The sequence below is a fragment of the Osmerus eperlanus genome, chromosome 2 (assembly GCF_963692335.1).
Source record: "Osmerus eperlanus chromosome 2, fOsmEpe2.1, whole genome shotgun sequence".
Classification (NCBI taxonomy): domain Eukaryota; kingdom Metazoa; phylum Chordata; class Actinopteri; order Osmeriformes; family Osmeridae; genus Osmerus; species Osmerus eperlanus.
The window spans coordinates 18836264-18962447 of record NC_085019.1 but is presented as its reverse complement, the minus strand read 5'-3'; the positions used below and the strand labels follow the sequence as shown (position 1 = coordinate 18962447).

Sequence of the window (126184 nt, the reverse complement as noted above, 5' to 3'; positions counted from 1 at the left end):
TTCCGGTTATATAGATTTTCCGCCATTTCCGGTTTTATCGAAAACCTTTGAAAGCCTACTCCTCCTACAATTCTTCTTTAATCTTCCCCAGAATTGGCACACATCATCGTCAGAGCAACCCTCACAGAAGTTATCCAAAGATTTTTGATTTTCAAAACCGTTTGCCCGGTACGGCCAATCAAAATGTGCCGTTAAGCCAGCAAACAGGAAGTTGGGTCGTATCTCAGCAAATCTTTGATGGATTCGCACCAAACTTGTTGCGTGTACTCGTAACCCTCTTCTGAGGATGTACAACATGTTTTATGGGTCATTCGATTGCTTGGCCACCTCATTGCTGCTTGCAGCTATATTTATTATTACACTTCTTCTGCCATTGGAGTCTATGGCAGCCCCTAGAACCGTATGGTAAAAAGTTGTGAAATTTGGCACACTCATTAAGCACAGTCCCCTCTTTATATTCACCAAGTTTCATGTCTCCCATTGGAGCACTCTAGCGCCACCAACGGGTCAAAGTTGGACTTGTGTTTACACACGTAACTTTTGAACCGTATGACCGATTTTCAAAAATGAGGTACCATTGGATTCCCTGGGTCAAGACGAGTTCAACACACCCTATGACGTCAATTTCCGGTTATATAGATTTTCCGCCATTTCCGGTTTTATCGAAAACCTTTGAAAGCCTACTCCTCCTACAATTCTTCTTTAATCTTCCCCAGAATTGGCACACATCATCGTCAGAGCAACCCTCACAGAAGTTATCCAAAGATTTTTGATTTTCAAAACCGTTTGCCCGGTACGGCCAATCAAAATGTGCCGTTAAGCCAGCAAACAGGAAGTTGGGTCGTATCTCAGCAAATCTTTGATGGATTCGCACCAAACTTGTTGCGTGTACTCGTAACCCTCTTCTGAGGATGTACAACATGTTTTATGCGTCATTCGATTGCTTGGCCACCTCATTGCTGCTTGCAGCTATATTTATTATTACACTTCTTCTGCCATTGGAGTCTATGGCAGCCCCTAGAACCGTATTGTAAAAAGTTGTGAATTTTGGCACACTCATTAAGCACAGTCCCCTCTTTATATTCACCAAGTTTCATGTCTCCCATTGGAGCACTCTAGCGCCACCAACGGGTCAAAGTTGGACTTGTGTTTACACACGTAACTTTTGAACCGTATGACCGATTTTCAAAAATGAGGTACCATTGGATTCCCTGGGTCAAGACGAGTTCAACACACCCTATGACGTCAATTTCCGGTTATATAGATTTTCCGCCATTTCCGGTTTTATCGAAAACCTTTGAAAGCCTACTCCTCCTACAATTTTTCTTTAATCTTCCCCAGAATTGGCACACATCATCGTCAGAGCAACCCTCACAGAAGTTATCCAAAGATTTTTGATTTTCAAAACCGTTTGTCCGGTACAGCCAATCAAAATCGGCAGCAAAGACACCAAACAGGAAGTTGGGTCATATCTCAGCCAATCCTTGAGAAATCAACACCAAACTTGGTATGATGACTCGGAACCCTCATCTGAGGATGTCCAAACAATTTGGTGTCATGTGATCACTGGGCGTGGCCGCAGGATGCAAAAATGTGTTTTGGCCAATAACTGTTGATTCGTTTGCCTTTATTAAGTGATTCCTTTGTCTCATGATATCTTGGGACATCCCGTGTGTGACACATGATAACTTGTGATAACAGCCGAATTGATGCGGCCGCCATTTTGAATTACTGAAAAAACGTTTTTTCTGTACTCCTCCTACAAATGTTTTCCAATCTTCACCAAATTTGGCAGAGATCATCTTCAGACCAAGCCTCACAAAAGCCATCATATGTTTTTTGGATTTTCAAAACCGTTTGCCCGGTACGGCCAATCAAAATGTGCCGTTAAGCCAGCAAACAGGAAGTTGGGTCGTATCTCAGCAAATCTTTGATGGATTCGCACCAAACTTGTTGCGTGTACTCGTAACCCTCTTCTGAGGATGTACAACATGTTTTATGGGTCATTGGATTGCTTGGCCACCTCATTGCTGCTTGCAGCTATATTTATTATTATTATTATACATCTTCCATGGGAGTCTATGGCAGCCCCTAGAACTACATGCTCAGAAGTTGTGAAATTTGGCACACTCTTTGGGACCTGTCCCCTCATCACTTTCACCAAGTTTCATGTCTCCCATTTCAACCCTCTAGCGCCACCAATGGGTCAAAGTTGAAGGTGTGTTTACACACGTTACCTTTGAACCATATGCCGCATTTTCCAAAATAAGGTATCATTGGATTCCCTGGATCAAGACAAGTTCAACGCACTCTATGACGTCATACCCAGTCATATAGATTCTCCGCCATTTTGAATGTTAACGAAAAGCGTTTTTTCGCTACTCCTCCTACAATTCTTGACGAATCTTCTTCAAAATTGCCACAGATGATCTTCAGACCAAGCCTCACAAAAGTTATCCCCTGGAGCTTTGATTTTCGCAACCGTTTGTTAGTTACAGCCAATCAAATTCAGCAACTGATCCGGAAAAAGGGAAGTGAGGTCATATCTTAGTGAATCTTTGATGCATTGACTCCAAACTTGGTGTATGGATTCATGACCCTGTTATTAAGAGGTCCGAAAAAGGTAGGGTCATTTAAGCTCTAGGGGGCGCTACAATAGGCAAAACTGTGTTTTGACCAATAACTGTTGATTTGTTTGTCATATTTAAGTGATTCCTATGTCTCGTGATATCTTAGGCGATCCCGTGTCTGACGCATGTTAACGCATGATACCAGACCAATTGATGAGGCCGCCATTTTGAATGAATGAATGAAACTTTTTTCCCTACTCCTACACAATGTATCCAATATTCACCAGATTTGGCACAGATTATCTTCAGACCACAATCACCTTGACATGTCAAAATAGGACTGAATTACAGCTGTTGGGGCAACAATTTGGGCCAAATCTGACCACGCGTGCCACAGGAGAAACAGCTTACTTTTGTATACAGTAACTGTACACAGCAATTCCCAACGCTGAAAATGGCTCACTGGGATAAGACGGGCTCCTTTGAAGTGCAAGGTCGTAGGTTCGAATCCAGACAGCATGTCATGATACTGGTTTATCTGTTTAGTGAAGCCAGGTATGCCACAGTAGCTGTCTAACAGTACAATGGTAATGATAATGTTTCATTCTCAGGGGATCTATACTCAAGAAGAGTCAGATTTATTGTGCTTTGTAGATATGTGTCCTCTAACCTCTAGGGGGGCGATCCCGTGTCTGACACATGTTAACTTGTGATACCAGCCGAATTGATGCCGCCATTTTGAATGAATTGATAAAACGTTTTTGTCCTACTCCTCCTACAAAATGTATCAAATATTCACCAAATTTGGGACAGATTATCTTCAGACCACAATCACCTTGACATGTCAAAATAGGACTGAATTACAGCTGTTTAAACTTGGGCCAAATCGGACAACCGCTTGCCACAGGAAAAACTGCTTATATTTTTACCCAGTAACTGAATTGTGATTTGCAGCACTGAGAATCGCTCACTAGGATAAGTTGGTGTCCTGGCAACGGCAACGTCAGAGGTTTGAATCCAGCCAAAGCCGACGAGCTTGTCATGTCTCTGATTCTCTGTTTAGCGAGATTGTAAGCCACTGCAAAGGAAGCCAGGTACACCGCAGTCGCTAGTTACCTGTAGTCAAGCTACAAGCTATAGTCAATGCAATCCTTCACACAAACTATCAAAATTATTTTAGATTTTCGAAACCGTTTGTCCGGTACAGCCAATCGAAATCGGCAGCAGAGCCGCCAAACAGAAAGTTGTGTCGTATCTCAGCAAATCTTTGATGGATTCACACCAAACTTGCTGCATGTACTCGGAACACTCTTCTGAGGATGTCGAAAGTTTCTTCTGGGTCATCTGACCTGCTTGGCCACCCCATTGCTGCTTGCAGCTATATTTATTATTGGGTGTGCTCAAGCCTTCGGCGAGAGAACAACCTTTGTTCTCTCACATATATATTATTATTATTATTCTTTTTGCCCCCCTAAAACTCAGTCAATATTTGGCCTACATAGACAAAGTAGGTGTCAAAAGTTTCGTCTTGGTAGCGATTCAGTTGCTTCTATTGGAATTTACGTTCCGTTGCATGGTTTAGGCTGAAGTTAAGTTTTTGTGGCGAAAAGTGAAGCTAACGGTGGCTAATTTGCTAGCCACAGTCACTGACGTTACTAACGTCACTACGTCACTAACGTCACGAAAACACGCGTGACTACCTTTGGCAGAACATTCGTTTCGCATCTGTTAACTTGGGGGATAGCTAGGCTAACTATAGCTTTACTGCAAGGCAGCTGCAGAAACGCCACAAGCAAAGAGGCCAGGGTGATAACTATTTACTCATTTTACTTTGTGATATGACACACAATTGTGACGTGTAATGTACAATATAAGCTGATTTTATTAAGGAAATACATCTACTTTCGGAAACAGTAGTCTACTATTTCACTGAAGTATTAGCATCATGACGTTAGCCTGTGTTGCCCGGGCAACACATACTACAGTGGTCTATGATGTATCTGTTTTCAATCGTTAAAATAAACATTCCTCACATATACATTTTCGTTGTAGGATTTATTATGACATTAGATTACAAGTAAACGATTTGTGGGTGAAATTATCATTACCTGTGGTTTCAATCCAGTGTATCACTGCAACGCTGTAGCCTACGCGAGACACTACAAAAACATCTACACAGCTGTAGGAAGTCAAACGGCGACAGAACATGTTCGGCACTCCCCTTACTTAAATCAAAAGTCTATCTAACTACTAACCTGAACTTCATTGCCACAGCCTAAACTTTGTCAATCTGTTCATGAAAATAATTAATTTCAGCCTAAACCGTACAACGGAACGTTAAATCCAATTCAACCAACGCAATCGCTACCGAGACGAACACAGCAGTAACGCTAGTCTAGTACTGTACGGTAGTAGTACAATTTACCGGGGCAGCTTCTCCACACAGGGCTATATCGCATTTTGCGTTGTTACTGACAATGATCGCTACCAGTGAGCTTTTTATGAATGAGCGATTTTCCACTAAATACATGTCAAGCTTATTTACGTTTTGGGGTGCATATTTTCAGTTAGCAGATGGTACTGTTTGAATCGCGATTCCATCTTCTACTGCCGGTAACGTCGTAGAATAATCTTCAAAGGGGGTCCTTTATTAATGAATGAATGCAATGAGTAGGCTAAATGCATGAAAATATCACGAGAAGGGAAAAACTTAAAAGGACGTTTAAGTCATAGAGATTAGGTCAATTTGTACACCGGTCTGCCAAATTTATTCGTTTTGATTCAACGATGAGGCTGCCTCTTGCAGGGGAAATGAGAAGACATCCATTTCATTCTACACTTCACTCGTATTTTCAGTTGTAAATGAGCAGCAAAAAATGCTTTTAAATCTATGTAATCTTTATAAATAATAAGTATGCATTTTTATATAAAATACAGAAATATCAGTTGTAAAAATGTCATTAAAAAACGGACCCCTGTGCAACCGACGCAAGCAAGCACACCCTACAATTTCCCCAGAAATTGTACCCTCTCTAGTTACACTTCTTCTGCCATTGGAGTCTATGGCAGCCCCTAGAACCATATGGTAAAAAGTTGTGAATTTTGGCACACTCATTAAGCACAGTCCCCTCTTTATATTCACCAAGTTTCATGTCTCTCATTGGAGCACTCTAGCACCACCAACTGGTCAAAGTTGGACTTGTGTTTACACACGTAACTTTTGAACCGTATGACCGATTTTCAAAAATGAGGTACCGTTGGATTCCCTGGATCGAGAAGAGTTCAACACACCCTATGACGTCAATTTCCGGTTATATAGATTTTCCGCCATTTCCGGTTTTAGCAAAAACCTTTGAAAGCCTACTCCTCCTACAATTTTTCTTCAATCTTCCCCAGAATTGGAACACATCATCGTCAGAGCAACCCTCACAGAAGTTATCCAAAGATTTTTAATTTTCAAAACCGTTTGTCCGGTACAGCCAATCAAAATCTGCAACAAAGCAACCAAACAGGAAGTTGGGTCATATCTCAGCAAATCTTTGAGAAATCAACACCAAACTTGGTATGTTGACTCGGAACCGTCGTATGAGGATGTCCAATTAATTTGGTGTCATGTGATCACTGGGCATGGCCGCAGGAAGCAAAAATGTGTTTTGGCCAATAACTGTTGCTTTGTTTGCTTTTATTAAGTGATTCCTTTGTCTCATGATATGATGGGACATCCCGTGTGTGATACATCATAACTTGTGATAATAGCCGAATTGATGCGGCCGCCATTTTGAATTCATTGAAAAACGTTTTTTCTTTACTCCTCCTACACATGTTCTCTAATCTTCACCAAATTTGGCAGAGTATCTTGAGACCAAGCCTCACAAAGCCCATCACACGATTTTTTTGATTTTCAGAACCGTTTGCCCGGTACAGGCAATCAAGATGTGCCGTTAAGCCAGCAAACAGGAAGTTGGGTCGTATCTCAGCAAATCTTTGATGGATTCGCACCAAACTTGGTATAGGGACTCGGAACCCTGTTCTAATGATGTGTAAAATGTTTTATGGGTCATATGACTGCTTGGCCACCTCATTGCTGCTTGCAGCTATATTGTTGTAGTTGATTTGGTGTTAAGTTTGTGCATATTTGCAATGTGCAGACAGTTCTGCACATTGCGACTTGTCGTTCTGATAGCGAGCCAGCATTTCAGCCATAAAGAAACCCCTTTGAAGGCAGCTGATTCAATGTTATGCCAGCAGTCAACATAACCTGGCCAAATCGGTTGTAAGAACGAATTCGCTTCTAAATGAAACAAAATATCCATATTTTCCACGAACTACGGTGCGTTACACGCTTAGTTTCATTTCACTGCATGTTAATCGCAAAGAAACAAAAATCCACGCATCTCCAAACTCCGACCCTGTCACCCTCCCCCGGCCTGCTCACTAATTATGTAAATCTGCAGACAATAAAGTTCACGGATATAGCTTTTTTCTTAGAAGCATACTTCTCAGGGTGATGCAGCCGACAGGGGAGCGCAGCAGAGTTGATGTTAGTGAGGATGCAGTTGATGATGATGATGGCGTCTTTGGCAAGGCCACAAACAGTTAGGGCGGGTTCACATCTAAAGGTCCGTTTCCTAAGTCGAATCAGTGCGAGGATGATACATTGTGAAACCGGACCAATTTGAACATAGAAACAAAGGCCAAACTCTAACAATGAGGCATGTGATGGTTCAATTATTGAATTTGCTGGTAAATTACAACGGTGTATTAGGGCCATTGTAGGTTTAAAAAAATATATAACGGAGCCGGGGGAGAGGGGGCAACGGACATTTACTCGTTTGTTTCATTGGCCTTATTATGCATACTGGCAATAGAAAAAGAGGAGAGGTGGAGAGATGTGCAATGATTGGAGGTGTTTTATTACCCCCGAACACCAGAGGGCAGCAACGACTAGCTTTTTATTTTTATTTTTTTACCTGTGATCTGTAGGCAGACCCCCACAGAGCTTGTCTAAATTATCTGCCCCCACCCCCAGCCCACCCCTCGTAAGCATTTATTTGCTCACGTCAAGGAAAGTTGCCTGGAAATGTGCTCGCGGATACGAACAGGGCACAAGCACAAAAGTGAACACAGTTACGTTGCCCTTACGTTGCCGCAACGTCATTCGATGACCAAACATGCAACTTTGGCGACGTTGCTGCAACGTGGGAAGTGAAAGACGCCATGAGGTAACGGCAACGTCACAAAATCACGTTGCCAGTCCGTAACCGCGACGTTGTGGCAACGTTATTTTCCGACGTTGCCAGTCTGTAACCGCGACCTCCTAGCAACGTCATTGTCCGACGTTGCCAGTCCGTAACCGCAACCTCCTAGCAACGTAATTTTGTGATGTTGCCAGTCCGTAACTGCAACGTTAACTAAGTAACCTATATTTCACAATTCTACTGCTTATATTGGGGCGGTTCATATGCAGACCTCATTTTCCCAAAATGCTACTTGTTCTTGTATAATAGGCTACATGGTAGCCAACTTTAGGAGGACTATGTTTGTGTGATGTGTAGCCTAACTCCAGCTAATCATAAACAAGGCAGCATTTCCATGTAACATTGTCATTTTATTTCAAACAAAGTGCCAAACAGTGAATCTTCTGCTGGCACTTCTGCTAGTTTATGTACCCTTAGTATAGATAGTCCACATATTTAAATTTTAGGTCCCTATATGTTTATTGTATGCACCTTCCTGCCAAAGCAAATTCCTTGTCTGTGCAAACTTTCATGGCAAATAAATCCCATTCTGATTCTGATTTTGATACCAACACACGGCTTCTCTTGCAGCGCACCCGAAGGCAGCACAAGGGTTAAACAAAAACATATCGCCTTATGATCTGTAAGAGGAGTTGGGCATATATCCACCTCTATAGCATCTTTGTTAACCCTCGTGCTGCCTTCGGGTCACATGACCCAAAGGTTCATAACGAACCATCGTTGTGTTTACCCAATTTTACCCAATACAAAAACAAATTAAAATAATTTTCTTTTAACCTTTGCAATGTGGGGGGTCTGAGACAGCCCAACGGTTAAAAGAAAATGCTTCACTTTGTCTTTGTATGCGGTAAATCTGTCGCAATACGACGGTGGGTCACAATGACTGATGGGTCAGAATGACCCGAAAATAACACAAGGGTTAAGACTCCCAGAGATTAACCAAAAATCAATTCTAGACTGACTCGAACCTGTACTATTACTCCACGTGAATGATTTATCATCAGGATATTTTTTTCTCCATATGTCTATGAGATCAAATCTATCCATAAAAGCTATGAGACTAGTATTGTTTCTATTTGGCTTACCAGGAGGCCATTTATCCATATGACAGTCTAAAATGTTGTTTAAGTCCCCTCCCAATAACAGAATGGCGCTAGGAAATTTAACCAACCAGTCTTCCAGAATATTCTCTAAGATACCAGTCAGGTCATCATTCTCCTTTTTTGTGTTATATCCATAGATATTGCAAATAATAAAAATCAACTCGTTGTGTTTAATCAATTGACATATAAAGTGTCCAGCTGGATCACATTTTGTAAGTAAAACCTCTCCACAAAACCTATTCTTTAATGTAGCCACTCCCGCAGAATGTTCTGTACCATCAGAAAGCCATATGGAATTACCCCATTGAGATTTCCCAAAATTGACGTCATTTGAAATAGAATGTGATTCTTGAAAGTAACAAAAATCTGTCTTGAACTGTTTAGCATATAAAAATAAAGCTTTACGCTTAACATTGTTACGCAAACCCCTAGCGTTAATTGAAACAAAAGATAACGATAGCATATTGCTATAACTAGTAGTGAATAACTATGGATACTTTGAAACAGTGAAATAGAACCATGAATCTGAGAACTGCTCGTTTAGTGATTGTAATTGAGAATTTCTGAAAATAAAACATTAAAAGTTGCTTGTATTATTTCACAATTAGAAGTAAATGAGGCTCAATATAGTCTAGAGTAAAAGAAACCTGAGTAACTTGAAAGTATATCACTTCTGCATACGCCTATACCTCAGACATTAATAGCCTATCATTTCACCCAGCACCAATATAGAAAGTAAATTGCACCAATATAGAAAGTAGACAAACAGCTGTATGCACCACCAGATAGATTAAACATTTCAATGAACCTGAGATATTGTAAGATACCCTACTCTACCTTATTATCTTAGTTTATGTCTATAACATAATTTCTGAACCATTTACGAAACCTCTACCTCCCACAAAGTAGGCTGCTTTTCCATCTTCACGAGCCTTCTTTATCGTGGGCCACAGCTTTTGTCTATTCTCTCTGTCCTCCTTAGTCAAGTCCTCTGTGAAGCGCAGTCCCTTGCTCTGAAGGAAGTTGTTATTCTTTGCAGCCTTCCAAATTGCATCCCTGTGTCTCCGGGAGATAAATCTGATAATGATACCCCGGGGCTTCGGGTCATCTTGTCGCTGTTTCCCTACACGATGTGCAACGTCAATGGCATCAGGAAGCTTCACCCTCTCCTCTGGTAGCACCTTTTGGCAGATATTGATCACCTCTGCCCGCACATTTTCCTTTTCCACTTCGGATACACCATAGAGCCTTAAATTCCACCGACGTCCATAACGCTCCAATTCCGACACTCGGTTCACACATTTCGTCGTAGTTTCCTCACTTCTCTCCACATGTTTTTCGATGGTGATACACTTCTCATTCAAGTCCTTTATTTCGACACAGATGGATTCCACCATTTTTTCAATTTTATCACTCCTAGAGTTGATGAGGTTAATCAGGGTGCGAACGGCGTCATCTGAGTTAAGCTCACTGCCCAATCCAACATGAGAGATGGTCGTTTTTTTAGCAATGGGTGGCTTACCGGCAATGGAGGAAAATCTTCTTCGCTAACCCCTTGCACGTTAAGGCCGCAATATGCTTCTGCGTCTCCGTTTACAGATGGGCGGGCGCACGGATACGCACGGATACGGACGGATAGACTGCGTTTATGGTTCTCCGTAGGCTGTGGGTGCTGAAAACAATTCACCGCCAGAAGAGTAGGTGGCGCAATGTTTTTTTGTAAATCGTCGTGGAGTGTTTATTTACCTAGGTTATCGAGAAGTCGGAGCAAATTTACAAATTAGCCGTTTCATCAATAAAATACGCACATTTTCAGCAACTACACTGCCCATTTCTCGTCACATTTTAATTCAGATGCTGATTTACATGTACTGTTTAGCTGAAATATGAATTGTGAAAACTTACAGCAATGGCGGTCAAAGGATTCTGTTCGTCCTGTTTATCCCGGCAACCCCGCCCCCGCCCCTGACGCAAGCGATTCTTAATACTGACCAATCACAGCCAAGGGGGTCTCCGTAGCTCTCCGTCGCTCACAACGGATAGTTAGAAAATTCAGGAGGTGCACGTCGAGCTCTCCGGGGCTCTCCGAGGGCTGACGGAGAGCTCGTAGAGGGCGTTCCTCGGAGAAGAGGGCGTTCCCATGTGTCAGTTTTTTCGAAAAACGCAGAAGCATATATAAGCCTTTACACTCCATCCCAACGACATAGTCATGATCGCTAGCAGGTGTGCAACTTTTCGCTTCAATGCTAGGTGCACTCGGTCTTTTCTGTACCGGCTTAGGCATCTTCGCAAATGCAAATCCACCTATACAATAAACTTTGTAAGTCAAAATGGTAAAAAATGAATACTTCTACAATTTTTAAAAGCTAAACTTTAGTTCCATACTATAAAAAATTATGCATACAATAAGAGATAAGCAAGAGCTCGGAAAAAGTTCACTCGTCACGCCGCCATCTTGGCTCCCTCCCCTAGCTCCGAGACCTCGTGCACGCTTGCAACTAGCTGTACACGTCATACTTTGCGACAGCCAGTGGCGAGCATAGATTTATATGGTTGCGAGCGTGTGAGCTAAGGCATTGCAGTGGCAGAATGGGGTACAAGTCCGATAAGAATCAGAGACATGATGCAAACTTTACGTAAATGTATGCTGTCATTGTATAGTATTCCTTTCACTTGGTTGTTAGAAATAGTCTATAGGGCTAAATATAGGGCTATTCTAGATGGAACTCATCACATATGTTGCTTTTTTTCTTGTGATTTGAGTATGATTTCCAACGCATTGTATCGGATTAAATAAACTTTTAACATGAACACCTAGCTCCGTCGTTGTTCTCGCCAGGCAAAGAAAGCTCAATAGTTATTTTGGTAACAGAAATCTTCTATAATGCAGACGCAGTCCATGTCGAACGCACCTAATAACTCTATGGCATAGATATATCTATGGGGGTCTGATCTAGGGCCTACTTCGAGGTGTCTCAGTTAAATATGTCCCCAGCCGGTTTATGGAACCAGCGACGGTACGTAGGTCGCAATTGGCTAGCGTAATGCAACAACGAAAATGGCTGCAAAGAGCGAGTGAGTTTGCTGATCTTAGTGTGTGTTTATTGACATTACATATATTAAGGAAAACGCGCAAGTGATTCACCCAATAAGTATATGATTAGATACATGTTTTCTGACGTTAAAACGTCTGCGACAATTTAAGATTGTTTGCTAGCTAGCTCTAAGTAGATGGTCACATTTGCTAACGCTAACGAGTAACCATAAATATCCTACAGCTAGCTAGACTATATCTTGTAACAATCTGACCACGTATTGCTGGTCAGTGATTTAAGATGTCGCTAGCTAGGTACTGTTTGTGTTTGTACGTGTATGTAGCCTACGTGATCAAGTTTGACATGTATAGCAGGTTAGCTAGTCTAAGCAAAATAACAAAATTGTTCGCTACAAATTCTTAAAAAATAATGCAAGCTTGGTTAGTACTATACTGTAGTGATTGTCCTAGTAAACGATTAATCTATGCTGACCCCACGGTCATGCATGCATGTAAGTTACTGTAGTCACACCCACTTTGTACTTCGCTTCTGTCTGTCAATTCTAGTATGTCAACTCTCAAGGTACCCATCAATTAATGTGTACTGTGAAAGCATTTATATTCAGTCTGTCAGTAAATCTAGCACTACGGATAACAAACGGTGACATCTTTACAGCGTGTTGTCTGAAATTGAGGTGCTTCAGTCAATTTACCTGGAAGAACTGCAGGTTATCAAGAGAGATGACGGGTGAGTAAATATCCTGTACTAACAGGATATTAGTACAGGATGTGCAGACATTCAACATAAAATACATTGAAAAATACCGCTGCAGCACAAACCAAAGTTGTAACGGCACAAACGATTGAGACTATTTTGGGTTCATTCGGGGGGGCAGCACAAACGGAGCACAAACGATTGAGACTTTTTTGACGATGTTTTGAGATGGGTGGGGCCAACTTCACGCAGGTATGAATTGCTACCGAAATAAACACAATTCATTCATAATACTGTGAATATAGTGCTACAGTTGTGGAGACATGTTGTTGCATTGCTTTCTGTTTTGTGAAAAATCGTTAAAAATAATATTTTTACAAGCTAAAACCGCCATTGCCTATTGACATACTTGTAAAGAGCATTCATTAAACCAAGGTAATATACAATACCATTGCTAGCCATCTTAATGCGCACTGCTCTTTCACTAATCAATTTAGAGCAGGGACTCAGATGGCTGAGCGGTTAGGGAATCGGGCTACTAATCAGAAAGTTGCCGGTTCGATTCCTGGCTGTGCAAAAATTATGTTGTGTCCTTGGGCAAGGCACTTCACCCTACTTGCCTCGGGGGGAATGTCCCTGTACTTACTGTAAGTCGCTCTGGATAAGAGCGTCTGCTAAATCAGTGTTTCCCAACCTTTTTTCAGTCATGGCACCCTTAGAAAAGTTTCCAAATTTTGTGGCACCCCCCCCCCCCAAAAAAAAAAAACATGAAAAGGATTTCACTCTACATATCCGAATTCTCCTGATTGAGGAACGTTTTTAACTCTTCCCTCAGTTCTTAGTCGTGCCAAAACCTTGCTGCGTGATAGCCATCGAACGGCCGTATGTGATAACAAGCTCTGATGTTCCGCTCCCATTTCCTCGCATAAAATCGAAAATAGACGGCTCTTCTATTTGCTACCAGTGCCTCCCTATGTAAAAAGCAGTGAGTGGCATTCACATGTGGGTTTTGCGCTCTGACTCTGCTAATGAAGCCCTTCGTACTCCCCGTCATGGCAGCGGCCCCATCAGTACATAAACTGTGACAGTCCTTCCAATTCAACCCCCACTGTTCAACATACTCTGTTGTCACACAATATATTTCTTCTCCCGTTGTTTTGTCAGGCATTGATTTACAAAATAAAAAGGTTTCTCGAATGCTGTCGCCATCTACGAATCGAACATTTGCCAGTAGCTGAGCGTGCGTGCCCACTAATGTCAGTCGACTCATCCAGCTACAAGGAAAATTCGTTGAAGGCAGGGACGGACTGGGAGTAAAGGGTTAAAAGTCTCTGGACTTTTATCCAGACCACCAGCCCACCAGAACCGGCCCCCGTATACGCCACCACAGCTGCCCTGCCAATGCATCCACATTCTGTGTTTGATGTAATGCAAGTTAGGGAGTTTCACAGTTCTTGCGAGCGTGCACGGTGCGTGAGCGAATTTTTTTGGCCTTTATTTGAGCGCAAAATAGTTTGAGCTTTATGTAAAATAAACATAGCCGTTTTTCAATTGGTAAAACGTTGTCTTGTGAAGATGATGTCTTTTTGTCTCTTATTTTTCAGCCCCTTACGTTTATTAGCCTGGTTTTCGATCGTTATATAGTCTCTATTAGCTAGCTTTCGATCTGTGTCACTGTCGAGTGTAAACGAGACAAAGGGGGCGGAGTAATGGCTGCACAGACGTTCATTTGGAATAGACCAACCGGCCTTGGGGAAATGGGGGACGGCCAACTGTGTCGCTCAATCTTCTGCCGACATTTTATTAGTAGTTAAAAAAATTATAAGGCAAGCAGCCCTCCGGCCCAGACGTGTCTCACACCACCGGGAATTCTCCCTGTGCTCTCGATGGCCAGTCCGCTACTGGTTGAAGGACTTTTACACGGCACCCCTGCTCTCATCAGACGGCATCCCAGGGTGCCGCGGCACCCCGGTTGGGAAACACTTGGCTAAATGACTACATGTACATGTAGAGCAAGCAGTGGTTGTGGGCCATGTACGTGAACTGGGATATTTGCATATTCATAGAATCCAGAATATTTCAATGAGAAAGAAAGCGTAGATGTGCTTCTAGACACTTTTCAGAGTGTATAAATACTTTTTATGTGGGAACCATTTTAAAGAAAATATTAAGCATAATTGTTGGGGGACTTTAATAATGCTTCACATTAATTTGTGAATTGATTATCTTTCCTTAAGTTTGATTACCAGCGTGGGCATTTGGTAACTTTGACAAGTCAGTCACACAACTTGCATTATTTTAGAACAAAAGATACAGTGCATAATTGTTCAATGTTCACATTTCTTATGATATAACTGATAGTGGACTGAGTTTGAGTGTGTGACATTATGTGCATACTGACATTGTCCCTTTAACCTATCTGCAGGGGATGGGAGGTGAGCTTGGTGTTATACCCTTCCACGGCTGAAGACTCCCTCTCTCAGTTTGTCCGACTCACCCTAACTTTGAGTTTAGACTCTCAGGTATTCCCATATGACTCCATCACAAAAAACATAATGAGTTCCATTTTCTTACATGAAGCTGATATTGGCCCTTCCTAGGTTGTGGTCTTTACAGATATGAGAACTGTACAATATTGTCATACAGTACTTTGTTTTGTGTTAACTCATGCTTATTTTGGATAAGACAGTGTGCACTGTGCCACATTCTGGAACAGTATTCACAGCATAAGTCTTAGTCCCAGTTTCCCAGTCTTGGATTAAGCCTAGTCCTAAAGTAAGAGAAAAATTCAGTGAAGATCTCCATTGAAAATGTTTTTAGTTCTAGGATTAGGCTTAATCCATGTCTGGGAAACTGGGATTTAGTGTTATGCCAGCCCCATCAGGTTATAACAAGAACACATTTCATATCACTACCCTGGTGGTTGATAATGTTGCTTGCTCATACCACACTGTAATACCACAGCCCCTTGCCAAGTGTGAACCATCCAAATGTTCTAGGCTGATGTATTTCTTGTCCTGTCAGTACCCATCTTCTCCTCCGTGCATATCCATACATTACCCCAGGGGGCTTTCCGATGACAAGCTGAGAAGGTAACTAGGTCGAATCTTTTGGAATATTTTGCTTTTGGTTAAGTGAATTTTAATAATATAAAATTCAGTTTTAGTCTAGTATGCACAATTTACAATTTGACATCTGTCAATAAAATTGTTTACTGTATTGTAGATTGAAATTGTAATGCTGAGCAACGACTCTATTTGCTCTTAGCTTTCCTATCTGTATGTCCTGTAATTTCATTCATTTCCTGCCCTCCCTCCCTTTCTCTCTCAGTGTGCAAAATTGTCTGCAAACAGAGGCAGAGTCTTGTCTGGGTTCACCTGTGTTGTACCAGCTTATTGAGGTGAGTTATTTTACACAGCCTCTTAAAGCTGGTGATGTTGTGGCTTTATGCCACCTTGCTGTTCTTTGTAAAAAGTACATACATGGAATGGGGGGTCATTGTTGTACCAGCAATAAGGTGGCAGCAGAGGTAGTCACAGAGCTGAATCGACATCTGTGTAAAAGGGACAGCCGGCATTGCAGGACTACGGAACGCTGGCGTGCAATAGAAGCACACACGAGGCAGCATTATGATGGCTTTGTTTGGTTCAGTCTAAACAAGCAAAGCTGGCATAATGACTGGTCTTCTTTCCTGCAATATTGTGGGATTTGTATAAAAGGGGCTATAATTTGTGTCATTATCCTGCATACTACCTTTGTGAAGACTAGTATGCTTAGTTTCAGATCAAGTACCAGGGCTGCCAACTTTGCCAAAACATTGGAGTGAGATTTGGTATTTGGTGGGGCCAACCACAATTTTCCTGCAAAGCACCCCTCCCCCCAGGGGATTTTTCAGGGCGCGTCTATGTTGCTTCACTCCGTGAACCTGCGCCTCGTCCGTTACTGTTTATAACGTTAGCAGGGCTACTTGGTTGGCGTTGCCTTTTCAGCATGAGATATACAAGGTGTGGCGTGAGAGTGTGTGAAATGGTTGAAATGCATGTCTCACGGCTAATGCGTGAGAGTTGGCAGCCCTGAAGTACTTTGACGATTTGCTCCCTTAATTTTCTGTATCTCAGAAAGCCAAAGAGATTCTGACTGAGAGCAATATTCCCCATGGGAATTGCGTCATTTGTCTTTATGGATTTAAGGTAAGTTGATGTATCCATCTTAATTGTAGTCATCAAGCCAGTTAGTTTGACATCTTCACTTTTAACACTGGATTTTAACTGTATGAGCAAGTAAAATAAATGCATGTCAAATATGTTCCCTCCCTAATGGGCTGATCTTCATCTTTCTGGGAATTCCTACAAGCAGCTTTTACCAAAAGTTGACGAACAAAAATATATACCCGTGGTTGGTGTGTATGCTTGCTGGTTTGTTTGACCAGGAAGGGGAAGCGTTCACTAAGACAAGCTGTTACCACTATTTTCACTCCTATTGCTTGGGCCGCTACATCACCTACTCTGAGAACGAGCTCCGAGAGCGGGAGAAGGAGCTGGAGGAAGATAAATCCAGGGAGAAGTTGGACGAGGTGAGTCAACAAGATATCCTGTCTTAGGCCCGGTTCCACTCCTCCAAAACAACCAATCACAAAATTAGTGCGATGTTCAATTTAGTTCCAGTCTTTCTTGCTGTCGAAACAACCTTTGTTGTTGAAATGTTGTTAGCCATGTTTGTTGTTAACCTTTGTTGTTTGTTGTCAAACGTGCTGAAATAACAAAGCAAAATTACTAACAGTAGGCAACTGTAATTTTCATAGTGATTAAACATATTACGAAACACAAAGTACAAAGTTCACAGATTTCCATTGGCTGCGGGAATGTATTCTAAACACGGGGTAGTGGGGGGGGGGGGTGCATAATAGACACATTAACGACATTGATGAAATATAGGCCTACCGCGTGGCTGTACAATGCGGAGTACTTGTACGCTTTCCATGGTGCTTATTTCCAACCTTGATACAAAAGACAAATATTCAAATAAAGAAAGTTGTTTTACGCTAGAAACAAGGGCAGCTATGCAGAATTATTATTCAAAAGGACAAATGAAAAGCATTCAGCTCAAAGAAATACAAAGAATCAAGTCTTCATAAACTGTATGTGTTGCCCCTGTCATTTGCGTTTCTACTGCTTGTAAGAGCTCATTATACATTCTGGCAAGAATGTTGACACCGTTTTGCCGCACAATGCTTCACGAGAGGATTGTTTTTTTATTTAATTTTTTACTTTTAGCTCATGAAAAATCAATTATCTCTAATTTTCTAATGTAAGCTGAAAGCCAATGTTGTAAATATTATATAAATAGTTTGATGCACAGTCTCAGACCTGCACCTGTTGTGATTAAATAGAAGTGGGAGCAGTTCGAGCAAAAGCATCTTCCACCCTCCACTTTGTGAACTACAGTAGTAGGCCAAGCATGGATTACATTTGAAAGATCCGGCCTAGTGGAAGTTGTCTTATAGCAGTTACGTGAAATTGAGCGTTCTCCCTTCCTGTTTTTTTTGCCTCTTGTAGGAGCTAACAGTTGTTTGCCCAGTGTGTAGAGAGCCTTTCACTTATGATGTTGACCAACTTCTGATGTCCCCTGCCCCATGCTTTCCAAAGGTGAACCATGAATTACACTTGTACTGTTGTCTGTCTTTGCAGATTCATTGTCCTTTTTTGCAAATGTATGTTGGCAGAAAGTCTTAAAATCTGTATCTTGAACTCAAACACACTGCCTAAGCAACAATAATCACAGCATTCAGCTATTTTGATGAGCTAGTTGTTCAAATTCAAGCTTGTTGACTGGATGTCTTGAAATCAGATGGAGGGAGCAATGCTTGGAGCGGAGTTTCGGAAGAAGTGGCGGGAATATCAGACGCTTTTGGAGCGACAGAAGGCCAAGGGTGGCATTATTGACCCGGAGGCCGAGTCTAACCGCTTCCTCATACATATTAATGAGGTAGGGACACAGATGCTTATGACGTCTCTTTTGTAAGTAAACTTGAAGTTTCTTGTGAGTAAAACTGAAGTCTTATCTTATCACCTGAGGACAAAACTGTTGTCCATCTTCAATAGAACGGTGTGACTAAGTTCAGGTTCTGGGTTTATAAATATTAGACAACCAGCTAATTGGAAAGAGAGTAACTCGCACATTGACGAGAATAATAACCAGTTCAGATACGCAATGGTAGTTATAGTCACTCACTGAGGCATGAAGGTCAGTGTGCACAATTTTGTGAAAACAAAACAAAGATAACATGCAGCCAACACTCAGACACATGACTGTAATCAGTACACAATACAAGTTACAGCAGGAACAGAGTTATATGTAAGGGATAATGCCCGACGAGGTGTCCAATATCACCTGATAATGGCCTCTGCGGAAGCAACCGTCCGAAGGGCTTTATCCCGCTTATACCATGGTCACTTGCCAATCATTTTTAAATTAACATTAATTTATGTTTTCAGACGTTTTGCAAAAGAAATTTAACGTTAGCCAACTCTGATATTTTATAGTCCGCTCAGCTCATAGAACCAACACCGGCTTTCCCTTGGCTGAGCTATTAGCCCGAAAGCTAACGTTATGCTAGCAAGATTCAGAGGCAATAACATTGTGTACGGTTGACAAACAGTAAATATAATTTTACAGTATGTTTGACAATAAGATTTGCTAGCTAACCAGCCATGTCACTGTCCCAAAATCAATAACAAGATTTTCACGAACAAAGTATCGGCCATACTAGTACTAGGCTACACTACGGCCGCAGCCTGTGGAGCGAGTTGAATAGCAAATGGATGTGAGATGACCGCATCAAAGTTTGACATTTTCTCCAAACAGTAATTATTCAACATTCAACATTTATTTGTATAGCTCTTTTTACACCCAAGCATGTCACAGAGGGCTTCACATACGCCCATAGACTGCCCCTCAACCAACCTAAACCCTCAGGGAAGACAAGGAAAAACTCCCAGAAAAACTCACTACAGGAGAAAAAATGGAAGAAACCTTGGGAGGAGCAATTCAGTGAGGGATCCCCTCCTCCAGAGACGGTTGGTGAAAGAGAGGAGCAGAGCACAGGCTTAACATAGTCATACAGCAGGGAAGTGTCAATGGGTTTTGAAACACCAAAATCCATTGTTCGACTTGGTAGATGTATGAAGGGACCGGGAAACTCGCTGTTGCCCGTCATGGAGACTGGTTTCCGGTTGGCGACCAGGTCCAGCGTTGGCAGACCGACGACCAGGCAGGTGCTGACAGCTCAAACCCCCCACACCACAAGGGATGTGTGGGGGGGGGGGGGGACAGAGAGGGGAGAGCAGGGATTAGAGAATGCCAGGAGCAGCTAACAGTTACAGTCATATTTAGAATGAGATCCCCACCGGTCAAGTGTGGACTAGTGCAGCAATTTAGCAGAGCAAAAAAGGGTATTTGATGCAGCCCTAGACACTAAGACAGCGCCAGCCCCCCTCGGTTGGAACATGAACTCTGTTCCAGGGGAGAGAACTCTAAAATAAGTTATATTTATATAATAAGGGTGAGAATGTTCCGTCCCCCGTTGTCACCAACTAATAACGGAAACTATAACAATATACAGTAACAGGTTTACTTTATTTGTCAAATCTAGATGTTACATGTAAAAGTTACATGTGATACACACAAACAAACACACCCCCCAAGTTTACATAGAAAGTACATAGACACACTTACATTTAACAGTCATAGAATTGACTAACAAGAATGTTTTTAACCAAATTTTGAATGTCGAAACAGTATCAGCCTCCTTAATTGAGACAGGTAATTTGTTCCAGAGAAAAGGTGCTCTATATGAGAATGCCCTGCCTCCAGCAGTTTTTTTTTCTTAATTTTGGGAACCACCAGATAGCCGGCATCTTGAGATCTAAGTGTCCTTGCGGGGTGATAGGGTGCAAGGAGGCCAGAGAGGTAAGGTGGTGCCAATCCATGCAGAGATTTGTAGGTTAGTAATAGACAGGGCTCCAGACTAACTTGTTGCCTTGGTTGCACTGGTGCGCCTAACTTTTTTATTTAGGTGCACCAGCACAAAATTTGGGTGCACCCAAATTTTTCCTTGCGTCGCCACAATTTCAAGGTCACCTTTTTATCAGGCTCCATATACATTCATATATATTATCTAAATGATCTTAAACAAGAATAAGGTGTAGGTAAATATATTTTTTATTTGAAACACAATCATATATATAAAAATCTTTTAAGTGCTTCACTGAGCTACCAAACTAAAACATTTTAAGCAAAATAAAACATTTCAAAATAGAAAGTGCTACTGTTTAAAAGTGCTTCCCTGAACTGAGACCTAACATTTCATGGCTCAAAGTCTTATAGCGGGTCCCACCTTGCTGTCGCATGCCCTTCAGATGGCCAACACCTGTAATTTGGCCTTCTTGCCCTATGGCCTTGGCTAAATCATCTTGCCACACTCTCCCTAGCATCAAAATCCTAGCTCCATGGGTTAGCTCCATGGCCCAGCTTCGTAACTCGGGTCCGCAATTCATTTTTACAAGGGGCCACATGAGAAACCTGAAATGAGTTGGAGGGCCTCATCAATTTGCTCACTATTCATTTTCTCCCATTGTAAAAAGCAGTAAAGTATATATTTTGATTAGCTGCTACTGGTTATCAGAAGAATAAGGATATTCTGTAAATATTTATATAAATATTTTAGATTTTGGTGTAGGTCAAATAGGAAAGATTATAGAAGTAATAAACAGTATAAACAACAACATCAGTGTTTAATTTTATTTGTAACCAGTTAATCTTCACAAACACTGAAAAGTTGTTTTGCAGTATGTTAAAGATGTGGAATTGATCAACTTTATACAAAAAGCAATACGTTTTTTCAGTTCATTTTGTTCTGTGAGAGAAATCCAGTGGGCTTGAACAAGTGCATCGAAATCTGTCTGAATGTCTGAGGTGGATATGCGAAGGACAGCTGACAGGTAATGATCAGGGTCTGCAGTTCAACTAGCAAACCATCAGCCCGCGCCCACTGAATCAGTCAAGTTCTTATTATGTCCGCGTTAGTTTTTTTTCTTCACAGCTTTCACTTTGACCTCAGTAAACAGATACTTAGAAGTCCATGTCTTGTTAAAAGTTAATCAGTGGCAAAGTTTTTCATTTTCGAGGGCTAACCAACAGCTAACTCTTCTGTCGGTGAGGTTGCGCAAGCGCACATATGTAAATCGCCTGATCACTGTAGTCTTTCAGGACTACATATTTACTACCGCTCAACACATTTATTTATTTTTTTATTTACCTCACGCGGGCCGGATTGAGACAGCCTGTGGCCGGTTATGGCCCGCGGGCCATACAATGCCCAGGTCTGCTAAACTGACTCTCTGGTGCTCAGGTCGTAATTTCAATCACACAGCACGGAGCTACAGGAATATCTGGACCACAGCCAATCAGAGGCAAAGACCCGCCCCATCTCTGTCTCTGATTGGTTTAGACCACGATATGATCCAACCATGAGTGTCAGTTCCGTTTTAGGATAACAAACGCTTCGTTTGTGGAGAGACAGCGGATGCGAGGAGGTTAGGTGCACCGGTGCGACCTATGAAAAAATTTAGTCGCACCCGTACACATTTTGGTCGCACTCTAGAGCCCTGATAGAACTTTGAAATCATCTCTGGCTTGGATAGGGAGCCAGTGTAAAGAGACGAGAGTAGATGTTATGTGATCGAACTTTCTGGTTCTAGTCAATAGTCTAGCAGCAGCGTTTTGCACCCGCTGTAAATTTTTTAACCCTTGTGCTGCCTTCGGGTCACATGACCCAAAGGTTCATAACGAACCATTGTTATGTTTACCCAATTTTACCCAATACAAAAACAAATAAAAATGATTTTCTTTTAACCTTTGCAATGTGGGGGGTCTGAGACAGCCCAACGGTTAAAAGAAAATGCTTCACTTTGTTTTTGTATGCGGTAAAGTTGTCGCAATACGATGGTGGGTCACAATGACTGATGGGTCCGAATGACCCGAAGATAACACAAGGGTTAAGTAGGTAATTGGGAGGCCAGAGAACAACACATTGCAGTAGTCCAGTCAGGATGTAACAAATGCATGTATTAGTTTTTCAGCATTATCCTTTGAGAGGAATTTTCGTATTTTGGCTATGTTACGTGGATGGAAAATGCAGTTCTGGTAATTTGCTTAATATGGTACTCAAACGAAAGGTCTGGGTCCATTGTGACTCCTAGATTTTTTACCAGCTGGCTTTGAGAGACTTTGCCACCATCTAAGTCTAAGGTCAGATTGGATAAATTATTTCTGTATTTTTTAGGACCGAAAATTTGAATCTCTGTTTTAATTAATTATAATTTGACAGTATGTTTAACGACTAGACAGCTATCGAGCCGTGTCATTGTCCCCAAATAAAATCAAGATTTTTAAGAAGAAAATAATCGGCCATGTGTAGAGTTGCAGCTACTGTCGTGTTGGCCGCAGCCTGTCTGCAGTAGATTGACTAGCGAGGTGAATAGTGAATGGGATGTGAGATGAGCGGTTACGTGACACTGACACACTACATTCAGAAAAGTAACATTTTTCAAATAGGTTAAAATAAATATTGAAGTCACTCATTGTTGTAAATACAAGTTAGCTTGTTAAAGTCTTTCAAAATTGTAAATGGAGGCTTTGACTCCGTCCCTGTTGTTATGGTTACTTATTTCAGACACTTTGTACAGGCTCATATACTATGTAGGCAGCGGAATAATTTAGAACGGTGAAAATACAGTTTTGCTGCAATTACGTAGTAGGTGTCCATTATCACCCAATAATGGACATCCCTGCAGCCAATCAGAATCGAGTATTCACCCAGACCATGGTATAAGAATTAATAATAGCAATACCTGATCTACAGATTGTGATTAACATAGGAAATCCTTCTCCCACATCCCTTTTTTGTCTTTTACAGCCTGATAGAAGTGATAGCACTGAAGTTGATGTCACCCTGAGCCAATCTCTGCCCTCCCATCTTGCTGCTTTTCCAAATCAAATAAGTGCCACTCAAGATCAGCAGCACTCTGGCCAATCACATCGCAGGAGCGGTCCAGGTCACAGGCGACAGGGTCAATCTAAAGGGTTCAGGAGAGTAGGAGGGGGGAGGCCTCATCATTGGATACCTACTCCTCCCACGGAGCACCTGGAAAAACTCACTCTGTCATCAGTGAAACATGACCACTTCCACAATTCTCCTGCCTATTGTTCTGATGCACCAACAAAAGTAAAGCTTCAGGGTAGCCCAAGCCATCAGAAACCAGGAAACTCACAGCTAACCCAACCAGTGAAGGCAGAAGGGGAGGGCTACGTAGTCCTAAGCCAACAAGGAGTTCTGGAATCTGGTTCTGGACATTCCAGCACCAAATTAAGCCTAGATGATTCGAAAACCGATGGCCAAAGAGGTGCTCAAAACTCTGAGAGGGGACGTGGGAAGAGATGGGGGCTTCGTTCGGGTCAACAGCCTGGCCAATGGCAGGAGAGGCGTTGCAGAGGAACTGACCAATGGGATGCCCCGGAGGGCCTGTACCACCACCCCTGGGCTGGGCGAGGGGAGAGGAGTAGGGGCAGAGTCAACAGTCCTCGTAGTAGAGAAGGTAGGGCTCGCCAAGGAAACGAGAGAGTCTTTTATCAGAAAGTGATGGAGGGCGAAGTGGGGAGTAAAGGGGTGCTATGACAAAGAGCTGTAACCCTAACCCTAAGGACCTACGAACATATGTATACTAACCTCAATAATCAGCTTGTGTATAAAGTTATACTTCAACAATGAAGTTCACTGTCAAGTCCTTCATTCCATTGCATCACTGTTTTATTGCTTATTCATAACTTTCATGTACACCTTAAGGATAGACAATGACTTTGTGCCAGATATTGCAAATATTATGATGTGGTATTTGAAACATCAGTATATCATTTAAGTAAACCTTTGGTTAATCAACAAACATTTGTGCCTTTTCTTTTAAGCTCTCAGGTAAATATTGTGACAAGGTAGTGAAGTATACATCGACAGGGTTGGTTTAATTGAAGTTAATTTCCTTTTTGTTTCTTTTTTTCTATGCTCTTTTCTGCCTTTCCCTTTTCTGTGAGCCTAATATCTTCCATCCTTCTATGAAGAGTTGTCGTATCAGAGTTCAAGCATCTTTTTTTGTACCTCAACCCAGGCATAACAAAAGCGTGAGAACGGATGCTGTCACTTCTTACTCCTGGTGAGCCATAGACTGCGGTTGTTGCGATCCTGAAGAAGGTGGTAAATGTCTACATACCTCAGAGTTTTAGGAAAGAGCTGCACCTAGGAGGGAGGAAAAATTATTGAAAGATAAAGAAGATCTGTTACATCGTCTCAAGTGAGAGACTGAAGGGGAAAAGTTTAGAACAACCAAATGCAAGCCCATACTAAACAGATTGCGTATGGAGCAAAATCAGGGCCAAATGTTTTGTTAATTAAAAAAATAAATCTATAGTTGAAAAACTAAAGCTTGACATTGAAAATGTAAGTTTTAGTCAAAAAAAAAAAACATTTATTCAAACAAAAAATAACTACACTTTTTTCCCAGTTTGAATACAATTTCGATTAAATTCTGGAATTATCTTGAATGAATTATTAATTTTCATTTTTCACTTTTATATTTTCACATAGTTTCAGATTTCATGTTTTCAGATTAAAAACTTTTTTTGCGTAGGGGGCGTGGCTTCAACTCAGAGGCGGGAATTATGAGTGACAGCCTACGCGTGGGACACACTGGCTGCGATCTGCTGCGAAGCGCCTGGAAGCGCCGCCTTTTTTCTTTCGGCGCCCATGTTATCAAATGGGACCAACCACACTGGCTGCGAAGCGCCGTGATTGCCTGCGATCTGCAGCGATCGTTTCGGCAGCTGGTCAAATTTTTTCACAAGATGCTTGCGAAATCGGCTGCAGGATGATAAAATACACCATATTAATTGATATATTTGAATAAAAAAACATGTTAAGATTTTACTACATTAATTGTAGACTACGGTGAACATTTGTAAAGTTGACTTTACAATTATTTTATAAAAGTTTATGTAAAGTCTTTATAATTATTTTTTTAATATTACTTTGGAGTCCTACGTACTTTACCAATATTCACCCTATATAAAACCTAACTAATGTTGGTAACGAACGGTCGTTCCATGTGGTTATACCCTGATAAAAACGAATGAAAATAAACGGGTTGATCTGTTGAGCCAGCATGCCCGTAGTTGTTTTGTTTGTTTGAGAGAAATGAGTTGTCATGCGTTGCACACAACGCATACAGCTTACCGAGAGAGAACCCCCAAGTCGATTTCTAAAATCAGCGAGAAATTCAAGGAGATGGGCGACATCTAATTAATTGTCGAAGTTGAAAAGCACAGGGAGTTGTATGACCCCCAGCAACAATTTTACAAGGACAATGTAGGCTAGATAAGGATCAATGCTGGGATATAGCCAATGCCATGTTTATGTACCATGTCAGCGTAAAGGAAAGCTCAGAGTAGCTGAAAGGCTTGGTGACCGACGCGGAGAAATGGGTGTCTGGTGTGAACAGCTTTTGCTCAGTCGTAGCCGATCGTGGCGCTGCGCGGTGCTTCCAGGCGCTTCGCAGCCAGTGTGTCCCAGGCTGTTTACTACATTAATTGTAGACTACGTGAACATTTGTAAAGTTGACTTTACAATTATTTTATAAAAGTTTATGTAAAGTATTTATAATTATTTTTTTAATATTACTTTGGAGGCCTACGTACTTTACCAATATTCACCCTATATAAAACCTAACTAATGTTGGTAACGAACGGTCGTTCCATGTGGTTACCCTGATAAAAACGAATGAAAATAAACGGGTTGATCTGTTGAGCCAGCATGCCCGTAGTTGTTTTGTTTGTTTGAGAGAAATGAGTTGTCATGCGTTGCACACAACGCATACAGCTTACCGAGAGAGAACCCCCAAGTCGATTTCTAAAATCAGCGAGAAATTCAAGGAGATGGGCGACATCTAATTAATTGTCGAAGTTGAAAGGCACAGGGAGTTGTATGACCCCCAGCAACAATTTTACAAGGACAATGTAGGCTAGATAAGGATCAATGCTGGGATAGGCCTATAGCCAATGCCATGTTTATGTACCATGTCAGCGTAAAGGAAAGCTCAGAGTAGCTGAAAGGCTTGGTGACCGACGCGGAGAAATGGGTGTCTGGTGTGAACAGCTTTTGCTCAGTCGTAGCCGATCGTGGCGCTGCGCGGTGCTTCCAGGCGCTTCGCAGCCAGTGTGTCCCAGGCGTAAAGGAAAGCTCAGAGTAGCAGAAAGGCTTGGTGACTGGCGCGGAGAAATGTGCATCTGGTGTGTGTAACAGCCTTAAGCCATTCGTAGCTGAGGCTGTCACTCATAATTCCCACCTCTGAGTTGAAGCCACGCCCCCTACGCAAAATCGGGGCAAAAAGTCTGAAACTGAAAAACAGATCTGAAACTGAAAAAACAAAAACTGAAACTGAAAAAAACAAAACTGAAACTCAAAAAAAAGATTTGAAGACGAAAACATGAAATGTGAAACTGTGAAAATATAAAAGAAAATTCATAATTTATAAAAAATAATTCCTGAATTTAATCGAAATGGTATTCAACCTGAAAAAAATTGGTACACTTATTTTTTGTTTGAATAAATGGTTTTATTTTTCAAGTTTTATACCAAAACTTACATTTTCAATGTCAAGCTTTAGTTTTTCAACTATAGATTTTTTTTTTTTAATTAACAAAACATTTGGCCCTGATTTAGCTCCATAATTGCGGCCTATCCTGATTGGCTGTTCAAATACTGTCCATACCACAGTTTCCTCACAGCTGGGCGTGGTCATAGAACCCTGGTAGATAGAACATTGTAAGATCCACATGTCCTAGCAGACCACTGAGGGGCAATGCGTGCATTATATTAAGAGTTGAACCTGCTGGAAACAGTAAGAAAAAGTACAGTAAGTACACATAGTGGGTACATTGGCAGGTGTCTATAGTCCTGAAAATTTAACAAAATAGACCTTATCTTAAAGATCCTGTAAAGTCAATTCCATGTTTTGCTTCTAAGTACATTATATACGTGTGAAATGAGTTCCTGAAAGCATATGCAAAGCGCTAAAACTTTGTCACACTGAAATGTGGAGTTAAACCGAAGAACAGTTTCTCTTCCGTTTTCAGATCAGGTTTTAATGAGCGGAGCCAAAAAATGCCCTATCTACGTCATTTCGCCCTATCTACATCAGATCACTGAAAGGCTCCTCCTGCTGTACTGTTATTGTAGCCTACATCAGCTAGCTAGCTAGCTTCCGGATGTCTCCCACCACCCGCAACTGCATCTTCCCTGGATGCAATAACTCCAGCTGCGCTGCAACGCCATTTAAGTTCCCTATTGATAATGAAAGGAAAAATAAGTGGATAGATTTTGTGAAGAGCCACGCTCATGGAAAGCTTCGGATAAACTCCAACAGCCGCCTCTGCACTGACCATTTCACGGCGGACAGTTTTAACATGGACCAGAGACAGACGGGGTTCACCAACACACGGCTTCTCTTGCAGCGCTGAGCCGTACCGAGCATCGCCCCTCCGGCCGTTCATCCTCCGGTCGCACCTGGACCATACAACGCCGCCAGCAGTTCATCACTCAGTTCTGTGTGCTTGTTATAATTATACTAGATATCTTTTCCAGAGGTATCTCTGCTATGAGTTAGTGCAAACCGCTAAATTGATATTAGGCTACTCGGTTTAGAATGATGGTATTTTGGTGAAATGGTAGCTAATGTGTTAGAAGTAGCCTAGTTGGAGAGCTCACTGTCTGCTGTCTCTGGTGTCCATTTTTACTGTTACAGCTCAGAGGAACATTTCAGTTATATGCATCTGTATGTTTCACTCGTTGAACAAAAAAATTCTAATTCTATACGGTTTTGTTCGGCTTGACATAAGCGTCCATTATCTGGGTCGGAGGTAGGCACTCGGCAGCGAGGGGCGGAGCTTCAGCTCCTTCAGGCGACACGCCCCCCCCAGTCTCAAGCAGAGAAGACTGCTGATTTTTTCACGATTTCAAACCCTAATTTAACATACTTGCCGGTGTTATTTTTTCATTCGAATTTGGATGGGTAGTTAATAACACATTATTCTGTGGTGTGGCGAACTTAAAACTCGTTTCCAGGTCCACTTTACAGGATCTTTAACCTGAACTAAGATCATTCACTTAAAAATTGGGACAAATTAGTTGGCATTATGTGCTTTGTACAGCTACAGTTCAATCTTAATTACACACACACTACTTCTATAGGTTGGGTTACATATTGCAGAAGGCAATAGAATCTGCTACACTATGTATGCCGTATCCTGTAAATACACATTACATGTAACATGAGTCTACTTGGATTGGTGATTTAACCTTGTCACACAGTACTTCTGTTTGACATTTGTTTGCATGCTTTTTGAATTTTAGATAGTAGCCAGGGGACCTCTTTCTTACCCTGAGGAGGAATAGAGGACTCTTTTTGTATTTGACCTCCATAGGGTATCTGAAAGAGTTAATGATGTGCTCAGAACCAGGGTGCCACATTGAGTCTCTGGCCCAGTGTAAATGTATCCCAACAGCCATGTAGGACTGAGAAAGCCCTCCGCCCTTCATCCCCCCTGTGTCCGCATTCAACACACAGGTCACTGCTTCAAAGAGGATGGAGCTGACTGTTATTGGTGACACTGTAGGTGATACAAAAATATTTGAAAGATTTGCACAATGTTTCACTAACTTAAAACGTGTAGTTTACTTGCAAATGGAAAAATTGCAACACAAGGATGGAGATACTGAAAGGGGGGGGGGGGGGGGTAACCTGTGTGTTGTTTGTTGACAAGGTACTTGATACTGTATGGGTGAGAGATGTTATTGAAGGTTAGGTGGTTGAGGGCTGAACCAAAAACGTCAACTGAGTTGTATCAATATTGTTGGACGACAGGCTAATGCCCCCACACTGAGTAGAGAAGGGCATGCCAATAAGAAGGAGATTCAACTAAGGAAAGAGAAAAGGTATTGAAGATAAACAACCAAATATTAGCTGAATATTGATAGTAGCTTTCAAAGACAATGGGAAGTTACTTACCACAACGATTGTAGCACCAGGATTGGTCTTAAGTGACACATGAACACACACCCTGACTGGTCGGACACATTCCCTGCAGACAGTCCTTAAAATATGCGTGCATTCTATAATATGAGCTTCCTTGTGTTCTGCGTTCATGTGATAGTTTTGGATCCTTCAAGAAGGGTCTCAAGGCTTATCTGTTCAGTGGCGGTTCTACATTGAATTACACCCAGGGCGAGACGCCCTTCGCCCCCCCCCCCCCCCCCCCCCCATTGAAATCAAAAGGCTGTTATGGTAAGACCGATTATGTTCTACACAGCTAAAACAGCCTGGGGTCAAATTGACACCAAACATAAAGGAGGGTTACATAAACATTCCCTTACACGCTAAATGTCTGTTATTACATGCTATATTAGGGAGGAACACTCAGTTATGACGTTAAACTATACTTTGTCGCGAATATAGTTGTAGCAAATAGCAAATGTTCGTCTTTGCTACCTACAGATTTGAAAATTCCGTTGGCTAATTACAGGGCCTAACCTAAATAATGAAAATAAATAATAACTGAACTTGTAACAGTTTTGTTGCAAAGCACACTATTATGGTGAAATGTTATCTCGTGTTTGTTGAGTTAAAACCGAAATATTGTTGTTGCATAGCAAGCATCATAGCAAAAAGGCTAACAAACGTAAGAGTTAGCCTATACCCATTTTTTTCAATTCGCCATTTCACACAATTAAAAAAAACTAAAATGTGCAGGAACTTTAGGCCTATATTTATAATATTATGAATTGTCCGTTCCATTTGGGAGACCCAGACAGATGAGCTGTCTGTCCCTCTCCCCTTTTTTCACACAGCTTCTGTGCACGGCACCTTCTCAGCAAGCAGGGGTGCCTGCAGCTGCCTGAAGGGGGCGCCAATTTGCAAATTCCCCACACAGTGAAATGATAGAAAAGAGAAAACCGCTTCGCGGCGCAGATTTTTATTTATTTATTTTATGCTCGTGCGCCCCCCACGTGACATGAAAAAATGCCGCCCCGGGTGGCTGCCCGGTCCGCCCGTGCCTAAAACCGCCCCTGAGTCTTTGGATCCTTTTTCACGTGACCTGCATAGGCTCAGTACTGGTAGCTAGATAAAACAGAAATGATTCGTTCATTTTGACTAGGTCTTCGGATACGGATCTTTGGATAATTTTTCACGTGACCTGCATAGGCTCAGAAGAGGAAACAGAAAGGATTTGTTTACCTCGTTCACTTTAGCATGACTAGGTTTAGTAAGACGTGAATGATATTTGTTCACAAGTAATAATTACAGGTTTCGTTATTTTAACTTTTTTGTACTTTACTTACAGTTCAGTGCAGCGTTATTGTTTGCTGTGATAATTGGTAAATGTTAGTGTGATAATAAATGACCATTTCAAATCATACAAACTGTCATAATACATTATTTTAATGCCGGAATTTCTTTTAAAATAGTATCTGCTGGTTTACATGCATTAACTTACATGAGAATATGGTATAGCCTACGTGTTTGCCAGGGAATTGGCTATACAATGTTGAGTGACTCCATCACTCGTAACATTAGATTAGAGCCATCGGCAGTCGTATACTGTGTACCTGTGGCCAGAACTACCGACATGGAAGCTAATCTTAGGGTGCAGGCTAGCACTAGGGCTAAGGCAAAGACCAAATGGGGAGAGGGGCTGATTACTCCTAACAATTGAAGGCCAGCCTAACATCATTGGTGCCGACATACATGACAATATTCTTGTACCTATCATCAATGCGTGCACCATGGGCCTTATAGCAAAATTTGTCTGGCCCATCTCTGGGCCACATCCTTGCTCCAGTTCTGGCCGGGTCCCCGGCCCAAAACTGGTCCACATACTGAAAACAGACACATACGATGTGTTCTGGCCCAGATGCGGACCCCACCCTGTAAAATTGTAATATTGTGTTATGTGGCCCAGGTCTGGCCCAGACACTGTAAGACACATATGGCTGAGTGTCGGCTTGGTCCCCGGCCCAGTTCTGGCCCAAACACTGTAAAACTGTTCTGGCTGACTGTCGGCTTGGTCCCCGGGCCAGTTCTGGCCCAAACACTGTAAAACTGTTCTGGCTGACTGTTGGCTTGGTCCCCGGGCCAGTTCTGGCCCAAACACTGTAAAACTGTTCTGGCTGACTGTTGGCTTGGTCCCCGGGCCAGATGTGGCCCAAAAATGGCTACATGTATTCATTTTAGAAGGAAAACATAAATTCAAAAATTTTAAAATATATAATCTTTTATAAAAAATATAGTTCACTATCAGGAAAATGTATAAAAAAAACAAAATAAAAAATAAATATATCTTACACCCACCCACCCATGTTACAACCATTTTAAACCACTATGGACAAATCACAATTAAAAATAATTTATTCAACATATGTACAGCAAAACAGAGATTGAGAAAAAAAACAGATTAAGAAACTATTTAAAATAGAACATGAACCAGCAAAACCAACCAACAAACTGATTAAAAAACAATTGAAAATAGAACCAAAAATAACAACAACAAACTTTATATATATATAAATACATTTAAAGACCCTCCTTTAGCATCAAGCGTCTTTTTCTTCCTCCCTCCATATCCGACGCCAGCTGAAGCCACCTCTTCATGGTGGCCTCAATGTCCGCCTCAGCAGCATTGGCTGTGAGGGGATTTCTTCTAACTGCAGCTTTGAAATAAAGCAATACATTTTGTAAGATCACTGTGAAATCTCAAGCATTGGTTATGCTTCTACTATGGTCATTTTTGCACAGGTTTGATCAGTTTGATCACTTAAATCTAAATCAATGCGCAGCCAACGTGCACATGCACACATGTAAATAGACACTCACGCATACAGACATTCCTTGCCTCCAAGTTATGCATTATGCACACCTAGCCGTGGATTAGTCCTTAGATATCATCTGGAAGAGACAGGTAATTATGTTGGTAAACAGATGTACTTACCAATCACAACCGCCCTGAGCTGCAGACTGGCAAAGGGATGTTTTCCCATTTACTCCCCGCCAGTTGATCTTCATGGCAAGAGAGTTGGAGATTACCCTTTTCAAGGTTCTCCATGTGCAGTCGCGCACATCCGCCCCCCCAATCAGTCCCAACCAGTTGACCTGAAACGGATAAAAAAAACGATATTATAATTATGTAGTCATATTCAAAGAAATTATGAATAAACATCAACTGTCTGCATTTAAACTGTTTTCCATGTTTTCCTCCTCTACCAAAAATTAGAATTGTTCCCTCATATCAAAGTGATGTTTCAGTAGCTGTGTAATAGTGCAATTGTTACGGGATTAAATAAATCTTTGGTTGTACTCAGGACTCAGGAGTTTTTCTTCCAGACTGAGGAGTTGAGGCAGTAGACCTTCCTCAATGTTGCCTGGCTGGACCTGCACCTCTCGGTGCTGGAGAAGCCGAAGAATTTGGCTTTGTTGGTCCAGCACCATCTCTAACTTGGTCAGGACCTCCCTCAGTATGGCTATAACATAGAAGTTAACAATAATGTTTTTAGATAAATACACTACAAACCTATACAACTCCATCCTCAAGGCCCATTCACACCAAGGACAATAACAATAACTAAGATACAGTTTTAGAAATCGTTCTATATATAAAACAATAGTCCACACCACAACGATAACTAACGGAACAATATAGTTTGGATCACTTTCAAAACTATTTCTTTCCAGGTGATGAACAAAAAACACAAATGCCAGTAATATGGCTGAGTAGAAATCACTATTGACCCTACCTGGTTCTGCTGATTGCTGGGGTGGGCCTGGCACCACTACAAGAAAACAATATATTAAGGAGGTGAGGAAACATTATCTACAAAATGAATACCTACAAAGGATCAGAAAACAAAAAAATACACTCACATGTTGAATTGATAGGCTCCCAATTTGACAGGAGCTCTGAAAAAGAGCAGTTCTGGGATGCTGCTGCCAAATTGGGGATGGTGGGGACTGCAGGGTAGGCAATCGGGGGGGCAGGTTGACATGTGATTCTAGGGGCCGGCTCGTCTTCTGAATACTCTTCAGGGGTGCCAATCCGGACACTTCCTATTAATTTTTTTTTTATCAAAGTAAAAAAAAAACTGTAAATATGACCTCAAAGCATCAAGGAATAGTAATGCTACCCATACGTTTTGCGCCTTTGTGGCCTTCGTGGCCCACTCCCACAATCAGCGTCTGATTGGAGGTCAGACCATGTCTCTGCCTCTTTGGCCTTCCTCCTGCCCTCTTCATAGCTGTCTGTAAAACACAGTTACATTTAACCTTATTAGACTCAGGCTAAGAATTAAACAAACACCATAAGAAATACAGGGTTGAGCCAAACAACAGGTCTGTTATACTGGCAAGTGGAAAAATATAATCTAGGGACCACAGCATGCTGCAATTGAAGTCATGTATTCTGGAGGGTTGTGTAACAATGTACCTAATAACTGAAACCTAGCTTTAAAATGTCAAATGTACCTGTTATATACATCGTGCGGACCTCCCACCGGTCCCAGTCAAGGCTAGGAGCCATTAGGGTCTTGACGGACTGGTGGAGGGCCATGCCCCTCAAGTTTGGCCAACCACACTGGCCATTCTCCTCCCAAATTGCTGGGACATCTGACCAACGTGAAAACTGAAACTATTTACAACCTCAAGTAAACAAAATAGCTGTGCTTGAGTATACAGATCTCAGCATACATGCAGCCCCCTTAACAAAGTAACACTTGTGTAATGACCGGCTTGTTTGATGTTTGTGGGCTGTTTACGTCATCACGTAGGTGCGTGCAGCTGTAAAATGCTAAATGACTTGAATGGAAAGAAGTTCAATGCAGACGTTATGAAAAGAAGCAGCATTTCGTTTCTAAATAATCGTGTTTGGTGAACAGAATAATACTACATTTGGTTTCCCTTTGGAAAGCGGAGCGAGGTAATATGTATATGCGTTGAACTTGTCAAACTTGTCTTATTCTCATTCCTTTGTAATATTTTACCTCCGCACGTGCCATGTATGTAATTGCTAGCAGCACACGTTCGAGACATAATTCCTTTGTGCTATAACCTGTGTGTATTTACATTGTTGTATTTGTGCATTCTTTTGTATAGTTTTACGGTGTCTACGTGTACGATGTATCTTGATGCAAAGAAATCAACGTCGAACGGCGATAGCTAAGACATCAGTGAGAACCCTCTGCCCCCTCGTGCTTCCACCAAGGGGTTGCTAACAACCAATGTTAACCACAAACCGAGGCTATCCAAAATCCAAGCACCAGAAGTCCACACGATATTAACTTTAGCATCAACCAGTCAACGGCAAAACAACCTCCCCAATTCCAGGGAGTCTCCAATCAAATTCTTGGCTAGCCTCTATATTTTACAACCAGGCTCAAGAAATCAAGCTTGTAAAGGTAATTATGCAGCAGAGGTAAAAAGATAGTGGAGATGCTACTGGCTTTTATATCCCGCTCAGTAGAATGGTGAAGAGATTGCAGACTACAACATTCCTATCTATGCGTTTTTTGGTGCTACATAAACAACTGACTCTACTGGACAGAGAACCAAATGGGGAAAGGACTGTCTTTATCCTGCTGAAAGGGCTAAATTAAATCACTGACACAAGTGCAGTAGTGGCACTGCAACAAATTTGTCTTTTTTTGGTAACCTCACATATTTCTCAACATGGTCAAATAACTCAGTGATTTTCAGGGTTGATGAAATGTTGCCAACCAGGAAGATACCCAACTTACAAGAATTCAGAGGATACTCAAAAAATGGTTCGATTACTTCATATTCCCTGAAAACAATATGTATCTTATCCTGACACTGAAGGATGTTGTCAACCAAAACAATGCAACCACCAATCTTAACGCATCTGTCTCCTTCACTTGATACATTAATTTTGGTACCACCTATGAAAAGCTCCTGGAACTGAAGTACTGGCAGGCCCACTATAGAGGGTGGAACTGGGCCACGGTCATGCTCCTTCTGCAACTTTCTCTTTCCATGTGAAGCTTCATCATTCACTGTAAAAGGGGCCATTTCTGAGATCCGCCGAATAACCTGGGCTAGTGGATGATGCGGGGTTCTTACCATCTTTTTGATTTGACCTAAATAATCCTCAAACGGAAATCCCGATATAAGGTCCAGATTGCCGTGTATCCTAACATCCTCGGAAAGATGGGTTAGCTCATGAACATTGTAAGTAACAAATTCAGGACCATACAATTCACCAAAATGTGTCACAAATGAAACAAGTAATGTGTGTGCAAAGTCATGAAGATTTGCTGACAATGAAGGACTAGCAAGGATGAAAATGGCAACCGATAACAACATGAAATTGTTGTAGACTGAAGCTGACAACACATTTCGGAGAACCACTGGACCTGTGTACAACAAGAACTGTCGCAACTCTGTGGCTTTCCACCTGAGCCTCTCTGAAAGCTGTCTGGGTTTACGAGCAAAATCCATGGGAATGAAGCTTCTTAAGCCTACAAGTTCGTTTGAGATAAGCTGCATCTGATGAGAAGACAAGCGGCAGAGTAAGGGCCCTGATGCAATCCACAAATCCAACAGTCTACGTACTACCTCAAGACAGACGAGATGCATGTAATCATGAAGAAAAGAAGACACCATGCCTATGCCTGCATCAACTAATGGTGACTTCCTCATATGATGCTCATCATCAGACATCATTTCAAACGACAGATCAGTTCGGACTGGGCTATTGACTTCTGGAAATGTCATCCTATGTTTAAGATAAAACGCCTGTTTGGAAACACTTGTCACAACCTGAGTAACCAGTGTGAGATTTTGTTCCTTTAATGTAAGCTCTTGCTGGGGCATCACAGATGACAGAAGTGACCTTAAGGAAGCATTGTTTCCCCTTAATAATGAATCCCTTGCTCAGCCCTTGTAACTCACTGACAAGATCTTTTAGATACTCAACCAGACAACTTGGCTTTGAGTTGCCACAAAACAGAGCAATGACAACTGGCTTTTTGACAACACCCTTTATCAAGCCAAGGATTGGCCAGAACTGGACTGAGGAACTCTTAAACAAAGGTAATCCATCAACATTCAGCTGCTATTTGAATTCATGTCTGTTAGGAATGTGACACCAGATTCTTTCAAAGCTTTTTGCAAAAGCTTTTAAAATGCATTTAAAATGCTTTTAAATGTAGTGGTAAGTACCACCAGCAACAACTTGGATGGTGTAGGAGGTAACCGTATTGAGTAGAGTTCTGGCATCTTTTGGTAGAAAAGGATGATACACTCTCAAGATGGCCAGAAGTGCAGTCAAAGCTACTAAAGACACCCTGAAATGAACTGCCCAGTCACATAGAGAATCAGTAAGGGATGGACTAACATTTTCCATGTCATCATCATCCTGGGAATCATCTTCGCTGTCATATTTTAGTCCCTCATCAGCCTGATCCTGGTATTCCTCTGAATTACTAGCATTATCTGCAGGGCTAGATCCACAGCTGCAGACTCACCAGGAAAGGAAGCAAATGTAGAACTCACCCTTTTAACTGCTCGTTTTCTAAGACTACGCCTATCCATGTTTTACCTGAGTTGTTTTTCTTTCTTTCTATTTTCGTTTTCTTTCTCCAACCTGAGGAAACAAACAAGTGAGAAATCAACATGATGGTGTTGCAGTATAAACATGTATTTTTCTGTTTATATTATAAAATACAGCATGTGGTAATCAATTAAATATAGATAGATATAAAACACTAAAAATATTGAAAACAAATGAGTTAATGGTTTATAAAAGTTGTTTAAAATCTAAGCAGAACATAGTGAATGGCATATTCATTCAAAATGTCAATTTATTAAACGACAAACATGACATGATTTACTGATGACTTATTTGTAGAAATGTTGCCATTACGTTACGTCCATTCATATTTCTGTTATGAAAAACTTCTCCCATGCCGCCTTTTCCATACTCTAGCCCTCTATGTTCATCAAATTACTGTAGCATTCTGAAATCTGACACAAACTACTACACAAACTTACTGTAGTCTTAGAGAGAAAATTATTGATCAATACATTGAATTCCAACTTTATTTAATGACCCCATTCTAATTTAGAGTCATACATAAATCGAAATTACTATGATTTGTATAGCTGGGATATATATATACTTCTAGTGCTTTAAAAAAAAAAAAAAGACAATTTACAAACGCCGCTAGATGGCGCAACACTTGCCGCCGTTTTGAACCAACAAGTGCATGCGCGCTAAATCGAAGTAGAAGTCTTAGTGAGTTTGATAGTATCGTTGACATCGTTGGTCTCCATTATTACCAAGATGCCTCAGGAACATGGCAAATTACCCATAGCATTGGATTTACTGATTAAATACAAGTTTTTTAAGGGTTGTGAGTAGCCTATCAACATCAAAACGTTTAGCTCTAAATTACTTCTAGACAAAAATACATGACCACATTTCTGTAAAACTTGCTAAATAAACATTATTTACCAACACTATATAGGCTACCTTTTAAGCTATGCTAAATATCTTGTTTAGCCAGTGGTCGATTGTGAAAAGAAGATACTGTAGGCTACCTACCAACGCTAGCTACTGTAGAGCTAATGCTAGCTATTTTTTAATTTGTGGAAATTCTGTTCTTTACCTCCTATAATCACTGGATGGTCATACCTTTTAAACAATAGATTATATTTGTAATCTGTCCGCTATTCTACATTGCTGAAAAAATCATGTATTTCACACACTATCTAGCTAGTTAAAATGTGTTAATAATTAAAGGGTTAATCAAGGCTTCACTTACCGGTTCTGAATTCGAAAGTGAGCAGTTCGCGCTCTGCAGTGCGGGATGGTCAGTAACGGCAGTCGGACTGTATCCGTTCCAGAGGTAGTGGGCCGATAGTCGCTTTACGGAATCGGGCCCAGGGCTGGATTGACATCTGACGCAAATATTAATTGGCTCCAAACTGTAATTTCCACTAGCATCGGGCCACATAGTGTATTATGTCTGTCTGCCGCAAATATCTAGTTATGGTAGACAGGGTGTGGGCCGCATCTGGGCCGGAGGAAATTGTATGTGTCTGTTTTCAGTGTGTGGGCCAGTTTTGGACCGGAGACCCAGCCAGAACTGGAGCAAGGATGTGGCCCAGAGGTGGGCCAGCCACATTTTGATGATCCAACTTGCCAATATGCCTATGGTGATAGGAGTTTCCAGTAGGACATCAGCAAGTAGAAGAAAAATACATAGGCCTAGATAATTAAAAAACACGGATACATAAAAAATGCATATATGGGTTTGCTGACTAGACTACCATGCCAGACTCGGCCCAACCTAATGAGACCTAATGAGACCATCGGCTGAAGTTCGACCTGCACGGACTTCAGTCGATGGTGCCACTGAAGCGCCGCTTAATTGCACCAGTAACACATAACTTGAACCATAATCGGTCCAGGTACAGTGCAATGTAATCAGTACGACGCCATGCCAGAGTCGGCCGACTTAATGAGACCGTAAGACTACTTCAGCCAACTGGACTTCAGCCGATATAGGGCCAACACTAAAGCATGCTCGTGAATCAACTTAACACATAACTTGAACCATAATCGGGCCAGGAACAGTGTGATGTAGTCAGTACAACTACACCATGCCAGAGTCGGCCCGACTTAATGAGAACGTATAGCTTCAGCCAACCCTGATTTCAGCCGATAGAGACAACACTCAGACTAAGCAGCATGCTCGTGAATCAACAACGTAACACATAACTTGAACCATAATCGGGCCAGGTACAGTGTGATGTAATCAGTACGACACCATGCCAGAGTCGGCCCAACTTAATGAGACCGTATAGGCTACTTCAGCCAACCCGGACTTCAGCCGATAGTGCCAACACTCAGGCTGAAGCTAGTCATGCTCTTTGCATCAACAAAGTAACGCATCATTTGAACCATAATCGGGCCAGGTAGAGTGTGATGCCTAGTCAGTACGACGCCATGCCAGAGTCTGCCCAACTTAATGAGACCGTAGGCTTCTTCAGCCAACCCGGACTTCAGCCGATAGTGCCGACACTCAGGCTGAAGCTTTGCATCAACAACGTAACGCATCATTTGAACCATAATCGGGCCAGGTACAGTATGATGTAGTCAGTACGACTACACCATGCCAGAGTGGGCCCGACCAAGTGAGACAATACTTCAGCCGACCCGGACTTCAGCCGATTGTGCCAACATTCAGCCGGAAGCGGGCCGACAGTGCTTGCTATGTGTTTCCTTACTACCAAGTTTGCTCCTAACAGCATCACCGTTTCAGAGAAAATTTCTCCGAAGACTAAGTTGCTAAAAACTCATACTGGAAAATATGACTCCTAAACATGAGCCGAGTACACCAGCCGAGTGCACCAGCAGAAAATAGGACTAATATCCATGGTAATTATAATGTACAACAGTTTGATCGCACATGCAGCGCGTCTTGTTTATAGGCAACATATGGAAAGGACATTAAGGCGAGAAAAAGTTGTCCGTGATCGCACAAATCCACTGTTAATTTTATTGGTGATCGATTTCCAAGCTGATTGTTTCTGTTTGTTTGTGTTGATATTATATTTCCCCGTGAGCACGCTTCTATTCTGAGTAAACAACTCTAGAAGTTTTCTAATTTCTCTATCAGTAAAATGTATTTTCCTTTTCTTTTCTAAATCCATGGCTTGTTTTGAAGGGAGATAGGCTATAGCTAGTGCGCTTTGGATAGGCTCTTAAATGTGTTGCTTGGCAACGATTGACGCTTTCGCATTTTCACAAGGACGCGCATCTTAAAACCAGGCGTAGCTACGACCGTGGCCTGTCAAGCTTGGTGCACTCGGTGTAAATTCAAATCACAAAGTCGGACGTAACTAAGACCGACGTAGGAGTTAAGACCAACTTTTTTACGCCCAGCTGGTGCACTCGGCTCCTGAATGCAGTGGACTCACCAAAACCTGGCTTAAGCCTGATGAATATACCCCTCTGAATGAAGCGTCCCCTCTGGATTTTGCGTACTCACACATTGTTTGTGCTTTAAGATAGGTGGCAGTGTTGCTCTGATTCCAGATTCAACCTCAGTCTGAAATCTGTAAACATCTTCAAAACATTTGAAATAATTTGCACGAAACCACCCTCTACATTAAAGAGGAATAATCCTACTACTCCTGCTCCCCCTCCTCCTCCTATGGTTTCTTAAATATTTCCCTCAAATTCGTTTCTGGGAGTTTTTCCTTGTCTTCCTTGAGGGTTTGGGTTGGTTGAGGGGCAGTTCTTAGGGCGTATGTTAAGACCTCTGTGACATTGCTAGTAAAAAAGGATATATAAATATATTTGATTAGAAAACATGTAGCCTAATTTTGTGCATTGATGACACAGCCGTTTTGAACATCTACTCTTCGATGCTATTGGTTAGTGTCAACATACCCACCCCTTTTTAATGTTGGAACCAACATACCAACCCCCCTTTTGACGTTGGGACCAATATTGCCCTACAAAAGGAAGTATTGAACACATTTACATTTAGTCATTTAGCAGACGCTCTTATCCAGAGCGACTAACAGTAAGTACAGGGACATTCCCCCGAGGCAAGTAGGGTGAAGTGCCTTGCCCAAGGACACAACGTAATTTTGCACGGGCAGGAATCGAACCAGCAACCTTCGGATTACTGCCGCAATTCCCTAACCGCTCAGCCACCTGACTCCCACAAACACACCAGTTTGTTCAAACCAAACCTGCCAAGTGTGAACACACCGCAAGTCTGTTGCTAGATTAGGGTTTTAATGATCGTTTTGACATTTCTGCGAAGCCGTTTCCATTTCAATTATAAAATGACATTAATAAACACAAATAACTACAAAAGAAGTTTGGCACATAAGTGGTTCACTGCCATCTCGACACCCATTCTTAGTGCAAAGTCAAAATAAATTCCAGTCTTTTCCCCATTCAATGGTGATAGACTTTGGCAGAACTCTCCCTTGGTCTATCCTATTCATTTCAAGCCAGACCCCTTTTTACCCAGTGTAGCCTCTTCTGAAAACATAGAACCATTCAATAATACGTCTATTAATTGTGTATAAAAAACATTACTTTGCACACCTCCATTATCCATGTTATATTCAATAGTCTAGGTTGGGATATTTCCCCAATTAGTTGCTGTCAATCATGTTTAGAGATGTAAACAGGGCCATTGTCTGAACAGTTGTTTGTATTTTTCTTCATTGGTCCTATAATTCAGCAACACTTTTTCCCCCTCTTCCTCCTTTCTCTGTCTCTATGTGAGTTGATATGAACCGTGTCCTTCTCTCTCTCCCTTTCTTTCTCTGTACGAATCTGGCTTTGCTTCTTTGCCCGAAGAACCATGTGAGTGAATTCCATAAACATCTGAGGGGAAAAATGGAAAGTGGGAGCAGAGATTACAACAATGAACAAAGAGGTAATAAGGATAGACTGACCTCAACCCCCCACCACACCCCCGTCTGGAACCCCAATGTAAGAAGGCAGATTTCCAGCTCACCTCTTCTACATTAATGTTCTCCTTGGCACTTGTCTCAAACACCCTGACTCCCACTGACTCCCCAAACCGCAAGGCATCCTGGGTGTCCACCTGTTTCCTGGTGGGGTCTTCATTTTTGTTCCCCACTTGGTAAAACAAAAGAATGGAGGGTGAGAAAGATTGAGGTACTTTTACAGTACATCTCTTTCTTCCTAATACATCTTTACTCACATTTAACAGTCTTTTACCTAACCACCGCAATTGAAAAATAATTACCATACCAATGATATCACACTTGCCTATACATTTTCTAAATTATTCATCAATCAAATGACCTTGAACTGTCTATAACTCAAAGTTCACCTATGGAGGGCCCAAACTCTAGCCTGGCTCTGCCCTCCTACGTACTTCCGCTCAATTTTATTTTTGCTTCTGTACATAGGTCTGGCCATGAGGTACGTAAGTCAGATTTTTCAGGTTGATTTTCTACCGGCGAATCAGCGAACAGAGGGAGTGGCTGAGAACGATGACATTGATGTCGTGCGCTAGTTTGTGTTGTAGTTCCGGAATGGCGGCGGAGAAAGATGCGAGCAAAGCCAGTCGGCCCGTTGTGGCAACGCTGCCGAATATCCAACAGCTAAAGCCGGAGCAAGAACAAGTTTTTCTGAGTTTTGTTGATGGCCTTAATGTTGTGGCCCTCCTCCCCACGGGGTTCGGGAACAGTTTGATTTTCCAGCTACGGCAGCTAGCTCTGTTACAGTAGTGGTGAATGAATTGGCTAAGGCGAACGCTAGTGATTGGTTATGGCAGATCAGAGTGGCTCTGGGCAGATCCAATAGTTTTAAACTTCAACAGAGTACCCGCCTACAAGGAAGTCAACGCTTGTCAATGGAGCAAGGCCAGACTCTCTGTACAAATGCAATGTACGAGAGTCTGGTTAGGACCAGGCTACCCAAACTCACCCAAAATCTTACAAACGTTGTCACAGTTCTGAGAAATCTCATTTAGCCACCTCTTCACATTCACAAAAGATTCCGGATTTGTGACATCGTAAACAATGATTACTCCATGGGTGTTTCTGTAGTATCTGTGGGACAAGAAAGAACGCGTAAAAAAGGATGGTAAATTAAGTTTTTCAAAGAATATTGATTGTATGACTTAATAAAATACATTCTTCATTTTGGTACAGGCTGTGTCATGAGTTATGTGAATCTAACATGACCCAGTTTTAGAGTATAAACAGATGGCTTACGTGGAGGTGATGGTTCGGAATCTCTCCTGCCCTGCTGTGTCCCAGATCTGCAGTTTAACTCTTTCCCCATCAATGTCTATGGTACGAATTTTGAAGTCCACACCGATTGTAGTTATGTAGCTGCCTGAGGGTCACCAAAGACAATAGTGTTTAGTTTTCCTGACTCAACCCCCCTCCCCATGAAAACATGAATAAGGGCAGTCATAACATATTCTATCTAAAGTAAACATTCATAAAAGCACCAGAAATAAGAGCTCTTTCAACACACCAGAGAAGGAGTTGTCTGCAAACCGCAGAAGTAGACTGCTTTTCCCTACATCTGAGACAGAGGTAGAAAGTAGAAAGTGATGACAATGTCAATAGGAAATCAAGCATCCCTTTTCCACAGTACTGACAAGACAACCAACCTACCAGTTACAGGTTAAAAGTTCCCAATGATTAGACCAAGTCAATTTGATTAATTTCTTAAATCTTCCATTTGATTTACATAAACGATATTAGATAAGACTCAACATTATAATGATATTATAGTCAGGGGTGCAAACTCATCAGGGATTAAAAAGGTGACAAGGATCCGACCCCCTCGGGGGGTCCGGGGCATGCTCCTCGGGAATATATATTTTTAAATATATATATATGCATAGTCAGTGAACACTCTGAAATGAATTTGAGGATTATAGGTCACATGACCAAAAGCTATTGAAGTTTGAAGGTTTATTTTGAATTAAGAATGAACTTGTAATAATTTGAGATGAAAATGAACAAAATAAAGGCTGTGCAGCATGAATGCATACATCTTCTAAAGTTTAACATTATTTTGACGCTCTTAGTTCATGTTGTTGAGAAGCTATTGACTTTTGAAACGTGTAATTTGTTGATGGTCCCTAAACATACGCTTTGTTTAGGCAGCCAAAAGCATTGGCTAAGCGGCCGGTCGTAGCGGCGCTAACCAGGGCCGGTTTAAGACAATGGGCTTTAGGGGCTGCAGCCCTGGGCCTCGCCACCAGGGGGCCTCAGGTTGCCCGATGTCGAGTGAGTCAACGGCACCGCGCATATCATTAGAAAAATTCAGAGTGAAAACAAAAATAATGTGCGAAAATGTCCGGTCAAAGACAGCACGAAATCCGCAATGGGACTGAGCTTGAATAGCTTCGGCGACTTTTTATAGTACAAAATCGCTGTAAATCAAAAGGAGATGGAGTCTTTCGACAGACCCTCCAATCATCAAGCAGAAGCCCCGCGTCCAGGCCAGCCCACTCCTCCATTCGACGCTGAGCGTCCGTGGGCGGGACATAATCGCAGCATTTATCCAATGACCGTATAGTTTCGAAGCACTGAAAAAAACTGTTCAAAGCAGCCCCATTGAAGTCCATTGAAGCTGGGCTTCAACAGGGAAATGCACTGTGGCGCTACGGGAATGTATGAGAAGGAAATCAGTCAGTCGACCTGCTACGTAGCTGATTCTGAACGAACTCGTCTTCGAGATGATCGTGTTCTTAACGCATTTAAAATGTTAACACAATAGTAAATATTTGACCATAAATTTTTTTTTATTTTAGGGGAAGCTGAGCTTCCCTTGCAGTCTTAAAGAAATCGCCACTGCATACAACACTATTTCTGCTCACGAGTTCCATTTTCACTTTCTCTCAGCCTACTGCATTGAACGGTCCACCTACGTAACCTTATTACCTTCCCGTAATCAACGGCGGCGTCATTATTTCGACCAGCGTAGCGCGCGTAGTGCAAGCGTAGGGTTTGGTGGCAAAAAATTCTAAGGTTCGGCCGAAACTGAATCCCTTCAAAAAGCCCAATATTCGGCCGAATCCAAAACCGAATCCTGGATTCGGTGCATTCCTAGTCAATAGAGCATGACATACTGCGCCAACTGGACTTTGAACAGCTCATTGATGAGTTTGCATTGAGAAAGAGCAGAAAACAGGCATTTTAATATAATTGATGTGATGATGGTGAGTCACATGTTTAAACTAATCATATTTATAGAGTGGTTCTGTGGACTTTAAAGCACTGATGTGTCAGTGCACCTGGCGTGGGTTTGTGTGCGTGTCATGATATATATCTATATCGTGTCGGGGCGATATAGGGGCCTCATCCTGGTAATTAGCCCCAGGCCTCAAAATGTCTTAATCCGGCCCTGGTGCTAACACCGGTTAAAATAACACAATACTGGGTGTCCGAATATCTGTTGAATATCCAACTTCAAACCAACTTTACCACGGTCATTCACCAGCCTAATATACAATACAATCAAATCATCTCTGTCCATGACTGCACCTTTAGCTTGCTCTGGGTATATGTGCCCCACACAGGTATAGCAGAACTGCCCGCAATATAGTTAGGCTATATGTTGTTATCCCCAAAATAGCACAAATTAGCATTTCGTGAGCACGAATTAGGATTTTGCGCCCACTTTTTTCGTGGGCACTTTTTTTTTCGGAAGTCATGTCTGGGGCTCTTTAAATTACAGACCCGAAGACTCGAAATAAAAAGTGTGCGTGTCATGATGACATTGATCGGCCAAACGAACAAGCTGAAGAAAAAAATACTCATGACAGCTTGCGTTCGCAGATTTCTTGGAGTGTCTCTGGGCAGATCCAATAGTTTTAAACTTCATCAGAGTACCCGCCTTCAAGGAAGTTAACACTTGTCAATGGAGCGATCCCAGACCCTCTGTACAAATTAAATGTACGAGGGTCTGGTTAGGACCAGGCTACACGGCCCTGCCATCTCATGCCCTTTTATGGGAATTAACTGGGCGTTTACCTATGCTAAATAGTAGCAACGGGGCACAAGCTTTCAATTTACGAAATATTGGGATTCATCATTCTCAGACCACACCTGTGAACAATTCTGCTGTTTAGGAACACGTCATGAATCACACATAGATTTTTCTTAGGAACTTTCTTAACCCTCGGGTCACATGATCCGAAGGTTCACAATGAACCATCGTTGTGTTGCCACAACTTTACCCAATACAAAAACAAATAAAAAGCATTTTCTTTTAACCTTCGCAATGTGGGGGGTCTGAGACAGCCCAACGGTTAAAAGAAAATGCTTCACTTTGTTTTTGTATGTGGTAAAGTTGTCCCAATACGACTGTGGATCACAATGACTGATGGGTCAGAATGACCCGAAGATAACACAAGGGTTAAGAACAAATTTAACCCTTGTGCTGCCTTTGGGTCACATGACCCAAAGGTTCACAACAAACCATCGTTGTGTTGCGATAATTTTACCCAATACAAAAACAAATAAAAAGCATTTTCTTTTGACCTTCGCGATGTAGGGGGTCTGAGACAGCCCAATGGTTAAAAGAAAATGGAAGATATTGGTGAATGAGGCCCATTGTATGTCTCTATTCTATGTGATAGTAAGAAAAGGAAGTCTGTCACCCCTGAAACTGATGCAGTAACGCTCATGTTAGACTAGCTACTGTAGCCAAGATTCAAATGTTAGCCAAAAATGCCAAGATTCAGCCCAGAAGAATTGAGACGGAAATACTTGTCAATCAAAATTACAGCAAGAGACAGGGCCAGGGAGTTTTTCGGGCGATCTTTATGAGAATGGAGGAATCCTGCAATTAAAATATCCAAAAGGTTGAAAGGTTGAAGGTTTAAAGCTATATTAACTCCATCCGCAAAATTCCACAGATTTGCAGTCTGAATAACCGCAGAAAATGTAAAAATAATATGCAGATTCCATTTGGGCTTGCATATCAGACACCATAATGCAAAAGGAGTGGAGCACAGGGATGTTAAAAGAAGCGATGAAGAAGTGGATCGACTTGAAGATACAAGCCATTGAGGACTTTCCATGAAATTTCCCAACAGGAGGTGAACCAAAGCCAGACAGGGGACCATTCTCATCTCTAGTATTGGAAATTGTTGGAGAGGATTCCCCCACAGTAATTGGCATTTCATGTGGGGTTACGAGTGGAACAGCAGAAGAAGCTCCAGCACTGGATTCACCAGAATCTCACCCACCAGCAGCACCACCTTTCTCTCATACAATCAAACAACCTCTCCCCCTACCTGCAGAAGCATGTCTGCTTGAGCCAGCATCCCTCCAACCCCCAGAACCCACCTTTACTAGACTGAATGTAGTCAACAGTAAGCCTTCACAGTCCCATAAGGATAACTCCAGCAGCCACAAACCACCAGCAGCCAAGTGTGCTAAAGGCAAGAGAAGGCCTCCTGCTCCTAGCACAGAAGTTAACACACTAAAAGGCCTTTGCACACTGGACACGTTTTTTCTTTTGAGCGATAAATTTGCACCTGTATCCAGACAGTGCAAGCTTGCACATCAGTGACGTTATTTGTCTGAGCAATTTTGCGGCATTTACTTTTTTGGACCCAGTTAGATTTTTGAGGTTTTGCGTCCGTCATGTGCACATCTGACCAATCGAAATGCAAGTTGTTGACCATGTCACAACTGTCAGAACATTGAACATGGCGGATCATATCATTGTATTTGGACCTCAGCACCTGGTTTTATAAAAGTGAAAGAACCTGTGTCTAGTGTGCAAAGGCCTTAAGATGTCAAATCTTTACATCGGAAATTGAGAAGCTCACACAGGAAACACAAGATTTAAGCCGGAAAATACAATTTTTGCTTGAAAAGATCAAATTGAACATGGAAATATTTACACGACAAGAAGATCTAAAAGCAAAGGCATATGCCATCACACTTTCAAATAAGCCATTGCATTCAGCCAACTCTTACTAATACTGTTCCGATTTGGTCAAACCTTGCAGAAAGAAAGAATGAATAGGAAAAACATTCATTTTTTTTTTTTTTATGTATTTATAATATTACTGTTTCTATATTTTTTGTGCAATTTCTTATTTCAAACATTTGGATGATTATTATTAGGGATGCACCGAATCCAGGATTCGGCCGAATATTGGGCTTTTTGACGGGGTTCGGTTTCGGCCGAACCTTAGAATTTTTTTCCACCGAACCGAACCCTACGCTGGTCAACGTAATGACGCCGCCGTTGATTACAGGAAGGTGTTTACGTAGGTGGAATGCAGTAGGCTGAGAGAAAGTGAAAATGGAAGCCGAAAAAGTGTTGTATGGCAGTACTTTCCGTCAAAATAAGGCGATTCAAGTTGAGCTATATGTTCAATTTGCAATGCAAGTAGGATTCGGTATTCGGTTTCGGATACGGCAGAATCTTAACCAGTGGATTCGGTATTCGGCAGAACCCCAAAAATCTGGATTCGGTGCATCCCTAATTATGATTAGATATTGTTCTTGATAAACTTAATGCAGTATCCAGTCGGTATAGACTAAGTTAGATGAGGATCCAGAGCCTGCAGAGATTAAAATAAAGAAGGCAATGACGTTGGAGTTAAGTGTAATTGTATACCTCTGTGCAAACAGGCCCGTCGGCTTTTCAGAACACCTATGCACCACTCAACCACATTTCTGGTCTTTGTGTGTGCTGAATTGTCACTGTCACACATTCTCACTGACACTTGCTGTCATGCTTTGCCCCTGGCCATTTGATCACCTAATTTATAATTACAAGGTCAGCATCACACACAATCTGAGTGTTGATTGAGTGGTATCCCTTCCTGTTCACTAAGTAATTCTCGTTGTCTTTGGGTCCCTTCATTTTGATGTGGGTGCCATCTACACAGCCAAGTATGTCGGGGATATCGGCTATCTGATGTTGGAAACTGAACATAGTTGTTAAAGCGCTGACACAAAGATAGCGCAACTTCTCCTTTACATACAGTACATGTATGCACTAGAATTGAATCCCCAACCTAGTTTTGAAATGATCCTGTATCAAAATATCTTAGTTCCAGTCTGCCACACACTTTTAGGGACGGAATTGGGCCCTGTTTGTCGGTCATGTTGCAAGTCTGCTGCTAGCATGTCGGTAATTCTCTGTATCTCCGCTCGTGGAAAACCAAAGCGCAGGTATAAATCAAAGTCATCATAAATGTCCAAGGGGTGTAATCTATCACAAAGAAAACCTTGCCGACGCAAAAAAACATCCATTATAATTCGCCTCCGCCTCATCTTCCAAATGACCCCATCCTTCAAAACGACGCACCATGCCAACCGTTATTTTACGGAGGACTTTACACCTAGTAAGGGCTGAGTGTAAGATTTAAGTTGTGACTTATGTCTACGTTGGAACTATTTCAGTTGGTGCAGCCCTTAAAATGGTAGTAGCACATAAACTCCAACCGAAGTTAGTAGTTATGTTCTTGGCTACATTTGAATTTACGCATTGCTGGTGCAACCCAGTGCCGTTACCTAAGCGAAGAATAAAAATAAATAAAAAACACTTATGTGCCAAGCCATCAGAACCGAGAACTGTGGTTAAAAAAAACGAGGTATGTATTTAACTGTGGGCTAACTGTATTGCTGCATCCCTATTAGGGGTGGGAATCTTTTGGTACCTCACGATTCGATTCCTGGGGTCATGATTCGATTTTTTAATCAAATTTAGATTCAATATATGCTTTCATTTGATTCCAGTTTGCTATTTAGTGTTACTTGTTTCTATTTAACTTTGATAGGCAGTTAAGTGTGGAATAAAAATAATAATAATTAAAAATAAATTAAAAATAAAAACGATTTTTGACATTTGTGAATCGATGTGAATCGCTAGAAGACTGATTCGCGATTCAAACTTCAATCGATTTTTTCCCCCACCCCTAATCCCTATGAAAGCACGAGCCTCTACACCAATCCTGATACTTCTGAGTTCATGTAAAGGCATTTGGACTGGAACCTTTATACCATAACACTACTGGCAATTAGGTTTGCAAAGGGGCAAAAAATGTGTCTGTTACATTTTCGGAAACTTTCCATGGGAATTTTAACTGGGGAATTTTTTAAATATTGAACACTTCTCAAACAGAAAGCTACATTTAAGAGTTATAAACTAAAACCTACTTTCTTGTATTTGCTATTTAAACATTAATACCTTACATCAAATATATTTACTAGTGCTGTCAGTTAACCCTTGTGTTATCTTCGGGTCATTCTGACCCATCAGTCATTGTGACCCACCGTCGTATTGCGACAGATTTACCGCATACAAAGACAAAGTGAAGCATTTTCTTTTAACCGTTGGGCTGTCTCAGACCCCCCACATTGCAAAGGTTAACCCTCGTGCTGCCTTCGGGTCACATGACCCAAAGGTTCATAACGAACCATCGTTGTGTTTACCCAATTTTACCCAATACAAAACCAAATAAAAATAATTTTCTTTTAACCCTTGTGTTATCTTCGGGTCATTCTGACCCATCAGTCATTGTGACCCACCGTCGTATTGCGACAGATTTACCGCATACAAAGACAAAGTGAAGCATTTTCTTTTAACCGTTGGGCTGTCTCAGACCCCCCACATTGCAAAGGTTAAAAGAAAATTATTTTAATTTGTTTTTGTATTGGGTAAAATTGGGTAAACACAACGATGGTTCGTTATGAACCTTTGGGTCATGTGACCCGAAGGCAGCACGAGGGTTAACCTTCGCAATGTGGGGGGTCTGAGACAGCCCAACGGTTAAAAGAAAATGCTTCACTTTGTTTTTGTATGCGGTAAAGTTGTCGCAATACGACGGTGGGTCACAATGACTGATGGGTCAGAACGACCCGAAGATAACACAAGGGTTAAAAGAAAATTATTTTAATTTGTTTTTGTATTGGGTAAAATTGGGTAAACACAACGATGGTTCGTTATGAACCTTTGGGTCATGTGACCCGAAGGCAGCACGAGGGTTAAACACGTTAATAACGGAGTTAACGCAAACCCATTTTAACGGCGTCAATTTGTTTATCGCGAGATTAACGTTCTTTTTGGCCTAGCAAACTTTGTAGTTTTTTCACATGCTGTTGCAAGAACTACTGACGTTAGAAAAACTACAACACCACACCAGATCTAGCTAGACCGGAAACAAAACAACAGGCACGCCGCACACACTTGTTTGGGTTTGCGAGCCGGCTAAAGAGTAGTAGGCTAATGTTTTGAGTGGATGGCGAGCGCGAGACGCCGAAATGGATGCCAATAAGTTCTGAATGGAAAGTTTACTTTTAACCCTTGTGTTATCTTCGGGTCATTCTGACCCATCAGTCGTTGTGACCCACCGTCGTATTGCGACAACTTTACCGCATACAAAAACAAAGTAAAGCATTTTCTTTTACATTTACATTTAGTCATTTAGCAGCCGCTCTTATCCAGAGCGACTTACAGTAAGTACAGGGACATTCCCCCGAGGCAAGTAGGGTGAAGTGCCTTGCCCAAGGACACAACGTCAGTTTGCATGACCGGGAATCGAACTGGCAACCTTCGGATTACTAGCCCGATTCCCTCACCGCTCAGCGGTTCCCGATTCCCTCACCGCTCAGCGGTTCCCGATTCCCTCACCGCTCAGCGGTTCAGGGCGGCTCAGCCACCCTGACTCCTTCTTTTAACCGTTGGGCTGTCTCAGACCCCCCACATTGCGAAGGTTAAAATAAAATAATTTTTATATTGGGTAAAATTGGGTAAACACAACGATGGTTCGTTATGAACCTTTGGGTCATGTGACCCGAAGGCAGCACAAAGGTTAACCCTTGTGTTATCTTCGGGTCATTCTGACCCATCAGTCATTGTGACCCACCGTCGTATTGCGACAACTTTACCGCATACAAAAACAAAGTGAAGCATTTTCTTTTAACCGGTGGGCTGTCTCAGACCCCCCACATTGGAATGGTTAAAAGAAAATTATTTGTATTTGTTTTTATATTGGGTAAAATTGGGTAAACACAACGATGGTTCGTTATGAACCTTTGGGTCATGTGACCCGAAGGCAGCACGAGGGTTAAAACAGTTGCCAAATGGTTCCATTGACAAGACCAAAGTGATCTGTGTGTTTTGTCGTTGTGAACTGAGCTATCATTGCAGCACGTCCAGTCTGAAATACCACTTGATGGCCAAGCACACAGCTGATGCGAATTCTCTGCCCCCTCGTCAAAGCCAGGCGATTGCAATGTTGTTTTCATTAAAAAATGAAAAACAATTGCACCAAGCAATACGATCCACTTTTCCATGTTGATAAGAGCATTAAAATGAGAAAAAAATTATGGGACAAAAAGAAATCAAGGGACATTTAGAATAGATAAAAATGTGCAATTAATTGCGAGTTAACGATGACAATGCAATTCAATATTTTAATCGGTTGACAGCACTAATATTTACCCTATTAATACCCAAAACGTACTAACTGGATGTAGTCCTTGGGCCCAAATGCAATTCAATAGTCCTGCTGTAGTGTGCATGATTCTATAAATTATCTGTGCATGTGATGGGGGAATGCACAGGGTAGAAATTCAACTGAATTTGTATTAAATCTGGTTCTTTTAACCAAGATTGTGCAGCAAAATTCCCAAAATTTTGCAACCCTACTGGCAATGCAAGGTTTCAAATCTAGCCTAAGTGAATTGCAAAACAAGTCTAGATATTGTGGCAAACTTTAGGATAACTCAACATTATTGCCAGGATTTGAACATTAAGATGCACTGACTGGAGTCTCCGATGATTAGAAGCTTGAAGAGATGGTTGTAGTCCTTTCCCGCCATTTTAAAGAGCTCTCTTGGATGTCTCTTCCTCTTCCAATGAATGTGGTTCTACTGCAGCAGAATCCTGTGTTCCCTAGATCCAATACAATTAACTTTTGTAAAATACTGTAGCAGTTTAAAAATCCTGTTGAATTTCTAATTTATCTCCACTGTCCAACTCTATTGCCGTTGACACCGTGTTCCAAAGTGCCAAAGTCTTCTTTAACTTGGAGTCTATGGCCTGTGATCCCACCTCAGTTCCAGTTCCTCCCACTAACACATGTCGGGGATTCCCAATTTATTCCAGTCAGACATGACCAGTTTCTCCTCTTTCTGTTTCCCTCAGTCCACTGTAGCATTGTTTTAACACTTAGTTCCTAAGGTTTTTAAAACATTTGTTCCCCACGTTTAATGGCAGCAACAGTATGGACTTGGCTTGAAAGTCTCCACTACAGTTCAAGACTATTCAATCAAGCAATTGCACCTCCCTCCATGTCCGCACAAAAGAGGTAATTAACTACAGTTAAAGATCCATTTTCTTTTTTTCCATACGCTCTTCCAGTGTTGGTATCATAGCTGTACGGAAACAGGAACACCAATTGGCAGTTCTTAGAAAAAAAATAGACTTCTTTTAGACAGAAGTTTAATCCACTGAGCTGCCTCCAGTCTCAATCTCTCAATTCCGCTTCCTCTCCTTGGTTATGGGTGAAAGAGAAGTGGCTAGCGTGTCTGTTTCCTGCCAAAATCCCTGAACGAGAGAGAAAGTTAATGTTACAGTTAACAAATGGTAAATTAATATGAAGATGAGCATAGAAGCCTGGCACTTTATTGAATTGTCATACATGTCTGATGATCTTTTGCCACTATGTCAATACTGTTGGTGTACCCTGTCCTTATAACAGCTGTGATACTAAATTTAACTTGCACTGCACACACCCTCTCTACACACATATAGGCTTCCATGAATTTCCACCTGAACTCATTAGGTAGCTGGGTGAAGGAGAGGCCAAAAGGTTTTCTGACTTCAATATGGACATTGATGGACGAAAGCATAACCTAAACTGGCATAAGAGAAATTGGCCCTATAACTCTGGGGGAAACAAATACAGCAATAGCAGTCATTTTTCATGAGAACAGGAAAGTGTAGTTGACTATCACTAAAAAGGATGGAAGAGAAAATAGGAATAGAAATAGCTGATTCCCGTTACAGTAAGTAGTAGTAGTAGTAGTAGTACACAAACAAAGCTCCCTAAACTAAACTGGGTGTGTAATCAGTGTCGAGATGTTACTTGGGTCGCAGAAACAGTAACATCAACTTATATGAATACATTCTATGCTAAATAAGTTATCGTTACTCGCTAGTTAACTTACTGTAGCAAGTTTAGCAAACAATGTTCTGGAGAAGAAAAGTATATGTTCCAGCCACAGGGCAAAGAAAATTCTGTAATTATTTTCATCTTGTCAACTCAAACCCGCTAGAGGAAGTCAGTATTTGTCAAGTGGTGATAAGGTTAGCTAAATACCGTCTAGTTCAGAAACTATATTACCCTGGCAACTAGGCTGCTAACATTATTTAACTTTGCAAACAATAACGAAGTTGTCTAGAATTGGAAACAGCAGTAGCTCAATAAGATCAGCGACAATCTAGCGAGCTAACGCTTGTTAGCCAGCAAACAGCCACCCACACTGCGCTAGCAAATTATGTAGGCTAGCTCTAGTGCTAATGCCATCAGATAACTAGCTAGTGGCTTAACTTAGCCTGTAGCCCAAGAACTTCAAGCTGTCTACTAATAAAACATGTCCAGAATCGTCTTTTATCAGCGGAAGTACCAGAATGTTTTAAGGTATTTTTAAGACCAATTACGATTGTGTTGTTAAAACTTACGGCGATGTCTGGGTTCGCAATACTGAAGTTAGAATGTGTAGTCTTCCGTTTGAAGAAGTATGTTCAACACGTCGCGGTTCTTGAAGATTGACAGTTCGGAGTGTCGTGGTCCACGAACCGTTGTCTCGGGCCACACCTGTGAGTTGAGTCACTCACACATGCTTCTGCTAAATCATGTGCCCTTCTTTCTCTGAAAACCTCCCTCCTCCTTTTCCTTCTTCACTCACGCCAGTTTCCCACAGCCAACACAATTGCATCCCGATAACATTCCTCATGCAATTTTCAGCCTGATAAAATTCCTTTAGCTTGATTTGCTTACCAAAAAGGTGAAGAGCCAAGTCCATCTGCCAGAAAGCTTACAGAAGTCGTCAAAATAACAAAACCCAGGTCTTGATCAGTAATAATTAGTCATGAGAATAAAAAGCAAATGTAGACAAATATTTAATAGATTTAAAAACCATCAGTTTTCACCAATAAAAACTCATGTCCATCCATATACAATTACTCTAAATACTAGACGCACTTTATTACTTCAGCAAGATTACACATTTTGCAACGATATGGTAAGATGTGCCTTAGAAGGACAGGGAAAATGCTCTATAGGACAGGTTGGTAAATACATCTACTTGGTCACTGCTGCCTCCTACTGTCAGCACCTGTGGAAAAAATAATGTTTTAATTATGATTGTTGGTAGATCATGCAAACAGAATCAACCTACAGTCAGTACCCACACAATTAATATTAAATCGGTCTTTAATAAACAACACTCAAAGAGACAGTGGACACAGGTGTTGGGCCACCATAACAGCTTTGATGTGCCTAAGTTGTCACAATCCATCAATGATCTGGAACTCTGGAGGGGTGTCACTCCACACTTGTAAAAGATCAACCACGGCTATCAAGATATAAATATTTCATAAAAGAATAAGTGATAATTTGGAATAACTACTGGAATTACAATCACCTATTTAAAGATTGTTACGAAAATGACATGAAAACATGTCTATGCAAACATGACTAGAAAAAATAACACTGCTTTTGCTGCATCAGTGTTATCGAAAAATAAATATCTGAAATAGCTGCATGAGGTGAAGCTGAAGAGTAAGTTAACTCCAGTAATACACAAAATAAACATAACATTACAACTTGTATCTGCACAAAAGGATGCAAATGCAGGTTAGGTGCTCAAGCCAGAGAATGTAACTCCTGTTGTGGATGCATTCTTCTAACAGCGCGCTGAAACACGGCAAGTAAAGCAAAAATAATTCACAACATTCTATAGTGTTCCCATAATGTTATGTATATGAAATATTACATTACAGTATTTTCATCTACTTTGTTGAAGTGAAGCCAGACATCACTATGCCACTTTATAGCCATGTTTCTCTCTCCTTTGGTCTGGACTTCGGACCGCATGTTCTGGCAATGCTAACCAATCAGAGCTCAAGGTGCTGGCCAAAATTCAAAATTAACCAAATAATGCACATACCAATGGAAATTGCAGTTATTTGACTATATGGGTTAAATCAGAGCAAGAATGGTTAAAGTAAGGTTTAATGAAATAGATATTTAATAACATTGCAACAGAATGAAATCAATTACAAGGCAAACATGTTACAAAATGAAGGTTTTAAATCTTACCTACTCTACCATGATTATTAAATCAGAGAGAAAGCAAGAGGTGTGGAAGGAGAAGGAGTAGGACAAGCCAGAGTTGCGGAGAAGTCCTCAGGAGATCAAGAATCCAAAGAACAATGCTTAGAAATTCCCTTTATATCAAACTATTATCTGTAGAACAACAGACCACATCTTGACCCTTACTTATCAAAATATGACTAGCAATGCGACAGTAAGTTACACAATGAGGTACAGTGTTTCCCATACATAGTTTTTTGTTGTTGTGGTGCGCCACAATTAAAAATTGTCTGCCACAAATTGATGAACTTGTATCCATTTTTGTTGTTGTTGACATTTCCAACATTCAAAAACTGCAGGGCTGTACAGAAGCCGATCGATAGTCGAATAGTTGCCCTGGTCCACGCAGCTCTGTAAGGATGGCACGTCTCACCTCATCCAGTTGTGAGTAGTTTTTCCTTCTGTACAACCCTGCTTCTCTCAAACGTGACTTCATAGTGCGTATACTCATCCTGATGTTGTGATTGGTTGACAACATATCAACTATCACGTTGTATGTTATGGAGGATTATAGGGGCCAAAACGAAATACATAAATAATTAAATGGCTAAATACTTGAATAATAAATAATTATATAATAAAATTAATAAAATGAGACACAAAATATAGAAATGTTACATGTAATTGTGTGTATATATATAGATTTAAGTCTTCATTTGTTCACATTTATTTATTTATACTTTCATTTATCCACGGCGTAATTTGCTAGCCTGGTCCTAACCAGACCCTCGTACATTTAATTTGTACAGAGGGTCTGGGATCGCTCCATTGACAAGCGTTAACTTCCTTGAAGGCGGGTACTCTGATGAAGTTTAAAACTATTGGATCTGCCCAGAGACACTCCTGATCTGCCCAGAGCCACTCTGATCTGCCAAAACCACTAGCGTTCACCTTAGCCAACTCCTTCACCACTACTGTAACGGAGCTAGCTGCCGTAGCTGGACAATCAAACTTTTCCCAAACCCCGTGGGGAGGAGGGCCACAATATCATGGCCACCAACAAAACTTAGCAAAGATTGTTCTTGCTCCGGCTTTAACTTTTGGATATTCGGCAGCGACTCCGCCGCCATTACTAAACTACAACTCAAACTAGCGAACAACATAAACGTCATCGTTCTCAGCCACTCCCTCTGTTCGCTGATTGGACCTACAAAAATGTTGTTTCCAAAAACCGACTAATACACCAAAATCCCAGACCTAGTACAGAAGCAAAATCTAAATTGAGCGGAAGTACGTAGGAGGGCAGAGCCAGGCTAGTAATTTGCTGCAGCAAAATAAATATGTCATCACCCTTCACCAAGTCAGGGGGCGGGTTAAAGCCTCTGATTGGTGGTTCAACTTGAATCGACTGCTTTTGACTAATTCAAGATGGCAGCACCTATATTTCAATGAATGAAATATTGCATGCTACAGTGGTCGAAATGTTGTCTGTAGCTGAAGAGATTGAGGCAACTGCCAATTCACTTTTTTTTTTTACATCATATTGAGAGCTTCGCTGAAATTATAGCAATGATATTGGCCCTGACTGACACAGACATCAATGAAAATGTGTTCACGATCCTCGGCGAAATGGTACAGCATAGGAGTGGGCGAATCGATCTAAAGTAGGCTATCGATCGATACCAACGTTGGTATCAGTACTGATTGATACTGCCGTGATGAGATCAATACTTAAGTTTCAATTTCTCTTCTCTACATTCAGTACACAATCCCTTTACATCATAGTGGTTGTGCAAACACCGCTCCTCTAACTTCGCTCAAGCTCACTTTGCCCCTCCCTTGCTAGGCTGTGAGTTGTTGCCGGTGTGCACGTGCAGTAACATGACTCAGCAGCACACTATACTAACAGTATTTTTGACAAAACTCTTTGGCCTGTGTTTTATTATGATCATAATCATGAAGAATTGATTAAAGGAAAAATCACAAAATCATTCAATGACCACGAAAATTTACATTTTCAATTTTCATTCACATTTTCATATTGATGATGACCCCTGACTTTTGAGGGGGGACAACAGATTTATTTTGCTGCAACAAGTTACACTGTGGATAAATGAAAGTATAAATAAATAAATGTGAACACATGAAAACGTAAATCTATATATATACACAAATACATTTATATATTTCGTGTCTCATTTAATTTGTAATGTATACATTTTGTATGTCAATTAGGCATTAAATTATATAATTATTCATTTATTTAAGCTTTGTATTATATAATTATTTATTTGTTCAAGTATTTAACCATTCAATTATTTATGTATTTATTTCGTTTTGGCCCCTATAATCCTCCATAGTATGTATGCCCTGCTTCAAAATAATTCTTAAAAATAGCGAAAGTATCTTAGGGAGTACTCATGTTTTCAAAATAGACGTTTTTCCGTGTTTTTCACCTCTCCTTCCTGTTAAAAGACAGACAGTCTGTCTGTCCAATCAGGAGGGTCCGTCTTCTGCTAGATAGGCCCTACCTTTTCCGGTAGAAGTTAATGCTGTTGTGTTTTATGATTTGCTGTCGTGTTTTCCTATTTGATTGATTTACACTTCAGGGCCACCGTACCTATTGGTTGACCTGGACATTAATTGAACACAGGTATGACTTGCTCATAGACCTTTGATTTTCCTAACCCACCAACCAAGAAGGGATACGCCCAAAAACACAGGATATAAGAGACAATTAATTTTGAGACCGACAGAAAAGTCAACCACGCGAACCAGGGTCGATCGCAGATTACGTGTACGAGGTTTGAGCCAGGTGGGAAACAAATCCGGAGACACCAACGTTTGGTGCAATGCCTGCTAACATCCTCCTAAAGGGAAGTACGACTGCCCGAACACAGTCGGTGCTGCTTCTAATGAGTAGCCTAATTTGATTCTAACAGAAGCATCTGCATGTGTTAAGTTTCTAATTAATTCTAATTTACTCATTCAGGGGTTTTCCTTCCCTTTCTTAGTATCTATCTTTAAAGCAACAAAACCTGAATAACTGATGAGGCCATTACATTTCAAACAGCATCTAGTTCTGTCGTCAGGACACATTAACCATGACTTATACTGAATCATTGCTGAAATGGGCACAAAAACAAGGTGTGGAGGGTCAGTGTCAGGTCAGGGCTGAAAAGGAGAGAGCAGGGTACAGGTAGCTACTTTATCTGGCTCTGTGGTGTCATGTCAATCATGGTTATGTAGTTTTCTATCTCTCAGACGGAAGGTAAACCAAAGATAGTTGGGTGTTACGGTGGATTTGCTTACCCTGTGTTCAGTGCTGTTGCGGTTAAAAGCCAGAGTGTTGAGTGAATGGGGGGTGCAGGGAATCTGGGCTTTCACTTCGCCCCCCAGAAGACAGTGGGACACGCACTGGCCTTCACCCACAGACAGGATCTATGGAGGCATTGTAAAAAAAATGGTTAAGTGCAGACTGAAAAGGGACAAAAAACATCTAATAACAGTTAAGGAGACACAAAATCAAACACCCAGAGTGAAGTCTCACCATGTCCTGGTAGAAGGTTGCTTGTCGCTGACAGCCTGCTAGGGGGAAGACAGAGGTGGGGGACATGGATCGAAGGTGCCAGAGAGAAAGGGATGGCCCTCCTCCACAGAGCTGATAAGGAAGGAGAGCAGCACAATAAGGAAGTGGTTGTTTAAATGTATGACTCCCTATACCAACAGGTTACTACAAATGTGATACCTGAAACTGAAGAGTGACTTGATATTTCGATTTTGGAAATTAAATATGCCACTGATCAACTGGGTCAAGTGCTTTAAAACATTCTTAATCTCTTTCATAAGACCTGCAGCGCATAAAAACTGAACAAATTGTAACAATTACTGAGGCTGAGTGCTCAGCCAATCTTTAAAATAAAAGTCTGCACAGGTACTGGGAAAAAAAAATGAAACAAAGATAAATGGTAGTTGTTGGACATCTTACCATCCAGTCAGAGTCTGTAGCAAGGCAGGAGATCCACTTGCCATACTGGGGGCGGGCACAGGTCTAGCTCAACATGAGGAAAACAAAGATTTGGGGGGTCGGAGGGCGAGGGTTATTCTGTAGCCCATTTCCTGTCTTTTGTACTGCTATCCAGAATAATATAATAGTTCAAGAGTTGTACACCCGGAATAATATAATTATTAATATAATAGGGATAAGATATGGCTGTGCAATATAACAAAAATCATATCCTGATATAGTAATGATACATATCACAATATAGCACAATTTCTGTCAATTCAATGATTTTTCTCAAATATAAAACGACCACATGGTCTACTCAACAAATAAAAGTAACTTACTCATATTCGATTTTTTTCTCCTTTATTAAGGCTCGAAATTGAGACCAGTCGCATTTGATCCTGAAATGTATTCTGTGCAACCTCAAAATATAATTGGGAGCATTTGTGCGAGTGCAAATAATTGTTGTGGTGTGACCTGTTTTCATTTCTCTACAAAATGCTCGCTAATTACTGCACAATGTGTGCCTGCTGTGAGCTGATACAGTGACCGGTCCACCGTTCTTATCCAACATTACATAACCTTAAACGAAAACATAAACTTCATCTTTACTTTCTTAACTTTAATGCAGATTTGAGATTTGTTCATATCAGCTGTCAATCACTCCCTTTCTTTCACTGCTCTTCGTTGTCAAGTGACAGGGAGCTAACCAGCACATAAAATATAAAGAGCTGAAGAGAGACTACAGAGATTTCTTTTGTAAGCCGTCTACAGTTACATATAATGTAACTCCTAGAGTTGATGATGGCGATCATGTGGCGAACTTTCCCACCAGCGTAAAAACATGTTTTTTGTGCGCTCTTTTTCCGCTCGCAAACCCAGTGCTTGCGCTGTGGCACCGCTGTCCAAATGACGACAAATATTGCCACAGCAAAGGGGATTTGCGGCACAGCGGTATAAACTATAAAGCATAATATGAAACGATGGATGCTTTTCTATTGTCACATCGCCCAGCCCTGTCGATCGATGCACCCATCAATCGATATATATCGTTGAAATTATGCCGTATTTATGTTTCCAGCACGTTGCCCCCACTTCTTGACTTTATTTCTTACCTCATATTTGTAAACTTCAATACAGTGCACGGATTGTCCGGTCCGACTGTCTAAAAATCAGATGCAGTAATCTCAGATACAACACTATTTATATTGAATATACATGGATTATCCTAAATTATTGAAAACTGGTGTGTGAAGGTGCATGCATCTGTCCCTCACCCCATATCCTCACAGAGCCGTCCTCTCCGCCTGAGAGAATCTCTCCTTCCCTCTCTCTCACATTCAAACAGTGGATGTAGTCTGTGTGGCCCTGAAGAGCTAACTATTGAGAGAAATAAAAATACATAATAAAAGTGATATGAGAAGGTAAAAGGAGGAGAAAATATTACGTTTCAGATTTAAATAATTAAGTACAAGGATTCTTTGAATGTTTTCCTGAACCTTGAAGACTCCATGCTCCATATCCATTACGTGGATGTTATTGTCCCCTCCACCAACTACAAGACTGTTATCCTGAGGTATGGAGAAAGGTAGAAAGCAGTAATAGAAAATGTCTCAATTCAAGTCAACTGAACATTGGCTATCTGCTCTAATTCTCTGAAAAAGTAAATCAACCCCGTATTCATTTATTTTAATGTACTCACTTTAGGATTGATGATCATGGAGTTAATCTCTGGAATCTCCAAGCTGGATCTGGTGGCAGGAATAAACAGAATATGAAGTTTGCTTAAACAGCCGCAACAAAATTCATGTGGGCACGCATATACGCATAAATGACTAAAATGACTAAATATACACATCAGTGAACACATTCAATAGTCCTAGGACATTACTTAATGATATTCTTAAATGTATATTAAGTTTCTCTGTGATTTGTCTCACAATTGGTTCTCGGAACTGACCCATTGGTTTTATTAGGTGACATAAACCCAGTACCGATCTTGGTCTGTACAGTTAATGTGTATATAAGTTCTTAACATGTGTTGAATCAGGTGTGTTGGAGCAGGGAAACATCTAAAACATGCAGGACAGGGGTGCCCTGGGGACCCCTGCCTCGGGCTCGGCTGGTAATACTCAGGATTTGCAAGCTAGCTAAACTTATACTATATCAAAAATATTTTTTTCGACATAAAAATGGATTTTGCCAGTAAATGAGTGACTTGGCTTTATTTCTGGACATACTATCCACAACCAAAGTGTGTTACACATCGCCTCTACTAGTGCATTGCTTGGTATTGTAGCGACAATGCTCTTGGTACCCAGAATGCCCCGCGGCAAGCTGAAAAGCTACGAAGTTAAGGGCATTAGCTTAGTTAGATAAGCATTGTTCGGAGTTCTATTGTTGTGTTCGTTCTGTTTTGATATGTGTAATGCTATGGTTTGTAGTTTAGATAATTTGAGTGTTCACCCTGATTGTGAATGTTGTTTAGTTAGATGGCTATCCAAGCTGTGCAATGTGAAAGTGTTACTGGGTAAATAAACAGTCGTGAGCATTATTCCTCTCAACGCTAGCCAGCGCACCGGTATCATTGTTCCCGTATCAAGTGCGGCCTATATTCCAGTGCAGCTTATACTCCGATTTACAAACACAAAGCTCCCATTCTGGTGGGATGCGGCTTATAGAAAATACAGCGTATTTTCCGTAAAATACGGTAATCCCAGATTCTTACAATCTTAGCTCCTTCTGGAGGCACTATGTAAAAATGGCCTTCAAGAGGTAGCTTTTTCTTTTTTGGGGGGGGTCAAGTTTGGTTTAGGTGACACGTATGTTAGGTAAATTATTTTAGCTGTTATGTATGTGTCTGTATCTGTTTATATGGGCCAGGTGCCTGATTTAAATAAATAAATAAAATTGGCCCTGGGGGGTGTTCAATCAACGTCGCTAACGCAAGTCGCGCTAACACGAATAAGTCTCACTTGGGTAAACGTCAACTTAGACTTAAGCCTCAAGCCGTTCCACTAACAGGCATCGCTAATTCAAGCTAGACCTCAATAAGCTTAGACTGTGCAGCCCAGATCAGGCGATCGTCGAAAAGAGGAGTTATGTCGCAAAAAGCAAAGCTTAAACCAGCAGAGTGGTGTTGTTTCAGCAGCGTAAAGCGTTTTAGTTTTTTTGGAGTTGTCCCCAAAAAGGGCAATGTTGCCGCAATTAACATGGCAAGGGAGACAACTTGTCAAACAATTACAACTGTTAAAATGCGTAAATTGTAGACCTACCAAATCTACTTAACATATATATATGTATGTAGGCCTACTGATAATTAGTGTAATTTGATGAGCTGTCTGAAACCGTTCTGACAGTAGGCTATAGCCTATGGCTGATATTCTCAACAGGAGATTGAGAATAATAGCCCAAAAAAGAATGTGGCAGCAATTGAAAATTGTAGGATAAAATTCAAAACACTGAAGAAGGCCATGGTTAATTGCACTTGATGTGGGCTAATAATGTTTTTGTCTTCACATCTTGAACAAAATTAATAAATTACTTCAAAATAACTTTGCCACACGCATTTATTAACTGATAGGCTATATGCTGAGCTTTAAGATAAAAGGGAAAGATAACCATGACTAAAATGGGGATTCACTGAAATACATTTACATTTAGAAATTTAGCAGACGCTGTTATCCAGAGCGACTTACAGTAAGTACAGGGACATTCCCCCGAGGCAAGTACGGTGAAGTGCCTTGCCCAAGGACACAACGTCATTTGGCACGGCCGGGAATTGAACCAACAACCTTCTGATTACTAGCCTGATTCGCTAACCGCTCAGCCACCTGACTCCCCAGAAATAACTAGTATTGCACAGATCCAGCACCGACTTCAGATCAGAAGGTGACCAAAACTGTAGCACACTTTGCTTGGCAGAACAGCCATTTACAATTGCTCAGCATGACTAAGAATATATAATTATTATATTACACGTGCATATTTAATCCAAACCCAATTATTACTATTCTGGCTGACAGTGTATGGACAGCTGTCCCATATTTCCATATTTCCAATTAACATAGTCTGCCTCCACAGATCCAGAGGGGGCTTGGACAGTGACAGACTGTGGCTGTGCCAAGGGTTGTCACAGCCTCACTTTGGGAAAGCATGCCCTAGTGGGAACATTAGGGGAGACTGTTGGGCACAGCATCTAATCGTCTTCTTTGGAAAGGGCAACATTTGGGACACTGTCATGTAGGGGCAGCATAAAGGGAACTTCATAACAGCACCCTTTTCCATTGGAAGTAAGGGCATGGGAACAGTCCAATTCAGACCATTGTAAGGGCACCTTATAGGGTACTGCATCACATTTTCTCTACTATAAAGGAACTCATGAAGACATGTTTTTACATTTATAGAAGGCACACTGTCATTTATTGCATGGGGCATCCTGTGCACTCAAGCATATTTCACAATGTTATTGGCAGACAGTAGGGCACTTGGTCTCATTTTTGCCACTCTAGAGGGCATTTTAGAAACACTTTTTCAACCATGGGGGCACCAGGCAGTCACCCCCTGAGTCTTCCAGTGGGCCTGGATACACCCATGGGGACAGTATATTGCACCTATAATATTGGGGAAGCCAGAAGGAGAGGTAATATAGAGGCTTGTCAACATATAGGCTACTTTAAACAATGAAAATACTTTATACAATTAAATAAAAAGTCTTCTTGATTCTTTGTGTTTCAAGATTACCTGAAAAACTGATGATAATATTCAGGTACTCCTTTGGAGCAAGGTATACCCTTCATATTTCCTGGCATAGTTGCCCGTTCAAGAATGTCCCACATGCAAAGACACACAGAGATTCAGACAGACTGAACAGTGTCAAGGCTTGGCTACAGTGAGTTTGCTTCCTTGTGTGTGATTGCAAACTACATAGTCTAGGCCTACCTACATAGACTGCAGTCTACTACTCTCCTTTCTATTACTTTCTACAAAGGATGGTAGGCTGCTCCTTATGTGTTCATTGCCATCCTTAACAGTGCGTGTCCACTGCAGCGACGCGAATCGCTTGCCATCGCTCGCCTTCCCACAGTTCACCACGCTCGGGGGCGTTTCAAACAGAATAATGTAGAATGTAGTTCTCTAAAGTCACTGTTGTAGTTGTCATGGCAAAGTGTGCAGACTTGGGTTTACGTACTCGCAACATCGATCAAAATACAACTTGTATACAAAATACAAAACTGTTTAATAGACATACACGTTGACATGTGTAAAAAACATTTTATTATATTACTCAAAGTCTCTGCTAATCTGTCGATACGATAGGGAGTTCCAGCCGGGCTAACTAGCTAGTTACCACAGAACGAAGTTAAGTAATGTGACTAGACTGAAAGTACAAGCACCAACAACTTCGGCAACCTTGCGCCATGCACAGTTTTTTATTAACATCTCTGTACGAATACAGCAATGTATCGTACAGGACTGGGTAAGCAGCCACACAAACGATTAGTTTCTCCTCCACCTTGAAACCTAGAAAGCTAGAAATGTTCACCATGGTTGCTACGTTACGAGAAACAAGAAAACACTCCGATTGGCCATCGCTAGCGAAAATCGCTCCTCATTTGCATAAAGTTGAGAAAATCTCAACTCGGTCGCGTCGCTACCCACAATGCACCACGCAAGCGATTCGCCTGGCTCCATTGAAAATGAATGAAAAACATGTTGTCGCTCGCATCGCGTCGCTGCAGTGGACACGCACTGTAAGAGTTGCTAATGTGTTATTTCATATATATTAATGTATTTATTTTTTTAAGAATGACAATTAAATCTATGTAGATAAACTATGCTGGGCCTGCTGAACCTATAGTTCTTCCACAGATACTGGTCAGGGAAGCATTACTTCTATCTCTGAAGACCCTTGGGGCTGGTGGGATAAACGCTCTTTGTATTATCTGAGCACCTTCATCCACCACAGGGTTGTCAAAGAACGGATACGCCATAATTGATTGTAACTTATCTAGACGCTCTGCTTAGTTTCTAAGGCCTTATTTTATGTCAATTAACCAATGGCTTTTGAAAACAGTTAAAGTGACATTATTTCTTAACTTGTTTATTTAAATTAATATATTTTTTGGAGATGAAGTAAACATGTAAATCATTCATGTCTGCACTTCAAAAAGTCTGAATTTACGTTTCCGAACAATGACTAAAGTGCTTTGCGCGCAGGAATTTACTCGACGGAACTGTCTTTTGAGATTCTGTTTCCGCCTGTTTGAAATTATTTGCAACACATTTTAGTTTAGCTTGACTTTTAGCCTGACACGGATCAGGCTAGTTCTGAAGTATAAGTTACCTTGGTTACGTAGCTAGAACTAAAATGAGCCACCTTAATGGAACGGAACTCTCGCTAAATTAAGTGAGACTTGGCGAAATAAGTCTTGCTTTTCCTTAACCGACGTTGATGGAACACCCCCCAGGTCTGTGCAGTGGAGGTATAATCCCAGTATTGACCCTGGTCTGTACAGTGGAGGTATAATCTCAGTATTGACCCTGGTGTATACAGTGCAGGGCTCGACAATAACGATGGCCTGGGGCCAGTAAAAAGTAAAGTTGGAACAGTTAAACTAGCAACTCACTGTCCGGATGGGGCCACTGCAAAGCATTGGGGGAAAAAAATCGCATTGTAAAACTTAACATCCTGCATACATTTTGCTATCTGCTAAATGCATAAATAAGAGGGATGGGAATATTTTGGTAACTCACGATTCGATTCATGGGGTCACGATTCGATAAAAGATCGATTCACGATTTTTCCAAGATTAAAAAAATGAATTACAAAAAATACCACAAAAGAAATTAATATATATATACACAAAAATAAAAAATAAACCATTTTTAAAATTTGTGAATCGATGTGAATCGCTAGAAGACTGAATTGCGATTCGAATGTGAATCGATTTTTTCCCCCACCCCTAATAAATAACTTTGCAGCTTGTGGCGCGCACCATTGGCCAATCAAGAGTTGAGTAGTGAGTGACGAGTGGTTGTCAAATTCTATTTCTCTAATCTCAATACATTTTGTTAACAACTGGTGCGAGACTGGCGCGAGACACTGAAGAGAGATGGCAGCAAAGGAGAGCTACGAGCTCAAAAGGAAGCAACTTTTTGTCAACAGCTGCATGTGAATGAGGATTCAGAGCCATGAAGAGAATTAAAACTGATTGGAGGATCAGCCTCTCTGTAGAAATGCTATGGAATCTTTTATATATTAGCATTGAGGGGCCAGAGGTTTCACAGTTTCAGCCAGATAGAGTTGTGCAGAGATGGCTGTCAGAAGAGAGAGCACGTCATGTTTGAGGTTAAAAGTAAATTGTTTTGCTGACTTATTTTTATTATCCCTTTTATTTTTATCACTACAAATGTGATTTCATTTTTGTTCTTTTTATATCCAGGATGTGTTTAATAAATGGTTAAACATGTTAACAGAATAACATAACTTTTAAGTCTTTGGTTTTGTTGTAACAATGATAAATTACTACTTTTGGAGGGGGGGCCAGTAAAAATGGTCTTGGGGAAAGTAAGTTTCAAACCCACTGGGGCCAGTGTCAAAAAATGTTAATGTCCCAGTATTGACCCTGGTCTGTATGTAACGGGGGTGTAACAGACGTGGTCTTGCTCCGTCAGAAGTCTTTATGGACCATTTGTTCATCCCTGCCTGGTCTCGAACACGCCACCTCTGACTGCCAAGCACAACCACTACCAGCTACGCCAAAGAAAAGCTAGCTATTCATTGACGCGGGTGGCCTGTTACATTTACATTTAGTCATTTAGCAGACGCTCTTATTCAGAGCGACTTACAGTAAGTACAGGGACATTCCCCCGAGGCAAGTAGGGTGAAGTGCCTTGCCCAAGGACACAACATCATTATGCACGGCCAGGAATCGAACCGGCAACCTTTTGAGTAATAGGCCGATTCCCTAACCGCCCCGCCATCTGACCCCCCTGAGGAGTGAGTTTCACCGATTCACACCGGTTACATGTACAATGATCTAAATCAGATACAAATCTTAACAATACAATGGAATGTACGGCACAGACATACCATTTAATAGTGAAGGAAATAGGAACAACAAATATACTGGCAGATATGGTCAGAATTAATATAAGACATCTTACTTGTAGTTTGGCCTTCTTGTCCAAGAAGCCTTGGTATTCTTGAGGGGGAAAAAGTGGCACTTACAATACTGTGTATTTTGTATATTACTTCCTCACAGAATAAAATGCAATAGGATAGAACCCAACTCCCCTCTTCCCAGTATATATATATATACACACATATTATATATATATATATATGTATATACATATGTATATACATATATATATAATATGTGTGTGTATATGTATATATATATATATATATATATATATATTAGGGGGTATACCGGTATGAACGTGAATACGGTATGGCGTTGTGCCATGATATGGATTTTGCCATATCATGGATATCACGGTATATTAATACATTTATAATAAGTGTTTCTGTTTGGTATAAAATATCAGTCAAGTGATACAGCCTAGAGGGCTAGTTCAAATTTGTAGTCTATCTTAAAAAAAATAAAAACATTTAAGCATAGATGCTGCACGCATTGTGCCAGCCAATGAAAGTCAACAAACAAGCTAGCGCACCTCCAGAGGAAGCAAACATTCATTGGAGTAAACTGCTTTTGTTGGCAAGTTTAAGCAAGCGTTATGCATGTGCGCGAATATGAACAATCTACCAGAATGCGTTTAACAAATCCAATGCCAGGTTGGTTAGAATTGTGAAATGTTTATTGTAGGCCAACAGAATCGAGTATTCAGCCATGTAATAATTGTTTATAGCTAACTCACTACAAATGTTTAAGTGTTCTTGCGATTCCATAAATGTTGGCTACTGTTTAACGCTAGAGTCGCTTTTCTGTGGCAAAGCACTGCAAAAGTTGGAAAATTCAACTCACGCGACACACTGGAGTTACCCAAATCCGTCCGAGTGCGGTAGATTAGCCGCTGCGGTGCGGATTGCATTGTCATGACATTTAAAAAAAAACTAATATATTGTGATATATACCGTTACCGTCAGTGCTTAGGAATTATACCGTGATAAACATTTTAGGCCATACCGCCCAGCCCTAATTTATATGAACACCATCTTGGCCCTTACCCTCTTGATAAGCTCCACCCAGCTCCAGGCACTGATCTCTCCATTGCCTGTGCTGAGCAGGTGAGAGTCAGTGGAGATGAGAGAGAAAACCGGTCCATCGTGAGCTGGGAAAACAGGAGATTAGGTTAAATCAAAATACAATTTTAGATGTGTACACATTTGTGAGATTGATCATTTAAATGAAAATGAGCCCTGTATTACATTTTCCATGTAGTGTATTTGATGGTGCCTTGATGGATTATTGTGAATTAAATGCAATACAAGAGTGGTTCCTGAAACATTTGCATTACATAGAAATTAAGAAGTGCAGAGAAAGGCATGAGATCTTAAACTGATGACAAGTTACTGGCGTATGAAAAGACTGAGGAAAAACTTCCTTACAATTCACACATCAGTTTGCGTTAAGGTTCTGCCGTCCCCTGAATGACTAACCTGTAAAAGTAAGGATGGCTTTCTTGCTCTGCTCCGTTGCATCCGAGCTTAGAGCCGATGAGAGACTGTTGGATAGATTGAGAGAGTAAGTATGCACCTAGACACAACGAAGATGTTCCCCTTAAACGTATTTAACTTAATTTTCATCCACCGTCTCACCTGAACACTGCTATCTCCCCATAATTGTTGCCCGCAGCAAGAAAGCGACCACAGGGAGAATAACTCTGGGAGAACACGGACATGTGGAGATGCTATAGTTGAAATAAATAACAGAGGGATAATACGGAAGTGGAATTGCATTACTGCCAAATGTTCATATGCAGGTTGGCAACTATACGAATAAATAGCCTCCTATAGGCCTAACTGATAAACTAGGGTGACCAGATTTGAGTTTGTGAAAAAGAGGACACTTCATCGCGTCGGCGGTGGCATCTACAAATGTCACAAATGAATTGACAATGCTTCCGAAGCATCACGGCCGAGGCGAACCATGTTTGTTTTTTTTAAGCTTGTCCGTGAACATACATTTACGTTTCGGCATGGCTGCTATGTCATGTGCTGTTGTAAACAATGCAACTTGTGGAGGCAGCAAGGTGCTCAGTGTTGCCAGAAATGGCAAAGTATCGTATCAAAGGCTCAAAATGATCGTTTTTGGAGGACAATTATTGTGCATCTGGCAACACTGAAGAAGGTGGAACGTAAGGGAGATAGCCTTTCCAAAACTTGTAAGGGCGTAATAAGTTTGTGAAAGACCCAGAGAAACGCATATCCGACGAGGCAAAATCCCGGACGATTTTGGAATCCCTGCCGGCCGCATTTTTAGGTCTCTAAAAGAGGACATGTCCTGGTTAAAGTACGTCTGGTCACCCTAGATACACAGACTAAACATGCTACATTTATTGGCTAGCTATCTAGCAAATTGTTGTAAGTAACCTAGCGTATCAATGGGGCGAGCAGGCCAGAATGCCACTGCCCGCTCTCTTCGTCTGTTTAAGAAACAGGAAATTGCCTAGAGCCGATTTAAAAGGAAAACGTATAAACAGGACACGTTTACCTCAACAGGACCCATTTTGCATGCAACTCAGCGCGTTTTGTCCCTCCACAGTAAAACTAGAGAGCATCAGAATGTCTAATATCCGTAGACGGGCTCTGCAAGCATGTATATTTCAAATTCAGTCGACGAAATATGACGTCACTATACGTTACAAAGGAACCCTGGGAGATCATGTAAATCCAACTAAGCACGATCTTTTGAGGTTGATTGTGGTTTGTATTAATAAAATAATTCTCAACATGCCTTACGATACACAGATGCTTGTTTTTTATTATCATTCATTATTTTCACAAAGAAATATGAAGCCGTTTTTAAACATTACATTGAAACAATACTTTATCTGTGGGCATTTCTACAATTAGAACACTCACGTAACGTGGGGAGAGCGCAGTAAACATTCCTTTCTGATGTTCAATGACTGCGCTGTGTTGAGTTTCAAATAGTCTGCACAACCGTGTCCATCTACACAAGTGTTGTCAATGCAGCATGAAATAGCATTTGAGGGTTTCTCCGTAAATTCTTTTGTTAAAAGTTTTTTTTATCTTTAAATTTTGCATATGCTCCTTGTCTATACTTGAGACTACACACAGAAACAAATACAGCTCAAGTTTCCTTCACAGATCGATGCAAAGCCTCCCTATAAAATCTATGGAGGTACAATTGACAAGCATCGAAGTGTTTGAAGGAGAAACAGATGACTTGGGGGGGGGGGGGGGGGACTCATTGTCTCCTCCTATTGCAGGTTGTCCGGTTAGGAGATTTCCTGCTGCCAGTCCTAACAGAAAACAACAAAGACAGAACACCGTTATCATCATATTACATTTGCTGCAGTTTGATCCAGCACTGGTGTTGAGGTGTCTTGCGCAACTTGATTTCTAACCTGCGAGAGTGTGGCGAATGTGTGGCTTGTCTGTGTCTCGGAGGAGAGTAGCTGAGCGAGCGCGAGTCTCTCAGCGAATCGGCTGGCACCCTCTGAGGCCGAGGCGGGCTGGAAAAGGTGAGGGGTTTGATGACATCACATTGTCAATCAACTTCTTTGAGATAGTGGACATCCCCAGTATATGATGGGTTGTCAATTACAACCTAGGCTATCAACAATAGTATAAGTAGGCTCTAGAAAAAAAAAATCTACATTTCTTACACGCAACCAAGGACTGTATTCACAGTGGGTTTAAAATGTGCCTCTTCAATTCAACAGTTAGACATTACACTTACCTCTTTTTCTTTTGTTCATTCTCACTTTCAGAGGATGAGGAGGAGCTATGGGCAGCAGCTGTCTTTCCACCACTAAAATTGGTGGGGGTGGTCAATACATATGACAGGCATAATTACGCGCAACATAATCATTGAGGAAAAGGAAACCAAGGAAGGCATGTTTTCAGAACCACCTTACCGTTTGCCCTGCTGAGCCTCGGAGTCTGAGCTGTCTGACGAAGATGAGGAGGAAGAGGAAGATGAGGAGGAGCTGGAACTGCTGCTCATCTTTGCCTTCTTGACGTCTTTTGCCCCCTTCCCATTTACGGCACCTTCTTCCCCAATTGCTTGGTCAGTAGGACGGGCTGGGCTACGTGACAGCAGGGGTGTTTGGTGCCTTTGTTCACCTTTTTGTGTCTCTCTCAACCCTGGTGGGAAGGTAGCCGAGAACCTGGAGCGAGGTGGGTCCGATTGACGCATTTCTCTGGAGAGGGCCTTGCTATCCAAATGGGTAGGAGGGGGCCCAAATTCTTTTGAGGGCAAGGGTGAAGGGGACAATCTTGACTTTTTTCCCCTGTCTCCTCTGTCCACTTTCTGGGCTCCGCTGTCCTTCCCTTTAATGCCGGGTGCCTCTCTCCTCCCTCTGACGGGTGAGGGGGACTGGGAAGAGGATGTTCTGGAGGAGGAGGTGGCAGATCGGCGGGGTGGCAGCCCGCCTTTGGGAGGTAGGCGCCCTCTCTGCTCTTGCTCCTTCCTTCGCTCCCTGTTCCTCTCTCTCTCCCCTGACTGGGAGCGGCTGCTTCTCCTACGTCGAGCTGGAGAGGGGGATCGCCGGGACCTGAAAATAAATAAAGGGTGTTAAGTTAATCTAAATCATTTGTCTGACCACCTACATCAGTGCTGGTCTCTAAATGCCTGTTCTACATTTTGCAAAGTGTCCGGTATACAGCAATACCAACTCAATATGATCAGACACCCCCTTGTTGCCACTGACTGGTCATGCCATGAGTTTACGTTCTATCTAGATGCCGCTGACCTAAGCCCGTGTTGAAGCTTCTCCTCTTACCTGTACAAGGGGCTTCGTCTCCTAGGGCTCCTTGACCGGCTCCTCCTGGTGGCCCTCTCTCTGGAGCGCTCCCTCCCTCCCCTGTCCCTGGCTCTATCCCGCTCCACTTCCCGACTGCGGCTGCGTCGCGGGTGGTTGGGTCCTCGGGGTGGGGAACGTGCAGAGTGCCGTCGGGGGCTCGGGGAGCGAGCTGGGAGGTCTTGGTATTGCCGCGGGGGCGTGCGTCGTGGTGTTGGGGAGCATCGCTGCTGGGCGGGTGCTTTTGGGGACCTCCTCCTCTCCCCCATTTTGTCGCGCGTCAGGGGGCTGCGCCTTTCAGGCCTCCTTACGCTGCTCCTCACATCTGACCAGTCCCGTTCCGTCCCTCGTTCCCCATCTGCGTCTGCGGGGGAGTACCTGTGGCTGCTTCGCGGAGGCCCTCTCCGAGGAGGGGAGGGGCGAGGGCTGGTGTTCTCCACCTCCGTGGGGCTGTACCGCTCCTGGCCCCTGGCCCGTTCTGTCAGTGTAGAGCGCTCACCAGCAGAGCACTGGGGTGACCTGTAGGCAGCAGGGGCTGGGCTTTCCCTCTTAGAGGGTGTCGTCCTGTCTCCTCTTCCTCCTTTACTCTCACGATCTCTCTCTTTCCCTGACTGGGCGTGCCTTTGCACATCACTTTCAGAGGCACTCTCTCTACCCCCATTGGCCAAATACCTGTGGTAGGCAGCACTAATGGCTGGAGGGGAGACTAGAGTAGGGACTTCTTTTTTTGGGTCACTCTTTTCTTTGCTTGTAGGCCCCTTTTTCTTCTCATTGTTCGAGGAAGAGGAGGAGGAAGAAGAAGAAGAGGAGTTGGAGGAGGAAGAGGAGGAACTGTCACTGTCACTGCTGCCCCCATCTTCTTTTACTTTTTTGGACACTTTCTCCTCTCTTTCCCTCCCTCTCTCCATTTCTGCAAGGTCTCGATCTCTTCCCTCCCATCTGTTATCTTCTTCCATTGGTCTTTCATTCCTCCTGCCTTCAGATGCCATTTTCTCCCTCTCAGTTCTCCTCTCCCTATCTTTGTCTCGCTCTGCACGACGGTCTTCATTTGAGCCAACAGGTGGCCGTCTACCTAATCTTCCACCATCTCTCTCTCTGCCTCCATCCCGGTCTCTCTCCCTCTCTCTACGCTCATCCTGTTTCTCCTTATTCAGTTCTCTCTCCTTCTCTTTAGACCTCTCCTCCAGATCCCTTTCCCTCTTTCCTTCACGTTCCCTCTTTTTCTGGCTTCCATTGGAAATGGGGACTGGAGAGGTAGAAGATGAAGAGTCGGGGGATGAGTGTCTATCCCTTCCTCCACTGCTTCTCCCACAAGGGGGAGACACCTCCTTCTCCCTCCTCTTCACTTGTTCTCTCCCTCTTTCTTGGTCACACACATTTCGATCCTTTCCCCTCTCCTTCTCAACACTCCTCCCTCCCTTGGCTGTTGCCCTGTCTAGAGATGGCGAGGAGTCGTCATGTGCAGGAAAGGTTTTTTTCCTGTCTTTCTCCTGTTCAGTTTCTCCACTCCTTGGCCTCCTGGATGACTGCAGCTTTGGTGGCGGAGAAGCAGACGAGGAGTTGTGTTTACTTCTTTGTTGTGTTCTCTCCTTCCCCCGTTCTCTTTCTTTATCCGCCTCTCCCCTCTTAGAGCACATGGCTTTCTCTTGCTGTGGTTGTGGAGAGGGGGATGAAGAATCATATCTCTTCTTCAAGGAAGACTTGTCTTTTACCTTCTCCTTTTCTTTTGGTTTGTCCTTTATCCTTTCTCTCTCTTGTTGTCCCTTAGCACCCCGGTGGACATCTGGGGAACCTAGATGTCTGGAAGACCTCTGAAGAACACAGAGATATGAAAGTGTAAATTCTTTGGGGGTTTTTTAACACTTGCAACACTGTGCCATTTCTTGATGGCACAGAAAGTGTTATTTATAAGGGTGTAACAATATATTGTGATGCAAAATTGTTACAATATGTATATACTCATCAAATCGTGAGCTGAGTATCATTACACCCCCTAGTTATTTAGTGATCAAAATCCACAATCTCAAATGGACTTTGTCCTAGAAGATGACCAGTGAATGACACAGGACGGTTTAAGCATCATACCTCTCTGCCAACCAGTCGAGGTGGACTGTCTTCACGACCCCGTCCCCTCCTGTCAGGAGACCGCCCCTTCCTTCCTTCCTCTGCTCTCCTGACATGCTGGTTCTGCTGCCTTTCTCTCAGCGGTGCAGGGGATTGGCTGTAAAACATATATATACACTTAAGTGTGCACACAAGTCCAAACATCTCTAAACTACATGTCTATCATCGGCGCTTCAGAAAAAGTTGTAAGCATTGTAGCTGCACCCATGACTCAATGGTTACCTATGAGCAGAGCTGGAGGCGTCATTCCTCTGTCGTCGGGCCTTGGCTTTTGGACTGTCGTTTTCACTCTGCCCTCGCTTCCGCTTGGACACCGGTTTCTCATTGGAGGAACTGAAAGAGAATTGCATTTGGGAAAATGCTTGTTAGAGCAATAGAAGACAAATTCCTCATTAGTTTATGATTACTAATATAATTACTATTAAATAGCAAAACCTTTAAGCTAAACACAGCAAGACAGACAATTCACTCAAATGCAACACATGCAGACACTGCTGTTTAATAACTAAATCCTTAAACTCCTATGATCCTTGATTTGGCAATGTAAACAAGAGTATATCAGACTCACCTCTCACTTTCATCCTCATCTTCTGACTTGTCTCTGTAAAATTGGTGTAAAAGTATATTACATTTCCAGTAATGGTAGTTCCTACCAAACTCAGCTAGTGCTTTTCATCAAGCTTGTCACTGTATAAAATAATTATAATCTGAATGCCAATATGGAATCCATTTCTCAAAGCAAAAACCATAGATCTATATAACTAGACCAAAAAAAGGAGATCTTTAAAGATGGCGCCCCCATTCATTTCAGTGAGGCAAGCGAGAGCGAGAAAAGGCCCGCGCCATCTTAACTTCTGGCTCGTCTAGTCTTGCGTAGTACAGTGGCTTGCCATGCTCCTAGCTCCGAGGCTCGTGCAAGCTCGCAACCAGCTGTACATGTCATACTTTGCGACGACCAGTCGCAAGTGCGTAAACTAAAGGTATTGCAGTAGGATCAGGAATCTGGCAGTATGGGTAATAGTCTGATCAAGAAGTAGAAATATCATGCGAACTTTACAATAATCAGTGCTATCAGTACTGTACTGTATTCTTTCACTTGGTTTATAGAAATATAGGCCTATTCTAGATGGAACTCACCACATACATACTTTTTGCATCGTGTTTTTAGTATGACTGCCTACGTATTGTGTCGTATTAAATCAACAGTATACCTCAACTTGAATACCTGGCTGTGTCGTTGTTCTGGCTCGGCAAAGCAAGCTATATATGCCTTTGCCTCAAACCGAGGAGCAAGGGGCTCAAAACAAAGCTTGGCAAAAACTAACCTTTTCTTTTTCTTCTTTTTCGTTTTCTTCTCCCTTTGAGGAGAGGGAGATATGCTCTCTGAGCTAAAGAAGAAATTATAAAAAGTCAACAACAAAACACTAAAATAAATATACATTATGGTCACTTGATTAAAGAATGGCGAGGTGACCATCGTGGTGAAATCATGGACATCCAATGCAGATGCAAAAAAAATCTTAGATGTCCGCACTAATCGGACCCATTTCCCTTCACTCTTCCATAATTCCCTCTGCTCTCACCTATCTCGGTTCTTCTTTTTCTTCTTCCGGCTCTGTTTTCGGGAGGTGGACTCTGAGTCCTCAGACTCTTCTACCAGCCTTATAAAGGGAAAGAAGAAAGGAGGATCAAACATGACATACAAATTAAAACATGATGTTGCCCACTCAAGCAGGTTCGAGATTCCTCCCCTCATCCACACACCCACCTCCTCCATGAATCCACCTGCTCCCATGTACCGGCATTACGTATTCAGAATTCAAATTATGAGTAACAGTATTCCGTTAGTTACAATAGTTGGTATTTAGAATACAGTTACATTGTTGAAATCAATGGATTACATGACGATACTTATGTTTCACGAGTTTATTCACTCTAAATAAATTAAGGCAACTGAAAGGCAAATGAAAAAATTAGCTATTTGCGTGATCAGTCATGAAATATAACGGTGCAGTGCAACCTCTGCTTCCCCCAGCAACCTCCTTTCAGCGTCCAAAGACTCCACCTCCAACCTGAAGAAGCATCTTAAAGTTATTATATATTAAAAAAATGTTGCCAGGGGTAGTCGTCTAGTTTTACTGGTCACCTTGCTATTTTATAGTTGTAGTTGACGTGCGACTTTACATTCTCCTATGTGCTGATTTAATTAACCCCAGAGCAGTTGAAAGACTGACTATCCCTGTTTGACATGCTAGCTAACGTTAGCTAAAATGAGCTTGTGGTAGCTTAGACTGCGGTAAGATTTTTGTAGTATGCAGTTTAATGTACAGTTAGTTACATTTAGCCTACTGCCTAATGACTTCAGTTAGGCTACTGTCTTATGTTTCCTTACATGCCAAGTCCTTCTGTGTATGAAATATGTAGGCCATGATGTGATAACATGGTATGTTGTCACACACCAGAATAGGCCTGTTGAGTCAGCAGGAATTGATGGCCGCATTCCTACACTTATAAAATGCAATTCAATGTGGAAGTAATCCAAGTATTCAGAATACGTTACAAATTACATTTTTCCATCCACCCACCACCTCCCACTCACCACATCCATCCACCCACCTACCTCAGTGTTTCCCCTACCATTATATTTGGGGGACGCCCGCTCCCCCAATGGCACCCCCCGCCCCCCTTGGAAGGTCAAGTTAATTTTGTAAAAAAAAAAAAACTATTTTTTTTCTTTCTTTCTTTTTTATATATAGCGCCAGATCACAAAATAAGTCATTTAAGGTTACCTTTCCTATAAAACAGCTATAGCTTGCTCTTTTATTAAACAAACTAAATGGCCTTATGTTATTTATCTTATTTACGGCATGTCATATCTGTCTCTACATGGTCGCCGGCTGGGGGGGGGGGCTTCCGCCCCAGCCAATCCACCTTCTCCCCACAGCCATCCACCCACATCCCCTTACTCACATGTATTTCTGCTGCTTCTCCCTCTCCAGCCTTTCCTGCTCCCTCTTTTCCTTCTCTCGCTCTTTGCGTTCAGGGTGAAAGGACGAACCATCCACATAGTCTGTGGCGATCCCAAAGGCCTCGCGCAGCCGGTCATTCTTCTGCTGGTTGGCTGCAGCCAAGGCGTGAGTCTCTGTCACCCTAAAGTCAGACATTGGCAAATTGTTGAAAATGGTCACACTGTGGGTTTCAAAATATTGCATTTTATTGGGTTCATGAGTATGAGATTTTAAATGTAAGTCACCGGTCACGTTAACCGACAAGGTTACAAATTTAGAATGGACGAGTATCTGTGACCCCATAAAAGAATACCAATAGAACAAATGTTTTTTTTCCCCCATAAGGGGTTGATTTCTAAATAGCAAAAACTGAACAAAAACAGATTAATACAACAAAAACACATTGAATCCAAGAGAGCCGGATGTACCTACATGATTCTAAAAACAACCCTGAAGTACAATTACAGCAACAACAAAAAAATGAGATAGCGAAAGTAGCAGAAAGTCAATAGATTTGTCGCTAGTTGCTTGATACGACTGTCACAGGGAAGGTAAAATGTTGCGACAAGATCGCTAAAATAGCAACAAAGTGTAACCAATAGCATTAACTGGTAAACATTCGTATTGTCGGTTAACAGTTACACGGTTAATTGCCAAAATGTGTTAGGCTATTTAGGGCTGCAACAACGAATCGATAAAATGTGATTATTAAAAAAGTTGGCAACGAATATCATTATTGATTCGTTGTGTCGTGCGACTATTACGCCACTCAAAAAGTCGCAGAGATGTTTGAGCATAAATTAATTTAAAAATTGAATTGAGCGCGGAGCAGAGCAAAAAACAAACAAAAAAGAGCGTAGCAGAGCGGAGGTAGAGGAAAGACCATCGGAGACCCGTGATGTTGTTTTGAAACACATGGCGTGGGAAGAGAAATCAGTACAACCCAAGTCATCGAAGGTGTGAGGGCATTTCACACTAAACTACAGAGGGTACAATTTCTGTGGAAGTTGTGGGGTGTGCTCCTGTATTTTTGTACGTCCTTAGACTGATTAGCTTCTGTGATTCCCACACAACAGAAGTGTAGTAGTTAGTTCTACAATTTACCAGGGATAGGTCTGAATCTAGGAGCAAAATGGAGCACAGCTGCCAGCTGTAGGTATATGCAGGTAGCAATGCTAGAGCTAATTAAGTATTTAGCTGGTCGGCTCCATGACACCGAACTTTCCTAAACTTTAAGCTAAGTAGTACTAATGCCGAGGGCTCGCTGATATAGCTGTCTTTCTTACTAGAACGGCGTATCTATGCATCGTTGCTAACGTGTGCTGACGTTGGGCTAGCACTGAGGTCCCTTCTACCACACAAGGCACTTTTCGCCACAAAAACGTAATTTCAGCCTAAACCGTGCAACGGAACGCAAATCACTATACAATCAATGCAATCGGGACCAAGACGAACATTTTGACACCAACGTTGTCTATGTAGTCCAAATATTGAGGGATCCTTAGGGGTGGGAAAATAATACATATATGAGAGAGAACAATGGTTGTGCTTCCCGAAGGCTTGAGCCCAATTTTTATCCGATTAATTGAAAAAAGAATCGACAAATTAATCGATTATTAAAATAATTGTTGGTTGCAGCCCTAGTGTTATTCAACCCTACATTCAATTGACTATCACCAATTAGAACTTCATGAAAGGAAAAATGGTTGACCCCCAATAACTCCAAAGCTATGTTTAGTGCTTACGCTGGTCTCTCTGTTGGGGCTGTGGGCGGCTCCTCCTTCTCCTGCAACATCATACGAAAGCTGTTCACCTTCTCCTCAATCTCCTCAGCAGAATACCTGTTGATCAACAACACAGTTAAGTAAACTGATGGATATTAAACATTCTTTCCCGCCATTAGCATAATTTTTCACCTATCCTTTTTCTTTTCCCTTTCAACCAAATATTTGATTCTTTTTGCCACCTTTTCCTTTATAGTCAATCACAACTTCCACCTTTCCCTTTACCCTTGCTCCTCCATCAAGACCACCCTTCCCTTCTCCCCTCTCTTACCCTTGCTCCTCCATCATGTCCTGCAGTTCTGCACATTTGACCTCCAATTGCCTCTTTCTTTGGTGCTCCAGGATGTCGGCATTGGGCTGCCGGTTCAGCTGGCTCTCCAGACGCTCTCTGTCCTTTTCATCCCTTTCACCTCCACGCTCATCCCGTTGGCGCTTGGCACGTACACTCGACAAGTTGCGCTGCACATAGCCATTGGTTCCGCTGCCTCGTGGTGTGGTGAGGCCAATGCCGTTGTACATTGCTTCTCTGTGTCGAAAGAAGGCAGGGTGGGAGTTAAGTAGTCATAGAAACCTGGTAGGTCCAAGAAGTTGATTTGCATGAGCCATTGTGAAGTACCATACTATGTCTAGCCATGACCATGGCTCTGGAAATATTCAAACAAAACGATCAATTGTATACATGCATTCTTATTGAAAGGATTGTTTGAAGGGAGTCTGGTTTCCAATATAGATATTCTAACTAAAACAGTAATGTAAAAATATATAGCTTCACGTATTTTCTAGTTCTTTCGTTCTATGGGTAGCAATCATCTTTGACATAAATAGATTGCATTCATTATATTAATTTAATAATTATAACAATGTATTAATTATATTATTAAACGCACTAGCTATGAGGCCTCAATGTTACGCATCTCTAAAGGCGCAATCTTTGGTCATTTCAACTACGCTGGCTGCACTGACTCACACTGGTCTAGCCTGAATAGGTTAACAACCATTTAGCTAGTGTTATTTAACTACCTAGCCAACACACCAAGCTATTGTCTGCATATAAAGTGGTAGCGACAACTAGCAAACAAATATTAAGTTCATACATAATAGTTCGCTAGTAGGTAGCCAACTTATTCTATTGCATGTAATTGCAAGCTTGACGCACCAGGGTTCACCAGCTAAATCAGTGGCTTAACAACTCGTACTTACCAAAGCTAGTTTGGCTATGTACCCACCGCAGCTCGATTTATAAATTAATGATAATCGATGCGACGTGTAGCTTAGCTAGCTGACTAGTTTGGTAGCTATCTATCCAGCAACCACTATTAGCTAGCTTATGTAGCATCTCCAGCTACACAGTAGTAGACAACTAGCTAGTCTACAGTAGGCCCAAACTGCCCAACATGGATAGTCAAGCTGGTTCGCGGCCTTGCTTTGCGAAACGAACTGTCACTAAACAGAGCGGCTATAGCTAATATAATAAGGAATGGGAAAAAAACATTTTAGACAGTTTAACTGGACTTGCTAGCTATCTGGCCAACTTTCCGTAAAATAAACGTTTAGCTACCATTGCATTGGTGGCAATACTGTACCAGGTAACTAGCTTTAACACTGGGTTAGCTAGCTACGTAGGAAAAACGTACCTTTGACCGTTTTCCCTGTTAACAAAGACAATTAAGAAGAATACAGAAGCAATGTAATTAAAAGAAAACTCAACAGAACAATGATTAATAGCTACAGTTCTCTTGCGCTTGAAAGCTTTTGAATTGTCAAACAAAAGCGCACTGCGTGTTAAAAATGAGCAACTACAGAAAAATCTCCAGGTTGTGGCTTTTCTCTCTTTTTTGTTAATGAGAGATTGTAACCAACGTTAAGAGGTGCTTCACCGCCACCTACTGTTCGGGAGTGCAAGGGCGTCGGCCTACACTATCTAAAACCCCCATAAACATGGAACCCCGAACCCACATAATAGGATGATCCCCTATATCAGGGGTGGCCAACCAGTCAGACTAAGAGCCTTTTTTTTTACCGTGTTACTGCAAAGAGCCACATCATACACACGGGCACACCTGAACATCGCCCCATCCCTTCCTCACTCTCTCTCTCACACACACACACGCACACACATACACGCACACAGACAGACAGACAGACACAGACTTCTGCTCAGACAGATTTACTGTAGGCTACATGTCACACACCAATGATAATGACAGAAATGGACTCCTACCGTACTAAGACCACAGGCCAGGCCAGTCATGTTCCAAGCCAGTTGATACAAGCGTTACGGTCTGTGAGTGTTGTACATTTGATGATCGCAGTGTTCTAGCTGGTGTATAAGAGAGTTAACAATGTAGCTAGGTCCTTGTCCGTGTAGAGCTTTGTATGTGAGGAAAAGGACCTTAAAGTCAATTCTGAAGGTAACAGGGAGCCAGTGTAAAGTAGCTAGGACCGGACTAATGTGTTCTCTCCTTTTAGTTTTGGTTAATAATCTAGCTGCAGAATTTTGAATAAGCTGTAGTCTTTCAGTGGCTTTCTTGGGAAGACCAGCGAAAAGTGCATTACAGTAGTCCAGCCGGCTCGATATAAAACCATGAATAAACTCTCCCACCCAAAACATCCTGTGTTCATCTTCATATTTTTGTTTTGCTGAGGATTTTTTCCCTGCCATTTTCAGAGCGAAATTGACACCAATTGTTTACTCAACAATAAGGTTTTCCCTCCCTCCAAGCTGAGCGTGGAGATTTATGTTGGTCCACACCGAACGCGTTTAGCGTGTCTATTTTAGATACAAAGTGAATGTATACAGACGCGATTACGCGAAAATTCACGTCAAACGTGCATTTGCGTGGGATGAAAATACTGGACTCAACATAAATATTGAACACACATATATATAAAAAAACATAAACACAAAATTCAATATATCGTAAGAGCCGCATGAAACCAGGCAAAGAGCCGCATACGTCTCGGGAGGCGCGGTTTGGCCAGGCCTGCCCTACATCATCACTCCCACCCTTGTCTCCCGAAGGAAGGAAAAAAGAGCCCTATCCACCACCCCAAGGAGGCTTCGGGGAGACAGTGGGGTTTGCAGGGTTTATAGGGTAAAGGGACTGCTATTCCTGATTACTCTGCTACATTTACATCAACCCTGTCTTGTGGATTTGGCCACAGGTTTTCATCCACATCGCAATGGATGTTTTCATTTGACAAACATCTCTGAAAGAATCTCTGGGCATGGCGAATGCAGGCCTGACACTGGTCTGCTGTGATGTAATTGCATGTCTCATCCATGGCCTTGAGAAGGGTAACTTGTTCATGAGTTCATCGAAGGGAGAGTATGAGGGCAAGTACAAGGCTGTAAATTGACAAAGCAATTACAAGGGCCTGCATACCTACTGGTTCTGCTGGTTTTCAAATCTGAAAACATATTGGTTTAGTCCAATTTGTTCATGTTTCATGGTTATTGGTGTCAATGGGTTCGTTATACTAAAACTTTCATGTTCTAAACTTGGAATATTGTTTGTCAGTTTCTATAAAACTGCATTCAGATTAAAGCAACAGTTACTTATCATTTTGAGCTGTAGTATCAATTGACAGTTAGTAATTGTAATGTAAGGAAATGACAGACATTTTGACAGGCATTTTAAAATCGTAATACTTTGATGTTAAGTTTTGTCATTTTGAACAGATGATTATAGTTCAACGAACAAATAATGTATGTGTATTGTATCCAAGCAACTGAAAATCGTGTTAGCGTTTTGAAAAATGTGCATTTTGATCATCAGTTGTGAGTTTTGTGTCTAGAGTTTTGAAAAAGGACATCAAGGTTCTGAAATTAGTGTCAAAGTGATTGTAAAAAACTGTAATCACCAACTGCATCATGGGCACTGTGCACACTGTGCATCAATTCAAAGCGTATGCATGGGTCAAAGTGTCTGTGGAGGACTGCACATTCTATTGTCAAGTGTTAAAAAAAAAAATCCTTCTCAAAAGTTTCCTTAGAATGTGGAGTACACCTTCTTTTGTGCATAGCAACGTTTATTTAATGTTGATGGATTTGTTTTAGCATGTCCTTGAACACACAGTTACTTTTGCATTCAATGCACTTTATGTCTTTGTTTACACAATGGTTATGGTATTAGACATTTTGTTACGGTATTAATATTAAGAACACTAAAGAATATATTTATAGAGCTTCATTAGACAGCAACAGTAGGGAAGATCTGCTGAGAACCCTCATTCAGATCTCCCCAGGTTTCCAGTCCTAATCCAAGTCCTAGTCCAGCGTCAGACAATAAAGGAACTGGCAGGTTCTTCTACATCTTTGTATTTCCTTGAGATCCTTATTCCTGAATACACACACACACATATGCATAAAAAGAAGGGGGTCAGACAGACAAAAAACTGAGTCAGCAGAGCTTCATCTAGTCTTCTGTTTCACTTCCCCTCTGAGAGGGAAACAGCTGCAGCTACCAGACAAGACGACAAGTATTTAAAGGAAATCTCGGTGGTTGTATAATGAAGCAATATATCACTAGAGGGTCTGGTATGTCACAAATAACCCAACTCGTAAGGCTAAACTTCAACTAGCAACTAAACCAACACTGTTTAAAAGGAAAAACAGGATAAGTAACAGGTTTTGGTTAATAGATCTCAAAATAGCACACTTCAAAATAAAATATTTTCCATATCTACTTCTATATACAAGGCGGCCTCCATGAAAACATGTTAATATTCTGAAACCCAGTAAGATCATCTATAGATGTTAACTGACACGGATGTGTCTGTCAGGACTATTTAACACATGTCTACTTTCCAGTGCCTGTGAGAGAAGGAGAGCTGGTCTAATGTTTGGACCAGGAAGAGTGGACAAGCAATTGACTGTTTGTTAGAAAAGCGTATGTTCACTCACTGTATATGACTGTAATGACCAGAGCACTCAGGAAGATGATGATGGCCATTCTAACTGTGTTGCCAAGATAACTCTCCAGCTGCCCACTAAGAGGAAACACTGTGCCCTGTCAAGGAGGGACACACAATATAGAGATATAATTACTAGAATTGCATTTCAATTGACATAACAGAATGAAGGACAGGGACATGTAAATATAATGCTGTGTCTCTCTTTGTTCCGAGGGTGATGGAGTTTAATTGACCAGAGTACGAGAACTGGTTTAAGATATGTTACCTGAATTCTAGGTCTCTTGACCTGGCCCAGTACAGGTACAGTTATGTGGTCCATCAGAACATGAGCAGGTGTTGTCGTGGATCCAGGTGTCTTACTGGATCCAGGCGTTGTGGTGAATCTACTACTTAGGGTAACAGGTGTCTCAGAGAGGCGATGGGGGTGTGCAGGTAGAGGAGGTGCTATAAAGGAAACATCTAGAAACACACCACCATGTTAACTACTTTAACACTTCTACATCTACACTTAAAGTTTCTGTTCTCTTTGCTAAATAACTGTAGTTTGAACTGGAGTTAGAGGCAGAATTATTTGTATTTCAAGATCCAACAATGGGTACGCCCCATAAACAGGGATGTTCTAGCTATGTTAGTGGTTCTGACCGGTTCTGATGATTAAGTGGACTACATGGGTCTGGTCATTGAATAGACCCGGTAGCTGCACCCGGCAGTGGTAGAACCCAGCATCTGAGTCTTTAATACCAGACATACTCATGGAGACATCCCCGCGACGGAGTCCCAATGCAAATCGGTACCTGGGGGGAGGGGGGTGCATGGGGCAGAGGGGAGGAGAAGAGTAAAGGTAAAATTATAGCTAGTCACAGCTCTCTACAACCCTTTCCCCTATTGTTTCCTTGAGCAACCTCCATACCTATGTGAGCTCCGGTGTGTGACAGCTCGCCCGTTGGTGGAGAGGAGGGTGTGGTGGCATGTGAACAGAGCCGCCTGGGCCCCCCTCCCCCAGCACACCTCCAGACTCGCTTGGATCCCAGCATCATACCTGCAGGGCAGAATCACCCCCCTACCCCACACACCCACCACAGTTTCCAGGGAGCCACACACACACTCTGCAGGGAACACACAAATGCACAAACTGGGATTGTCTTCTTTGTACAGCAGGTCAAAAAGTTATCCTATCACACAAAAGATTGATAACTTATTTAATCACTCTACTGTTCAATAGTGTTTCCTACCATTCCCTGATCCATGTCATCCCTCCAGCAAGACCTTATCCTAGTCTCCTATATAACACATACCTGCAGTCAGAGAGATGCTGATGAAAAGGTAAAGAGGAAAATGCATGTTCTCCAGATAGCAACACATCCAGACAGATACACAGTTAAGTGAAACTACTTCCCCTTTTCTGCACAGTTTATTTATACTGTAAAGAAGGATGACGGAAGTGCGTTCTGGGATAGGCTGTAGTTAAGGCACAGGATGGAGGTGTACACAAATTTAATTTACATCAGTTGAGGTTGATACATTTTTGAGAGGAAAGCAGAAGATCAAACAAAAAAAAGTAATTGGTTGAAATAAACCTTTATCAAATATCTGTATCATTTAAAACATATTTTTTCTCTGTTCTTTGAAGAAGAAATCAAATCTGTTCTAAAAAAAATAATAATAATAGGCCTAAACATTTACATTTATATTTAATCAAGGGCACCGTATGCAATAACTCTGCTGTCAAATGCACCCCTTTGTCAATCAGTATGTCAAGTCAGCGAATCACTTCCCAGTATTAAAAGGGGGGAAGCACACACGCCATGAATTTGTTTAGTAGCCTACAGTTTAGCCCTATTCTACAGGGATTTGATTTACATTGCTTAGCTCCTCAGCTTGAAGCAAAAGCACCATGCCCCACCTCCAACTCTTCAGCTTGAAGCAAAGGCCCTGATGGATCTTGATGGTACTGCATGGATGGTATGTAGTACCATGTCGGTGACACACACAGATTTCTGGAATTATAGATAGTGCAGTGCCTGATGATGCAGCTGGTGATGACAGTTCTTCTCAGTGTCTTTGGTAGCTATATTTCTTAGATCACAATTGAAATTCTGTCATCTCTAAAGTACTTGTTCAACCTCCACATCTTTTCTAGTCAAATTTCCAATGCTGTGGTAGCCTACATTCATGCAAATTATTATTTAATGTCAAAATGCTTATCCAAACAACGTCAATCCCAGCACTGCACTCTGTTGGATCCGGGTCTTTAGTTGAGCGTGGGAAAGTAAACCCACTCAAATTGGTACACACACACAGATTTCTGACATGAGAGATTAACTCCAGTCAAAACATACAAAATTGTTGGGGAGGTTCTGTGTTGGCTCAATGGGGTGTGTTAGTTGTCACCATGGAGTGTCCGTAAGAACACTGGACGATGAGGCACAGGCTTTCTTTCCTTTCCTTTACTTAATGAACTTGATGTGGTAGTTATATTGTGCTTGTGAGTGTATGTATGTTTGTTTGTGTGTGGTCTGAAACAAAGGGAATATACATCTATAAGTGATACAAAGTAAACATATACATATATACATACATATATATATACACAGTTTGTAACAAGCCCGAAATGAGGGCACACCAGTTGAACAGATAAAGGGCTAAGCTAGCATCGGCAGTCTATGCTAATGTACGCACCGAACGATACCTCTAATTACAACTGAACGTTGGAGGGCTATCTCCTATGGAAGCAAATCGTTACCAAAATTCAAATGCAAATGCATTTCCAGAAATGCATTTGAATTTTAAGAATGTGGCTGCATTATTTGACTCATAAATGAAATTAGTAATCAATCATCCTATTTGCATTTTAATTTTCTTCTTCAAGAGTGCTCAATCTTTCACTTAATTAAAATGAAAAAGAAATAGACATTTGAGATTTAATTTTCAAAACATGCCCCAGCAAATAGATACCAAAATTCAATTTGAAATGTAAAATTTGAAAATTCAATGCATTTTCATTTTCAAGAACTTGGCTGCAAAATCGTGACCACAATTCAAATTCAAATGCATTTCCAGAAATGCATTTTCATTTTAAGAACGTGGCTGCAAAATCGTGACCACAATTCAAATTCAAATGCATTTCCAGAAATGCATTTTCATTTCAAGAACGTGGCTGCAAAATCGTGACCACAATTCAAATTCAAATGCATTTCCAGAAATGCATTTTCATTTTAAGAACGTGGCGGCAAAATCGTGACCACAATTCAAATTCAAATGCATTTGCAGAAATGCAAAATGAACGAAAAAGCATTCTGAGCGGCGCAGCAGAGTGACGTCAGTAGCCGCTCTTCTTCAGCTCCCTGCTGACCGAGCTACCCATCTTGTTCGGTAGGGGGCGGTGTGCACATCTGCATTGCATTACATTGCAAATGTGCCGGGAAATTGATTGAATTGCCGGGTCTTTAGAGGACGCATCACAGACTGAGCAACTTGATGTCAAACAATGACTAAAACAGTGGCAGAGCTACTATTAATGTGTAAATCTGTGACGGCAGAGTATGCAGCCAAGCTCTCTATGACTTGTTCTACTCGGTCACGGGCATCAGACTCAGATATATTATTAGATTCTACCTGCTCAGCTAATTCTAACAGTGTTTGCACAATTTGAGGGAGCGCCATGATCTGTGATGCGTCCTCTAAACCAGCGGTCCCCAACCTTTTTTGCGCCACAGACCGCTTTCATGTTACACATATTTTCATGGACCGGCAGGGACGGACTGGGAGGAAAGATAGGCCCTGGACAGCTGCGCTGCTAATGCATGCACATTCTGGGTTTGATGTGATCCTAGTTAGTGAGTTCCACACCTAATGCGAGCGCGCAAAGCGCGCGAGAAAAATAGTTTAGCAGATTTGAGCGAAAAATAGTTTTTGGAGTTTTATGTAAAATAAACAGCCGTTTTTTCAATTGACAAAACCATGTCTAGTGAATGTGATGTATTTTTGTCTCTTAATTTTTCAGCCCCATCTTTAAGTTTCTTAGCCTGGTTTTCCATCCTTATATTGTTACTAGCTAGCTTTCGATGTGTCAGTCCCAATGTTGTGTGTGACTATAAGCTACGACAGTGACACCCGAAGTGCGTTCCTTATATCCAGTTTAGGCCTATTCCATAATTTTGTTTCTTATATACTAGTGTAATAATTGGACCAATACGCTGTTCCTATTGGTCCAGAAGACGTTCTCAAAAGTTAATAAATCCGTTTATATACCTCCCGAATGTTCCCAGAGGTAAATGAACGGTTTTATGGACCTAGCAACAAGCGGTTGCCTTGGAGATGTAGCCATTGACCTTAACAACGTAGCATCTGCTCCGCAACAAAGTAGCCTAAGTTGCCTAAAAACCTAAAACAACCAAATATGGTTTCTGCACAGGTCCGCAAACGCCCCGCAATCACTTCGCGTTTTAAAAAAGTATCTGAAGAAGACAGAAGACGAATTGATGTTGCCTTGGAGGTGTAGTGACGTCACCAGTGCAAGTGCAGCTGATTAGTGATGGGAAGTTTGGATCATTTTACTGATTCGATTCTTTGAATCTCGTTCAGTAAAATGAACTAATCTTTTTTCGAGTCATTCGTTCATTTCAACGGGGGGGGGGGGGCTATCCGTCCACTGCAAACACGTATCATATTCTCATGTAGGTTAGTGCATGACATGTGCACCAGCAGATACTATTTTAAAAGAAATTCCTGCATTACATTAAAATAATGTATCATGACAGTTTGTATGATTTGGTCATTTATTATCACACTAGCATTTAATTATCACGGCAAACAATTACACTGCACTAAACTGTAAGTGTAAATGTAAAGTGAAAATAACAAAACCAGTCAGTATGATGACTTGAGCGAATATCATTCACGTCTTACAAAAACAGCGGCCACGCGAAAGGGAATGAGGAAACTGTTTCCTCTACTAAAAAATACAATGCGGGTCACGTGAAAAAAGGATCCAAAGACTCGTAGAAAGACCGAGTCGGGAAATGAACGAATCGTTCGTTTCCTCCAGCTACCAGTACAGAGCCTATGCAGGTCACGTGAAAAATGATCCAAAGACTCGTAGAAAGACCAAGTCGGGAAATGAACGAATCGTTCGTTTCCTCCAGCTACCAGTACAGAGCCTATGCAGGTCACGTGAAAAATGATCCAAAGACTCGTAGAAAGACCGAGTCGGGAAATGAACGAATCGTTCCCTCTAGCGTTTCCTCTAGCTACCACTACAGAGCCTATGCAGGTCACGTGAAAAATGATCCAAAGACTCGTAGAAAAGACCGAGTTGGGAAATGAACGAATCGTTCCCTCTAGCTACCAGTACAGAGCCTATGCAGGTCACGTGAAAAATGATCCAAAGACTCGTACCCGAAGACCGAGTCGGGAAATGAACAAATAATTTCTGTTTACTTGGACGAGCCTATGCAACAGTCCCGATGCGTGGCCACAAGAAAATGAACGAATCACTCTTTGAGAGTGATTCGTTCCTCCCGAGTCCTTGTAAGGATTCGTTCAAAATGAACGAATCGTTCACGAACGACACATCACTACAGCTGATTGCTCTGACAATATGGCGTCTGCTCCAGATTCGACCTGTTTGATTTGTGATCTTCCCACGTATTGTTGTAGTATATAAGAAACCAAATGTTTACTCCTTGACAGGTCTGCAAACGCTTTGTCGCCTCGATTTGTTAAAACGATTTGTTTGTTCGACCTACGGTCTCGGTTAACAAACGTTTTAACAAATCTCGTTTGCAGACCTGTCGAGGAGTAAACATTTGCTGTTTGATTGCTGTCACGGCAGAAAATCCCGCTTGATGTTGGAAATGGAAGAAGGGTTTTCAGTGCTTTAGTGGCGATCTCAGGATAGCCTTCATCCAAAACACCGATAGAGTTGTTGTCTCAAACAGGCTTCATTGAGTGGTAACTATCACTTGTCATGTGTCAAGAGGAAGAGACGCGCATGATACCGCTCAATAAAGCCCACAAACTTGCTAAAAAATGAGTAAACACAGTTTTTTCACAAACGCATTTTTCAGAATAAAACGTCTTTCAGACTTTTTGTGCGGCCCGGTACGAAATGACCCACGGACCGCTACCGGTCCACGGACCGGTGGGCACCGGTTGGGGAACGCTGCTCTAAAGACCCGGCAATTCAATCAATTTCCCGGCACATTTGCAATGTAATGCAATGCAGATGTGCATACCGCCCCCTACCGAACAAGATGGGTAGCTCGGTCAGCAGGGAGCTGAAGAAGAGCGGCTACTGACGTCACTCTGCTGCGCCGCTCAGAATGCTTTTTCGTTCATTTTGCATTTCTGCAAATGCATTTGAATTTGAATTGTGGTCACGATTTTGCCGCCACGTTCTTAAAATGAAAATGCATTTCTGGAAATGCATTTGAATTTGAATTGTGGTCACGATTTTGCAGCCACGTTCTTGAAATGAAAATGCATTTCTGGAAATGCATTTGAATTTGAATTGTGGTCACGATTTTGCAGCCACGTTCTTGAAAATGAAAATGCATTTCTGGAAATGCATTTGAATTTGAATTGTGGTCACGATTTTGCAGCCACGTTCTTGAAAATGCATTTCTGGAAATGCATTTGAATTTTCAAATTTTACATTTCAAATTGAATTTTGGTATCTATTTGCTGGGGCATGTTTTGAAAATTAAATCTCAAATGTCTATTTCTTTTTCATTTTAATTAAGTGAAAGATTGAGCACTCTTGAAGAAAATTAAAATGCAAATAGGATGATTGATTACTAATTTCATTTATGAGTCAAATAATGCAGCCACATTCAAATGCATTTCTGGAAATGCATTTGCATTTTGGTAACGATTTGCTTCCATAATCTCCGCTTTCTTGACATCATAACATGTACAACACAACACAGGCATAAACCAATACGGAACAACAAAGCAATGACACACTTACTTCGTATTCATTGACCAACACGAAGAACAAATGAAACTATAAACTTCCTCACTGTACAAACACAAGGAGCATCTCTCGCTCCCATGTCAATGTCTATCGCTCTCTTCTCACAACGTTGCTATTGGCTCGCTGAGGCATGTCTCTCACGTGCACAGAGGATGCAACATCACGTCTCGCACTCGGCCAAAAGCACGTGTCCAATCCACTCTCTTTTACAAAAATCAAGCTCAACGTACTCGCTTTTTCATAGAATAATCTTTGATTCATTTCGCTGAGTTTGAAACAAATCCGAAATGGGGAAATATGCTCCACAGGTTTAAAATAGCACTGAGGTCAGTGGCAAAGTATTCCATTATATGGTCTCATGGTCAGAGGAGCCAACATTTACAAATTCATTTGGGAAAATCTTACTAAGTACAAAGAGAAATTCAAATAAATGAAGGTACTTCACTGCTGTAAACCATACCAGGCTTTATTTAATGAATAAATACATTAACAAATACTTAAACATAAATAGTCATATTAATGCATTGGAATGCTCATTTAGGATCAGTCTTTATTTAATGAATAAATAAAGTACATAAATAAACAAATAGTCAAATTAATACCTTGGAATGCTCATCTAGGATATGTCAGAAGTTGCTCCAAGATCACTACCAAGGTCCAACCTCGTAGTTACACGTAGTACCTCTACCTCGAGCGCTACCTCTCTATTCTTAACTTTGAAATCTTTTGCTTTCAAAGTTAAGTGATGTACAGAATAATCTCATATAGTAAAGTAAACAGACCTATGTACTATACTACATCCACCATGCTAACTCAGCTCTCCTTGGATCTTACACTGAACACATTATGCTCTGGAACTTTGGGGGGGAACACTGGGGGGAAATTCTTGGTTTAAGGTTCAAATACTGAGTTTCTACTTAGGGCCTAAATAGGGAGGGCAACGACAAGTGACAATCCATGGCTAAGATGGAACTTTTCACAAATATAGTAAGTCTACGTCGGCTACTTTGGTTTCTTCCTTCTTGTCTGAGGTCAGGCTTCCTATTGGAGAAAGGTACTAAGGTAGGCGGGCTGACAAGCTTAGTTGAGACCATAGTGGCTAGCCCCGGGATTCCAGAGACCTGTTAGGGAAAAAATAGGGCACTTTATGCTCAATGCAAAGGTTGCGTGTCTGTGTTTATGAGCGCAAGCTTTGAATGTACTTGCTTGCTTACATACAGTATGTGCATGTATGGTTTGGTGTCTGTGTGGCTTCTCTCACGAGTAGCTTGTGTGCTGCTGGCGTCTCCTGGCACTCCTCATCTTTTCAAAGCGGGCTTCCATCTCCTCCAGCACCTTGGGTGTGTACCTGACCACCAGCTTCACTGAGCCCTGCGCAGCCTTCAGCAGCTCCACCGCCTTCTCATGGTGCTCCCCTTCAACACTCTGAACACATACACACACACACCACAAGGAAAATTTGGCACATGAACAAAGTAATTATTGTTGCAGTTTCAAAGTCAATAGATTTCCAAATCCACACTCGTAAAACTGATTAATTATCATCTTAATCAAATTTGGTCCATACTCTAAGGTTCAGCTAAAGCTGAGGCCACGTTACACACTGTCCAAAGCCAATTAGGTAACGATTTGGGGTCGGGCAGAGTTCTTTCAGTTCAGAGAAGCATTGCTGTAATTGTTGTGGATGTGAATTGCAACCTTGCCGCTCCTAACACCTCAATCTGTAAAGGGAAGTTTCAATTTCCAATGAAAATGTTGTTTGCGACAAATGGGGAACAATTTGGGAGCTTTAAATACTGAAGGATTTTCATTCTCTCATGAAGAGAATGAAAATCTGCAAATATTCTCTTCCCTTTTTTCCATTGTTATTAACTATAAAAAAAAATCATGTAATGTGGCTTTAGGCACGCCATCTTGGCCTGTGAATCAGTCATGTGACTGCTCTTCTTTTCTCATACCACTCCATTAACGGAGAGCAGCTGGTCACCCCTCTTCAGCCCGCCCTGTCTGTCGGCCACGCCTCCAGGGATAACTCTAGAGATGTAGATGGGTGAGTTTTGTTCCTTGCCACCCATGATGTTGAAGCCCAAGCCCTCCTCTGTCTTGGGGAGCTCCACCACTCGTGGGTGAGCGTGGCCCTCGCTGGCCGCAAATGCTGCCACTGTTGCCTGTCGCAGGACAATGAATGGAGGGGTAAATGTACTTAATTATATACTTCAGAATTGTATATTTAGGCGTGACTTTTGGTAAAAGCATTTGCTAAATTAATCAAATTAATGTAAATTAAAATGGAGTGAGTGTGTGCTGTCAATACCTTGGCCGTTGCCTGGGCCCGTACTTCGGGCCCTCCTACAATGTCGAGAGTGTCATAGAGCTGTTCATACACCTGACAGAGAGCAGAAGATAATAAGAAAAGGAAGGATTAAAACAGTCACAATTACTAACACCGCAAAGATGTAGGGCCATGTTAGAACAGTGAGAAAACAGCACATTGCTTCCTCTTTTCCTTGACGTTATCTCTGATCTGCCATTAAAAGATGGGTGTAGTCACATGCTCCAAGTCTAAACCCAGTCGTACCATACCAGTGATTCTTGAAATGCAGTGAGGAAGGAAGGTTGCAATTGTACTGTTTCTGACTTTAAAGAGCATAAGCCTTGTGTTTTGTTTTTCAATGATGATGTTTCAATACCCAACAAAACAGTTTGAGTCTAATTCCGAAATGAATTGATATAAGATGAAGGATACAGAACAGTAGGAAACAGGACACATTACTGCAAAGAACAAGTAAGTAGCAGGCATTGACATCCAGCACAAGGGTAGCCTTTCAGACACAATTAAGGGCATGAGTCATAATGGCTTTTGGGTCATTTAAGTGAGTGAGGTAAGTTGGGCTGGAAGTTTCTTGTCCAGACTTGGCAAAAACACCAGTCATATTATTTGATTCCACACCACGACTTCAGCATCCACAGATTAGTCATAGGACAAACAAGAGCAATATTGGTCGACAGTGGAGGGGTGTGACGGTCTTATTAAGTCAGAACTGAGGTACAGAGTAAAGTGGACATGACAGTTTTTTTCAAATGCGTACACAATTTTTTTTTTTAACTTATCCTCTTTTTTCCAAAACTTAACACACAAATCCAACAACTGCACACACAAAATGCAACATGCCTCGCTTCTCTAACAAAATGAAGCACTGCATTCAAAATATCACAAACACGTCTCAAAAGCACACATTTGTCTCATGTTGCAAACACTTTTGCCATTATATTACATTTTTGGATATATCATATACACAGTTATTCAAAACCTAAAGCTCTTCTTTCATGAGATCCTTTGTAAATTTCTGTACAAGATTGAAAGTAAATGGCAGAGATGATGAAAAATTCATGGTAAACACGAAAACAAGATTGAAACCAAACGTATTTTTTTACTATAAGCATTTGTGGTTGTGAATACAGTATTACACAGTACAAAAGAAAGAGTGTAGTAGGACAGAAACCAAACCTAATTTTGAAAAAGGTGATTGCGGAATGGTGTGTCTGTGTGTGCCATGAACTGTAGCATACAGTAATATATACTATTTTCTACAATATTGTCAGAATGTCTTCTTACAGTCACTGTTTTGTTGCACGGTATGATACAGTAATCCACCAGACTGTGACCAATCATGCAGTGCACTGCAGTCAATGGATGCATGGGTGCTAAAATATATGTTTGCTTATAGTATACCGTGTGTTGTGCTGAAACAGCTATTATGTGTACATTAGAACATGTGTATATTACAGTATATTGTTACATACCTGTTATCTTTTCTACAGTAAAGGTTCAAATTATACCCACCACTGTAAACCAACTCAAATTAGGCTATTTATAGGCCTATTCTAAAGCCATGATTGGTTGGTGTTGAATAAAGCAATGAGTGTTTGCACATGTGAGGAGTTAGTGTAAGGCACTGATGAATTAGTGTGGCATTTTGATTGGTTGTGTTTGAAAAAGGAAATCAAGATGCTTCCTGTTAGAATTTTGTGTGTTACGTGGAGAATTGTGTGTTGTGTTTTGCAAAAAGTGTTTTATGAAATACATTTACATTTAGTCATTTAGCAGACGCTCTTATCCAGAGCGACTTACAGTAAGTACAGGGACATTCCCCCGAGGCAAGTAGGGTGAAGTGCCTTGCCCAAGGACACAACGTCAGTTTGCATGACCGGGAATCGAACTGGCAACCTTCGGATTACTAGCCCGATTCCCTCACCGCTCAGCCATCTGACTCCCATGAAATAGAAAACTGAGTCAAAGGCCCGAAATGTGCGTATGGTTTTGCAGATTTGAGGTGTGGTTCTGGTGTTTGAGTGTCAGGTTTAAGAAATTGTGTGAAAAATAAGGAATTTGTGTGTAAGCATTTGAAAAGAAAATGTAAAGTCAAACACAAGGTTTACTATACTAGCTCCATCAATTCCAAATGATCTGATATTCCAACAGAATTGCTTTTACATGTTGCTTCTTTCTGACAGTATGCCTTTATTAATTTTATTCAACGAGCATATTTTATTCATAAGCTTGTGATAGGTGTGATGCTTGTATAAAATTGCCATTGGCATTTTCCTGGGCTGACACCATTTTTATACATACAAATTTTGTACACCACTAATAACAATCAAACATACTGAAATGTTCTGCAAGGACGGACACTTAAAAAATGTTTGTGACAAAACATTTGGACTAAGTGTAATATGTGAGGAACTGTAGAGATTATTGCAGGTATTCTCCACTTCTACTCACAGTATACCATGGGACAAAATTAGCCTTGTTGCCACATTTCCCCATAGAAAGGGTAGATTGTCATGAATGGAAGTTTGCTTAGCAAAATTGTTCACAGAAATTAGTCATACCTCTCTGATAGCGGCACAGAACTTGCTTTGCAGGACCCTCTGCAAGGCCTGGAGTTTGGGAGGGGGCAGCTCCCCGCTCCTCTGCAGTCGGTCCAGAAGTTCGATCACCCGACATACGTCTGAGAAAGAGGGGTGTGGAGGTTGAATAGTCTGTATAGAGGTGGCACATTTATCAACATTGTTTCTATCATGCAACGTGTGTTAAACTGCTGAATGGAGGTATTTAGAATAACACTTGTTAATCCCCTACAAGTTCCTTTTTGAGGTGATCATATTACAGTGAGGGGTTGTGTATGATAATTGGCCAGGTGCATGTGTAACTTTGAGCGTGAGGAATCCCCAAAATCATAAAAGGATGTACTAAGATAGAAATCAGGGTGTTTAGTTACTCTTTAAACACATGTACACCGACTAGGGGTTCAAATCCCTTCAAAGCCTGGTGCTTTGCTTGCTTGTTTGATTCACCCTCTTGATTTGACTTGAATCTGATTTAGAAGTTCAATCAATTTGGACTGTAGTTTGGAAGATTAATTGAAAACAGGACATTGGTGTATCTTTTGATACCAGCTGTCAGTTATTATTTGTATGATATTGAATACCCATTTGGAACATTGCATGGAGAGCAGAGTGGAAGTGCCTTAGGGTCTGAGCTGAGGCAGACATTGTGGTCCTGGCAAAACCGCAGCTAAATGTTGATTTATCATCGAATTTAAATAAATCATGATCGTAAATTTGATATTGCTCATCCACTTCGACATGTAAGCCTCACGTCCTGCACTAAGCAGGGGGCATAGATCACAAAGCTACTTGTCCTACTATTACACATTATAATTGGAGGTCGAGGCAGGGAGCTTTACTTTGAACCAAAGCAGCAGTGTATAAAAACATGACCCAACAAAACGTGCGATTGTAAGTGTCCTTCGAGTTGCTAATCCGCAAGGGTCGTGTTAACGATAGAGGCACCAAATAAAATATAAATCACTTACACTTAAGATATGCCTCTATAGGTATGTAAATATGACCCTATACATTGGTCGGGTGATGTAGGTCTACTTCGCAGTCTACTTTACCCCTTTCTAGGCAGAGCGGCTCTGTCATCGTCGCCATGTCTGTTTCCTTTCCGGAGTGGTAATAGGATGACATCATTGAGGCCCCGTGTCTGGCACTGCGGTGAAGGGGTTGGACGTTTCACAAGCCGGTCAGGATTGGTGAGCGAAGAGCTGATTTAGGAGGATTTTCTTATAACGATCTGTTATCAGTCAAATCTGACGAGAACGCCCAAAATTTTGAAATGGATAAAACGACAAGTTGCAATATTTTGGTGTTTCGTCTGAGAGCCTAGGAGAAGCGCTTGCATGTCCCGCTGGTAGCGAATGAAGTAAAAACCCACTGCGACTTGCTACGTAACAAAAATAAAAGGATTTGATTCGTCCGCGGTAATTAACTCGCGCTTTTCATTTCCATTGTAAGGGGTTTTATAGTTACTAATACAAACAGAAACACATGCGATTTCAGCAATTATGACACAGGGCATAATTTTAAATTATAAAAAAAAAATCCAATTTATTTCGACAGAATAAAGATCAACAGAACAAATTCCATTCAGGTCAACAGAACAAATTCCATTCAGAAGAACTCACCCTCCATGCTACTTTACTGAAGAAAAAAAAAAGATAAGCAATTTTCCTTTCATTTTAAACAACGGTGTACTTCCATGTCAAGGAATATGGGCCTCATTATGTGATATATGATATTGTGGTAGACAAGGCTTCCTAAAGAAAGACCTTGCATGATAAAATATGACTACAGCCTCACAGAATCATAAAGTTCTACACATTGGTTTAGGAAAAGATGAAGTCTTTTCAATTTAGTCCCCCCCCCCCCCCCCCCCAACACACAAAAGGCAACCAAGATTGAAATCTACACCATTTAACCAATTGACTAATCCAGACAAAATGCATTCGGTGGGACAATACTATGTTGAACTTTCCAGGCAATCAGTTAGACTACAAATTCACAAAGCAGAAAATGGTCATGCCACAGTTGGTTTTGAGCAAGTCCGAAAAAAGGACCTCAGCCACTCTTCTAGCTTTCAAATGAGCAAAGTGTCATTTCTGTGGGAAACCTTGGTTTTATGCGCAAAAAAAGAGTAAAGAGCAGGATCCAATCTAACTTTGAAATGGCCTATACATTCCTATGCCTAGACTGCCCCAGTGGTTGTTACACTATCGAAGCATCAGTCCAAAATAGTATCATTCCAAGAAAAGGGAAAAAAAAAGAAAAGTACAGATTTAAACAAAATACAATAAAAAGACATTGGCCAAGCCAACCCGGCTCTCAGTACTCATCTGCAGGGGGCTCAATCTTGTAGCCATTCTCATTGGAAACATAGCCTTCACCTGACTGCACAGACTCTTGGTCCATCATCATACCATCTTGGCTGTTGTCTTCCAGTTGGGGTGGCGCCTCACCCTCCTCACCATTGCCCATGTCATCCTGGGAACCCATGTCGTCTCTCTGAAGGAGAGATGCATGCCTGTCCTCCCTGCGTTCCCCACCTCCCCTCTCCCTGTCTCCACGGTCTCTCTTGTGCTCCCTGTCTCGTTCCCTATCCCCCCTGCGCCGTTCTCGGTCTCTGTCGCGGTCCTTGTCCCTGTGACTGCGCCTCTTGTCCCGGTCTCGTTCCCTCTCTCTGTCCCGCTCTCTCCCACGCTCCTCACCCACCTCGCCCCCCTCCTCACCACCACTAGGATCCTCCGGCATCCTGTCCCCTCCCTCGCCCATCATGCCTTCTCCCAGGCCCACAACCATTTCCTCCCCATCTCCACCCTTGGGCCTCTCCCTGTCCCTCTTTCGCTCTCTGCTGCGGCTCCTCCTCTTCCTGTCCCTGTCGCGGCTCCTTTCCCTGCTGCGGCTGTCATCTCCTACCCCCCCACGCTCCCTCTCTCTCTCCCTACGCCTGCTGCTGCCTCCGCTGCTGCCATCCTCCACAGGACCCCCTAAGCCTATAGCAGGGACCCTCTCCCTGGAGCGGGAACTGCGGCCACCACGGCGGCGCTCGCGAGAGCGGGACCTCCGTCTCTCGCCACGCTCCTTGTCTCTTTCACGCTCACGGCTGCGCTCTCTCCGGTCGCCAACACCACGCTCGCGCTCTCGTTCCCTGAGGTGGAGAGAAAAGGGAAAGAGATTGTCACTTCCCTATCTGCTTGCAAAATTGCTCAATGCTTATTTTCCAAGTGAGGCCAGTTTTAAAAGAAAAGACAGTTCAATTTAATGGGCCTGGATTGAACATCTGCTTTTGATCCCCTGCTTCCTTCTGAAAAAGATCTGATTTGACAGGAGCACAGGAATCCCCACAGTCACTTATCCAATCATGTCAGACAAGTCATTATCTCAAGAAGCAAGGGCTCAAAGAGTTTCACTGGGACCATGGGTGTCATTGTTCTCTTAGTGTCTCAATGTGTTGCTACTCACCCTCCGATGGGACGGTCGTCGTATCGAGAGGCATCGTCCCGTCCAGAATGCTTGATGTTGACATCGGCCCCACCTCTCCTGGTGCCACCCAGTCCTCCGCCTAATTGGTGACAAAACATTGTCAAGAGATCATTTCCACAGCTATGACAATGCTTTTTTATTATTATCTCAAGACACAGTTCTGTTTCTGTATAGGTGTGCCAGGTCAATTTATATTCCAGCCCAACAGTGCTACACCATCTCTCAGCAGATGACTTCAGTAGACTCACGCTAATCCTTATTCCCCTCCCCATACTAACCTAGCCTTCGAGGGTGCCATCCCTTCACAGTGCGGCCTCTCTCCACATCCACCAGCACCCTCCTGCCGTCAATCTTCTTCCCATCCGCATGTTTGTAGGCAGCTAGAGGGAGGAGGGGGGGAGAATGAAGTGACTGTGGCTTTTTGTGTCACGGTGGCCAAGGAAGCAAGACTCCATGATTATACTGACCAGGAGCAGGTGAAGGCCCAGCGAGCAGCTCTCTGGGTGAAAAAAGCAGCTGGAAGGCACTGTTAACAGACCTCTGCCCTCACCCAAAGAGGGTCTGGTACTACATTAGACTTACACTTGGTATTAAAATAGGATGACAGTCTTGAGGTTTAAAAAAAAAAGTTATAACTGCCCTCCCCATCCAAGAAATGCCAAAAGATGAATTACACCGCTGTAGGTCATTTCAGGCCAAACAGAACAAATAATCTGTACACGCTCAACTAATCTTACATGAACAGCATTTATTATCCAATTTAACAATAACTATACACTGGGGTGAAATCCCCTAGGGCATTATTATGTTGGACCATAAAATTAAATCAGTAACATTAGATTCCTGGTTGTCTTCAAACATGTAAATGTATCTGGGGAAAATGAGACCCAGCTTGGTTCCTGTGGACAACCCACTGGGGCCTGGTCTCAGCGCACACTGAATGGCCACGCAATTTAGCACCATTTAAAAATGTATTGACCGAAGCCACACTTAACCCTTGACTAAAAAAAAATATTTCTGAGTATTAAATTGAGCTTCACTGTAAACATAATTACAGGTTATACAACACTATTTATGGGTTTTAACACCAAAATGATACATTTTTCATCTATTTCAAATTACATGGGATTAATACATTTGGTAATTGCACATTGTCACCATTCACATTCTTTGTGAACATTGTACAGTTGGCAGTAGGCACTTGTGGACAGACCTACCCGCTAGAAATCCCATACAACTTTGAATTAATTCACTTAGGCGGCCATAGACTTCCTAAAACATGTATTAACCTTTAGGGATGCTATTGAAAGTAAGCCAGGGGATCTGCCATCTGCATTTACTTTGCCCACAATATTGCATTGTAGATGTCCTCGCAAGCCCAACAGCCAGACTTAAGTCCATATTTGGGCCCATATAAACACATCCCATTTGAATTGGGTTTCCAAGTTCTAGGTAGAGATACACCCACATGTGAAGCTGCTGTGCATGTTTACTGATGCATTCCAAACTGCAACACCTCTTACCACGGTGAACTACTGGAGGCAACAGGCAGCCACCTCACTCACCACTGCATACCTCACATCATTTAGGTGATAAATTGGAATTCAACAAGACATTATATGGCTTATAAACACGCTGCAGGTGTTTAGGTACGGTATGTGCAGCAACGCAATCTTGGCTTTTTAACACCACTCTTGCTGACTAATACCACACCCACCCCTCCTGGTTAAACCAGAAATAAAACACTACTCACGTGTTGGGTTTTACAGTAAGTTAAAATTTACTTGATAAAAGCCAGTGTACAGGGACTTGCATAACTAGCAAGTCTTCACACACAAACTTCGCCTGTAATACATGCTTATACTGAAGTAGATGGGAACAAACTGGGCTGCCTTACATACAACCCTCGAGTTTTAAGTTAAAATGTCATTTAGTTTCCGTGCTATGAGAATAGTCTTTGTCCTCCTGCATATGTTTTACCTTCAAACTACCTTACCACCGCCTGGATACGCGAGCAGTTTTGGGAGTTCCCATCCGGAGCTTATGGCTTCCAATTGCCAGTCAATACTGGAGTCTCCTTCTGCCAATGCCAGATTCCCACCAGCCTTCAGTCTGAATCTCAAACTCACATGCACACACACACCCCTTTCTGCACAGATACAGTCTTGGGATCCATTTCTCACGACCGAAGAATTCAGTGAGCTCACTGGTCTGCTCAGCAGCGGTCCTCCAGGAAACAGCCCGGAGGAAACCCAGCGGGACTGGCCTTAACTCTACATTCGCATCACCAATTAGCGGGCCTTACCCGAACCCCTCACTTGTATTTCCAATCAAAGAACCCTTCCATTTAACAGAAAATCAAGAGGGCCTTACCGGTACCCCCTTCTTATAGTAAGTAGGTAAAACTATCACAACACTGGGGGCCTTACCGTAACCCCCCATATGCTGGACTTGCTAGGAAGCCTCTGTCCATTAAAATAGCAGGGCCTTACCAAAACCCCTCACTCCTAACCAGATGTTTGTCTTACCCCAAACCTTCACATTCTCTTTAGAAAGCCTTTCTCAAAAGGAGTCACATTACCACAACCCATGAACATCTCAAAACAAGATACTAAATCTAAATCAAATGTGTGAAAATGACGTGTAGTGTATCCTCAAATATATGCATGACTGTATTAATTTCCAATTATTGTTTCCATTTCCAAGACATGCCCAGGTCCATTACCTAGCCGTTTCAGATATGTGGGTGATATAACTGCCACCTCCTCTATCCTTTCAACTTATGGATACGGGTGCAACTCTGCCTTGACCATCTGCTCCTATTTAATCATGAAGTGGGTAAATGTATGAATATGTGGTCTACCAAGATGGTCCAGTCCCCTCGTATGCCTATTATATCAAAGCCAGCTCAGACTAAAGCTTAGCTAACCCTAAAAATGCTAGTGAATCTGTGTCTTCCACTTGTGTATTTAAGTGAAATAAATACACCAGAGGTGGCTTTAATACAAAAGGCGCACACATTGGACACTAATTATATTCTAATGTCCTGGGATGCATTCAATGGTCAAAGCTCAAAGCTCTGTTCTTTACCAATGTGAAATGCAGTCACGAAACAAGCTTCAAAAAATGAGCTTCGCCCATTGAACATGGCTCCTCTTCCCTACGTAGGAGATGGAGGGTGGAAAGAAATCTTACCCATCATACAAACCCATTATACCAACCATATACTGAGCTGTGGTAGTAGGGTGTTGATGTATCATAACCATCATCATCTGCAAGCCAGCTCTGGCCAATAGCCATCACAGATAGGCGGCTGCAGTGGCAATGAGAACAACACACAGTTAATACACTGCATAGCCCGACATACCCCTCAAAGTCAAACCCTCACTTGAGTCATAGCTTCCAAAGGGGTGGGCAACCCTGGTCTGGGAGAAGCCAGCTACTCCCTGGTTGGTCATATGGATGTCCCAGAACCAATTGTCACCAAAAACATTTTATCACTTGAAAAAGCCACCACAACATCCTGTTGCTACATTCGTATTATTACGAAAGTGAATTGGCTGCTTGCCCATGGTTTCTAGAAATGCTGGTTCACCATGACCAGGGTTGAACACCACTGAGGAAAGCTTTTACAACCTAGCAAACAGCATAACAGAACAAGTAAGAGTTTATGAGAGCCCAACTTAACCTTACTATTCTGAATAGGCTTCTGTCGAGGCTTGATGAGCATTGCATGACATCCAGCTTACCATGGTGGTCCAACAGGAACACACACTCACTATGCCCTGTGGCAGGCAAATGCATTCGTATTTGTCTATCAATTTGTGTACATTATTTATATTATGAGTTCATGATAACCCACCCACCTCATTTGACCCCCACTGAAAGGCCCAACTAAAGGTGCCATGGATGAGACCTGCTACACGTGCAGTAAGTGAGCATGCACCACAAATACAAACAACAGACACGTCACTCACTCAACCCAAAGTCCTTTAGTGAACAGGGGAACGACTAGCAAGGTGTCACACAAAAGGAAAGAATCAGGGTTTGTTTAGTTCTATTGCCGTCTTTCCTTCCGATGTGTTCCACCCAAGGCGAACACACAACAGGTTACATTTGAGCTTTTCCTGCTTTCAATGAGAATTCAATCAACTAGGGGCCCTGTCATGTCGGAGGCAATACATCTAACCTTAACAGAAGAGGGTGGTATTCATCTTAGACCTTGGTCACACTAAGACAATGTGGTGCTAATAGGTATTAGCTCAGTAATGGAGCATTTGACTGCAGCTCTAAAGGTTGCAGGTTCAAATCTATCGTCGCTTTGCATGAAACCATCTGCTAAATTAACACATTAGAATTATGTTAAAAGACAGCATGTATACAGGTTGAGCCATTTCTGCAGCATCAAAACCTGTTGTCAATAACCCCACTCTGGGGTTAGAAAATACCTTTCGCAAAGCTTCAGAAATATTTTCAGACCTATTGACATTTTTGACACACCTTTTCTCCCACCATTACATGACGGGGACAAGAAAGGGGAAATTCACTGCTGTCTGACAGTACTCACAGTGCATGTCTCTCTCATGTTCATACTCGATGAAGGCGTAGCCTCGCGGCTTCCCTGTTCTCTTGTTGTAGACAATGTATATCTAGGGGGTGGAAAACAACCGGAGTGAGACTACATAAAGGAATAAAGGGGAAAACAAAATCGACACCAAGGTCTGACTGACACTTACCCGTTTGATGGGCCCGTAGACCTCAAATTCACGACGAAGCTTGGATTCTGTGGTGTCGTAGTTCTGCAAAAATTACAAAGCATTTGATGTACGAAGATGGCACCACACACAAACTCAGTGTGCCAATGACCCATTTAATGGTGACAAATACAGTCAGTCCAGATCTTTTACACACCAGTACACACTGTGCCAAATTAGGGTTATACCAAATGAACTGCTAAAAAGAACCAATCTCTTCATTATTAACTTACCACTCTGGCCACAAAAAGGGTCTTGAAAGCATCCCCTTGTGCATTCGGGTCATTGTGAGGATCCCCTGAAAGGATTAAGCACAGGAAACAATATTCAAGCTACCAGCTCTAATGAACAACAAACACAAGTCAGGTTATCAGTGTAAAACATACAAAGCTTGAGCTCTGTCTCCACAACAGTCTGGCGCCTCTCGATCTTCTCTCTCCTCTGTGAACAAAGCACATTTTTAGACAATAGACAGGTTGCTCTAACAGGCATTAAGTCTCTGTGTTTGCATTTAATTTATTGGTTTATTTTTGTGTCTACACCAACTTTAAATATACAAAATCCAGGCAACAAAAGACAATGAGCATACTCTACCTTTCTCTCCAACCGCTCATCACGAGTCTCTGCCCTAGTGGGTGGAGGTGCGTCTCTTGGGTCCTGGCAGACACAAGACAACATATTTGCATGTAACTCTGAAGATCACACTATAACCCAGTGGAAAACATCTCTTTTAGCTAGTTAAGATTAAACATCGGTTGTACCTCAAAGTGTCTGATGAAGGGCGCAATGCCGCAGTAGGGCTGGTTATGATGTTTCTCGTGAGGAAGTTTCTCCAATTGAGGCAAAAAGGGTATGGGATCCCGCGGCGCAAACAGGGCCAGCAAGTTGGGAGGTAGAAACTGAGTCATCCTTCACCTGTAAAATCAAAATATAGAGCCATTAGCCTAGAATCGAATATCCATACACCACGACAACAGCTTGGGTTAGGATAGTGGCTCAGGTAACCTAATATACGATCCAAGTAGCAGTTGCAGCGGTAGCAGTTCACAAGCTTTACTAACTTGCCATCTAGCTACATTGTTGTACGAACGTGCAAAATGAGCTACAGTATATATATAACATACTAAAAAACACAAATAACAGGTCACATTTTGAATGTTTATAATTCTCACAATATCATAGTTAATTAACTATTTCAGGTTGCTGTGTCGGTATCGAGCTTGGTATTCCTACTAGCTAGCAAGCATTCACATATTAAACAACAGGCCTCGTGCATAAATAGCAATGCTGTTAGCAGCCTAGCATGCCGTACCTCAACTCTTCATTCAATTGCTAAAAACTACGTTAGCCCAAAGCAGGCGACGCAAAATCACAGTCGTTTTCTCTCCCTATCAAAAACAGCCACAATCATTTAAATAACTAAATACCAAAGAAATATTAAACGTTTAACTAGTATGGATGGCTGGAAGCAAACACAGAAGCCAAGCGTATTCTAGTTAAAATGGCGGGCCACCGTACATCGACTACGGCTGGTGATTGGTTGATCCCGCCCCGTGATTTACGACACTTTGCGACAAAAGATGGTGCTTTTATGCAAGTTCTCATTTTATGTCAACCCAGTTATAACCAAGCCCCAGATCTCTGCCCCAAGCCCCCACCCCTCGCCCCTCGGCTTGAAGCAACGGCCCCGGTGGATGTAGGTGGTATTGCATTTCTTGTTAGACTTACGGCTCTTCCGGTCGTTTATATTCTATTAACTCCAGTCAACATTTACAAAACTATCTCCCACAAAATGTTTTGTTCGATTCTCGAACCTGGCTCATACTACTAGCTTTTTCATAGAATAATCTTTTCTGATTTTTGCAAAGTTTGAAACCATTCCGAAATGGGTAAACTAGCACCCCATTTATTTTCTTACGTCAATAAAAGTATGTGTTCATTCATTAAAACCATACATGTGTATTTGAGAACTGTGTAATTTTCATACAATAAATATGTTTTACTGTGATGTTCAACTAGTCTACACCACACTTTGTAATGTTCAGCAAACAGTATAAGGGCGGTAGAATGCTTAAGTGTATGGAAGTATTAAATGACCGCTGATACAGAGTAGTAGCCTACACGACCACTCTGCTTATATAGCTGTCTCTTTCCTTACATTTGTGATATGTATTGTGGATCAGGGGAATACTTGTGGGGACAGTGGGGATGTGCTTGTGCAATATGAAAAGGCAGTGTACCATAACGGGGTTCGGGGGAATGTGTTTGTGCAACAGTCTGTACTGGGCTTCAGGCGGCTTCTCCTCTGGCTCACAATTTCTCCAGCCTTGGAGAAGATTGGAGTCAGGTGGCTGAGCGGTGAGGGAATCGGGCTAGTAATCCGAAGGTTGCCAGTTCGATTCCCGGTCATGCCAACTGACGCTGTGTCCTTGGGCAAGGCACTTCACCCTACTTGCCTCAGGGCAATGTCCCTGTACTTACTGTAAGTCGCTCTGGATAAGAGCGTCTGCTAAATGACTAAATGTAAATGTAAGATCCTCTCACAAGGCACTGAGGATGCTGGTGTGCACAGAAACTGCATGGCATGGCCACTTTAAATAACTGAGGGTAAAGGGCCTTGCGTGTGACCCAGTAGTCCAGAGGGTCCTCCGTCTTGGCCACATTTGGTTCTTTCAAATAACTGTATAGAAAGAAATGTACTTGTATTAATTCTACAGAGAAAAAGCATTGTCATTTAATTCAAACAATTGTAATTCAGCAGCAAACAATAAAATGGGAAATACTATACCCTTGAACCTCCACAGTGGCACTGGCAGTTGGGTTGGTCACCTGCTGTGATCCTACTTCGCAGTCCAGCAGGGCCCAAAGGTTGTCCTCAGCTTCTTGAGCCGAGGTACCCGGTGTCACTGCTGACTCCTGTGGAGCAGAACCTTCTGAGACATCGGCCTCAAAGAAGTGGGCACATTCCCTGGTCAGCCTCACAGTGGCACCCTGTGCACAAGTGGCACTGCAGAACCCCGCTGCTTTGAATCTGGGATCCAGTAGTGTTGCCACAGACAGTGTCGATATCTTCTCCAGGAGAGCGAACTTGTCCAGCAAATTGTGTTTCAAATTCGTAGCAAGTTTGGCACCAACGTTGTGCCTTATCTGGGCACACTGTCCCACTACAGTGTGCTTCAGCATTTTGATTAGTGGGATCACTTTGGATCCAGACACCCTTCTCTCTTCTGACAACTCCACAGTGGCTTGATGGAATGGTTTTAAAACGGCAAGGCACTGTCAGATTGTCTCATAGTCCTCAGCAGTGATGGGACTCAAGTCTGTGCTCAAAGTGGTGAGAGCTGCACCAAGTGGTTCTCTGATATTGTAGAGTCTTTCCAGCATGGCAAAAACACTGTTCCACCTGGTGTCCACCTCCTGGATCATTTTCAGTTCTTTTCTTCCCATATTGACCTGCATTTCCGACAGCTTCTCCTTGGCTTTGGTGCTGGATTTAAAATGACCCACAATTCGGCGTGCCCGAGTGCGGATCTCTTCCAGTTCTGGGGTTTGAGAAAGGGATGTTTTCACAACAAGATTTAGGACATGGGGAAAACAAGTCACATGCCGCACACTGAGCAGGTTTGCACAGGCAACCATGTTGGCTGCACAATCTGTGACCAGGCTTCTCACCTTTCCTCTGATTCCACACTCTACCATCAGGGTGTGTTTTACCTCAGCAAGGTGAGCTGCTGTGTGGCTTTGGGGAAACTTTCCTACCCCTAAAAGAACTGTGTATAAGAACTGTAATTTTCATGTTTATCAATAGAATGGACAGATAATAAGTAGATTACATTAATTATACAATTACAATACTGATTTAATAATAGTCTAATTACCGTTGGAAGGAACTCCAGCGCAGCCTGGATTGGTCAGCGGTGTAGCTACATTCTCATGTTTGGCTCGAAAGTGCCTCAACATGGAAGAGGTGTTATTGCTGTATGCCAACTCTTGAGGGCACAGCAAACACCGAACCTTAAAATAATGAGAGTTGTTAAAGCATGACATTATATTGATTCGTTATGATTGGTATATGCAGTCACAGCCTATTTACCTTATTGGGGGATAACATATCAAAATGTTCCCATACTCTTGATCGCTTTCTTCCTCCGGTAGCATCCATATCGTCTTCTACTTTCTGCTCTTCTGCTAATATAACCTACTTCTCTTCTGCTGATGAACTATACTATTCTGCTAATATAACCTACTTCTCTTCTGCTGATGAACTATACTATTCTGCTAATATAACCTACTTCTCGTCTGCTAATGATAATTCTCTAATCGTATTCTAATAATAACTATGTACTCTATTAACCCTTGTGTTATCTTCGGGTCGTTCTGACCCATCAGTCATTGTGACCCACCGTCGTATTGCGACAACTTTACCGCATACAAAAACAAAGTGAAGCATTTTCTTTTAACCGTTGGGCTGTCTCAGACCCCCCACATTGCGAAGGTTAAAAGAAAATTATTTTTATTTGTTTTTGTATTGGGTAAAATTGGGTAAACACAACGATGGTTCGTTATGAACCTTTGGGTCATGTGACCCGAAGGCAGCACGAGGGTTAATGACTGTTTGCGCTTCTGCTAATGTAGTGTTCGCCTCCTATTAAGACGACAAGCACTGGTTTCTTTCCCTCTTTTAAGGTTTAGAAGTGCGCCACAACTTTGAACCAGTTCGTGACGTCTGAAGCATTGAACGTCATCAATCACGTGGCATCGTCATTTGACACAAGCTCCAACCCACTTTTTCGAAACTGTGCGTATTGGTTTTGCGACACAAGCATCGATGCGTCAGTGCCATATGTCCCATCCCTAGTTGTCACACATACATGAAATGTTGTTAATATAGTTTCTTATATACTAGTGTAATAATTGGTAGGGATGGGCGAACGATGCCTTGTGAAGCTTTGGTGGTTTCTTCCGGATTGTGCCGGCCCAAAGAGCCGAACTATCGGCGCATTGAAAATGAACAGCGTCATATAGCAGCCGTTTAAACTGGCTGAATGAGGCGTAGTGGTTGTCTCCGACGGTAGACTACCCTACGTTATTTAATATTTTAATTAAGGCTACATGTATGGAAGCAAATCAGTGCCATAATGTTTTGAATTTTAAAAGGCATTGAATACTTAATATTGAAATTTAAACAACACTGAATTCTCATCTGAATATATTTCAATGTAAAATAAAATTCAGGTTGCTCAAATTCGAGCCTAAAAATTTCGATCTTAAATAATTCAACCATAAAAAATTCGACCCTATCAAATTCGATCCGAAAATTTTCGAGCTGAAAACATTTGAGCTGAAAAAATTTGAGCCTATAAAATTCGAGCCTAAAAAATTTGAGCCTATCAAATTCGACCCGAAAAATTCAGAGTTTAAAAAATTCAGATTTTTAACATCCGGGATATCAAGGACAGGTAGAGCAATCGAGCCTCAATGCAATCGAACCAACTTCTGACCTATCAGAGCACAGACCTTCAGTCAAGCACTCTGAGGAAGCGGGAAACCTTCAAGCTCAAGAAAGAAGAGAAGAGGAAAAGAACGATGGCTACCCGTGACAGCAACCAGGCTTCGGTGAGTCAAATTTCGATGTAATCAAATGTTATTTTATTTATATAGAGCATTTCATACCAAAAGAAAACGCAAAGCGCTTGAAGCACGGTGGCCCAGTACTGTATGGAACCCCACATTCTAGCCAGTTGATCACTTTTGGGCCAGTACAGTAGTATGGCCCAGGCAATGCTACAGTAGCGACCGTTTGAAAATTAGCTGGTGAAAACAGCTCTAACCGTTAGCTTATTTGTTCTCAAGCTAGGCTACTTAGATACATCTAAAGGCCGAATTATACTACTCCGACTCTGGTATGGACAGACAGACGGACGGAGTCGGACGGATTCGTTGAATTTATAGTACTCCGAAGGCTGTGGGTGAAACAATTCACTGCCAGAAGAGCAGGAGGTGCTGCACTGCGATGCTAGCTAGGTTATGAAAAGTCAGAGCAAATTTACAAATTAGCCGTTTCATCAATAAAATAAGCACATTTTCAGCAACTACACTGCCCATTTCTCGTCACATTTTAATTCAGATGGTGATTTACATGTACTGTTTAGCTGCAATATGAATTGTAAAAACTTGCAGCAATGGCGGTCAAAGAATTCTGTTCTCTTGTTGGTCACGGCAACCCCGCCCCTGACGCAAGCGGTTCCAATCATTGATATATATAAAGATTTATATATATCTATGGTTCCAATACGGACCGATCACAGCCAAGGGGTATCGAGAGGACGTTCCTTGACGTTCCTGTGTCCATGAAAACGCAGTAGTATTATTCTGCCTTTATATTCACATGTGGGCCACTCGTGAAAAGTCTGTTTTTAAAAGGTTATTTATTTACATTTTATATTATATGACGACGATTATATATCATGAATGAATGACATTTCCGAAAATGTTACTCTTTTTCTATGTATTGAGAATGTATTGTAGCAATTAACTATAAACGGTCTAGCTATCTAAAAAGAATTGAACTTTGTTGTGTTTTCTAAATTACACTTCTATTATTGTGTTGAAAGGGTAATCACGCTGAGGTTGTAAAATCGGTCAGGACCTTATTGTCTTTACTGACATCACGAGGTGCAAGCAGTGGTGATGTCCCTTCTACAAGTCAGGATATAAGGTTCAGTACACTTTTAATACTGTACACATGAAAATTATGTTTTCTATCTAATTAATAATTTCAGACTCACTAATAACTATTTTTAGTTACAACCCTGCAGGGAACAGAGGCAGGGAGGACAGAATGGGCAGGGAGGACAGAATGGGCAGTCAGGCCATCAGTCACAAAGACCTTCAGTTCAAATTGAAATGACAAGGTTCAGCATTAGATTCTGTACATTAACTTGAACAGATTAAAACAACTTGATGGTCTGATAGTATTTAGGTTTAAATAGACTGTATTTTTTCTCAAAGGTCCTTTCCAGGTATGTTTACGAAGGCAAAAGGAAAGAGGCGTTTTCCTGCAGTAAATGTTGTTCCTGCTAAAAGAGCTAAACCACTTCAAGTGGCTTTCCATCTGTTACCTAAACAATATCAAAAATCTCCCACTGAGCTAGAGCAACTAGTTCACATGCAGGCAGGGTTGCGTCGCAGGACTGCCCATTTAGATGAGAGCACAACACATGATGAGGTAAGCATTAGCCTTAGTCTGCATGACTAAGTTGAAAAATGTGAATCTTATACAGTAAAGCTTTCTCAAAGGCGGAGAAGAACACCCAGGGCTTAGTTTACACCTATCGAAAATTCTAGCCACTGGGGGACCAAAGGCAGGCTAGGGGAACTCATATTAATGTTAAATAACATCCTAAAGTGAAGTTTTCATGTCATGTCACCTTTAAGCAAGACTGGCATGGTTTTTCAAAAAGTTTAACCTCAACCCTTTTCAGCATTCTTAATAATAAATAAATGTATAATAATAATTAATGTTAATTGTTTTTGGTTTACAGTTATGTGATACACTCAAGGTTGTATTTCCACAATTGGAGACAGTGTCTGGTGGTTGGCTGCTTTACAAATCAGCAGGTAGGCACTTATACGTTTGTATGTATTAGTATTGAGATATGGAACAACAATGACTCTGTTAGTGCTCATTCAAACAGTGTATAGGTCATCTGTAATGGGTACAGTGGCAGAGGAAAAAAAGTTTTCAATGGAGATCTTCATTACATTTTTTCTCTTACTTAAAGACTAGGCTTAATGTAATCCATGTCTATACAAGGGTGCTTATGTCATATATAGTTTTATTTCCCATTATGCTCGGAAATGTTTTTTTTTATAGGAGGATGGGGTAGCCGCAAACTCTCTCTTGTGACACCTGATGATACTGGCTACACAGGCCAAATAATTAAGCTTGCAAGCCAGGGGGGTAAAACGACTCTTTTCATGGCACCAATTCAAGAAGAACTAAGCACAACTCCTTTGCAACTAACAGACAATGCATTCAGTGGCATGCCAAACGCAGTGTGTCAGAAATGTGGAGCAGCTATTCCACTGCCGTTTCTGACCGAACACTTAAATCTTGCAACATCATTGATGTTGACAGTGATAATTGCCCGGCTAATGTGGAGGAAAACTGTGCGCAGGAAGACGTAACATGTAAGAATGAATTATTGGAGCATTTTCAATATATAATTAATAACATTGAACATGAATACGCTGCAATCAAAATGCCTGATGAGAGCAGATGCTTTATTAGAAATTACATTAAGTCATTTCTTAGTGGTTCCTACTTAAGTTTGTTTTGTTTTTTTTGCTAACTTAATATTCTCGGCAGCAGATCAGCAACCCTGTCCTATGTGCATGGACATATTTCCCTGTCACATTATTGAGGCACATGCTGCTTCATGCGGGGAAAGGTAACACCAATTTTCTATTGTTCGTACCGTACTCGTTTCACTCACCAGCAGATGCCTTGGTCTTTGAGCTATTAAAACATAAAAGCAGTTTTACAGATAACCATTATGAATATGTTGTGACTGTACAGTGCAGGAAATGAGGCAATTGAGTGTAGTACTGTGATGGAAGAAGAGCAAGCAGTAATGCCTGGACCGTCCAGAAGCAGTGCAGCAGTTACAGACGGTACGAATACGGCTTCAATCTACATTTAAAACATATCTAGAGGTTGCTGTCAAGCGTTAGATTCAAGCCTAATTGGTCACATTTGTATGTTTTCCTCTACTAGACTGGCTCACCATCCAAGACCCTACCAAGGCCATGTCTCAGTTTCGGGATTCCCTATTGCACATTTATGAAAAGGAGAGTGCTTTGGTTCTCAGCATGGATACTAGAGAAACCCCTGCCGAACAGGACATGGCACTCCTCTCCTTCTACAAGCGACCAAATGTGGAATGGGCACGACCCTTGCATTGCAGACTTGAAGGTAGCTTCAGCCACATGTCCTAATGGTCAAGGACTGCAAAAAGTATGACATTACTATATCAAACCTTGCATTGTGTTCCAGGTGACGTTGCCATTGGAAAGGGTGTAACTCGCTTTTTCCTCTCAACTTGCATTGAGAAGTTGAAGTCTGGGTTTTGCATCAACTTTGGTAAGTAGAGTGCAGTTATGTGTAAGATGACTTATTAAATAGGTATGGTCGAATATATTTTTCATATTATGTCAATCTGTTTTTCATCTTAGTAGTTTTGCTTGAGAACAATATATGTAATATATATGTTATACTAAATAATATCATGCCTACACTGGCGAAAAAATGTGATCTAATGTATAATACAGTTAGTTCCTACTAAATGATTGTGTATAATATATTTTAAATGGCTTTTCTCTAAACAAATTTTCTTTAACAGCAAACACTGATGTGACACGGCTGTTTGATGGAGAGACAGGCCATTTGGTGCCGTCAGCCTCTCACTTCCTAGTTGAAAGTGATATGTTTGTCATGGCAGGGAGAATGATGGGCCACTCCTTCCTTCATGGTGGACCGTGCCTGTCTGGGCTCAGCCCTGCCTTAGCTCATGTCCTGCTTGGAGGGGGTCCCGAAACTGCAACTGTAGCCCTAGAAGACTGTCCAGACCTGGACATCCGGGAAACAATCAGGCTTGTATGTTTTCCATCCTCAATCATTTTCAAAGTCTTGCTATTTCTTCCCTTTTTATATTTTTTAGTGGATATAAAAAGTCCCCACCCAACCATTTGTTTTAAAGTTTGTTTTACTTAATGGCAAATAGGGAGTGGAGACTTTATAGACCCGCTGTATATATGTAGTGTCATTACATGTTCTATTTCCTCTTGTTTTCCTCTGTGTATTGAAGCTTCAAGGTGAATCCAAACTCTCTGAGGAAGAGGCAAAAAGAGTACAGGACTTGGCCTATGCCTGGGACCTCCCTTGCCTGTCTAATAATAATAACAGGAGATGGCTTTTCGAGAAAATGTTGATCCATGCTGTGAGTAAAATCTTAGGATGTGGTTATGTTTGCAGAACCTAATTTCTAATTCTTAATCATTTTGGGGGGGGGGGATTAAGAATGACAATGTATTCCACCTTCTCTCTCTGTTGTCATTAACAGGTCATTGGACGTGTCACAAGACAAATTAAACAGCTGAGACGTGGTCTTAAAGAGACACAAATGTGGACCGTGCTGACCAAACGACCTGACACAGTGGCCCTGCTTTTCCCTAAAGAGGGAGCAGTGGATTACAGCCCTGAGGTAACTTAACACTATTTTAAATCCAGGCCTTTGTTGAATACTACTATAGGGTAGAGGTTTCATATCTGTATCCAGCATCTGTAATTGTGCCCATTAGTCTGTGTGCTTGATTTAGCGCTCTTAGGATTTGCAACGTGCTTTCCAAAGTACCCACCAGTGGCGTTTTTGAAGTGTGTGGTTCAAAAGCCTGAAAGAATCACACCAAATATAATGTAAGAAGCCATAATAAAAAGTGTATCCCATGTTGTTGTTTTTTTGCTTTCAATGTAGGTACTTCTGAAGCGCATTACCTGGCCTCATCATGATGAAGAAGATGATGACAATGATTTTTCCGTTGACACTATGTGCCACGTATCAGGTTATCTTCGACAGTTCATTGAAAATGGTATGTTGACAGAGTAAACATATGCGATAAACCGTGAAACAGTTGGTCATCTAGTTATCATTACCTCTCCACAGCAACTTTTCATGTAACTTGTAAAATAATTGAATATGTTTACTACACAGCATCACCGAATGAATTGGGAGATCTGGTGAAATTCTGGACTGGATGGGAGATTCTGCCAAGGACGAATCTGTCCCTTGAGGTGGTCAAAGGCAGCTTCCCCACCGGCCTCCACCTGTTACGAGACCCTGCGAATCCCAGGGCATTACAAAGACTATGCATCTTTTAAGATTGACATCCTAGCCTGTATTGGCAGTTGCCAAACAGGATTTGGTCTCATCTAATATGTTGATACAAACAGATATACACACTCGTACAGTTAGAGACGTACACACAAAAGAAGTTTACACCACACAGTTTGTGTTATGCATGTCTGCATGTTTCTTTGATGCATGAGACAGTGAGTTAAGATGCCTGGGTCACATTGCAAAGTGCTTGTGCAGTTATCTCTGACATAAAAAATAATATTTGACTCAGGAGAGATGTGAAGAATCTTTTAATCTATTGATGTATATGATGTATTATTATATAGTTGATCCAGTTCTTCTGAAAATGCTCAAAACATTCAGTTATTTAAATGTTCTCACAAAAGTGAACTGCTGCAGTGTAGATTTCACAGCCATAAGCCTGGGATAAAGCTCTTGGGTCAACAGCCTCTCTTAAAGCTGCCATTTGTTCATCAGTCAGTGGGCTTTCGATGTCTGGGACAACGATGCTGGAGTGGCAGTCTGGAGTAAGTCCACTGTTCTCCCACTCAATGAGAGGCATATCTATACCCTACAAATTTGAAAAAAGAAAATGTCACTTGTATGCGGTGTTGATTATCTATACAGACAGCATAGTTATATATATATATATATTTATAGAGTATATATGTAAAATTAGCATAAAACTAAGGATTGGTCATTGAGCAAATGCTTCAACATATTACATAGTAAACGCACAGCCCTATTTAGCAAAATATGGTCTATTATGGTCTATTAGACTGTTTCTAATGTTAATAATTGTGTGTGGGGGGGGTTGTTTTGTTTTTTACAATTGTTAACACAAAATAGTTGAATATTTAGACATACTGCCATGTGATCTGGAACTGGAATTGGCTGATGTATTTGACCCAGTGCCCACAGCTGATTAGGGGTCATATTGCCCTCCGTTCTTAATGGATGATGGTCCCAACCATTGCGAAAATTGTCCAGGTCATCTTGTAGACGTGGTAGGAACACATAATGGCAACAGAAGAGGTGTGTTGTATTGGCGATATTGAGGAAGCCCTCTTCTTCGAGGTAGTGAAGGACATCATAGTAGATGTTTGTTACAGCTGTCCATAGGTCTCTCCATAGCCTCTCAATTCTGGGGAAAAAAGTTTAGATGCATGGCAGCAGTCGAGTGCCCTATTTCAACTAGCTTTATCTGCACTTCTTTACTAACCGTTGATTGTGAACACTCTTCCCAGCAATGAAGCTGCCTCTTCCAGTGCCACGGACTGTAAACATGAGGTGTGCAACATCCACATTCTCCACCCCTTGATCAGCCCGTACCCTAAAACAAACATTTACAACAAAGACCATATTAAGTGTTGGTTGGCTATACAACCTATGAAATCAGCACAGGAATGTTTGAAGCATCTTACATCAAATTTACAAAAACTGCAAAAGATGATGCATGTGTTTAAGCTGTTATATGGAGGGACCGACAAAGTTTTAAAATCATATTTACCTAAGAGGGAAACCAAACTTCTCCACAGATTCTTGGAAGAAGGCCAGGGTGGTTGATGCAAGGTTATTGGAGGCTGCACCAAGATACATTATCTGTAATACCATACACACCATTTTTGTATTAGGCAAACACATAAGCAGGATAAACATGTACACATTTATTCCTGAAAACTGTACTTACCTTCCGTGAAAAGCCATCTATGCCACCAAAGATGACAATGTTGTAGCTGCAGGAAAATGTGTCGAGATGTTATTCTGAATAAACCCATCATTATATTTGGGTAAAATAATGAATGAATATGCTCTTTGGGAAAGTAATTTACCGGATGATTTTATGATTTGTGTCGATGTGCATCAAGGACTGGGGGCCTGGAACTGAGTAGGTTCTTCGGACAATGCAACCCAATTTGGTCATACGTGATATGACTCCAACGGTGTCGATGCGGTGCATGGAAGCTCTGACGCGGTCATACTGCACCCGCAGTCCTTGAGCTTGCAAAAGGGCTTTCACCATCCGATAACCTGAGTGAGGCTGCCTGGATTTGATGTCTCTCACACACCGATCCAATTCCTCATCTGTGAGAGTGCTGTACAGTGTCCTGACTGACATATCAGCCTCAGCCATACGTCGATGCACTGTTTGTTTTGACACCCCCAGAAGTGCAGCTATGCATGGGATGGACAAGTTAAGGTCCAAAAGACTGCTAAGGTACTCCGGAGAGAGGACCATTCGTGGTCGTCCAACTAGTCCTTGCTCAAATTGCACCGTTGAAGTTCGCTGTTCAACTTGTTCCTTTTCCAGGTTTATAAGCCTATGTAGTGATGTCAGGGCATCTACAATTGCTGGAGAAGCAGTCACCCGACTGGATACAGCATTTAAAAACACATACTCTTGTGTGACAGCGAACTCTAAGTAGTCCAAATCCAAAGGCATTTGGCTAATAATATGCTCTAAACGAGAGCGGAGACTTCCCAAAATATGGTCAAGCAGCACTTCCTAAGAGAGAAAAAATGTGTCAAAAAGATTTAATAAATAAGCAACGACTTCCATTATTTTCCCTCCAGGGGTTATAATGCACTTAGGGCTCGACATTTAGACGTTTATTATTGACTCCAGGTCATCACTTATAAATTCAACTGGCCTTGAATTAGTAGTATGTCTTGCCCAAAGTTTACTTAGTTTGACTATACTTTTCTAAATTCTCTTCATAGAAAAATAGTAAAATCTTAGGAAAGTTTTTATAAAATATAATATAAACTGAATAATGAACAGGTATTTTCAAACGGTCGCTAGCATTGCCTGGGCCAGTCGGATCATACTGGCCCAAAAGTGATCAACTGGCTAGCATGTGGGGTTCCATACAGTACTGGGCCACCGTGCTTCAAGCGCTTTGCGTTTTCTTTTGGTATGAAATGCTCTATATAAATAAAATAACATTTGATTACATCGAAATTTGACTCACCGAAGCCTGGTTGCTGTCACGGGTAGCCATCGTTCTTTTCCTCTTCTCTTCTTTCTTGAGCTTGAAGGTTTCCCGCTTCCTCGGAGTGCTTGACTGAAGGTCTGTGCTCTGATAGGTCAGAAGTTGGTTCGATTGCATTGAGGCTCGATTGCTCTACCTGTCCTTGATATCCCGGATGTTAAAAATCTGAATTTTTTAAACTCTGAATTTTTCGGGTCGAATTTGATAGGCTCGAATTTTTTAGGCTCGAATTTTATAGGCTCAAATTTTTTCAGCTCAAATGTTTTCAGCTCGAAAATTTTTGGATCGAATTTGATAGGGTCAAATTTTTTATGGTTGAATTATTTAAGATCGAAATTTTTAGGCTCGAATTTGAGCAACCTGAATTTTATTTTACATTGAAATATATTCAGATGAGAATTCAGTGTTGTTTAAATTTCAATATTTAGTATTCAATGCCTTTTAAAATTCAAAACATTATGGCACTGATTTGCTTCCATATACATGTGTTCATTTTTATCTGATATTAGTGCTCACACATTAAAATGTTGTGATACATCTGAAGGCCGTTAGAATTATATAATTTTCTCACAGTATAAGAATAGACAAGTTTACGCGCAAAATCCCAGGGGGCCGCCATAACTCTACACAAATGCATTTCATTTCCGCCGGAAGTGGTTTGCAAAGCATCTGCCGGTGTAAACACAGCGATGTCGATGCTAGCTTGGGATCACGGTTCTACTACTTTGACATACTTCGTCGTTTGACATTTACTACTGGATAAGTTGCCAACGTCGTCGCCATACTTTTAAGTACATTTTAGATTAGATTTATAGTTATAAAGCTTTTGCCAGTCCATCATTTTGTAGCTTTTAACATGGAGCAAAGGCAATGTCAGAAGATGACTTTAGTCGGTGACTCATTAGAACATTTGTTGTCTAGCTCTTCAATCTCTCAGCAAAATGTAGGCTAATTATTTGGCTAAAGGATGCCACACGTATCAGACAGAAGTTGTTCTATAAATTTGTAGCCCGACATTAAAAACATTTATAGTCGGTTGACTGATCGCGTTGTTGTACCCAGTCAAAGGAATAAACACACAGGAACATCATGAACATTCAATGGTCTTGCCAGTTATCCTGGCAAAACATGTAGCATAATGTTCTTTATTTATTGCCAGGACACGGTCCAAGTAGCCTAGGTATACATAACATTGAAAGCTAATTCGTTTGGAATTTCTAGGCTATTGATGTTACATGTTGATGTTCAGCCTATTCAATTTAACAACTTCAGAAGGACAAGACAGGCAGTACACTGTTATCCTTATTTAAGTGGCTTGTCACTGCCTGAAGTGCCTACTTATCTATCTATTCTTCCTATGAACCCGGTTATGACTGCTTTAAACAAGCACCGGTTGGCTACACACCTCATGCCGGGCTTTTACAGATGTGTGTATTGGCACTTTGAAAGGTTTGAATTATTATATCCACATATCAATGTATAATTATTAAATCCACTACAACAATAGGACAAAGGAACACCAACAAAATGTGAATAGCCTACAAACAATAAGCATACTACTGTAGTATAACTGTAACAGGCTAGAGGCGATTCTAGGTTTTAAAACTGGTGGTCGTAGCACTCTATCTAACCACTCGTTCAGGTGCTTTCTCGAGTGTTTGCAACCAACTACCGCACACGTCGTTCCCGAACCACTTTTCTTCATGTTGTAAATTGTATATCCTCTTTGTCACTGCGATATCAGTGCTTTGTCGGCACAACGGAGCTAGCTAGCAAAACAAACCCAGCCCGCCAGAACGGAAGTGAATTGCATCGAAGGGAGGAGTTTAGGAAGTAGAGCGGAAACGGCTCATAAACTTGTCTATATCTTCCGAGGTTCCCTGCACTGGGGCGCGAACTCGGGTAACCAGACTCGCATTATCAATACGTTGTCGTACAACGCTTTAACCAGCTACAACACCGAAAAAAGCCGTTACCTGTTCATGCGGGTGGACGGACTTTATACGATACGGTTTTTATATCAATTAAACTAGATTACACAGATTTTTTCTTATTCTTAACATTTGTGATATGTAGGCCTATTGTGAACTGGAGGGACTTTATTTTTTACTAATTATTATTACTGTTGACAACTTTTGTTTTCTGGGCACTGTATAGACCTACCTAGTCCTATCATGTTACGTTTCATTTCAATAAAATAACACAACACTCAAGTTTGAAGCATTGAACGTCATCTATCACGTGGTTTCGTAATTTGATACAACTTCCAAAACACTTCCAAAACATAACATGGCAGCTCCCTTTTTGAGAGACCCAGTTGACCAAGGAGCTATATTTTAGTTCGATTAGCTTTCCATACCAATAGAGTTCTTCGCGATTGCCAAGATCCTTTATTTCACACGGATGAGTTCTTGTTTGAGCGATATCGATTCAGCGGACAAGGACTCATTTATTTGCAAGACCTTCTCGGGCCGTACATTGCAAATATCACACGCCGCAGCAAGCTTTATGCTTTATTATGAGCTTATTCTGCTGTATATGAATATGTAACGCTATGTTTTAGGAAATGTCTTCCCAGCTAACACATGACGTTGCGGCAACGTTGCCAGTAAGTGCTGAGTTGGTAACCCGCGACGTTACCTTCTGGCAACGTCGTGGCAACGTCGTAGCAACGTTATAAAGGGAATGTTGCCAGTTGGTCCCATGGACAACGTTGCCACGACGTCGTACCTTGGTCGGCTGGTTACGTTATTTTTAGACCCGTTGACAACGTTGCCGCGACGTCGTACCTTGGTCGGCTGGTTACGTTATTTTTTGGTCCCCTGGACAACGTTGCCGCGACGTTGTACCTTGGTCGGCTGGTTACGTTATTTTTAGACCCGTGGGCAACGTTGCCGCGACGTTGTACCATGGTCGGCTGGTTACGTTATTTTTAGACCCGTGGACAACGTTGCCGCGACGTCGTACCTTGGTCGGCTGGTTACGTTATTTTTTGGTCCCCTGGACAACGTTGCCGCGACGTTGTACCTTGGTCGGCTGGTTACGTTATTTTTAGACCCGTGGGCAACGTTGCCGCGACGTTGTACCATGGTCGGCTGGTTACGTTATTTTTTGGTCCCATGGACAACGTTGCCGCGACGTTGTACATTGGTCGGCTAATTGCCTTATTTTTAGACCCGTGGACAACGTTGCCGCGACGTCGTACCTTGGTCGGCTGGTTACGTTATTTTTGGTCCCGTGGACAACGTTGCCGTGACGTTGTACCTTGGTCGGCTGGATACATTAATTTTGGTACCATGGGTTAAGTTGCGGCTAAGTCGCTCTTTGGTCGCAGGACAACGGATCTCGAGTGCATATAGTGGTTTATCCAGAGATCACACTGGACTGCTCTCAGTTGTGACACTTTTGCAATGTACCCATAGTCTACATGAATTTCAATCACACACAATATTAAATGTTGCACCCAGCACGTATAAATGTAGACAATGCATGTAATTCATGTGCAGCTCAGCCCCAGCATGTCATTGGTCATCAATTTTCTCATATGCAGAAACATAGCTTTAATAAATAAGACTGAATCTGGAATATAATTTAGTCTTTCATTCTTTACTATAAACATGTACAAAAGCAATCAATGTGTGATGTGTAACATGATTAAGCAAACATTCTTTGTATAGCACACCAAAGCTGTATGACACACAATGCAAATTTGTGCTCCAATAATTTTTGTGATACAAAATTGTTAAATGTGACCAAAAGGTAAGCGACTCTTAAGAGGTTCATTTCCAAAGACAAGTCATCACAGAATATTACAATTCTTCCTTAGCAAACCTGCCCCTCAGTCTGCCCCTGAGCAACAACTTTGCGCATGCCCATTTCAACGCATCGCTCAAATTGGGGTTTCAGAAGAGATTTTGCAGGGGTTCAACACCGTCTTGTATGCATTGGATTTCAACTGGAAACTAGAGAGGGTACAATTTCTGGGGAAATTGTAGGGTGTGCTTGATTGCGTCGGTTGCACAGGGGTCCGTTTTTGAATGACATTTTTTTTTTTGCTGCTCATTTACAACTGAAAATACGAGTGAAGTGTAGAATGAAATAGATGTCTTCTCATTTCCCCTGCAAGAGGCAGCCTCATCGTTGAATCAAAACTAATACATTTGGCAGACCGGTGTAAAAATTGACCTAATCTCTATGATTTAAACGTCATTTAAAGTTTTTCCCTTCTCATGATATTTTCAGGCATTTAGCCTACTCATTGCATTCATTCATTAATAAAGAACCCCCTTTGAAGATTATTCTACAACGTTACCCGGCAGTAGAAGATGGAATCGCGATTCAAACAGTACCATCTGCTAACTGAAAATATGCCCCCAAAACGTAAATAAACTTGACATTTATTTAGTGTAAAATCGCTCATTTATAAAAAGCTCACTGGTAGCGATCATTGTCAGTAACAACGCAAAATGCGATATAGCCCTGTGTGGAGAAGCTGCCCCGGTAAATTGTACTACTACGGTACAGTACTAGACTACTGCTGTGTTCGTCTTGGTACTGTAGCGATTGCGTTGGTTGAATTGGATTTAACGTTCCGTTGTACGGTTTAAGCTGAAATTAATTATTTTCATGAACAGATTGACAATGTTTAGGCTGTGGCAATGAAGTTCAGGTTAGTAGTTAGATAGACTTTTGATTTAAGTAAGGGGAGTGCCGAACATGTTCTGTCGCCGTTTGACTTCCTAAACAGCTGTGTAAGTTAGATGTTTTTGTCGTGTGTCTCGCGTAAGCTACAGCGTTGCAGTGAGCTACACTGGTTTGAAACCACAGGTAATGGTAATTTCACCAACAAATCGTTTACTAATGTCAGAATAAATCCTACAACGAAAATGTATATGTGAGGAATGTTTATTTTAACGATTGAAAACAGATAACGCTACATCATAGACCACTGTAGTATGTGTTGCCCGGGCAACACAGGCTAATGTCATGATGCTAATACTTCAGTGAAATAGTAGACTACTGTTTCCGAAAGTAGATGTACTTCCTTAATAATATCAGCTTATACTGTACATTACACATCACAATTGTGTGTCATATCACAAAGTAAAATGAGTAAATAGTTATCACCCTGGCCTCTTTGCTTGTGGCGTTTCTGCAGCTGCCTTGCAGTAAAGCTATAGTTAGCCTAGCTATTCCCCAAGTTAACAGATGCGAAACGAATGTTCTGCCAAAGGTAGTCACGCGTGTTTTCGTGACGTTAGTGACGTAGTGACGTTAGTAACGTCAGTGACTGTGGCTAGCAAATTAGCCACCGTTAGCTTCACTTTTTGCCACAAAAACTTAACTTCAGCCTAAACCATGCAACGGAACGTAAATTCCAATAGAAGCAACTCAATCGCTACCAAGACGAAACTTTTGACACCTACGTTGTCTATGTAGGCCAAATATTGACTGAGTTTTAGGGGGGCAAAAAGAAATAAAAATAATAATAATAATAATATATATGTGAGAGAACAAAGGTTGTGCTCTCGCCGAAGGCTTGAGCACACCTAATTAGCTACTTCAAAGGTGAGTTTCTTTACAGAAATATATAAACATATTTTAAGAAATTTGATGGGGCATGCTTATACGTATATGTTTGAAATGTAGGCCATTTAGCCTGTTTATGTGCTATCAGATTCACATTGTTTACGTTAGGATTTCGATAGCTACAGTACAGTAGAGGTTAAACCCTCCAGAAAGTTATGTTGAAATACTGAAAATGCATAGGCCTACATGTTATCAAAGTTTAGCGTCTCACAAATCACCCACAAAAGAATCAGTGAAAATAAACGTTCAGAACTGTTAAAAAACCTTGTCCCAAAATAGTTTATTTAGCCCGGAATTTTCAAAGACTGGAGCTAGCGTGGCTGATCACGTTTTAATCACAGCAATGGCGTCTATAAAAGTATCATGTCACAAATTTTTCTAATTTGTACATGACATCTTTTTTTGGATAAGTTTATTCGTTTTAACCTTTTAGATGCGTGAGTTTTAAATATTTCCGACGCTTCCACCAGTTATTTTTCCAAAACGGCAGCTAGGTTGCTTTAATTAGCTTCCGTTACCTAGCAACCTAGCATAATACTCGTAGCAATGCTACTACCTGCTAGTGTTACTTGTTAGCCTACTAATTGTAAATTTTGAAGCCATACTATAGCGTTTGTCATATAGTTTTTGTCTATCGGAAAACAGTCGGTTGGAATGTTCAGAATCACACATGTGCGACGCTACGATGTGGGGCCCTGCTTTCGAACGATCACATATGTGCAATGCTACTCCTTTTATATCAATATGCTATAACTATGTACATAAACTACATTCCATTTTCATTTCTGTACAGATTATCCTACCACCGTCACACGGCCTAGCACTGTGTCCCTGGGAAATGATGGTAAAGTAATGAATGACCGTTTAAAACAGTGACAATAATTGTATGAGCCATGGCAACCTAAAGGCTATGTTTTGAAGCAAAAGCATGACTTAAAACTTTTGCATCACCAGATTCCATACCCCTAGATGTCAACTCTGGTCTGGTGGAGGTGAACCAATTGGGGGCCCAGGAAAACAGCTGGCAGCCAGGCAAGTG

At 41.7% G+C, this 126184-nt stretch overlaps 11 protein-coding genes and 1 long non-coding RNA gene across 19 annotated transcripts; 3 read left to right on the top strand and 9 right to left on the bottom strand.

Moving 5' to 3' along the window:
* The first annotated feature begins 11860 nt into the window (after positions 1–11860).
* rnf25 (ring finger protein 25) lies at positions 11861–24508 on the top strand. The gene is made up of 10 exons (XM_062479476.1): positions 11861–12006; positions 12642–12713; positions 15106–15202; positions 15705–15772; positions 16011–16080; positions 16799–16870; positions 17110–17253; positions 18236–18325; positions 18528–18665; positions 23656–24508. The coding sequence occupies exons 1-10, from the start codon at positions 11990–11992 to the stop codon at positions 24412–24414; spliced, it is 1527 nt and encodes a 508-aa protein (XP_062335460.1). The 5' UTR covers positions 11861–11989; the 3' UTR covers positions 24415–24508.
* A 7719-nt stretch (positions 24509–32227) lies between these two features.
* LOC134035056 (uncharacterized) lies at positions 32228–36471 on the bottom strand. 5 transcript variants are annotated; one of them, XM_062479875.1, is made up of 6 exons: positions 34021–36471; positions 33755–33937; positions 33628–33663; positions 33192–33354; positions 32826–32986; positions 32228–32547 (listed from the first exon to the last, which is right to left on the bottom strand). In XM_062479875.1, the coding sequence occupies exon 1, from the start codon at positions 36386–36388 to the stop codon at positions 35480–35482; it is 909 nt and encodes a 302-aa protein (XP_062335859.1). In that variant the 5' UTR covers positions 36389–36471; the 3' UTR covers positions 32228–32547; positions 32826–32986; positions 33192–33354; positions 33628–33663; positions 33755–33937; positions 34021–35479. The 5 variants fall into 4 exon arrangements, with proteins under 5 accessions (XP_062335859.1, XP_062335869.1, XP_062335852.1 ...); XM_062479868.1 differs by having other exon boundaries at positions 33755–34129; positions 34352–36471; XM_062479858.1 differs by having other exon boundaries at positions 33166–33354; positions 33755–36471.
* Positions 36472–41636: 5165 nt separating this feature from the next.
* Positions 41637–55316, bottom strand: si:dkey-16l2.16 (ras-related protein Rab-35). Of its 4 annotated transcripts, XM_062480045.1 has the most exons (9): positions 55092–55316; positions 54180–54267; positions 53460–53954; positions 53173–53300; positions 43893–43943; positions 43625–43748; positions 43335–43459; positions 42394–42518; positions 41637–42260 (listed from the first exon to the last, which is right to left on the bottom strand). In XM_062480045.1, exons 4-9 carry the CDS (start codon positions 53225–53227, stop codon positions 42111–42113), a joined length of 630 nt encoding a protein of 209 aa, XP_062336029.1. In that variant the 5' UTR covers positions 53228–53300; positions 53460–53954; positions 54180–54267; positions 55092–55316; the 3' UTR covers positions 41637–42110. The 4 variants fall into 4 exon arrangements, with proteins under 4 accessions (XP_062336029.1, XP_062336013.1, XP_062336039.1 ...); XM_062480029.1 differs by having other exon boundaries at positions 53173–53954; positions 55092–55315; XM_062480055.1 differs by lacking the exon at positions 43893–43943 and having other exon boundaries at positions 53173–53954.
* A 199-nt stretch (positions 55317–55515) lies between these two features.
* On the bottom strand, positions 55516–71540 carry thoc6 (THO complex 6). Its single transcript, XM_062479794.1, has 13 exons — positions 71419–71540; positions 70524–70615; positions 70365–70429; positions 69933–70036; positions 68906–68943; positions 62439–62487; positions 62236–62307; positions 62014–62116; positions 61852–61901; positions 60716–60778; positions 60278–60388; positions 60040–60168; positions 55516–55747 (listed from the first exon to the last, which is right to left on the bottom strand). The coding sequence occupies exons 1-13, from the start codon at positions 71431–71433 to the stop codon at positions 55667–55669; spliced, it is 972 nt and encodes a 323-aa protein (XP_062335778.1). The 5' UTR covers positions 71434–71540; the 3' UTR covers positions 55516–55666.
* A 126-nt stretch (positions 71541–71666) lies between these two features.
* srrm2 (serine/arginine repetitive matrix 2) lies at positions 71667–82456 on the bottom strand. The gene is made up of 14 exons (XM_062479021.1): positions 82247–82456; positions 80884–81138; positions 80574–80669; positions 78791–78970; positions 77404–77481; positions 77146–77208; positions 76389–76421; positions 76043–76153; positions 75782–75917; positions 73679–75507; positions 72812–73450; positions 72634–72705; positions 72299–72406; positions 71667–72193 (listed from the first exon to the last, which is right to left on the bottom strand). Exons 2-14 carry the CDS (start codon positions 81129–81131, stop codon positions 72139–72141), a joined length of 3648 nt encoding a protein of 1215 aa, XP_062335005.1. The 5' UTR covers positions 81132–81138; positions 82247–82456; the 3' UTR covers positions 71667–72138.
* Positions 82457–84525: 2069 nt separating this feature from the next.
* On the bottom strand, positions 84526–86906 carry LOC134035106 (hepatitis A virus cellular receptor 1 homolog). Its single transcript, XM_062479957.1, has 6 exons — positions 86825–86906; positions 86440–86635; positions 86172–86323; positions 85795–85988; positions 85519–85624; positions 84526–84955 (listed from the first exon to the last, which is right to left on the bottom strand). Exons 1-6 carry the CDS (start codon positions 86889–86891, stop codon positions 84894–84896), a joined length of 777 nt encoding a protein of 258 aa, XP_062335941.1. The 5' UTR covers positions 86892–86906; the 3' UTR covers positions 84526–84893.
* Positions 86907–92950: 6044 nt separating this feature from the next.
* On the bottom strand, positions 92951–98769 carry lin7b (lin-7 homolog B (C. elegans)). Its single transcript, XM_062480001.1, has 6 exons — positions 98469–98769; positions 97399–97517; positions 94820–94891; positions 94464–94673; positions 93767–93930; positions 92951–93626 (listed from the first exon to the last, which is right to left on the bottom strand). The coding sequence occupies exons 1-6, from the start codon at positions 98542–98544 to the stop codon at positions 93605–93607; spliced, it is 663 nt and encodes a 220-aa protein (XP_062335985.1). The 5' UTR covers positions 98545–98769; the 3' UTR covers positions 92951–93604.
* A 165-nt stretch (positions 98770–98934) lies between these two features.
* On the bottom strand, positions 98935–107162 carry snrnp70 (small nuclear ribonucleoprotein 70 (U1)). Its single transcript, XM_062479528.1, has 10 exons — positions 106960–107162; positions 106409–106562; positions 106242–106304; positions 106034–106088; positions 105881–105945; positions 105630–105692; positions 105461–105542; positions 101172–101273; positions 100873–100972; positions 98935–100558 (listed from the first exon to the last, which is right to left on the bottom strand). The coding sequence occupies exons 2-10, from the start codon at positions 106553–106555 to the stop codon at positions 99736–99738; spliced, it is 1500 nt and encodes a 499-aa protein (XP_062335512.1). The 5' UTR covers positions 106556–106562; positions 106960–107162; the 3' UTR covers positions 98935–99735.
* Positions 107163–108164: 1002 nt separating this feature from the next.
* LOC134037135 (E3 SUMO-protein ligase ZBED1-like) lies at positions 108165–109265 on the bottom strand. The gene is made up of 2 exons (XM_062482483.1): positions 108436–109265; positions 108165–108327 (listed from the first exon to the last, which is right to left on the bottom strand). Exons 1-2 carry the CDS (start codon positions 108828–108830, stop codon positions 108165–108167), a joined length of 558 nt encoding a protein of 185 aa, XP_062338467.1. The 5' UTR covers positions 108831–109265.
* A 1503-nt stretch (positions 109266–110768) lies between these two features.
* LOC134035331 (uncharacterized) lies at positions 110769–112815 on the top strand. Its single transcript, XR_009932352.1, has 4 exons — positions 110769–111263; positions 112262–112365; positions 112466–112561; positions 112659–112815. It is a non-coding gene; the product is annotated as an uncharacterized LOC134035331 (long non-coding RNA).
* A 1171-nt stretch (positions 112816–113986) lies between these two features.
* On the top strand, positions 113987–116762 carry LOC134034925 (G2/M phase-specific E3 ubiquitin-protein ligase-like). Its single transcript, XM_062479634.1, has 9 exons — positions 113987–114100; positions 114229–114323; positions 114427–114624; positions 114706–114792; positions 115052–115305; positions 115517–115648; positions 115772–115912; positions 116183–116297; positions 116420–116762. The coding sequence occupies exons 1-9, from the start codon at positions 114039–114041 to the stop codon at positions 116584–116586; spliced, it is 1251 nt and encodes a 416-aa protein (XP_062335618.1). The 5' UTR covers positions 113987–114038; the 3' UTR covers positions 116587–116762.
* Positions 116763–116835: 73 nt separating this feature from the next.
* Positions 116836–119799, bottom strand: LOC134034825 (uncharacterized). The gene is made up of 7 exons (XM_062479463.1): positions 119536–119799; positions 118396–119069; positions 118254–118299; positions 118074–118165; positions 117786–117896; positions 117431–117707; positions 116836–117134 (listed from the first exon to the last, which is right to left on the bottom strand). The coding sequence occupies exons 1-7, from the start codon at positions 119671–119673 to the stop codon at positions 116931–116933; spliced, it is 1542 nt and encodes a 513-aa protein (XP_062335447.1). The 5' UTR covers positions 119674–119799; the 3' UTR covers positions 116836–116930.
* Between the last annotated feature and the right edge of the window lie 6385 nt (positions 119800–126184).

What these genes read in the sequence shown, in the direction of transcription:
- LOC134035056 (XM_062479858.1), bottom strand. Translation starts at nt 36,388, where the DNA reads ATGCAGCTTATCTCAAACGAACTTGTAGGCTTAAGAAGCTTCATTCCC.
- srrm2 (XM_062479021.1), bottom strand. Translation starts at nt 81,131, where the DNA reads ATGTACAACGGCATTGGCCTCACCACACCACGAGGCAGCGGAACCAAT. An exon ending in GAGAAGCAGCAGAAATACAT is followed by an intron (nt 77,482 to 78,790) that starts GTGAGTAAGGGG and finishes TCCCTTTATAAG; the next exon opens with GCTGGTAGAAGAGTCTGAGG. An exon ending in CTCGACTGGTTGGCAGAGAG is followed by an intron (nt 75,508 to 75,781) that starts GTATGATGCTTA and finishes TGTGTTCTTCAG; the next exon opens with AGGTCTTCCAGACATCTAGG.
- snrnp70 (XM_062479528.1), bottom strand. Translation starts at nt 106,555, where the DNA reads ATGACTCAGTTTCTACCTCCCAACTTGCTGGCCCTGTTTGCGCCGCGG. An exon ending in GGAGACAGAGCTCAAGCTTT is followed by an intron (nt 105,946 to 106,033) that starts GTATGTTTTACA and finishes TAATCCTTTCAG; the next exon opens with GGGATCCTCACAATGACCCG. An exon ending in TCTACGGGCCCATCAAACGG is followed by an intron (nt 105,543 to 105,629) that starts GTAAGTGTCAGT and finishes TCCACCCCCTAG; the next exon opens with ATATACATTGTCTACAACAA.
- LOC134034825 (XM_062479463.1), bottom strand. Translation starts at nt 119,673, where the DNA reads ATGCAATCGAACCAACTTCTGACCTATCAGAGCACAGACCTTCAGTCA. An exon ending in AAGAGTGTTCACAATCAACG is followed by an intron (nt 117,708 to 117,785) that starts GTTAGTAAAGAA and finishes TTTTTTCCCCAG; the next exon opens with AATTGAGAGGCTATGGAGAG. An exon ending in CAGTTCCAGATCACATGGCA is followed by an intron (nt 117,135 to 117,430) that starts GTATGTCTAAAT and finishes TCAAATTTGTAG; the next exon opens with GGTATAGATATGCCTCTCAT.
- lin7b (XM_062480001.1), bottom strand. Translation starts at nt 98,544, where the DNA reads ATGATGTCATCCTATTACCACTCCGGAAAGGAAACAGACATGGCGACG. An exon ending in TCTGTGCCGCTATCAGAGAG is followed by an intron (nt 94,892 to 97,398) that starts GTATGACTAATT and finishes GCTCTCTGTCAG; the next exon opens with GTGTATGAACAGCTCTATGA. An exon ending in CAGCAGCACACAAGCTACTC is followed by an intron (nt 93,627 to 93,766) that starts GTGAGAGAAGCC and finishes TTTCCCTAACAG; the next exon opens with GTCTCTGGAATCCCGGGGCT.
- LOC134034925 (XM_062479634.1), top strand. Translation starts at nt 114,039, where the DNA reads ATGTGCATGGACATATTTCCCTGTCACATTATTGAGGCACATGCTGCT. An exon ending in AGAAAATGTTGATCCATGCT is followed by an intron (nt 115,649 to 115,771) that starts GTGAGTAAAATC and finishes TGTCATTAACAG; the next exon opens with GTCATTGGACGTGTCACAAG. An exon ending in CAGTGGATTACAGCCCTGAG is followed by an intron (nt 115,913 to 116,182) that starts GTAACTTAACAC and finishes CTTTCAATGTAG; the next exon opens with GTACTTCTGAAGCGCATTAC.
- LOC134035106 (XM_062479957.1), bottom strand. Translation starts at nt 86,891, where the DNA reads ATGTGTTGCTATCTGGAGAACATGCATTTTCCTCTTTACCTTTTCATC. An exon ending in ACACACCGGAGCTCACATAG is followed by an intron (nt 86,324 to 86,439) that starts GTATGGAGGTTG and finishes CCCTCCCCCCAG; the next exon opens with GTACCGATTTGCATTGGGAC. An exon ending in CCACTTAATCATCAGAACCG is followed by an intron (nt 85,989 to 86,171) that starts GTCAGAACCACT and finishes GTGTGTTTCTAG; the next exon opens with ATGTTTCCTTTATAGCACCT.
- rnf25 (XM_062479476.1), top strand. An exon ending in GTTATCAAGAGAGATGACGG is followed by an intron (nt 12,714 to 15,105) that starts GTGAGTAAATAT and finishes ACCTATCTGCAG; the next exon opens with GGGATGGGAGGTGAGCTTGG. An exon ending in CTGCCCCATGCTTTCCAAAG is followed by an intron (nt 18,326 to 18,527) that starts GTGAACCATGAA and finishes TCTTGAAATCAG; the next exon opens with ATGGAGGGAGCAATGCTTGG.
- LOC134037135 (XM_062482483.1), bottom strand. Translation starts at nt 108,830, where the DNA reads ATGCTGAAGCACACTGTAGTGGGACAGTGTGCCCAGATAAGGCACAAC. An exon ending in GCCACTGTGGAGGTTCAAGG is followed by an intron (nt 108,328 to 108,435) that starts GTATAGTATTTC and finishes CTTTCTATACAG; the next exon opens with TTATTTGAAAGAACCAAATG.
- si:dkey-16l2.16 (XM_062480045.1), bottom strand. Translation starts at nt 53,227, where the DNA reads ATGGCGGGAAAGGACTACAACCATCTCTTCAAGCTTCTAATCATCGGA. An exon ending in TGCAGACAACTCCTTCTCTG is followed by an intron (nt 43,749 to 43,892) that starts GTGTGTTGAAAG and finishes GGTGACCCTCAG; the next exon opens with GCAGCTACATAACTACAATC. An exon ending in TTCCGAACCATCACCTCCAC is followed by an intron (nt 43,460 to 43,624) that starts GTAAGCCATCTG and finishes CTTGTCCCACAG; the next exon opens with ATACTACAGAAACACCCATG.
- thoc6 (XM_062479794.1), bottom strand. An exon ending in TGGAGCATGGAGTCTTCAAG is followed by an intron (nt 62,117 to 62,235) that starts GTTCAGGAAAAC and finishes TTCTCTCAATAG; the next exon opens with TTAGCTCTTCAGGGCCACAC. An exon ending in CAACCTTCTACCAGGACATG is followed by an intron (nt 60,169 to 60,277) that starts GTGAGACTTCAC and finishes ATGCCTCCATAG; the next exon opens with ATCCTGTCTGTGGGTGAAGG.